The following is a 144,179-nucleotide window of genomic DNA, read 5'->3' as shown; positions in this document are numbered from 1 at the left end:
CTGACGATAATAAGGTTTTTGATATTGAAAAGGAAGTCACTACGGCTGGTTGCTTTTTCTGGGTATCCAAGAAAACCCGTTCTTCCAAGGTTTCTAATTCTATAGAAAATTCCGTTTAAGACCAATAGTTGTCTTCAGGCAGGAGCATGTTGTTGTTGTTCTTTTAATTGTGTGTTTTGTTGTTAAAGTAGTTAGATTTTTTGTTGCTTTTTTTTGTTCAGAGAAAGAAAGAATAGAAATTGATAGATATATTTCTCAAAACAAATGAAAAGGAAATGAAAGTTAAAACATAAATGGTTAACTCACATTTATTTAAGTTGTTTCATTCATATATATTATTTTAAAAATATTTGATTTTATGTAATATATAATAATTATATATGTATGTTTTTAGGGTAAATTAGAAAAAAAAATGTTGGTTTTAAAATATATTTAGTAAAGTAGATCGTTTTTTCTAAATTTAGGGAAATAGGTTAATTTTAAAAAATAGATTAATTTTGGAGAGAAAAACAAAAATACTTCTTGCAGGAAATGTTTTCAGCTGACATGTCGAAAAATACTTTCTACAAAACACGTTTTTTTTAACACATCAAAGATAAAAAAATTGAAAATAATATATTTATTAATTAAAATAAAAAAAGAGTTTAAAACAACATGAAATAAAAAAAATATAAATGTGAGTAGGACATGAACCAAACATGATACTCAAGGACAAAACTACAAGCATTTAACCATCTGACCGAAAAAGCTGATGTGTTAAAAGAAAACGCGTTTTGTAAAAAGTGTTTTCTAACATGTCAGCTGAAAACGCTTCAAGAAGTTTTTTCTGTTTTTCTCTCCAAAATCGACTTATTTTTGTAAATGTGAGAAAAATGGCCCACTTTGCAAATTTTTTTTGATTTTTCCCATAAATTTCCCTATATTTTTATTACCATTATATATTTTTTCCTTTATTAAATTTCTAAACATAATATATATTTAAATTTCATATGATATAAGTTACCTAATATATAAAATAAAAAAATAAAAATGTAAATTATAAACTTGAAAAAGAATCGGATTAAACTCCTAATGAAGCCAGCATGGATGCGGTACTAACAGCTCCATCCAGAGGCGAATCTAAAGTGCTGGGAGGGACTCCAATCCCCTTAAAATTTGCAAAATTACTCTTAGAACCTTTGAGTTTTGAAATTTTTATTTTAATATTATAATTAGTATTTAAAAAAGGTTAAAATTTTGTTTGGTCCCCAAAGGTTTTGAAAGTTTTTTATTTCGATTTTTATAGGATTTATAATTATTGAATGATAAATTTAGTAGCATTTTTAGTATAATTTGGTAAACTAATAAAAAGTAGTATCTAAATATTAATTTAGTAAAAATAAACTTAAATAATTATAATATCTAATACAAATTTAGCATTTAACTTATTTTATTTTTTCTGATCAAAATTATCCCAAATTTAAATATCTTGTTGAAAGTAGATCCCGTGTGGGCCGGACGTACTTTAAATATGTATATCTTATATAATATTCCAACCCCTTCATCAACAATTCTAGCTTCCCCATGGTTGAATCCGAATTTCATCCAACGATCTGGAGGTGTCGACCATGCAAGTCGGCTATTGGTGGTATACAGGTGGCCAGATTGAATAGTCTTAGCTTTCGTAATAGACGTAGCTTTCGCAAAAATAAGGGGTTCCTATGTTTCCATGGTAGCAGCAAGTCAAAGCAAACATAGTCGACCACGCGAGTCCACATGGAGCTGAAAAGTAACCGTTGTGAGACGATGCCGGTAAAACTATAAGCCAAACAAAAGAAACAAATGGACAACCTCGTAGAACATGCACACACGTTTCCACAATGCGATCACGAGACGCATTGATGATTGATCTGTAAGTTGTTAAACCGCGATGACATCTATATATACTTAAAACTTGCAGATTGACTGCCTTCTTCTTCCTTTTTTTTTTCTTTTTTTTTCCTTTCTTAAAACCTTTTGATTCGTATCCTTATGAAAAAGTTTTTCTAATTTTTATTTTTCTATTCACAAAATACAAAATCAAGATTTTAAATTACTACAACATCTTCCGATTAATTGTCACTGATTCCAATGAATCAAGCAATTCCTGTAAAAAACCACTTCAAAGAGAGCAAACTTTCAATGTCACGATTTAGGTAAAATCTGATAAAAAATATCCAACAAGTAAATGCGGAGATTCTGAATTAGCACAACATTTATATAGATACATTCCTAAGAAAACTTTCCAATCTTATCTTCGTTTCAATTCCACGTTTCCACTTGTAGTGTTACCGTCCAACTTTCCTCCAAAACCCCGGCCCTTGCGCCCATGGGGTAGTTCACTTGTCCGCCGCTAGCGTCCTTGTTGCCCGCTGTTTTACCGGTTCCAATGCACTGGTCTGGGTTTTCTCAGGACTAGTGGCTGAAGCCTGCTACACGAGGTTTGGTGTCGTTGTTGTAAGCATCGTTGGTCGAACAATGGTTTCTGGCTTTTACGTTCTGATGCTTATATCTCTAGCTTCTAGGAATTTGATGGTTACAAGTTTTATACCGTCATGTTTATGTTTTATTCCTGTTTGTGGTTACGCTTATAATATGTTTCTTCACTTGGGCCATGTTTAGGGTGTTCCTTGTGTCGAAGCTACTCTTTTTCTTGTACCCAGTGTACATTAACTGTTTGTTTGATGAAACCTTTGTTTGAGCCAAAAAAATTAAAATCCAAATAAACCCTGATAAAATCATATATAGTTATATACCCAATCGCCAACCTCAATTTTATCTCACAATGAAGATGACCCACCCAAAAAGGGAGGAAAAAGAAAAAGCATCAAAGCCTAAAACTACTTGCCTGCAATGGCAAACACATGAGGGATTTTGCTCTTACAAAGCTGCAGTTCAAGCACTTTCCTCCATTTTTCGTAATTCGGAAATTGAATATGAAATCTTCAACACTGCTACTTGTTCTTATGAACCACCTTGGGCATCGTTATTAATGTTTTTAACATCGAGTTGAACTTGAGCCTCGTTTGCTTCTACATGATCAATGTCGTGGGTGCAATCCATCACGAGATGCAACGTTAAACGACCATTGGATCGATGAGCTCGGAAATATTCATGGTGTCTCACTTTTTCTTCCCTGAGAATCAACCGTCCGTCGCTAGTATAATACCTTTTAAGCACCCAAAGCGACTGCCACGGCTGATTCTCGGCGCTAGCAAGCGAGGGTATCGGCGGCGGAATTTCCCTCTCAAAATTAATCTTCCTCTTCCTACCCCGATTTTCTGGATCCTTGACACCGCCACCTCCGCAGCAAAGCTCTTGGTGTTGGTTATCAATGCCGACACCAGAGCAACTCTCCATGCCAATGTATTCACCGATCAAAGAATAGGAAGAAGCTGATCTTGAAACAAGGCTTGAACTAAACATCGTTAAAAGGATTTTCAGATTGGTTTAAGAACTTAAGACCTCGAGACCAAGCTGATTGCACTTTTGAACGTCTGTGAGGCTCAGAGGGGCTGCATTATATCAAATACAAACAACAAAGGGTAAATTGTTTTTTGTTTCCTAGAATATATAAAACTAAATTTAGAATCAACAGCTTTCTATATAAAAATAGTCGGTCCAGATGGATAAAGTTTAGTATTTTCTGTTTTTACCTAAAATAACTGTACAAAAGAACTACATCGTTTTATCCATATATAAGATTTTATAGTTTATATACAAAAATTATCCATAAAAATATTTGAAATATGAGCTTTCATTAAATATTATATATCACCTTTTTAAAATAAGGGTAAATTATTAAAATAGTCATTTTTTTATTTTAAGTTACATTTTAGTAACTTATATTTGAAATGTTACGTTATTGTGTTGTAACATTTTAGTCATTAAGCCGTTAATTATCGTTAACGATGTAACGGTAAACTGAAGTGGCACATTAAATAATCATTTCAAACAAAAAAATTAGGTTAAATTCTACAATTGGTCCCTATATTTTTTTTATTTTGAGCAATTTAATTTTTTTCTTTTATGTTCTTTTAACGTTCTTTTATTTTTCATTCTTTTCTGCTTCTCCCTATGTTTTCCATTTGTTAAAACTAGTCTACAAGTTCGCCTCACTCGAAAAAAATTAAATTGTTCAAAAAATAATAGTATAGAGACTAGTTTTAACAAATGGAAAACATAGAAAAATTACATTAAAAAAATGGAGAATGGAGGAAAACAAAGGGAGAAGCAGAAGAAAATTAAAAAAAAAGGAAATAAAAGGAAAGTTAAAAGAAAAAAAATTAAATTACTCAAAACGAAAAAATATGGAGACCTATTGTAACACCCCTAACATGTATCCATTGCCGGAATAGGGTTACTGAGCATTATCGGAGTTTACAGATCAATTAATCAGACATTTCATATATTATAACATTCATATATAAAAAAAATGAATCGAAATCTTACATATTGTGTAACACCCCCAAACCGTATCCCTCGCCGGAACCGGGTTACGAAGTATTACTAGAGTTTATAGAGCAAACAGACAGAAATTTAAAACATTTCATATCATCAAAACAAGTCATCAAAGCATCATTTTAATCCATATAAACATACCAAATCCAAATCAATTTGCCTAGTTCATTAGCACTTAAACATAGAATTAAATTCACATGCATCTATCTAGGTTTAGTTCAATTTATCATGCCATTTTGAACAAAACCCAATTACAACCCAAACCACAAACCCAATTAACCTACCCAAGCCCAATTACAAAACCCAATACCCAAAACATAAACAACAGACCTTAAACAAATTAAACCCAAACCCACCTAAAACTAACCCAAATACAGCCCAAAACCCGAAGCCCAAATGCACAGGCCCAAAACCAATTTGTCAAACTAGGGTTTCAGCTTTTCTGAAACCCTAGTACTGCCGCTGCCTCTAGCAAGCCTTCAGACGCCTCTGACCAGCGCCACCTGCTCCACCCGCCACTGTCACGTCGGCCACTTGCACCTGCAAAAAGAGAAACCAACACGCAACAACAAACAGTAGACATAGATAAAAAATGTTAAAATCGGCTATAAAAGCCGAAACCAAAGGAATGTGAGGGGTTCGGCCCCTCTTTCACGATTGGAAGAAATAAAAAAAACAGATTCAAAAACCCTTTTTCGGTATATCTATTTTCTTTTTCTATTTTTCTTTCTTTATTTTTTTCTCTTTTCGAAACTATTTGTATTCTATTTTGTTTCTTTTATTTTTTAAAACTATATATTTATAACATATAAAAAAAGCAAAAAAAAAAGCATACCTTTTGAATTTTCCAGCCACCGTGTACGGTGGCCGGCGCGGCAGCGGCGCTGTTCACCGGATTCTGGGCAATGCCCGGAATGGGGGAGGGGAATTGAGAGCATTTTCAGAAATTTTTTGGAGAAAAGAAGGGAAGAATAAAAATTTTGAAAAAAATTTAGCTTAAATAAGCTTCCAAAACGACGTCGTTTTGGGCAGCCTTCTCAGGCACCAAAACGGCGCCGTTTTGCCTTAGACCCGCACGCGACTCGACCCGCTCCAGGGGGATCCGCGTGTTTTCGTTCAATGGTATATTTGCCACTTTAGCCATTCCGCTTTTAAATAATTTTACAATCAAGACCCTTTTGTTTTTTTAAATTCGCACATTAGTTTATTTTTCTTTACAATTTGGTCCTATGATGCTGTGCGTTTTGGGAAAGAAGGAAAAATTGCTCTCTTGATCCCTTCTTGTTGTTCGCGCGTTCAACTTTGTCCTTCCTTTTTTATTTATTTATAGATTTGGCCCCGAATTTTGTTTAGTTATCTAATTTAGCCCTTTTTTGTTATTTTGTTTGTTTTATTATTAAATCAATAAATGTGATGTTATTATTATTATTGTTATTATTATTAGTTTTTATTTTCCCTTATATTTATTTATTTATTCATCATTATTATATAAATTAGTTTTGCATTACCTTTTTATATATTATATTATATTATATATATATTTTTAGTTTTTTAGTTTTTATATATATATATATATTATCTTACTGTATCTTTTATTATTTATTATTTACTTCTAGCTTTTCATGTTTTCAAATTATTATTATTATTATTATTATTATTATTATTATTATACTCTTTTAATTTTAAAATTCTTGTTATATATTTACATATACAAACGCATACTTTTTATAATATATATGTGTGTACATATTTTATTTTATTCTATTTTATTTTTTTGTGTGTGAATATATACATTTTCCTAATACCTATACACATACATTTTAAAGTTATTATAAATATATTTTTATATTTCATTTCTCATACTTACACATACCTATATCTATTTCTACGTATTTTATTACACATAGATATACGTATACATATTTTTAAATATTTTCTATATTTTCATAATTCTAAAATATATATACATGTATTTATATATTTTTATTTCTTTTGTGGTTTCGTTATTTCGCGTGGTGTTTACTTTCTTTTATTGATTTGCTTATTCTATTGCATGTTTAATTCGTTATTTATTTATTTATCTTTTATTTGTTGTTACTCGTATTATTCATACTTACATTATCGAATTCATTATTGTTTTGTTACGAGCATTAACATCGTGTTTTATTTCTACTATTACGCGTTAAATTATTTTTCATTCAATGTATAAATTATGACTTTTGAATAAACAAAATTTCATGTTTAGACTCAAGAAGGTCGTACCCTAACTTACTGGGTTTCGATTTTCACGATAAATCTAAATACGCGAGTTTTTTTAACCAAAGTTTTAAATGATCTCGGAAATTAAGAAAAGATCGAGTCCTAACTTACTGGACTTGATCCCCTTTTTTAAATTCGAGATAGTTAAACATCTTTTAAATAAGTAATTTTTGACATTCATTCGCGTATCGGGAATTCGAGACATTGTGTCCCAATTTACTGGATATGATGCTTTCTTTCTCGATTAACGTGGAATGTGCCCCATTTTCCCAAAATTTTCAACATTTTAATACAAGGATCGTATTTTTAAAATTCTTCAAAGTTTTCAATTTTCGACATTAAGACATTAAGTAATCAACTAGGTACCAATTTTGGGCGTATCGAGGGTGCTAATCCTTCCTCGTGCGTAACCGACTCCCGAATCCGTTTTTCTGAATTTCGTGGACCAAACTTGTTGTTTTAATAAAATCAAACCGTTTATTAAAAACAACCACTTTTCGAGGTGATCCGATCACACCTCATAAAAAAAGATTGGTGGCGACTCCCATTTTCATTTTTTTAAAACCCCAGTCGAGCTCATTTTTCATCCAAAAAATGGTGTCAACAGCTTGGCGACTCCACTGGGGACCCAAAATAAGAGAGTTAAGCCACGTGTTGATTAATTTTTGTCTTTTGTTGAAAGTTGAAATTTTGATTTAAATATATGACCCTCTCATTACATTTTGTTTGTTTTGAGTTATAGTTTTCATCATGTTTTGTATTTTAAATTTTTATATCTCTGCACATTGCATTGCATGACCGTTGGTCAAACCTTTTTAAGTGGGAGTGAGAAGCTAGTCCTTCGTGAGGTTTTCACCTCCGTGCAGGATAGTGGATCGCTTTCGGGATACATTCGTACCTATGTCTTCGTGAGATTTTCATCTCCGTGCAGCCATAGGGAAATGTATTCCCCTGAACTGAACTCGGTCTATATGAGCCTATAATGGGTGAAGATCGAGGAATCTGCTGGTTCGGGTATCCTTACTTTAGAGCCAAACCTCATGTAGTGAACCTTAGGAGCCCACCCTAGATAGAACCACTTTGAACCCCTAGTATGCACCCGAATAGGTATTCTATTTATTCCTGCTTGCTTCTGTTTTGTACTAACATGTTTTCTTTTATTTTGGTTATGGTTGCATTGCATTTTCATCATAAAGAGGTGTTGATTCAGGTTCGATTGTTAAATAGAGAGCTTGTCATAAGGAAATGGGTCTTTTGATAAAATGGAAAATAATATGGTTGCCCGAGTATGTTTTGAGAAAACACAACAAGAGAAAGATGATAGAGGACAACACAACTATTGCTCCGTTGCCCGAGGATTCAAGATGACAAAGATTATACGAGAGCCGCTGAACTTTCTTAAAGAGAAGTCAATGAGCATAACGAGGATGAGCGAGTAATGAGTCGCGGCCCAGATCAAGCAAAAAGGAGATAGAAGAGACGTCCTTTTTGAAGAATTCGTGAGATTTATCTTAATGCTCAAATAAAGAAGAGGATCGAATGTCTCTGCCTATAATGGCAAAAGCCGTATATATATCCACTTTATGTAAAAAGATTTGTTTTCTAGTAAAGTTGTTCTAATAGAATTGAACCAAGAATCAACGTCTCTTTTTGCATTCATTTCATACATTTGCATTGCATAACATCATATGCATTAACAACCATTAAAAGACCCTAATTGAGTAAAAATTATTCAGCTAATCTGGAAAACCAACATTCTTGCGGTACCCGAATAGAAACTAAAGGAATGGACCAAAGGTTGGAGAGGTTAGAGCGAATGCAGATACAGATGCATGAGCAATTGACCGAATTTCAACAGGAGATGAGAGATCAGATGCTAGAATTACAGAGAACTATGATAAGCCAATTCAACCGATTGCTAGCTGGAGAGTTAGAAAAAAGGAAGGACCTGATAGACCACTCTGAGGTTGATAATGAGGATTTTACTTATTTCTTAGATTGTACTCCGACAAATGTCCAGGTCCAGCCAGATGGGCACCCACAAGGGGCACTCTTTACCATAAAATCTCAACAATATCAGACTGGTACAACAGCACCAGTAAGTGGCTTGACGGGCCCAAGATCCAATTTGAGGAATAATTTTCTTGTTGCACGTGATGATCCAGTAGAAATGAAACAGGTAAGGGCAGAGTACCCAGATACTATAGAGGCCCCAAGGAAGAAGGGAATAGGGGGAATAATGCGAATAGATATAACAAGGGCCACTCAAAACCAATCACTGTGGGCCTGTCAAAGACAGAAACCACCAGACGTCGGAGTCCTTTAAAGTAAGAATCTGGGGTGAAACCAGGTATCGAGAAGCTCCAGTTTACACCAATTCCGACGTCATATAAAGAACTGTATCAGAGATTATTTGACGCACGTGTTGTCTCCCCTTTCTACTTGAAGCCTTTACAACCTCCGTATCCCAAATGGTATGACACAAATGCGCAATGTGACTATCATGCGGGAATTACGGGGCATTCTATAGAAAACTGCGCTGCCTTTAAAAAGCTGGTCGAAAGGTTTATCAATATGGGCATCATCAAATTTGAGGATTCACTCAGTACAGAAAACCCGTTACTCAATCATACGGATAATGAAAGTAATGCGATGAATGAAGAGATGTTGGGAAACGTTCACATCAGTGCCAAATACGAAGAAGCAACCGGAGAATAGATCTTATTAGATGTGCGCCCTTATAAACTTGGGAGTGTTCTAAAGAAACCCCTGTAGTATTTAGAGCTTACTCAGAGTAATATTCAAAACACATTTGTTGCTTTCAGCCTAGAGGCAACAAGAAGTCTTTTATGAAATAGGCTCATGTTTGAACGTCATTATTTTAATGGAATGCATCTTTGCGATATTTTGAACCAATATTCTTTCATTTCTTGAATGATTATTTTTATTCTTTTATTCTTTCATTCAAATCATTCATTCATTCATTCATAATCATATTGTACATAACTTCATATATTCTTTGTATATTCTTTTGTACCGACAACAGGTCCCTGGATATCAACGGCATGAATGACACTGCTACAGACTTAGAATCTCCTTTTGAGCGAGACATGTGTTTATAGGGATCTCACGACTTTGAAGATGACATAGATTGTAGCCTATCCCCGGACTTGTTGAGGATGGTAGAACAAGAGGATAAACAGATCCTACCTCTTAAGGAATCATTAGAAATTATGAGCTTGGTGAAGACTAGAATTGACCTGACACAGAAACGAAGCAAGACCTTGTTGATATACCTCTAGAGTTCAAAGATGTCTTTGTATGAGCATACCAAAGTATGCCTCGATTCTTATAATAAAGCTTGCACAACAGCACGATGTCAGAAATTTACAGTGCGAACGATGCAATTCTTTGCCGGGGCAATGCCTCTCTCGTTGAGTCAGCATAGCTTTGCCCATTTGAAGTCGAGTTTCCATCCCTTCAAGATGTTGTTGGATTTTGTCCGGATTAAAGAGGAAGATCCAAAGTTTTCTGTCGTAGTTGCGTCCCAAAAGGGCTCTATGAAAGAAATTTGGTACCAAAGAAGATTTTTCACATACAAGATGAAAGTGGAAGACTTTAGAATAACATTGATTCTGGTCGAAAAACATGACCAGGACTTGACTGATCTCATGAGTTCAGACTCAAAAAAAATTCAAAATATCAAAAAAAATCAAAAAAATCAAAAAAAAAATCAAAAAATCAAAAAAAAATCAAAGACAAAAATAGGAGAAAAAGAAAAAAAAAGAAAAAAGAAAAAGAAAAAGAAAAAGAAAAAGAAAAAGAAAAAGGAGAGGTTAAGGCGAAAACCCGCAAAGGGCGCTTTGACCAAAGGTGGATCTGAGTTGAAAACCCGAAAAAGGGCGACTCAAATTTTGAGCAAAATGGGGCATGGACATCACCATTACCAAAGACTTCTAATGGGCATTGCTTCATTTTTTTTGAGAGGCTACTTCATGGATTAAGGTCATCCTATACCGATACAGAATTTCAGAGAGGATGGTATTGGAAAATGCATTGAACTTAAATGATAGCACGATAACTGAGGTCTGAAATCAATTCAGAAGCAGACACCACGTTTTGTCACCGAATTACCTAGAGGTGAACAAGGGCTTCTAATGGGCATTGCTTCATTTTTTTTTAGAGGCTACTTCATGGATTAAGGTCATCCTATACCGATACAGAATTTCAGAGAGGATAGTATTGGAAAATGCATTGAACTTAAATGATAGCACGATAACTGAGGTCTGAAATCAATTTAGAAGCAGACACCACATTTTGTCACCGAATTACCTAGAGGTGAATAAGGACTGGCATGAGAAATTACCATTTGCCCTCATTGTTTGTCGAACATCTGTACTGGGGCAACACCTCTCTTTTTGGTTTACAGGATTGAGGTAGTTTTACCTATTAAAATCCCCTAATTGCTTATTGGAGGGATCCAATCGCGATGTGATCAGTTGGCCCTAGAAAAAGGGTTAAAAGCTATTCATCAGAGTCGAATGTACCATAAATAAATAATATGAGCCCATAATAAATAGGCTCATTTCAGAGAATTCCATGAGAGGGCTGGATGTTGAAAAAGATTCTTCCTTAACGAAAGGATTCTAAAAGGAAATGAATGCCAAACCAGGAATGTCCCTATGTTGTAAAGAAAACCATTTTTAGAGGAGCACTGATCCTGAGTGAGATTGCCAATCCTATAAACTCGGTTCCAGTTAAGAAACACTTCGTTTAAAGAAGAAGGAATGACCAATGTGAAAACTTGCAAAGGGCACTTTGAGTCAAACAAACAAAAAAATGAATGAAAAAAATGAAAAAGTAAAAATGGAGAGGCTAAGGGGAAAATCCACAAAGGACACCTTAGGCCAAAGGGGATTTGAGTTGAAAACTCGAAGGGCGGCTCAAATATTGATCAGAATGGGGCATGAAGTGATCAGATTAGGGCATGTGGTGATCTTGCTCTACCTAGAAGGGAAATGCGACATCTTGGGGCATCGACAGAGTCCTGTAGATCTCCTAAACCCATGTCAAACTCAGGAAAGTCTTCAGAAAGTTTGTACAGAGAAGTTCAAGCTGCGATATCTGGGGCACCTGACATTCATACTATTTATATATTGAATTTTTTTATTCTTGGAATACTTCTTTCTTTTTCAAGATACATGTTCCAATTAATTCCCTTTTTATTCTTACTATCTTTGATAATTTATCCACTTCGAGCTATGCTCCCAAATTAAATTTCATTTTTATCCATTGTTATGACCCTTTTTGCAAGCATGTTGCATTGGAATAATGATTAATGGACTAATAAAATTTTCACAAAGGAAGTTTTGCATATTACTCTAAAAAGTTTCTAAATAATATAGGAACCTGAAACAGGATAATTGTTTAGAACACATCAAATTTAAAAGTTGGAAATTTGAGAAGGAAGAGTCTAAATTTAGACTTTCTCTTTGGATTTTGTTGACAAGTGCATTGATTGAACAAAATTACAAGATGTCATGTTGGTGACAAAGCTTCAATGAACAAACAAGCAATGTTCACCAAGCAATAAGAAAAGGTCTTCTGGGAGAAGAAAATTTTGCAATTGTGCATAAACATTTGGTATGACACCTTAGGAATGGTGTAGGACTCAAAAGAGTTTCACATTCTGTATCATTGAATTGTGATAGCAGAGGATCGAGAAAAGGCCAGATCTTTCTACCCTTGGGTTACAACGGGAGAAAGATGGTTCAAATTTTGCTTCCAGTGGATTGAACTTGGAGGTTTACAGTGGGGGCAATCAGATTAAATGTTTCTTCAAAAAAGCCAGTCAAGCAAGAAGGAGTCGTAGCACGTTAGTCACAAAGCCTTAATAAACTTTGAGTAATGATAACCTAATAGGGATCATTTTCGAAGAATAAAATTCTGCATTCATGCAAACACCATCTATACATGTCTAGTTAGGAGCATTTGATTCATTTTGATCATGCCATCCTAATCATTAGGCATAATTAGGTTCGTTATACAGGTCATGTTCCCTAGAGAATAGATCAGTGAAGACAACAGATCTTGCCTTCCTGCATTGACAGCGAAGCTGGTCGAAGACACAAACCTTGCCTCTCTCGGTTGTGATGGAGCTGATTGAAGACAAAAGATCTTGCCTTCCTGCATTGACAGTGAAGCAGGTCGAAGACACAAACCTTGCCTCTCTCGGTTGTGATGGAGCTGGTTGAAGACAACAGATCTTGCCTTCCTGCATTGACAGCGAAGCAGATCGAAGACACAAACCTTGCCTCTCTCGGTAGTGGTGGAGCTAGTTGAAGACAATAGATCTTGCCTTCTTGCCTTGACAAACCTTGCCTCTCTCGGTTGTAGCGGAGCTGGTTGAAGACAACAGATCTTGCCTTCCTGCACTGGCAGCTAAGTAAATCGAAGAAGCTAGTCTTACCTTCCTGTACTAGCAGCGGAGCAGATCAAAGATGGCAGATTTTACCTCCCTGCGACTACAGTAGAGTACAGTGAAGCTGATAATTCTATCTCCCTGATTGGCAGAAGAATAGATTGAAGATCAAAGATGGCAGATTTTACCTCCCTGTGACTACAGTGGAGTATATTGAAGCCAATAATTCTATCTTCCTGGTTGGCAGTGGAATAGATTGAAGATTTCAGATCTTATTTCCCAAAGTGGAGCAGATTGAAGATGGCATATTTTACCTCATTGTGATTACAGTGGAGTACATTGAAGCCAGTAATTCTATCTCCCTAGTTGGCAGTGGAATAGATCGAAGACTGTAGATTCTATCCCCCCGAAGTTGTAGTGGAGTGGATTAACGCAACAAGACACGGTGGACTGGAATGAAGTTACTTGAAGAAGAGAAGCACCAGAACAAAGTCAAGAATCGACGAGGCCTGGTAAAATGGGCCTTTTTTAGTTTTTGCTCTATTATCGTTACACGACAACGAGCAAAGAGGGGCAGCTGTACATGCCCATTTTGAACAAAACCCAATTACAACCCAAACCACAAACCCAATTAACCTACCCAAGCCCAATTACAAAACCCAATACCCAAAACATAAACAACAGACCTTAAACAAATTAAACCCAAACCCACCTAAAACTAACCCAAATACAACCCAAAACCCGAAGCCCAAAATGCACAGGCCCAAAACCAATTTGTCAAACTAGGGTTTCAGCTTTTCTGAAACCTTAGTACTGCCGCTGCCTCTAGCAAGCCTTCAGACGCCTCTGACCAGCGCCACCTGCTCCACCCGCCACTGTCACGTCGGCCACTTGCACCTGCAAGAAGAGAAACCAACACGCAACAACAAACAGTAGACATAGATAAAAAAATGTTAAAATCAGCTATAAAAGCCGAAACCAAAGGAATGTGAGGGGTTCGGCCCCTCTTTCACGATTGGAAGAAATAAAAAAAAGCAGATTCAAAAACCCTTTTTCGGTATATCTATTTTCTTTTTCTATTTTTCTTTCTTTATTTTTTTCTCTTTTCGAAACTATTTGTATTCTATTTTGTTTCTTTTATTTTTTTTAAAACTATATATTTATAACATATAAAAAAAGCAAAAAAAAGCATACCTTTTGAATTTTCCGGCCACCGTGTACGGTGGCCGGCGCGGCAGCGGCGCTGTTCATCGGATTCTGGGCAATGCCCGAAATGGGAGAGGGGAATTAAGAGCATTTTCAGAAATATTTTGGAGAAAAGAAGGGAAGAATAAAAATTTTGAAAAAAATTTAGCTTAAATAAGCTTCCAAAACGACGTCGTTTTGGGCAGCCTTCTCAGGTACCAAAACGGCGCCGTTTTGCCTTAGACCCGCACACGACCCGACCCGCTCCAGAGGGATCCGCGTGTTTTCGTTCAATGGTATATTTGCCACTTTAGCCATTCCGCTTTTAAATAATTTTACAATCAAGACCCTTTTGTTTTTTTAAATTCGCACATTAGTTTATTTTTCTTTACAATTTGGTCCTATGATGCTGTGCGTTTTGGGAAAGAAGGAAAAATTGCTCTCTTGATCCCTTCTTGTTGTTCGCGCGTTCAACTTTGTCCTTCCTTTTTTATTTATTTATAGATTTGGCCCCGAATTTTGTTTAGTTATCTAATTTAGCCCTTTTTTTGTTATTTTGTTTGTTTTATTATTAAATCAATAAATGTGATGTTATTATTATTATTGTTATTTATTATTAGTTTTTATTTTCCCTTATATTTATTTATTTATTCATCATTATTATATAAATTAGTTTTGCATTACCTTTTTATATATTATATTATATTATATATATTTTTAGTTTTTTAGTTTTTATATATATATATTATCTTATTGTATCTTTTATTATTTATTATTTACTTCTAGCTTTTCATGTTTTCAAATTATTATTATTATTATTATTATTATACTCTTTTAATTTTAAAATTCTTGTTATATATTTACATATACAAACGCATACTTTTTATAATATATATGTGTACATATTTTATTTTATTCTATTTTAGTTTTTTGTGTGTGAATATATACATTTTCCTAATACCTATACACATACATTTTAAAGTTATTATAAATATATTTTTATATTTCATTTCTCATACTTACACATACCTATATCTATTTCTACGTATTTTATTACACATAGATATACGTATACATATTTTTAAATATTTTCTATATTTTCATAATTCTAAAATATATATACATGTATTTATATATTTTTATTTCTTTTGTGGTTTCGTTATTTCGCGTGGTGTTTACTTTCTTTTATTTATTTGCTTCTTCTATTGCATGTTTAATTCGTTATTTATTTATTTATCTTTTATTTGTTGTTACTCGTATTATTCATACTTACATTATCGAATTCATTATTGTTTTGTTACGAGCATTAACATCGTGTTTTATTTCTACTATTACGCGTTAAATTATTTTTCATTCAATGTATAAATTATGACTTTTGAATAAACAAAATTTCATGTTTAGACTCAAGAAGGTCGTACCCTAACTTACTGGGTTTCGATTTTCACGATAAATCTAAATACGCGAGTTTTTTTAACCAAAGTTTTAAATGATCTCGGAAATTAAGAAAAGATCGAGTCCTAACTTACTGGACTTGATCCCCTTTTTTAAATTCGAGATAGTTAAACATCTTCTAAATAAGTAATTTTTGACATTCATTCGCGTATCGGGAATTCGAGACATTGTGTCCCAATTTACTGGATATGATGCTTTCTTTCTCGATTAACGTGGAATGTGCCCCATTTTCCCAAAATTTTCAACATTTTAATACAAGGATAATATTTTTAAAATTCTTCAAAGTTTTCAATTTTCGACATTAAGACATTAAGTAATCAACTAGGTACCAATTTTGGGCGTATCGAGGGTGCTAATCCTTCCTCGTGTGTAACCGACTCCCAAACCCGTTTTTCTGAATTTCGTGGATCAAACTTGTTGTTTTAATAAAATCAAACCGTTTATTAAAAACAACTACTTTTCGAGGTGATCCGATCACACCTCATAAAAAAAGATTGGTGGCGACTCCCATTTTCATTTTTTTAAAACCCAAGTCGACCCCGTTTTTCATCCAGAAAATGGTGTCAATAGTCATAATACGATTTCAAAAACAAACACATATTTATATGTATAAAACCAACCAAAATTAAACTTATAACTTTATTTACAATCAAACTACAAAATAACTATTATTTAGACACCCTAGATACATGCCGACACAAAGGATAAACATCACCACATTTGTGTTCGGGATGGTTGTTGGATGCTAAATTGACGATCAAAAGTTAAGTACCTAACCTGCGCACGGGAAACAAAACCGTAGGCTGAGTATAAACTCAGTGGTATTTCTATAATCCAAATATTTAAAGATAAGAAATTAAAAATATACAATTGAAATATAAACACATATTAGTATTTAATTATTACAATAACCATATCATATTTCATTTGTTTCACAAATATCTCAATTCTCATACTTGTTATATAAATAGCTTTTCACAATTTATTTCATATTTCATTATACAATTGCAATATCCATTCCATAGTCATTTCATGAGTATATAACTCATATATTCCATATATTTGCAACATATTTCACATTCTATTTTCAATTCACTATTTCACTTCCATTTCTCATACCATACCATTTCAATATCAATTATAAAACTTTATTATTCATTTACCCCTATTAACACGACTCCGACTCAGACGGATACACGGATCCAACCAAAACACACCAGTTTGGCACCTAGTGCCTCTTCGGATAATTCGAAATAATAATTTGACACACAATGTCTCATCAATTAAACCGAAGTAAATTGGCACCCAGTGCCTTATCGAATTAATCCGAAGTAGTAAATTGACACCCAGTGTCTTATCGACTCAAAGTCGAAGAAATCCTTGAACTCTTCCAATCCTATGGCATGCCATCTATATCTGACTCATCCCGATACAATTAATATGGTTTCAATTCACTTTTCAAATACAACCAATATTCATTTCAATTCAAATAATCAATATATTCAATATATATACCAATTCAATCAATATAAATTCAATAAATTCATCACATACTAAACCAATCCATTTCAATTACAAAACACAATAATTCTCACCTCAACACTTACCATATACATTAAATTGAATTATAACAATTAACAACTAAATTCGGATTATAGAAATACAAACCAGAAATTTTGAGCAATTCCTCGTTGACTTTATCTTTCCCATTTTTAGTCAAAGATTCTGGTACGACGTTAACTACGGAATTAAAATAATTAAAATTCATCAATACAATACAATTCAATTTCATATTGCATATTTCAATTTTTACTTAACATTTGTCTAAATTCCAATTTAGTCCCTAAACCGAGACTAATTTTATTTCTTCACAATCAATTCTATATTTTCATTCAATTTCCACTTTAAACTAGATTTAACTCTCTAATTTTACTTAAATCCCTAAAATTTGAATTTTTCACAATTTAGTCCCTATTACTCAAAATTTACAATTTATTCTACAATTCAATCCTTTTTCACTTTTAACTTAAAAATCTATCAATTTAATCCCTAATACTAAAATTATTCAACATTAACAATATTTAAAAACTCAATAGTTTCTAAAATTTTGACATAGGTCGGGTAGTATTTAATACCGGGATTCCAAAAACATAAAAATTAAAAGAAAATGGGACTAAATTGACTAACCAATTGAACTTGGAACTTTGAAACCCTAGTTTTTTCATTTCTTTCTTTTTCTCCTGCTTCATTTTTGCTAATATATTTTAACTTTAAATTTTTTAATAATAAACACTTATGTCGCCTAATTTATGAGCAATGACATAATTGCTTCTTTAGTCCTTTTACTTTTTCTTTAATCTATATTCAACTTTCACCCTATATGCAATTTAGTCCTTATACCTAATTATTTTTAATTCAAACAAATTCACTTAATCGAAACCTAATTAACTACACAACTAACTTCGTAAATATTTATTAAAAATATTTACGAGTTCGATTTACGAGAACGGAGTCCTGGGAATGCATTTTTTAATTTGATCCTTTTTAATTAATTAACCATCGAAACGCTAAAATTTCTTAACGAAACTTTCATACCACCTTAATGACACTCCGTAAATATTTATAAAAATATTTACAGCTCAGTTTATAAAAAAAAGGTCTCGATACCTTATTTTCTAAAACCACTTGAACTTAATAAATCACTTATATAACATAAATTATCAAATCAAAAACCTTTTTAAAAATCACATTTGACTCGTAAATATTAAATAATAATATTTATGAACTTACTCGTTGGATTTGGTAGCCCCAAAACTATTGTTTCCGACACTAATGAAAAACAGGATGTTACATATTGTCCCTTATACAAGCCATCGAGGCCCAAAATACATGTTAGAAACAAGTTGGGACTAGATCAAATACTCAAAGAATTTTTCGAAAAATATTGAAATTTTTCAAAGTTGCAGGAGACACACGACCGTGTGACTCACACGGTCAGGAGACACGCTCGTGTCTCAGACTGTGTGGGCATTCGAAATAGGGACACACGGCCGTGTCCCAGCCCGTGTAACTTCTTGACTTGGGTCACATGGCTATGTCACACACCCGTGTGCTAGGCCGTGTTGAGCATACTGACTTGCGCAATTTTAAAGATACAGAGGACACACGGCTGACACATACGCCTATGCCTCTGCCCGTGTAGACGAAAATGGGCCAATTTTGAAGCCATATTTCTTACGCAATTTGACATCAACCTAACTCAACATTTTTGCACATCAACAAGCCATAACAAGGCATTTAAAACAAACCAAAATCAAGTCTTAAACATGAAATATCACCACATACAACCAAGTATCCAAGGTCACCTAAATGACCAAATACATGTATGCATATCCAAACTCCATTTACTTTCTTTCATTCTACCATATTAAACACACAACAAATATGATAAGGCCACTTATATACACATCAAAATATGCCAAACACAAGCCATTCAAATGGCTAGTCTCAACAAAACATTTATATACCAATATTGACCAAAATAACCTATACATGCCATTATATCCGAGATTAATTACTGAAAGAACCAAAAGAACTAATGGATAGTGTGAAATAAATACGACCAACTTCTAACCCAAACGAGCTTCCGAATTACTATAAAACATGGAAAATAACACAGAGTAAGCTTTAAGCTTATTAAGTTCGTATAACACAGAATTTAGCTTACCTTATATCCATAAAATATGTAATTAAACATAGCATATGTCAACCAATTTAGCCAAAAGCCTAATGTAACACCCTAACCTGAATTCGACGCCGAAACAGGGTTATAGAGCATTACCGGACTAACAGACCAAACAATCAGACGTTTCATTTTCATCTCACATTCAAATCAAAACCAATCACAACCAAACATATAGTCCCTAATATGAGCCCTCGAGGCCCAAAATAGACATTAAAAATAGTTCAGGACTAAACCGAGTACTCAAGAAATTTTTCAAAAAATATTGAAATTTTTCAAAGTGCAGGGGACACACGCCCGTGTGGCCAAACTATGTGTCTCACACGACCAAGAGACACGCCCGTGTCTCAGGCTGTGTGGGCATTCGAAATGGGGACACACTGTCGTATCCCAGCCCGTGTCCGTACCCGTGTAACACACTGACTTAGGTTACATGGCCAAACCACACGCCCGTGTGCCAGACCGTGTGTCCTTCAAAATAACCTCACACGCTCGTGTACCAAGCCGTGTACTAGGCCGTGTGAAAACTGGAGAGTATACTAACTTGTGCCACAGGGCCAAGCCACACGCCCGTGTGCTAGGCCGTGTGCAGCTAATGACTTACTTTCTTTAGAAATTACAAGGGACACACGCCCGTGTCTCTACCGTGTGGACAAAAATAGGTCATTTTTCAAGCCATATTTCTCACCAAAATTTGGTACCAACCTAACACATCAGTTTCCATATGACCAAGTCATTATTAAGCATTCAAACCAACCAAAGTCATGCTTAAATCATGCGACATCATCACATACAACCAATATGCTCTTAGGCACCTCAAATGACCACTTATAACATGTAAACTAAACATTCAATTTATCCAATTATTTGCCTAGCTTAAATACATTTTTGTACTAAAACTTACCACATAGATCATAAATGAAAACATAGCATTTAGTACTATTTATGTACTTTATCTTTAGCATCAAATGGTCATATAAGTCACTTATAACTTGTACACCAAAAACACCAATACAAACAATTCAAAAATCTATCATCATTTCACACATGTGCTTTCCACAACAAGCACTAAATCACTCCAAATTATAATACACATTAACCTTACCAAGCCACACATCAAACATGATAAGGCCATTAATACATATATAGCAAAATATACCAAAACACAAGCCAATTCAAATGGCTAAAAACATAACAAAACGTGTAGACTATCATTAGCCAAAATAACCTATACATGCTATTATAACCAAAATTATAAAACCATAAGTACCAAAATAGCCGATAGATAGTGTGATGAAATCTCCGACAACTTCCAACCCGAATGAGCTTCCGATATCTAAGTACACAATGAAATTAACACAAAGTAAGCATGTAATGCTTAGTAAGTTCGTAGCTCAAAAATAAAGTTTACCACTTCAATTTATAAGCGTAATCCATTTAAGTCAATCCAATGTGTCTTGGCCTTATCCTAAACAACAATAACCTCTCAATTTTAATTATCACAATAACTAGCCAATTTATCTCAAAACATCATGACAGAAGTACACACTACTTATATGCATTCATAATTCAAGCATATGGCTAAACATATTTCAATCATCCAAAAGCTCATACTGTAACACCCCTAACCCATATCCATCTCCAGAATAGGGTTATAGAGTATTACCGGAGTTTACAAATTAATTTACAGACATTTCATTTCATCAAGCATTCATATTTATAACCAATCAAAATCAAAACATTAATGAGCTAACTTTGGCCAATTTAACTTATACACGCCATTATAACTAGAATCAAATCACCCAAAATTACCGATAGAACCAATGGATAGTGTGATATATCTCCGATAAACTTCCAACCCAATCAAGCTTCCGATAATCATTTCAATGCATCTAATAATTATACAAATTACCAATAATAATTCAATTACAATAATAAAACACATATTTATATAATATTCATCAACAAATAACATTCACTTTAATTAAAATTATACAGAATATAGTTAATACGAACTTACCAGGCTAAATTGCAGAAATACCAAAATTTAGGGACATTTTGGTAATTTTCTATTTTCCTCGAATTTCCACCCAATCTTGATCTAAATTAATATTTGATTCAATTTATTAACTTAAATAATAAAACAATTCATTTCATGCAATTTGGTCACTTTTTGACTTTTTCACAAATTTATGACTTAAATATTTGACAATTAATATTTGAATTTTTGACTTAAATAATAAAAATTTCAGAATTTATGGTTTAGCCAATAAGTGCATTTTATTCTTTAAAGTCATCCCTGTTCTGCTGTCTGAAAGTTTCGACCCTTCTTCACTAAAAATTAATTATCTCCTCATACAGGATTCAGATTATGTTACTGTTTGTTTCTATTGAAAATAGACTCGTTAAGTATTTAAAAATATAAATTTAAGCCCCTAATTATTTTTATAAATTTTTTTTATGATTTTCCAAAGTCAGAACAGGGGAACCCGAATTTATTCCGACATTGTCTCACAAAATTTATTATATCTCATGATTTGAAATTCCATTACTTACACCGTTTCTTCTATGAGAAACTAGACTAAATAAGATTTAATTTCATATTTTTTTCATCCTCTAATTCGATCTCCACAATTTATGGTGATTTTTCAAATTTAACCTACTGCTGCTGTCCAAAACTGGTTTAGTGTAAGATGTTGATTACTAAGTTTATAACTCCCTTATTCCCTTTCTCTATAATATTTCTCATCACTTTCACTTATTTCCCTTCACTAATATATCAAGAACATAAGACGTTATATAAGAAAACTCTACTATAACATCATTTCTATGCTTTTTCAATAATATCAAACTTAAAAATATATTGAAATCTTGATGTTCTTACCTTGTCCTATTAGTTTCAACCTTTAACTTGATTTTCTCTCTCCTCCAGCTTCTCTTTCTTGAATCTAACTTGATATTCTAGCTCCCCATAGTCTCCTTGTTATCTTTCTCTCTTGATGGATATAGAAATTCTTTTGATTTCTAGGTGAAAATGGTGAATTTTTAGTGGAAGGACCAATTTGTAAAGAAAGCAAAACTTTCTTTCTTTCTTCTTCTCACGTTGGTGCATGGGAAAAAATGGTGGGATGGTGATTCTTCATCTTCCTTTTCTTATATATATACTAAATAAAATAATAATAAAATAATAAAATATTATTTAAAAATCAAATTAAAATATTAATAAACTAATATTTATTTAATTAATCTAAAATATCTCCAACATCATCATTGCCTTCTAGATTTCTCTCTCTTCTAATTGACCATTTTGCCCTTTATAATCTTTAAAAATTCCATCATTGAGTCATCACTAAATTTGGTAAAATTGTGATTTAGTCCCTCAAAATTCTTCACTTTTTCAATTTGGTCCTAATTAATCTATTTTCCTTAGTTTCTAGATTGTTCCTCCCTTAAAATATTTGTACCATAGGTCCTTCAACTTTTTCATAATTACATTTTACCCCTTAAATTTTGAGTATTTACTCTTAATCAACAAAACTTTCTCACTTTTGCGATTTAATCCTTTCTTGAATTAATATATCATAATAAACTTTCCAATATTGCAATAACTCAAAGTTTCCCTTTTTTGTCACTTTATTTCCTTATTTTACTATATCAAGGATACCTACTTTCTTACTGTAGCAATTTTCAGGGTATTACAGTAGTAATTTTCGGGATATTACACATACCTTTCTATACTTTCATAGCAATTCTAATTGAAGCATTTGCCGATATTTTATTCTTCTCATACCCATTTAACCACAATTTAAGTAAGTGAAACAGAGCATATCACAACTCAACTTGGCCCAAAAGCCTAACACATAATTATCAACCAAGTTAGCCATGTATTCATATTAAAATTGAAAATCATGTATGAGTTCAACAATTATTTAAATTTCCATGTACATGAAAAATCTATACCATGTAATTCATGTAAATACCTGTACTAGTTCGTATCGAACTCATATAAATTTGTAATAGAATTGTGCCCGTTGAACCCCTTAAAATATCATTAGATACACGGGTAGTACACACGAGGTGTATTGAATTGTAATCCGTCAATTCCTGTACATGTATACTCATACGAGCTATAAACGGTAAGCTTTTTCGAGTTGAATAACGGTAAACTCCTCTAAGCTGAATAACAGTAAGCTCATACGAGTTGAGTATCGGTAAGCTCATAAGAGCTAGAATCGGTAACCCTAATGACATGTTATTTGTATCCTACGAATTCTTAAGGTTCAAACAGAGTTCGGTATTCCTCGTACGTCGTTAGTTATGCACTCGATAATTATACATAGTAATTACACCATCCACATACATATATTTCAACTAAAACATATAAATATGCAATTTAATTACACGAACTTACCTCAAACTCGCACGGAGAAAAACGATTGATTAACCCAACACTTTATCTTTTCCCCGATCCAATTCCGTGTGTTATTTTTCTTGATCTATATAATAAAATTTAACAATTTAAACTTCATTATAATCAATTTAGTCCAAAAATCATGTTTTGGAAAAATTACCATTTTACTCCTATACTTTTAATTCTTTTCAATTTAGTCCCTAGGCTAGGAAAATGAAATTCATTCAATTTTATCGCTACGCAAGCCTAGCCAAAAATTAAACATGCTTATAGAAGCCCATATATTTCACATATTCACACTTTTACCACACAATTTATCACATTTCTCAATTTAATCTCTAATTGACAAATTTATCAAAAATCACTTAACAAAAGTTGTTTATCTAACAACAAGGATTCATTTTCTTCCATTAAAATTCAAAACCCTAACTTATTCATCAATGGAAAAACTCAAAAAATTCAATAGTTTTGCAAATTGATCCTCGGGCTAGCTAGGTTAAGCTACAACAATCCCGAAAACATAAAAATCATTAAAAACGAAACAAAAACGCACTTACATGCAAGGGATTGTTTAACCGAATTTCTGAAGCTCCCATGGCTTCTTTTTGCTGTAATTTTTGGTTGAAGATGGACAATAAAGATGATAGCCTTATTGTCTTTTGTTTATTTTATCATTTTTTTACCTATTTACAAATTTACCCTTACCTAACTTTAAAAACTACTCAATTACCAAGTCATGCACATCCACTAACTCATTTAATGGTCTAATTATCATATAAGTACCTCCAATTTAAAGTTCTATAGCTATTTAATACCTTTAGCTAATAGAATACAGCTTTCGCACCTTATGCGATTTAGTCATTTTCATCAAATTGAACATGTAAACGTTAAAATTTCTTAACAAAATTTTTATACTACAATACTATCATGTTTTAGATCACAAAATAATATTAAAATATATTTTTTGACTTCATATTTGTGGTCTTGAAACCACTATTCTAATTTTACCGAAAACGGGTTGTTACACCTAAACACATGATCACTAACATATTAGCCATGAAAATCAAATATAAGATCCAACACACATGGATGAATTCATCAGGTAATCATATTTCCAATATTTCATGTAAATACCAGTAATAGTTCATCTCGAACTCATATAATCTCGTAACAGAACTGTGCTCGTTGAACCATTTAGAATATCGTTGGTTACACGGGTAATACACACAAGGTGTACTGAACTGTAATTCGTCAATTCATATACATGTATGCTCATATGAGTTGTAAACAGTAAGCTCATGTGAGCTGAATAACAGGAAGCTCATAAGAGCTGAAATCGGTGATCCTAATGACATGTCATTTGTATCCTACGGATTTCTAAGGTTCAAACGGGGCTTGGTAATTGTCGAATATACAACCGATATTTATTCATGGCAATTGTACAACTCACAAACAATAATTTAATTTAACACATATAAATGTACAATTTAAGAACTTACCTCAACGAGTTTATGTAGATACGAAGGTCACTAATCTGATATTTTTCCTTTGCCTCGATCTAATTCCGTACTAGGTCTAACCGGATCTATACGAATGAATTTAACTCAATTCAATATAATTCATATTCAATTTAGGTCAACACACTTTTTGGAAAAATTACTATTTTGCCCCTATACTTTTAATTCATTGCAATTTAGCCTCTAGGCTCAAAAAATAAAATTCATACAATTAAATCATTACTCAAGCCTAGTAAATTTTATACATATTAATAGTAGCCCACATTATTCACAATTTCACAATTTTTACTATAAATTTATCATCTTTTTCAATTTAATCCCTAATTGATATTTTCATCAAAAATTCTCTTGACAAAAGTTGTTTATCTAACAACAACCATTCATTTTCTATCATCAAACTTCAAAACTCAAATATGTTCATCAATAGCAAAACCCTAATACTTTAACAGTTTTGTAAATTAATTCACGAGTTAGCTAGATTAAGCTACCACGATATCGGAAACATAAAAATCATTAAAAACAGGACAAAAATACATACCTATTTGAGCAAAATAAGCTTGTCCAAATTCAAGCTTCCATAGCTAGGTTTCTTTCTTTGTTTCTTTTTTGGGTGAATGATGATGGGAATAGATTATTTTATTTTATTTGTTTAACTTAAATCACTTTTTCTAAAATTAACCTTAATATTTCATGAAATTTCCAATGATGACTATTGATACGTATCCACTAACCACCTTAATGGCCTATTTACTATATAAGGACCTCCAATTTCAAATTCTATATCTATTTAATACATTTAGCTGTTAAAACTCAACTTTTGCACTTAATGCAATTTAGTAACGGTAAAATTTCTTAACGAAATTTTTATACGGTATTTCTATCATACTGTAGACCATAAAATAATATTAAATAAAAAATTTTCTGACTTCGAATTTGTAGTCTCGAAACCACTGTTTCGATTTCACTGAAAACAAGTTGTTACATCGATTGTATAAATTAACCTAATTTTTGTTTGAAATGATGATTTAACATGCCACGTCAATTTACCGTTACACCGTTATCGGCAATTAACGACCCATTGACTAAAATCTTACAACACGATAACGTAAGTGACTAAAACGTAACCTTTCAAACATAAGTGACTAAAATGTAACTTGAGGTAAACAAAAGTGACTATTTTGATAGTTTACCCTTAAAATAATGGTTGGATTTTAACTATAATATTCAATTTTATTTTACTATTAATATTATACATTTAAAAAATTAGTTTTCAATATTGTTTGGGTTGCAAGTGAATATATGTGTTTATATTTTTGTTTTGTATTTATTATAAAATAATTAATATATAATATTAAAAACATGGAAAACTCTTTTTTGTTGAATAAAAACATAAAAGAAATTTAAACCATAATTAACTAATCATAAACTATTAAAAAAATATATCTATACAATATTTAAAAGATGAATTATACTTTTAATTCTTCTATCTTAGTTTTTTTAATCACAACAAAATCAATGTAATTAAATTAATGATATTATCAATATATTAAATAATAATGTTATTTTCGTTATATAATAAATGTTTAATTTATGTCTATCATGTAGTAACAACTCTTTGTATGCTGCATTATTTATATATGTATCTTTTTGTGTTTTTGTCATATGATAATAGAATTAACCTTGGTTTAAATAAAATAATAATTTGAAATAATAAAATATTGCTTACTGATTAAATTGAATAGTTCACATTATAGTAACACTTTTTATGAGTTTAAATAAAAGTTACAAATTAAAAAAATTCAACTTCCTAGAAAAATAAAATATAATTTAAAAATAAATATTAATAATATTACAAATCTATTTAAATTTGTCATTTATAATCTTCTGTTGCAATTTATCATCCTTGTCATTATCTTCTATCTGGATATTTTTCTTCAATCAATTATTCTCATCATCATATTCGATCAATATTGGGCTTCTGATGTATTAATTACCTAAAAATTATAAAACTATAATAATAATAATAATAATAATTTATTTGTAACACTCCTAACCCGTATCCTTCCCCAGAATAGGGTTATAGAGCATTACCAGAGTTTACAAATTAATTTTCAGACATTTCATTTCATCAAGCATTCATATTTATAACGAATCAAAATCAAAACATTTATGAGCTAACATTAACCAATTTAACTTATACAATAACTAGAATCAAATCATCCAAAATTTCCGATAGAACCAATGGACAATGTGATATATCTCCAACAAGCTTCTAACCCAATCGAGCTTCCAATAATCATTTCAAAACATCCAATAATAATTCAATTCCAAACACACATATATATAATATTCATTACCAAATAGCATTCAATTCAATTAAAATTATACAAAATATAGTTCATACGAACTCACCAGGCTAAATTGCAGAAATACCAAAATTCAGGGACATTTTGAAAAATTTCTATTTTTTCTCGAATTTCCACCCAATATTGATCTAAATTTATATTTTATTCAATTTAGTAATTTAAATAATAAAACAATTCTTTTCATGCAATTTGGTCATTTTTTGACATTTTTCCAAAATTGCCCCTAAAGTTTTACTTTTATTCAATTTAGTCCTCGAGCCCAAATCATGCAAATTAACCATTTGAAATGCAAATTCATGCTAGCATAATATTCATAAATTTATTTTCCTCCTCTCCATTCCACATCCTTAATTTACATAACATGCTTATAAGTAACATTATCTATAATTTCACTATTTTCTTGTAAATTTATTCAAAGCTGTCCATTTGAGTTATAGTCACTAAATCATTTATATCTTGAGCTACAGAAATCCAAATTAAGATCCATTAATTTTCCCTGAAACTAGACTCATATATCTTCTTGCCATAAAATTTTCAGAATTTTTGGTTCAGCCAAATAGTACAATTGGTTCTTTAAAATTACCCCTATTTTGCTGTCTGACAGTTCCAACCACTCTTCACAAAAAATGAATTATCTAATTGTAAAGAATTTGGATGATGTTTCCGTTTATTTAATTTGAAAATAGATTCATTAAGGATTCTAATCATATAAATTATAACTCATAATTATTTTTCTTCAATTTTTGATAATTTTCCAAAGTCAGAACAGGGGAACCCGAAATCATTCTGACATTGTCTCACAAAATTTATTATATCTCATGATTTACAATTCTATTGCTTACACCATTTCTTCTATTAGAAACTAGGCTCAATAATATTTAATTTAATATTTTATTCATCTTATAATTCAATTCCCAAAATTTTTGGTGATTTTTCAAAGTTAACCTACTGCTGCTGTCCAAACTGTTTTAGTGTAAAATATTGATTACTAAGTTTATAACACTCTTATTTTCTTTCTCTACACTATTTCTCATCACTTTCTCTTATTTTCTCTTCACTAAGATACCAAGAACATAAAACCTTATATAATAAAACTCTACATTAACATCAATTTCATACCTTTTCAATAGTATTAAACTAAAAAATATATTGAAATCTTGATGTCCTTACCTTGCTCAATTGATTTCAATCTTTAACTTGATTTTCTCTCTCCTCCAGCTTCTATTTCTTGAATCTAACTTGATATTCTAGCTCCCATAGTCTCATTGTTATCTTTCTCTCTTGATGGATATGGAAATTCTTTTGATTTCTAAATGAAAATGGTGAATTTTTTGATAAAAGGACCAAATTGTAAAGAAAAGAAAGTTTCTTTCTTTCTTTCCTCTTCATACGTTGGTTGCATGGGGAAGAAGATGATAATTCCTCATCTTTCCTTTCATATATATACTAAATAGAATAATAATAAATTAATAAAATATCATTTAAAAATCATATTAAAATATTAATAAACTAATATTTATTTAATTAATTAATCTAAAATATCACCAACATCATCATTGCCTTCTAGATTTCTCTCTCTTCTAATTGACCATTTTGCCCTTCATAATCTTTTAAAATTCCATCATTGAGTCACACTTAATTTGGTAAAATTATGATTTAGTCCCTCATAATTCTTATCTTATTCAATTTGGTCCTAATTCATCCATTTTCCTTAGTTTCTAGATCATTCCACCCTTAAAATATTTACACCTTTGGTCCTTCAAAATTTTCATATTTACACTTTAACCCCTCAAATTTTGAGTATTTACTCTTGGGCAACAATACTTTTCTCACTTTTGCGATTTAATCCTTCCTTGCATTAATATGTCATAATATACTTCTCAATGTTGACATAACTCAAAATTTCCCTTTTTTTTACTTCATTTTCTTATTTTACTATACCAAGGATAATATCTTACTGTAGAAATTTTCAAAATATTACATTTGTGGTCCCGAAACCACTGTTTCGACTAGGCCCAAATTCGGGCTATTACATTATTGTTGTGAATTGTAGCTTTTATAAAATTATAATTATAATATCAATTGAAAAAATAGTTTAAAGTAAAATTAGAATGAATAAGAATGTACAATTATAAAGCGAAACTTTCATGACAATAGAATGATAGAAAAAGTGAATAAAATTGAGTTTAAAATAAATTTAGTATAATATGTACAATAAACTAAATAAATGTACGATGAAAGAATATGGTAATTGGTACATAACTATGGCACTAATTAAATGATAATCAATCTAAAATAATATTTATCATTAATAATTAATATACTCAAGTGTGTAGTTCAAACCAATAAAAACCCTATGAAAAAGAAAGAAAACGTCGGTTGATGTTAAATCTACTAAAAATAAAAAATCCTACAGTACCCCAGAATTGAAACCAATAAAAAGTCCCACATATATTGAATTGATAAATTTTTATCCAAAGATTTGTGCGAAAAGTAAAGGGTTGAAAGTATAACAAAATTAAACAAATAAAATCAAAATAAATGTGAAATAGAATATAAAATTTTGAAATAAAAGTAGATTGAACCAAAAGGATAAAAACTCTAGGCTCAAGCGCGACTTCACTTTTGGGTTCTAAATTGATCATGAATTATAGATGCCTCATCATTTGATAATAAATCAGTTAAATTGATCGAGGAACAACCTCAATTCTTTTGTAGTGGTAAATTAATTATGGTTGGGAACAACCTGGCAATTAATTCTTGTCAAACGAACAACATTATCAACTCTCATAGTTTAATTCTTCGATAGCGTTACGAATGAGAAGAATCCAACTCTAATTAATGATCTCAACTATGCAAATCATTTAAATTAGATAGCTAGTTCCCAAGACATCACCCAATTGTGCACCCAATTGAACCACACCAATTTATTTTTTTAGTAAAATAAAACGACAATTACGGATTGAATTATTTTTACTGATCGTGTATTATTCAAAGCATCAAACAAGAAGCCCTTATCAAAACAATACCAAAAAACAAACTTAAGAAATGATCCTATCTTTTCTGAAATCCAAAGAAAAAGTGAATATCAAGGCGGAAAGAAAATAAAGTACAATTTCGAATCTCACAATTCAAACACTGAATTTTTGTTTAGGCTACATTGGCATTAAACTATTCATAATGATGAAAAATAAAAGATAAAATATCCTACTTATCTGATTAAATAAAGGTAAGTCTAATCTTAATTAAGCTTCTAATAAAATATTTTTAGAAATTTGAGTCCAAATAAATATAAAAATGATTAATAATTATTATTTTTACATATTCTTAATAGGCTAGATTCATTTTCAACTCAACTATATAATTTGAATAAAAACTCTATTAATTTAAAAATATAAAAATTTATTTATTTTTAATGTCAACTTAATAATATAATGAATAATAAAGGGTATATTTGTAACACCCCTTCCCCAAGTGAACTTCAACAATAAATGTTACGTTTAATATTGAACATGCATTTAGGATTTCAAACACTTTAAAATTAAACTTTTAATAATGAATTCAAGATCTTATTACACTTTTAGGAATATAATTAGACTATTAATAAAGATTAGTTGCATATAAAATTTGTTTCAGGTCTTATTTAATTCGAATAAAAATTTTCAGCTACAGGTCTATATATCTGGAGACATTGCGAAGGCACTGTAGAAGTTTAACTTTGATGTTGTTCTGTCTCGGGACAAGTGAGTGTAAGTCTCGAGACAAAGAAGCTTATGTCTTGAGACATGGCTCGATTACTAAAGATGTTTAGCTTTGAAATTTATATGTCTCGAGACACATTTCACATGTCTCAAGACTTGGAATAGGGAACTTAAAAACTCTGTTTTTAAACACATCCAAACCATACCAAAATTATTCATAATCATTTCAAACAGAAACCATAACTCATACCAAATAATACCTTATATTTACTCACCAAAACACACCAAACACAAGTTTCAGAATCAATTAGTTTCTTATTTACTTACATAAACATTCCCTTAGGTACATGTCATATACTTAAAACAAAATAGTGGTGATAGCATACTCTTCTCCAAACACAAGTTCTTGGGATGTGATGAGATGTGAAGAGACTAATCCTCGATAAATCCTCACTTCACGTTTTTACTTACGCATTAAAAATAGCGCGATAAACTTGTCAAAGCTTGGTAAGTACAATAAAAATTAAAATTACCTTTTATTAAATAAATGAAAACATAGTTTAATAGCATCGTAACAAATAAATATAAAACAATAATTTAGTATTAGTATCTCCATACAATAACTCAATTATTATACTTTCTTTCATTATCATTTCATCACTAACACATAATCTTATCATATTATTCATAGCTTTATTTTTGTCTTTTATTATTCAACAGAGGCTCAAAGTAGACTTAACAGAACATGTAAGATATACAAAAATAGTACACAGATGCACTGAAGTGCAATAACAAAACATGTAGGATATACAAAAATAGTACACGGATATAAGTCATTGAGGTGCTTATTGATTGGGCTAGGCCGATGGTTGATTTTAAGAAATTTCCAAGCCTGAGTTAGCTTGCCCAGACAAAACTCATTTCACTCTTTAAAAATAATAAAACAATAAAATAGATAATTTTACATTAATATTTATATATTTTTATAATTAAATTTAAATAAAAATATTTCAAAGTTTATTTAATTCAAATTTGAGCCTATCCGAGAATAAAAAATCTTTGTCCCAAATATTTCATTTGTAGAATCATAAAACACTTAAAAATATTAGCAATAAATGATTTTTTTAAAAAAATAAATGTTAACTCTGCTGAAATTTGAACCTTTTTATTCCTTTTAATGGTACAAAAACTATATCGATTCACTTAATAATAGAAAGACTAATTTAATTCAATCCCTATAATAAAGGACATTCACCATTATTTGTCAAACTTATATTTTCTATCTTTCTATCTACTATATATAAAAGTACCAACTCGAAAATTGCAAATAGTAAACTATATATTTGCCCTTGATACTTTTTATAATTAAGTATCTAAACCATAATTATGCTATTAATAATTTTTAAATATTCAAAATTTAATTAATTATATTTTTAATAAATTAAAATATCAATTAATTTTATTGGTTGTATTATTTTATTAAAAATATTATTAATGTGAAATTGTTTATTTAATATTTTTAATTATACTTTCCCTTTTCAATGTACATTATTTAATTAGATTTTTTTACTTCAAAATTTTTGGACTTAATAATTTTAAAATTTATATCAAAATAACTTTTAAAATTAAATATTAAAATCGTAAATAATTTTCTTTTTATTAAATTAAAATATTAAATAATTTTATTGGTGTTATTATTTCATTAAATTTTTTATTAATGTGAAATTCTTCTAATTAATATTTTTAATTGTACTTTTTGTCTAAATATTGAATAATATCATATATACAATTTCTTCTCGAGTTTCAAGTGGATGGGGTTAAAAAAATATTTCTTAAGAGAGGATTGGATTGGAAATCGAGGTGATTTGAAGAGGTAGAATCATCAACACATTTGGACTATATGAAACACCGTTGATATGTGAGAGAAGATAGTATTAGTGAAATAATCGCTCATAGAAAATTATGATTACGATAAAATAACTATGCAGATTTTAACTAGTCAATTAAGTCATACTAAAGAGGTTTTGATATTCAATTGTGATTGCATTAAGTTCCCTATTTTTTAATACAAAGAAGTTTTGGCATCGGTTAAATATTTTTGTCTAGAAAATCATTCTAACAATCCATATCTCCAATACCATCTGATGTTAAATCAAGTGTCTTTGTTGATAAAAAAAACTACGAAAAAAAGGAACATGTTTCTATAAGTTGTGGAAATAATAAAAAAAGAAGATATGCGCATTTAATGAATTGGTTTTGAGATTTTTATGTTGAATATAACAATGAAAAAAAGAAGCATAGTATCAAGCATAATCATGTATGTATTGATAAAAGGTAGATGTTGAGTATCTATGTGGAAGAAGTTAATTATCAAGAAATTACAAAAGAAAGTGAAATGACAAGCGGATATAAAGGAAGCTTACTACACCAACATTGGACAAAAGTAGTTCTTCAATTAATATGGGCACAAAATCCTTGAGCAGATGTTATTAATGTGGTTATGACCAAGTTTTTTGAGAACGAAAATAGATATAATAATCTTGGAACTAATGGAACAGATAATGATGGTCAAACTCAAAAAAGAATTAAAGAGGATAAAGATCCATAAGTAAAAATAAAGACAGCGAAATTTTTTTGAAGAGATTGAAGATGCATTTTAGTTGAGACTGATTGTTAGAAACTTGGAAGGGAAAAAAAGAAAAGAAAAGAGCAAACGAATGAGAGGGGTGCAATAACTGATTAACAAAAGTGTGAAATACGCAGATGAATCTTTTACTAATTTTGATATTCAAATTATAGGATAATTTTGTGCAAAAACGTAGAGGAGACATTGAGGATAAGAAAACTCATTTGATAATTAGCAAATTGTGATGATCAGCTAATCATTAATAAACTTAATCTTAAAACTAGAGTTTAGTGTTTAAGGTATATACATAATTTTTTTCAAAGCTAATCCTTTGACATTGGATTGCAAAATCATGATATTCTCTCATTAAACATTGAGGATGTAAATAGTAAAATTAAGTTGAGAAATATGAAACGATCAACATTGAAGATGAAGGAAGCTTAGAACACCGATATTGGACCATAATAATTCATGAACTTCTTCAATTAATGTGGACACATATTCCTTGAGCTCATGTAATTAATGTAGTTATGACCAATTTTTTGGAGAATGAAAATAGATATAATAACCTTGGAATTAAGGGGAAAAGATAGTAATGGAAAACTCAAAAAAGAATTAAAGAGGATAAGGGTCCATAAGTAAAAATAAAAAAAGCGAAAACTCTTGAAGTGATCAAAGATACACTTTAGTCAAGAGTGATTGTTCAATTTTTTTCAATGATAGATGGTAGAGCTTTGGAATTTGGATAGTATTAAGCATGACTGCTTGTTATTAAAAGAACGTGGGTATAAGAAATTTTTAAAATTTTGATGGCCTATGTTTTATGCATCATGTGAAAATGGTTAGCAAAAAACTATTAGATGATATGTCAGAGCTTAAAGCCCTAATCAAGAATAACGGCGATGATTAATGTGTATGCATTATGTGAGATTGATAAGTAGAAAAACTATATGATGAGATATTAAAGACTTTAATTGTTGCTTGATCAAAAAGGGAAAAAAAAGAAGGATGTAGTGAATGTTATGCAATTGAGCCTAACTTGAATGAATTTATTTATGCATAGAAGTTCGTGAAGTTATTAATAAATGGGATACCGTTGTTTCTTTGTACACTATTTTTTACATTCAACCATGAAATTGTGGGTTTTGTTTAACGAAATGGAACTACTAAGAATGGAGTTGATGATATATGTTGCTTTATTGTATTTTATGAGGTGAAAATTATGGTGAAACCAGAGTGGAAAATTAAACAAGTTCATGGTAATTGAGCAGTAGAGTTTGGGATAGACTTTTAAGGATTTCTCTTCTCAATTTTAATCAAATAGATCCTTCGATATGTATAAGGTCTTAAGAGTTAAAATTTACACTCATGAAATGTGATGGGCGTATTAAAGATAATATATTATCAGAATTTAAGAAACTAGTTGTTGGTTTTGTTAATGAAGCTATGCATATATTGTAGAAAATGATTGATTGTTACTACATGACATTTTTTTGAAGTTAGATACTTGAGAGATAAGTTTAAAGAGGTGAAATTGGAAAGCATAAATACAAAAAAAATCTCGGGGAAGAAATTTCTTCTTGAGTTTGAAGTAGGTTTAGATGGGTGATTGTTTATTGTGTTGATGTTTTGTTTGATTACTGATGATTCAACAAACTATTGACCAATGCTTTTCTTACATGTGAATTAGGGTCTTTCGTTGATCAAGGAGATGAAGGGTGGATGTTTCTTTAATATGTTTTGATGATTTTTTTTTATGTTGTGTCAGTGGAAATGGTGAGTTTCAACCGATAAATTGCGGAGTTGGGTTATAGAGTGATCATTAAGGAGACTATGGAGACGTTTGAGTGTTGGGTTACCTTCCTTCTTTTAGTTGATTTCCTGCTTTCAAAGTTTTGAGGTCGTTTTCTTTTTCTTGATTATTAGTGTGTGGGATGTTGCTTTGAGTTGTTACAAATGGACGGATGTTCTCATATTGGGTTCTGGGGGCACCTTTCGACGCATTTGTGTATGAGGGTTGTTTTATGGATTTGTCTTTGTGTCTCCTTTTTACCCTTTTGTTAAGATTTTCTTTTCTGCATAGATTAACTCATGTTTACTGGGTTAATAGTGTTGAGAGTCCTTTGCGCATGAAATTCGACAACTTTTCAAAACAATGTTGATACATTGGGAGGGGTACCGGTGGAAGAATCCCTTATGCATGAACATAAATTAAATTATTATATTTGTATGTATCATTATTATATGTCAGAATTTTTATTTAAAATTATGATAAATTAATTATCTGAATATATATTATAATTTAATCCTCAAAATTATGATATTTTTACTTGGGCAAAATACCATTAAAAGCCTTTTTTTTTTAAATTTACCAAAATGAGCCCGGTATTTTATTATTTATCGGAATGGGCCATTTTTCTCGAAAACGCATCCATGTTAGTGCGATGTTAGGGAACGTTTTCCCAGTGCGTGAACAGTGCAACGATCATTTTTTTACCGTTACCCCCCCCCAACTGTAAAAAAAAACTATAAAACCCCCCACCCTTTCATTTTTTTTCACAAACTAATCCTCAATTATTTTCTCAATTTCCTCTCAATTTGCTCTCAATTTCCTTCCAAATTTCTCTCAAATCCATATTTAATTTCAATTTGCCCTCAATTTCCTCTTAAATTTCTCTTAAATCCCTATTGTTAATTACTTTTAATCATAAGAGATGGGCTGGTTACGAGACACATTTCCGGATCCGGATGATGATTCAACCGAAGTAGAAAGAATTCGATATGCTCGAGCATACATTCTTCAGATAATTGGAGATTATCTGATGCCGAACTTGTCACGGAACCTCGTACATCTAAGATAGCTGCTGAAACTCGTTGATTTTAGAGCAGTTGGTGAATTGAGTTGGGGGTCTGCCGTCTTGGCAACATTATATCGGGAGATGTGCGGGGCAACGCGACCGAGTAAAGCGAAAATCGGAAGTTGCCTGTCACTACTGCAGTCATGGGCACAGTTTCGCTTTCCATTTCTACGTCCTCGAGTGGACCACCCATATACATTCTCACTCATAACGAGGTAAATTTTATATTAGATTTTTTACAATTATTATGTAGATTTTTAAAAATAATAGTATGCTAAAAATTTATTTAATTAGGTGGAACCATCCGGCAAGTTATGCTCGATTACCTACCTCTCTTGAAGATATACGGCTTTTATTAGACCAACAGTCAGAAGCACATGTAAGTATTAAATAAAATTGATATTTCCATCATGAGCTAGTCGATTGAAGTGTTTTTTATACTATTTGCTTAGAAACGTCAACTCGAAATTATTTTTTTAGGACCAACTGTAGCAAAAGCGCGTCCACGTGGGCGCGATTTCAGAAATTCTTCTGATAAAGCATCCTGCTTGAAGCGTTTTTTTTATACTATTTGCTCAGAAATGTCAACTCAAAATTATTTTTTCAGGACCTACTGTAGCAAAAGTGCGTCCACGTGGGCGCGATTTTAGAAATTCTTCTGATAAAGCATCCTGCCTGAAGCATTTTTTATACTATTTTCTCAGAAACGTCAACTCAAAATTATTTTTTCAGGACCTACTGTAGCAAAAGCGCGTCCATGTGGGCGCGATTTTAGAAATTCTTCTGATAAAGCATCCTGCTTTGATTTTATCTTAAAAACTCATAAACACGAAACCTAATATAATTTTGAAAAATTATAATTAATTTAATTAAGAAACCCTAAACCCTAATCCCTTATTTGTTTAATTTTTTCTCCAAAATCTTAAAAATCCTAAAAACCTTAAACCCTAACCCTAAAAGCCCAAAACCTAACGTGGAAGAAACGACAAAAACATGTCCCCAGGGGCGCGCTACGTGGCAGCAAAACGCGTCCCTGAGGGCGCGCTTTGCCTACATGGCAACAAAGCGCGTCCTCGTAAGCGCGCTTTGTGTCCACGTAAGCAAAGCGCGCCCTCAGGGACGCATTTTGCTGACACGTCCCCTGACATCGCACTGACGTGGACGCGTTTTCGGGGAAAATGGTCCATTCCGGTAAATAATAAAATACCGGGCCCATTTCGGTAAATTTTTTTAAAAAAGGAGGGTTTTTTGGTATTTTGCCCTTTTTACTTTGATATAATAATACAATTAACCCTAATATTGACCTCTTTTGTCACTTCAGCCCAGTTTTTTAATCACTTTGACCCTTGACCTTTAAATTTAGTCAAATTCCTTTCTTTTAGATGAAAAAGTTAAAAATTTAATGGCATTAACATGACAATTTGTGCGCCAATCCATAAATTCTTCATAAAAATTTTAAAATTAATAAAAAAATATTAAAAAGTTCAATAAACTTAAAAAATGTTCATAGATATTTTTCTAAAATTATCCACATTAGAAATGATGTGCATGTAGACCACGATGCAAGCCGCCATATTAGGGTCGTTAAAATTTTAACTATTCAATTAGTTATTTTTTATCTAAAAGAAATTGCATGACTAAATTTTGAAAATGGATGACCAAAATATCCAAAAATAAGGCCAAAGTAATAAAATAGAATGTTAAGAGTTAAATTTATCATAATTTAAAAAAAAAAGAGATAAAATTATTTTAATATGGAGTGATTCGAAATTTTTATAAATTATTTTATGCTATTCTTTTACCATAAAATTATTTTATGTTATTAAATATTTTTAATATTTATTATGTTTATTATTTAAAATGAACACTGATATTCTTAACGTGGGTTAAAACTAGTGATACAAAATGTCAAAACCTGATAATTTTGCATTCACAAATATTCCGTCATTTTGCTGAAAATACCTGGTGTCTGACATATATTCGGACATGGTATTGTGATATCACCCCTTGCAAACTTTACAAATACATGGAAAAACTTATAAAAGATAAAACATACCTACGTTGGATACATACTCAAAGCCAAGTTTGAGTAAACATAGATTATGGAAACTATTCGTACAAGCAAAGTTTTCATGAGATCTGCAGCAAAACCATTAAACTAGATTGCTGATGCATGATGATTTCCTAATGCCACTAAAAATCTAATACTCCATCAACCTGGACCCCCCTAAATTTACGCTTACGAAAGCTATGGACTTTGCTGCAGACTCCACCACCGTCTCCAATTCTCTTGAAGCTTCATGTAGTTGGACCGAATTGCCATCATAAATACTTGAATTGTTGCAGAAGTTCCACTACAGGCATGGTTTGATTATCAACTCGCATCAAGTTACCAAAATTTAAATGAGTGAGTGAGAAGATTGTTGGACGTTATTCTCATGAAGAGGTCTAATCAACTCAGAACCTTACGGATTTCGTTAGCTATTTGTTTCCTACTTGATGGCTCCATCTGCGTTGGATTAAAACAATCATTTTCAGTTCTGATATAGACAAGAATGCTATAAAAACAAGAAGGCATATTTTAGAAGGGAAGCAAGATGGTTTACCTTACTTAGAAGGGCAGCAAGGCCTCGGGGTAGAGCTTGCATATCCGAAGCTGAACTGCCAATATTCGTAAGCTGAAGCAATACCTTTTGGAAACGAAGCTCTTGTAGCTTCTCGTTGTAGTTTCTCGTATCATCCTTCCATGAAAAGAAAGCTTCATCATTAACCCAAGCATCCTCTCTTCCCTTTGCAACATTGGAATCAAAAAACCATCTCTTGATCAAGTCCATTGCAGATTTATATGACAGTTGGTTACCGGCTGCATCGTTTACAGTTTTGACTAGAGAATTCTCAGAAATTCTCCGGCGCAGTCTTCTGTAGAAGAATGAGCGTGAACGGTCCCAGTCAACAACTTCTTTTATTACCCCTTTTGCAGCCATCCTCAAAGAAGTGTCGTGAAGTTCAGCAAATTTAGTGGCTATTTGCGTGTACACTGGCAACAGTTGCTTCTCACGTGATTGTATTTGCTGCTGCAGAGACTCTGCCTTGGCATGGCCTCCATTGCTCTTGGCTTCGTGAAGTTTTTCATTCAAACTTATAAGCTGTTGGTCGAGCCTTTCCATGCACTCTATTAGTTCTTTTTTCCTAAACTTGATTTCGATTATTCCTTCCGGCTCAAGGACATTACCTTTAGCAGTGCGCTCGGCATACATTTCTATCTGGTCTGAATTGATCCGACTATCCACAACAACCCATGCCCCACCACGAAGCTCACCCATCATGGGAATGTAAACAAAGACAGGTTGTCCATATGTTCTGAGATTCTCAACAATGGTTGACCCAGCCTGAAGGATGCCCTCGAAAAGATCCCTTTGCCCACCCGAAAAGCCTCTCCAATTGGCAAGGATGAAAAGTGGAAGCTCTTCCCTATTGAAATCCATTATTGCTTGAGCTGTTTTTGTGGCAGAATCCGGAAACCATACCTGTCCAGCTTGAGGGACAACCCTCTCGTGTGAATCAAGTTGTCCCGGATCAGCAGGGATAACCTGCATCACTGTCTGCGTCTCGACAGCTACTATTCCTACAGGGATTCCTCCAAGCTTTGCCCTTCCTGTCACAACTGTTCTGGCCCATCCTTCCAGTGTTTCGACAAAGCTATCCCTGTCGAAAATACCCCCCTTCCAGTTCCCATTACTATCTAAAGTACCACAAATAGCAGCACGAGGATCACATGAAGTTTCTGGGAAGTACTCCACAGGTCGTTCTGGAGGATCAGAAGGATTTAAAACGGGTATTGGCCCACCTAGATGAGGAGGAATGCAACTTAGCCAGTTCAAAATCGCTGATACCCCTTCAAGGTCATCCGAGACAGTGAGATGTACAACCCCATTTGTTGCCATGATTTTAGGTCCACCAAGTTGCATGTGGGAGCTGTAAACCTCACGACCAAGAAGTTTATTCAATGCAGAGAAACCAGTCAAAATAATCGGCTGGTCAAGTCTCTGTATGCATCGCATGCCAAGACGAGCAAGATAAGCACCTATACCCACAGTTCTACCAGTCACATATGTTAAGGTAAAGGTTTCCTTGTATGCCCTTGAGTATGCACTTGCAATGGCCCCACTACCTGATAAGTTCTCGACCCCCAAACCATCCTCCTTACCCACAATAGCATCGATCACCCACCTGGTCTTTCCACTGGCTAGCCTCATCTCATGTGCAATGACAGATGATCCAATCCTTGCATAATCCTCAGGGGTCAAGTAAACATATTGAAAACCGTTCTCAGGGCTGGATTCATCGGACCAACCAACTTTAAAGCAGGCTTTGACTTCCTCAGCTACCCCAATACGGGCACCAGAGTTAGCAGCCAAATAAATTAAAGGCAGTTTCTTAGTGCATGCAAGATCGGTCACGGCAAGAAAGAATGCATCCTCTCTTGGACCAAAAGAACCAGCTTTGAAGGTAACATCATTTGCTACTATCAAAATTGTTCTTCCAGAAGGAAACTCGGGAGTAGACATTTCCATGCTCCAGGCTATCATGCCAACATCATTGAGGCCAGGTTGGCGTTCGATTGGAATAAGAGGAGTGCCCCAGTAACCTTTTTGGTCAGCAAATACAAGTTCCGTGACCTTACAAAGAAGTTTATCTTTGGGTTTTTTAAAGCCTGGGAATCGCGATGCAAATGACTGTTCCAAGGCCATCTGGAATGCCTGCAAGTAGCTTCATTCTCAGTGATAAAGTTTATCTGCTACGGGTTATTGTGCATAAAAAAGGAAAAGAACAAGCAAAGTAGCCAATATGGACTGCATGCTATAGCACTATGCTTACCAATGGAAAGTCATAGCAATAAGTGGTACCATTTTTCCTTGCTAATAGACGTTTCCGGTCAAGAACACCCAAAGGCTGATAGTGGGCATTAACTGGTACACCATGCAAAGGACCCCTTACAGAAAGGGAATGGTATACCGCTTGGTATTTGCTGGTATTCTCTAGTTCTCGGTATATCTGAAAGTATAACACGGCCATATTAATTTGTTTTACATATATTCATCTAAACTCCATTTTCAATGAGCTTAAGGTTTAGACTAGCTCTAGTCGGATAATAGATATAGTTCTCAATTCTCAAACCATTAATCTAGAGTGTGGTGGACAATTTTCGAAGCACCACCATTTACCGGATAGAAACTTACATGCACAGTACAGGTCTGACCTGTCACATTTGTCACTACAACTCTCCAAGCACCATTTGCTCGTCCAAAAGATGCTATCCAGAGCTTCACCTCCCACTGACAAACACCTAATTTATGCATTCTTACACCGGCAAACGCATGAATTTCCCGAGCCAGTTCTTCTAAGATCGTCTCTACTGCCTCTTCTTCTTGTCCAGCATCTATGTCAACTCTCCTGGTGCAATAGAAGAAGTTTACCGATCTTGCAGAAGTGGAGGAGGCGAAAGGGAACAAAAATAAGAATATAGACTTAATTACTTGGTATAAGGCATGAGATCATTTATCTCTTGCTCTTGTAAGATACAAAGGTACATCTGAGCATGGTCGGGCTTTAGAGTAGCATTGTGCACGTTAAGTTCCAACTCCTCCATAGCAGCCATTATGGACCGAAAAATGCTCTTTGAAGTAAAAGACATAGACAATTGATTATGCATCATGTCAACATCATGTCCCGAATATGCTGTAAGCCTATCATTGGATGTAGGCTGCCTGACAAGTGTTCTGAGGAACATCCTCTGGATCAGGTGTGGCTTGTCTAGAACAGTATATAAGTGCCATTGACGGTCACGTGATGGGGTATACCTTATGCCCTCGTAGCCTTTAAGCTTATCCTGGATTAAGAATTAACAGTCCTCAGATCAAAGGTGCATAGAAATATTTTTTTTCTTAGAAGGAAAACAAGTACCAGTTAAAATAACAGACCAATTCGAGGTATATGGATAGAGGAGGTTCTAGATGTCGCAAAAGAGGTTCTTCCTCGTAATATAGATTTTTAGCTGACCAATGAAACGAGTGCCTCATTGGTGTTCGCCCTTCATCCCTCTGTATGATACAGCTAGTTACCCCCACACCAGCCGAGCGTAGACTTGACCCTACCTCTTTATCTTGAAGTATTTTCGCTAATTTCTTGATTCTCTCTTGAGCTTGATCCTCATCACCACTGAAAAAAAGTAAAAGTAGAATTTTGATCAAGAAAATCTATGATTTTGTCCTACATTCAAGAAGTTACTTTTAAAAATAGAAAATCAACCACTCCAACTATTATTGGATATACGCTTGCCTTTGGATTTTAATAGGTTGTATAATTTTATATAACTATGGATTTCAATACAAGCAAATTTCAGAGGACCACTCGATATACCTATCTTGAAGTAAACTCATCTGATTGTTTATGCCGACAAGTGCAATATGGATCATATTACCAAAGGTTGTTGGCTCAAGAGATCCATGTGGAGTTGCTTTCTCAAGGTTATGAGTTGTTTCCCTTAAAGCGACACTGATAATTGCAGGCAAAAATTGGAGAGATTTAATTATAACCATGGCGCCCCATTTCCTCTCACTATGTTTCTCAACAGACATTTGTTCTTCTGACCCATTCTTTCTCTCGATATGCTCTTCCAAGAACTCCCATGAAGCAATAAGACCAGATCTATGCCACTGCATACGGACACTCTCCTTTACAAGATACGGCTGGTGACAAATACAAACAGTTAAAAAATGATGTAATGGTCTCGAAATAACATAAGCTGAGGCTGTGAAAGTTAAGCCTTAATACCTGGTAAAGCCTCCGAACATATGTCTCTACAACCCGCCTCTGAAGTGTGTGATCACTATGATCAAACAAACCTATGAGAGCATCTTCAACAGCTAAAGGAGCACTAACGAGATCCTCCATTCTTTCATTAATGGCACTTTTCCTCTTGGGCGTGTCCATACTTTCACCATCCTCAGTAAACATTTCTAATTCAGAAAGGCTTCTAGCAATGGTGGAGCGAAGTTCACTCAATTTGGTTTGTTCCAGTAATTGACTAGCCTTGAGTGCCAACTATATGCACAAATTCAAAAATAAGCCTTAAAGAGAAAACATCAAATATTGTCCTCCAAGGAATTGAGTTTGGAAAGCCGAAATGATGAATACAAAGAACACGATAGTAAATCATATTATTGTAAGCTATTAAATTAGTAACTTAGTAAAATATCTAACCTCAGAATAACTAGTATGATTTAGTGCAGAGAATCGGATTAGTTGATCTCTATATGCAGCAGGGTTCGGATAAACCAGTTGTTCCAAGAGTCTGAGTATCAGTTTATTTTTATTCTTGACACCCTGCAAGCAAAGCACAAACCGTACAGTATGAGTATGGAATATTTTAGGCTAAAATATTAAAAGATCCCCTGAACTATTCCACTTCTGTTAACTAAGCCCCTAATTTTTATGGTATCCAAATAAACCTGCAACGTTTAATCTGTACCAAATAAGCCCTTATTTCAACTGACGGTTGATAAGGGCTTTTTAGGTATAAGTTAAAAGACTAAGGACCTATTTTGGTACAATTAAAGATTAAGGACTTATTTGGGTGCAAAATTAATGGTTAAGGGCTTATTTGGGTTTAATAAAATTATACTTAAGTAAATTGGTAAAGTTCATGGGGGTTTTGCTATTTTAGCCTATATTTTATGATAGGATAAAGGGCAGAAAAGCCAACTATAAAAGGGGCAGTACCTGATGAGAAAGCACAATGTCCACAACCTTTAGTAGATCTTTCTTATACTGAACCCGAAGACGTTCGATCACATCAGCCTGTGATATCGCATTGAAATGACTTGTATAAACATGAAAACAGAATAACAAACATTCGAAAACTTGAAGGCTGTAACAAGATAGGGAAGTGCAAATATGATGTTCAAAATTTACGCATTGATGTCTCAACACTTCAAAATAAAGGCAATTCATATTTGTATTGTCAAAAGAAATAACCATGACAAAGATATATGCACTACAGTAATACCATTATGAAGAATATGTATTTCTTTTCGACAAAGTTACCTGGATGTTGTCACTGAATAACTCTTCAACAGATAGATACTCTTCGAAAAGGGAACGCACAATAACACGAGCATGACTTTCTCTTCCGCCTTCATATGACTTCACAAGGCTCATCAATGGTTCAATATGCCTTTCTAGGGATCCTCTTTCTTTCTCAGAACAAGAGGATAGATGGGACTGCAACCAAAGTAGACGCCCTAAGTGTTTAACTTTCCCAATACAGAAAGTGAACTTCAAGATAAGGATTGTGGGATAAGGAAACTCACGTCGAGGACTCCCTTCAATAGCTTTGCAGGAAAGTCGATATTCTGGGAGCTTGGAATCACTTCAAACCCTTTATACTTCGATTCCAGCTGATACAATGGTAATAATAAAAATAAAATTGGATCAAAAGATACACGTATAAAGTCACTTCCCGAAGCACCAAAGCGGAGATAAATTCTAGATAATGAATATTTACCTCATTTTTAAGATCTTTGGGAAGCCTGGTTGCCAAAACAGACATGCATTCTTGCCATTGAAGGAAAGGCAGCTCGGGACTGTCAAGGCAATTTAGCAGGCTTTGAACTACCTGTAACATGTGTCAGCCAAATTGATATCATGAATCAAATTTCAAGAACATCTAAGAATGGCTTGGACCTAGGATCCGAGCTTTTTCCATTCACCCTTTATTGAATGTTTTAACTCAGTCTTTGCTCTCTATCTAAAGGCATCACTAAGACCTTTGAACAGTTCATATTCTTTGTTATTCCTTTTTATATTTAATTGACAATTATTTTCAGTAAGCATTATTTAAAGTTTGGCTGATATTGTAGCATTCTGAACTCTTTAGTTCCATTTATTAGCCATATATTATATATCACTTGTAAAAACTTTAAGGAATTAAAAGTCAAAATCCTGTAACCCATGGTTTGAGAGCTAGTTAGTTAAAGGCACTTAAGTTTAAAAGGGAAAAACTACTGCGGAAGAGAATTTTGTGATTCCTGGCCTATTTCATCCCCTTGAGATTACTGTGGGATAGAGAAATACTCACTTCATTGATATTATGCTCATAACCAGCGAGAATCATGCGGGCTGCATTTAAACTTGCAGCACATCTCTGATGAACTTTGTCAGAAATTGCAGTGGGCGGCCCCAGTACCGGAAAGTTCCCCTGGAATGGTTCAGCTTTCCTAACAGCTGAAGGGTCATCCAGATCCAACCTAGCAATAAGCTCACCAGCCTGCAAGAACAAGGGCTTCCTAAGTTTTCCCAAAAAACTCAACTTTTATATTTCTCATATAGAACATATTACCTGCATTGTTTGACCTTCAGATGATTTTATTTGAATAACTCCTGAAGCAGGTGAAAGAAGAGGCATGCACATTTTCATAACCTCAACCTCAGCATAAGGTGTGTCGGCATCAATATGACTACCATCAGAAACCAAGAATCTAAGCAGTTTGCATGGTGTTTCAGCCACTAATTTTGAAGGATCGTGATCTTTCTGGATAAAGGGGGATAATCAACAAGAAGAAAATCATAAATAATAACCTCACAACTTATTTTCTTGGACCAAAGGAAAACGTGGGGTTGTTTTTTCCTTCAAGTTGGGTCAAGGGGAGGATTCAAAGTGTATGAAAGAAAGGGATATGTTGCACCTGTAGCAGGCAAGTCCTTCCATCAATTAGAAGGCGAGTACCAGCGGCTTCTTCCTCTGCATAAATGACATGACTTTTTCCATCCAACTATAATAAATTGAAAAGTAAGCATCAGAAGGACGGTTGTAATACAAAGACCAGCAGTAAGAGGTTCTAATAACTGCAAAAGAAATAAAGAACATAAGCAAAAGTAAAACATGTAGTAAAATGCTAGAGGGAAAATGCTTACCTGCATCAATAAACCACCATCACGTAATGTATGTATCTCTGCCTCAATCTCCGACTCATTCATTCTCAACCTATAACTTCCTGTTCCCCCTCTAACCATGTCAATCTAAAAACATTTTTTTTTCAAAATGTTAATATGCATGATTCATCAACATGATACCCAAAATCTCTAGAATTTCTTGAGAATTAGAAAAGGAATCCTTAAAATAGTGGTACAATGACATAATTGAAAACTCATACCGTATATTTGCTTCCTTCAATGTTCAAAGACACTTGAGAATGCATAAGTGATATGTGCTGAAATCAAGACCAACAGACATCAGTATGTTAACAAAGACCTACATAAAAGAAGCAACTCAGGCTTAGCACTGTACCTTGGGAGGAATTTGACCCTTTTCAAGATAACCAATATAATCTGAAACCATAGCTGCACTGCTGGCCGACACTTTCTGAGATAAATAAACAGTGTAAAATACTTACTCTATAATAAGAACATTGAATGCTGATATATGAGCACTTACATAGAGAGCTCCGGCAACAACTGAAAGATACCACGGAGGCCTTTCTGCTCTAACTCTCATAGCAATTCTACTGTCCAACCAACCAGTGTGGATTTTATTTTCTCGGTAATCTGAAGCCTGTATAGCATTTTAGCTGTTAGTGGTTGGTAGTCCTAAAGTCGTACATTTTTATAACGAAAAACGATGGTTCATTTGATAAACATACATGTAAAAGATCAATTGTGTAATCAACATTTGTACGAATTTCTCCACGGATTTGAATTTCTTTCAACCCAAGAACCATATTTGCTATAGCAAGAGCTCTGGATTCCCCAAAAGCAAAGACATGTCCTAATGTAAGATTTCACTCTTATCAGAAATAATGATATCTTTGTAAGGAATAGCTATATACAAAGCGGCTATCTTGTCCAAAAACATTCATAGAAAAATCGAAATTTATCAGTGTAATTCTTACCAAATTGAGAATCTGAAAATTCATGAATGCCTCCTCCAGACTGTAAAGTATTATTGCACAATCATTGCATTAAGTTTTAGATTCTATAAACCAAAATTTTTTTTCCGAAAAATAAAGCTTACCTTGACAGAGAAGTAAGCCCACACATTTGGCTTGCTTTTAAAACTCAACTCCTGTACAAAGTCATGGAGCTCAATACAAACTTAAAGAAAATAAATGAAGCAAACAAAGCACTAATTGAGATATTTGAAGTACAACTTATTTTTTTGCGAACTTAGTAAGGCTGACCTGTACTTTTCCGCTGGTAGGTTTAAAACCATCATCAGGATCCTCACTCGTCACACGCACAGCTACACAGTGACCTTTAGGCCTTGTTGATTCAGCCTTGTCAAAATCAAAACAAGTGGCAACAACAGAAACTTTTCTCCAAGAATCATAACCTCCACCATGTTCCACTCCATAAAATCTCCGTATTTCTAATCAAATCAAGCACACAATTATCATTTACATAAATTACATGATCATGTGAAAAAGGGTTTACGAGAAGTATTGAATATTGGCATCATACCAGGAATTTGCCATAGAGGAATACCCATCCCGACCGCAACCTGAGCAGCTGGCAGATTCACTTCGGCAATCCACTCAGTTACAGGGTGCTCCACCTGTTGCAAAAGCTTTTAATTATTGATTATGTAAGGAAAGTGAGAAGGCAAAAAATCCGTCCGCCAAATAAATCACAAGATTCTTCTTAACCTCTTTGAACCAAAATAATTTAAGAATCCACCAACCATGTTGTAGAATAAATCTACACCCTTTGTGGTTGTAAAACTGAATGCTTTTATAAATGGTTATTTCAGCTCAATACTGATTCCGAAACCAGCTAGCACTTGTATTTAACATCCTTTCCGAATGAAGATACAATTAATATATTGCAGGACCACACTAAAAGGATAAAACAAACAGAAAAGCAAAAGCACAAAGTTGATTGGCTGAATGTGGCACCTAACTCCATATGACATGTTCTAGAACTATGGGTAAAATCGTTATGACATACTTGTAACCGAGGGTTGAGCTCTAGAAAGTAGTACTCGCCAGTGTCCATACTGTAAAGATATTCAACAGTTGCAGCTCCAACATAATTCACACATTTAGCTAACCTTCTAGCTGCCTTCTCCAGCTTTTTTACTGTCTCCCACGGAGCTACAGTGATTGGACCCTCCTCGATAATCTATTTCACATAAAGAATGCTGATGTCAGATCTTGTTAAGTCTCAAATATGATGCAACTGAAGCATTAAACTCCCTTTGACTGGAATCACTTTTGTTATGGAAGACTAACATTCAAATATAGCCTCAAAGAAACAAACTGACCTTCTGGTGCCGCCTCTGAATACTACAGTCACGGCTATGCAAAGCAGCAACATTCCCATACTGATCACAAAGTAACTGGACCTCTAAATGCCGGCTCTAATTCAGGAAAGAATATATATACCAAACAGTTTTGTCAGAAAAAAATCATCTATATTCCTGCCATTTCTGTGAAATGAATCGTTGCTTAAAATCTCACCTGTGAAGCAACTTTCATTATAAATATAGGTGAACCTGGAACTTCGCCTTGCACTTGCTTGAATAGTGCCCTAACTTCATCATCACTATGAACCTAGAAAACCAAACATCACAAGGCATGCAAAAACTTCAAACCAATTCGAATAATATGAAAAGTGTTTAAATCAATGATAATTTTACCAAAATAAGAGCAGTTAGTTTAAAAGGGAATGAGCTAGAGCATTGGATATAAGTAAAAATTGCAATTGTCAGAGAATCAAAACATTTCATGAATGAATGAACCTTTCTTATGCCTTTACCGCCGCCACCCCAAGATGCCTTAATCATTGCGGGATAACCAACAACTTGACAACTTGCAATTGCTTCTTCTGTCGTATAAACGCATGCTTTACTATATATTTCATCTGGAATAGAAACTAGGCAACTTTCTGCAGGAATTTTCACCTGGAAAACAGGAATGTAGCACTGTGCATGAGAAACTGCCATGGAAAGGACACTTTTTAATATTAAAAAATAAGATAATTACATGAGAACCACTCCATGGAAGGGTGGGTACATCTGCTGCTTGGGCAATCAATGATGAACCAATCTTATCTCCCAATGCTGCCATAGAAACAGATGGAGGCCCAAGAAAAATGATTCCTTTTGCATTCAGTGCATCGGGCAGCTCAGGGTTTTCTGATGCATGACCCCATCCAGGCCAAACCGCATCAACATGTGTTATCTCTGCCATCTGAGTAACACATGATATGATTAGACAAAAAATATAGAATTTCATCATATAATTAAACATAGTAAGCGGGAACTAACTCCAATGAACCTTTAGTAGCAAGAAAAAGAAACCTTCGTATTGCTTATCAGTTCTCTGACAATGTCCTAGGACTTTACATGCAAACATCTGTTACTGAGCTATTGACATCTATGAAGTCGTATGTATCAGAATCATTTGGATGAAAATCAATTATTTAAAGCAAGGACATCATAAGAGTGGTAAATTTCCTTTGTACTTTGAACTAAAACAAGCTTTTTGAGAGGCAATTCATCAACATAAGAACAATTCGGAAGCAAGCAAATGTTACCGGAGGTCACTATACACACCTCTACAATGAGCTGCACATTGGCGTAGTTATTATTATTTGTCCCCCCGGGAACTTCCACAAACTGGTCGGCAATTCTAATATGCTCTGCATTGATTCTCATGTCCTCAGGAGTAGCCATTGCCACCAACAGGATTGCCTTTTCGGTACCAAATGTTTCATAAGCCCACGTTCTAATACTACGTATAAATTTGACAGCTGCCATTCCATTGTTCGCAATTAAAATGCTATGGATCGGCTTTTTCCCTCCAAGTGCAGAACAAAATTCATCTACTTCACATATTGTAGCCGGGCTCCGGATTGGCAATACCCCATTTACGTATCCATTATTTCCACCAGACACAGCTGACCTTCTTTGGGCCTCAGACATACTGCATATCATCAAAAACAACCATCATCAATGGGTGCAAGGTTTCAGTAATGGCAGTCTAATTCTGAATTGAGACTTCAAAAGTAACTGTGATTCCTTAAACATATAAATGAACCAACATCATGATCAAACAAATTTAAATTGAAACCAAACCAAAAAGAAATGCTATGATAAAGCTATTTTTGCTTGTGCATACCAGAATTTGGTATGATCAACAGTGTGAAATTTTCCCTTACACTCTTATAGCTTATTTTAGTGAAGATGGTATCAAAAAAATCAAACTTTTAGTGCTAAAGATGATAATTTATTCATGGTTGATTCCACTTCCACTTCCAGTAACCAAAGATGAAAGATCACATAAACATTTCATTTCAACAAAAGCATAACTTCAGAAAGCAAAACAGCTCATCATTAAAAACTCTCCAAAAGTTAAAAAATTATTGTTTACCAACCTTACCAAAATGAAACCTCAAGCAACAAAATTACAAACCCAACCGGCCTAGAAAAAAGACAACTTTTTTTTTTATCAAACTTGACAAACCAAACAAAATCAATCCAAAAAAAGGAAAACGAGAATTTCCCTTCTTGCTTAAAAAAAAAGAAAAGAAAAAGAAAACCAATACCCAATTCTGTAAACAACACAAGAATACTAACAAACCTGAAAGAAAGATGAATTTCGTTCTAGGAAAGTTGGGATAAAAACAAAAGTGTATCAATTTACGATATGGGTATGAAGCATAACTTCAGTGTTTCTTAGTGAATGGAAACAAAAGGAGAGAAAAACAAAGAAGAAATGGTGAATGGGAAGTGTTAAGAGAGATGTACATGCAAAAGCATGTAAGAAAAAAGAAATCCTTAAATAAGTAGAGCAGTGATGTGGTAGCATAGAGTTAGGTTAAGGGTAGAAGAAGGTGGGTGTTTTTTTCCTTGTAACGGCCCTGTTTAATTAATTGTCAACTTGCACGTGGTATCTGCCCCTTAACTCCTCCTTTATTCTCCCTCATGTTTATCATCACCTGCAGATATTAGATAACCAAAAACATGAACCAAATAAAAAGAATATCTAATAATATTGCCAAATATCAATCAAATTATCGTCTCACAATCCACATCTAAAATTTCTATTCCGGGGATTCATACATTCGTCACTAATATATGAAGCCATGTAAGTAAAAATATATGTATCACCTTCGTTGATACTTCAGTTGGAAATCTAAAACTTTAACATATATATTCAACATTTTTATTTACTTATTTAATCTTTCAGTAATATTAATTATTTGAATAATTTTGTTTTTTTTAATTTACATAATTCAATTTTACTGAAGTTATTTATTAAATTTTTAGAATTAAAAATGGAGGGCTTGATTCTCACAATATAGATTAAAATACTTATAAATGTCGATTTTTATAATAAAAAAACTTAATTAGATCAATTTTTAAAAAATTTATGGGAATAAGTTGATTTTACGAAAACGCTTCAACTGTAAACAAAAAATATTGACGTTGATATAACCGGAAGTATTTTTTTACTTTTCACCTAAAATTGCTTATGACGGGAAGTGTTTTTGTTAAAATGACATATTCCATACATTTTTCAAAAATCAGCTTAATCAAATATTTTTTTTTAAAAAAAATTGACATTTATGAGTATTTTAATCTAAAATATGGAAGAAAAAAAATGTTGGAAGGTTCCATTGCCATTTGCCAGTAGGTTTGATGATAGGAGATGACGTGCCTTGACTCTCCGTTTCATCATGCACAATTTGGTGGTGTTGTCCACCAACCTTCCGCTTATGTTATTTTCATTCCATTTTATTGCATGAAAAAGTATATGGTAAAATTAAATGAATGATATGAGTCAATTTCCATTTTTCTAATATTATATTGCATACCCATTTTTAACCTTTGAAAATACAGAATAAGATTAGTAATTGGATGTTTGAGTTGAGATAAAAAAAGAGTTTGCATTCAATGAATCATTGTGAAGGCAATGATTAATTAATTGGCAAAAGGATTTGTACTACTTTTTGTTTAGTAAATAAATAAAATTGGATGGTTGGCAGTTGCTTGTAACTTTCTACCAAAATCAATTAAATTTCTCAACTGTATGCATACAATAATTGACGTTGCAGTGCACACCTCTACCATTTCATCCACTTACTTGTTCAACCATAAATTTCTTCCTTCCCCTTTAGTATATATACGATCCATAAAAGGCCGGTTTTACTTTTCTAGATGTGCCATTTTGCAATCCAACTTAATTTTAAAATGATTTTGAAAAAGAAAATGATAGCAAAATAAATTATGTTTCATAAATTGAAAAGATTAAGTTGTGAAAAAAATAAATGTTTGAATTTAAATTATAAAATATTTGGTATATTATTTAAAATTTGAATTTGAATGTTATCTTAAAATAAATAAAAGATAATTGAATTTATTCTGTGTAAAAAAAATTTAAATTTTATCCAACAGTGTTTTTGTTGTGAACTATATTGAGCCTAAATTTCATTCGGTTCAATAAAGCTTAACAAGGCCATGCCATGATAGTGATCACGTGAGTGTGTGTATATATAACACAAATCACATATAATGTATTCCGATCAATTAAAATTAAAATTAACACAAAAATACAACAAACAAGGGGTTGGTAAATTTTGAACTTAGGTCATGAATATTAAAAAGCTTCAAGCTTACCAATACGACAAAGATATCATTAACCTTTCGCAATGTCCCAACAATTGTCTCTAATCAGTGTATGTATATTAAGCAATTAAAACAATAATTAAAGCATTATATAAAATATATTTTAAAAAAATTAGACGAATATACCTAATGCCCTATAGAACAAGAATTACATGAAATAATGAAATCATTAGCATGTTAATGAGTACAAGGAAATAAAATAATGGAGAATCCGTTCCTGACAAAGCCATCGGCACTGGAGCAGTAGTTAACGGTGGGCAGTCGACGGTCCTAAAACAATAAGAACCTTCGGTGACTATGTTTATAATATGACATATATACATAATTATTAAGCTTCATCTACCAATTATTAACAAAATATCCAAGTAAAAGCAAATAAATGTGAGTGTGTAAAACAGGAAGAAGCAAGTACCAGGAGCTGCAACAGGCGAAGTAGATAGTACTGCATTAGGAAAACAACAACACTTTGTTATAAAAAAAAAGGATAAATAGGTGATTTAATTGTCATTTACCATCGCATTTGTTGATAGGAGAATCAAAAACTTGACAAGCAGAAGGCGAAGTAAGGACTTTCGTAAAATTGAAATCGATCGGCACTGTTTTGCAAAGCTACACAAATGCAATCGGGGTTAGATTGCACTACTGTTTCAAATCCAAAACAACATGAAGGAATCGGACTGTTATCGGTGCTGCCTTTGATTAAAAACAAAAGGCAATCCGCCATATCATACATGACAGTGCTGCAAATCTCCGAAGGAGCTAACGACGACCACGCGGCTACAAGCTTTGAATTTGGAAAACATATCACGAAGATGCAAATAACACTAATAATTTTCCTTGCAACGTTTTTCATTTCTTTTTCTCTCATAAAAAAAATTCACTTAAAATTGAATTAAAAAGTGATTCTATGCATTATATTATCCTTAATTAAAATAGGTATATTGATGAAAATAAATAAATAAATCCTTAAATCATTTGCAATTTAAAAAAAAACTATATTTTAAATTAATATTTTCTCAATTTTTCAATTTACCTTCTTACAAAGTGAAGAGATAAATATCATATTAAGGGTTTGTTTTAATATTTATCACCGAAAATCCTATTTAAAACTTTTAAAGATTTATGTGAGTTTGTATTGCATTGAAATTGAATATGTGACAATACTGAAATAAACTTTTATAAGGACATGGGTAGTTTTAATAAAATTGATCTAATTTAACGAGAATTTGCTATATATATTTGATAATAGCTTATTGAGTATTAGTTCGATTGGTATGGATATTGCTGTCAATATAGGAGGACATGGATTTGAGTGCGCTGAAGTGTAATTTTAGCATTGTGATAAAAAAAAGCACGAAGTCATCTCCATAACTGGCCTTTATCTAGTAGCTGGGTGAGTTTTAATACAGATGGTTCGGTTAAGTTTAACAAGGATTTTGCAATAGATGATGGCTGTGTGAGGGATTATAATGGTGAGTGGATTATTGGGTTCGCTAGATATTTGGATATTTGCACTGTATTGGAGGCAGAGCTTTGGGGGATGCTGGACTGGTTAAACCTTATTTTGGATAGGCATTTTGAGAGGATCCTAATTCAAATAGATAGTATTGAAGCTATTAATATAATCATGAAAGATTTTTTGGAGAACTCTAATTCTACCATAGTCAAGAGAACTCATCATATTAGAGGGTGAAGCAGTAAAAAAATTTAGCATATTCCCATAGAAGTCTTAGCTTTGTATCTTTATTTTATTCAAAAAAAATAGATATAGATAAAATTTATAATAAGATTATTCATATATATATTTGATTATTTCATATATGTTAACGTGGATAGTCTCATTTAATGATAAGTTGATGCTCTTATTTAATTGACATGTAATGAAACCATTTAAGTAGCAAAAATGTTAAAAAAAAAAGAGAGTAAAATTATTACATTTATTTTTATTTATTTATTTATTTTAACACTAAAAATTTCCAAAACACATAACATTCTACCTTTTCAAATTTTATATACTTAATTTTCAAATTAAAAATATAAAAGCTATTAACTTTTACCTTCTATTAAATAGGGTCTTGCCTTAATATTTTTATTAAAAAAAACTATCAAATTTAAAATTTAAAAGGTTTTATTAAAATTTTTATCTTAAAATTATATATAACCAATTTAAAAAAATTTAATTATCTTTTTAATTATCTAAAAATATATTATTTAAAAAGTTAAAAATGAAATATAAAAATAACCATTCTTTATTATTTTTAAACTTAAGTATTAAAGAAGCCCTTGTAAAATAATAAAAAAATCAATTGAGTCCTAATCAAAAAGTACAATTAATTGAACTCTTAATCAAAAGTTAGCAATTAGTTCAATCTCTATAATATGATTATCCATCAAAGCCCCTAGTGGGTCGTTAAGTGTTGATGTGAGGGAAAATGATGATGTGGCAGTTGACCTAACATTTGACGTAGATAACTTAATTGTTTTTTTAATTATTTTATGAAAGTTTATTATAAAAATGATAAAAATTATTAAAACTTTATAAAATAATATAGAAGTAATTTTTATTTTTTGTAATTTTTAGTAACTCATATAAGTTGTTTATAATTTTTTTAATTTTTGTAATATTTTAATAATTTCTAATGATTTTTTAAAAGAATTGATAAAAATTACCATTCATTTTTTTCCTTCACACGCTGCGCTACGTTATACCTCACGTCAATCCATTCTTATCAACTTCCCTCTCATTTTTTCTTTTCAACCAAAAACATTAATCATCACTTACCTTAAGTTTTCAAACATTAAACTTATTGTTTCTCAGATCCCTTAGTTGACACTCTATATAAGCCCAATAACTATCACAGTTCAAGCTCCCCATTAAAACCAAATCAAACCTTAAAAATAACAAACTTTTCTATAATTTTCTTATATATTTTCTTATAATTTTTCTTATAATTTTCATCATTTTAATTATTTTTATATATTTTTTATACTTTTATATAATTTTCTATATTTATAGGTTAATTTTTTAAAAATCTGTAACTTCTAATTTTTTATAATATTTTCATAACATGTGAATATTTTGTAATATTTAATAGTTTTATCATTTTTCTAATTTTTCTATATTTATTACATTTTCAAAAAAATTATAATATTTCAATATATTTAGACTTAAATTATTTAAAAAATCAATTAAACTCTCCACTTCAACATTTTTTCGTGCAATTTATCATGTTAGCTGCCACATCATTATTTTTCACACCAACTACCACCACACCTACCATGTCAATATTTAATGACTTGTTAAGGGTTTCGAATGAAAACCCATATTTCAATGCTTCGATTATTGCAAAATTTTTCTATTAATGGCTCAACTTTTTTTTTATAGGTGCTTGTTTAGTGTTAAGTCTTATTTTTATTAAATTTTATTTCAAGATAAATTAAAATAAACATTTTTCCAACAATTTTTTGATTATGTATCATAAATATTTTTAATCAATTTAAAATTAAAATAATTAATTAATTAAACTTAAAAGTTACCAAAAAATTATATTATATTATATATATAAATATAAAATAAAGCAGAGCTTTGACACAAATTTGAAAACTTTCAATTCTTATATACTTTGCCATGTGTCATATGCTGACACATATGCAGTTGAATGTCATTAAGTCAAAATTGTGCTCACATATGTATGGTATTTATGCAATATTTGGTAAGTATAGATTTGCACAGTATTCATTTAATATTATGTGACAATATATCTTGCCAACAAATATTTTTCAATGGCAAACTTTTTCCATAATATTGTTTTTAATATTTAATTGTAAATTTTATACGTAATATTTGATTTTATTTTGGTATGTGTCAAGGGAGTAAAATAAGGTTGCAAACTGTATAGTGAAGATGTCTACTGGAGATTTAATGTGAAGTGTTATTTTGGTGAGTCACCTGAGTGTGTTTGAATTTTACTGAAAAATAATATTTAACAGTTTAGAATAAGAATAGAGTTAGAAAGTTACCCCTATTTCCTTTTAACCAAAAAAATTTCTTAATTTACCTTTTTAATAAAGTAATTTTGGTTATGAAATAAATTTTCTTGCATACTGTTATTTTAGATATGATTTTCTAACATCAAAGAAGTTTAGATATGATTTATGTCAAAAGAAAAAAAAACAAACAAACCTTATGATTTATGATTTATTATTTATAAATAAATTAACAAAACATTAATTTAAATAAAATAAAAAACACTAATTTTAAATAAATTTATTTATAAATAATAAATTAACAAAAGTAGTTAAATAAAAATCCAAACAAACTAAACATAACAATTTCACAATAATTTAAATATGCCTGACAAATTAAACATAAGTATTCCAAAAAAAAATTATAATTGTATATATTATAATTTTCCGTAAATTTAATCACACGTTAAGGTTTAAGCTTACATATAATAACATGTTGTATAAAAGGGTTAATAATCATTAATAATCTATCTTAATTATATAATACTAATTGTATATATTATAATCTACTATAAAATTAGTTACATATTTAATGTTCAGGTTGCATGTCATTAACAAAAGAATGAACATTATAATAATGTAATTGTATAATAATTATACATTCGTTTTGCATATATAAACAATTGCCATATTTTATGCCCTTAAATGTATATAATACTATTTTTATAATATGTAATAGATATAATAATGTCCGATTATTAAATTTATATAATATTTATTTTAATTATATAAGTATTAATTAAAAATTAGTTTAAAATAATTTAACTAATTGAGTTGGTAAAGGGGTATGAAAAATTTAGGGATTCCTATGATTTGATATTTAAGTTAGATTTAAGATACAGAACATAGGATTTAATAAAGGCAGCATGAGATTTAAGATAAAAAATATTAAAGAATATATATTTTTCCTAATAAAATTAACATGTTTAAAATACTTACTTTAATTTTATTATTAAGTATATTTATTTTTGGAAAATATTTTTATTATGTTTTTATACTTTATTTATTTATTCGTGTAAACTATAATTAAAGTTTAAGAGAAATATTAATGGATAAAACACGAATTTATGTAGGGTAAATATACATTCTGGTACTTAAATTTGGCTTCAAGATTCAAATTGGTACCTAATGTGTTTTTTTTTGTCTAATTAGGTGCCTAAACTTGACCTCAAGGTTCAATTTGATACTTAAACCTTTTTTTATCCGATTGGGTATCTAAACTTAGCGTCAAGGTTCAAATTGATACTTGAACTTTTTTTTGTCCAATTAAGTATCTAAACTAAGCTTTTTGGTTCGAATTAGTACCTGAACAAATTGGTTTAAATAAGTTATTTGTTGTAAATACTAATGTGGATCAAAAAATTAGGTTCAAGTACCAAATTGAATCTTAAAGCCAAGTTCAAGTACCTACTTAGACAAAAAAAATATTAATTTAAATGTTGAAGCCAAATTCAGGTACTAAAATATATATTTTGTAATTAATATATTTGAATTATCCGCAAGTTATCTAAATTTAGATATAAATTCGGATAATAAATCTCAAGAGATCTATTTTTATTTGCAGCTTATAATAATTTTCATATCTAGAATTCGCAAAATTTATATAAAGTATTTTGCAAACATTCAAATCCTTGAACAGAATTATCATCCTTAAGCGCGGCAAATAACCATAGGCTCCAAGAATCGTACTCTTAATACTTCCCCTAACCATGTCACAAATAATTGAGCCACAATGTTTAAATGTCTCGTAAATAACCGTGCATTAAGCCCATCTATAGCAGGCGCCTTCAGCAGTGCCATCCCATTAAATCTTCTGCCTTGCAAGCCTGCGTGATTGGCGTTGGACAAAAGGCATAATGATTTTTTTTTTGTCTTTACAAAAAAAAAAATTTAACATTTTTTTTAATTTTTCGTCTTTTTTAATTATTAAATTTATATATTTTATCAAATTACTTCAAAATAGATGATATGTCAGCAGTTAATTAATTTTTAAATATTAAAAAAATATTTTATAATTTTTAAAATTTTAAAAAATTAATTAAATGTTAATGTGTCATCCAAGTGAAAATTTATATGTATGTGATATCTAAATTTTTTATTTATTTTAGATGATTCGATAAAAAATATAAGTTTAAAATTTTTTTGAAAAAAAAATTATTTTAAGATGATCCGATAAAATAATTTTTTTATAAAATTAAAAGGTTAAATAAGTAATTATACATGAAAAATAATTAAAGAAGTAATGCTAATGCCATCCCGCAACTTATGCTTGCTTGCTTTGCACAACGTTCCTAATGTGAAAACTGAAACCTGCAATCGATGAAGTCCCCACTTGGAGTTGGTTCTATCTCCCACCAATAAAACCTCGCCACCTCACCATCCCAACTCTTTCCATTCACCAAAATACCCTCATCTCCCTTCAGTATTTACCAAATCCTCCATCCACACGCACACGATTACACTCTGTTAACGCGGCTTGCCCGGTTATCATTTTCTGTTTCCCACTTTTTGTTTAATTTCCTTATATCACTCCACTTTATCATCACCCTCTTTTTATCCCCCTCTTTTATCTTGACTTTAATCTCCACGCCTTCTTCCCATTACTTCATTACATTCTCAAGAGAAAAACCCAGAGCCAAAAAAATGGCCAAATTATTGCTGTTCATTGCACTATTTGTGGTTCCATGTCTTGTTAGTGCTACACGCATGGTGAAGAACCCGTTGGTGGTTCAAGGTCAAGTTTACTGTGACCATTGCCGTGCTGGGTTTGAAACACCAAAGACTAGAAACATGGCTGGTACTTTCCATCTTTGCCTTTCTTATATGTTTTTTCTATGTTTCCTTATGCCTGTTTTTAGTGTGTTTTTGTTGCTGGCACTGTTAGATCTGTTTCTTTTTGTGTGTGTGCACGTGTAGTTCTGTGTAGTAGTTCAGGGGATTTGATGTTTCATGAGTGAAGAAATTAGGGGTATGTTTGAAACATAAAATATTGGCAAGTTGGACTGGTGGTTAACTGAAACCTGGAAAGTTTCAAATCTGGGGAGAAAAGGGGACATAGTGTAAGCTTTAAGTAGCCTAAAACCATGAAAATTATAGCCTTTTTACTTAGAATTTGACAACTGAGAGCAGATTGGTTCAAAGTTGTAACTTTTAAGAAAAAGTATGGTTCCAAAAATGATAGCTTTGCTCATAGTTTTGTACTACGTTACTCGGATTATGACGTGAGTTTCGAACATGGATATAGATATGTTTAAGATATTCAAAGTTTTTCTTTGATTTATTTGGAAGTCTTAGGTGGATCGACTCTCATAATCATGCTTAGCTTAATGGAATACAAAAATGGTGGTTCATGGAGATGGAACATAGTATTGTTCTCAACTGATTGCTGTTGATAGATTGGAGATAATTTTCACAAGATTTGAGTATATGCCGTTAACTGTTAGGTTTGATTAATGGTACATTTGGTTTCCTGTCAGGTGCCAAGGTTAAGGTGGTATGTTCCAACCGGAAGACCGGTGATGTCGTGTACGAGAAGGAAGGACACACGGATTCAACCGGACAATACAAGATCGCTGTCTCCGAGGATCATTTGGATGAGATCTGCGACGCTGTTCTCGTTAAGAGCTCGCAGCCGGAGTGCGCTGAAATGTCACCGGGACGTGAACGTGCACGCGTGGTCTTGACCAACTTCAACGGCATTTCATCCAACACCCGTTTTGCCAACGCAATGGGGTTCATGGCCAACAAGGTTGAAGCTGGCTGTGCTGAGGTAATGAAGGTGTACCTGGAGGAGGATGATTAGAGTGGCGGTCTGTGAAGTCTAATTTACTTACTAGTTTGGCATATATGAATATGAACATGAATACGACATGCGTGCTGTTTTCTCTGAATTCTATTGAATTTCTAATATAAAATATGCGATTTCTTCTGTCAGGATCTTTGTATTTTTTTAATTATTTATTTGGAAGACCTGTGTTCAATATTTGTATTTGAATACAAATATATGATATTATTTTTATTCAAATTAATGGAAAATGTGAAGACAATTGATTCATAATATCTACTATTATTTTTTATTTGTAATTTTTTTAAAGATGATGTAAAATTATAGTTTTATATAATATTTTATGTTCGAGTGAAGAAATATGGAAACCATTCTATAATATCAAATAATATTTTATATCTACTTATATTACTTGTATTTTCTCGATTAGGGCTAAAATGAATTTATGTAATTATTTTAAATAAAAAGGGTAAATTACATTGGTAGTCATCTAATTATAATTTTTTTTGTTATCTAATTATGAAAAGTCACAAAATGGTCATCTAATTATTAGTAAATTTCTTTTTTGGCTATCCAACAATGAAATGTTATAAATTATTATTCAATTATTCAATTGTCTTTTTTATCACTCAACTATATTAGATTTTTAGGTGTTTCCATTGTTATGTTAGCCAGATGGTAACCAAAAAGACAATTAAACAGTTAGGTGATTAAAAAATAAATTTACTAATTTTTTAGTGATCATTTTGTAATTTTTTATAATTAGGTGATAAAAAAGTTATAGTTAAAAGCACCTCTATCATTTTGGTATATTTATGGCCAAGAGAAGCAAAAGGAAGTCTTCGAAGCACATGTTGCCCACTTCACCGTTTCTCTTCCTAGAATGTGGTTGTCATCTGGCTGTTGTCCAATGGTAATAAATTGGAGGAGGTTATAGATGTCTTTAAATGCTGGTTGAAGTTTTCACCCTACTTTGGTGCATCCAAGAATGATCTTGATCCATTTCTTGTCTTTATTCAAAGAAGAAATATCATGTCTATTATGAGACTTAAAGGGATAAAAGAATTACACGGAGGATAAAATTCTAGCCTGAATATTGCTGGGAAACATGAAGTTTTGAATGGACAACAGTTGGAGCACATTAGAGTTTTAAACAATAGCTGCTGCTCTAGTCATGTCCTTTTGACGATTTTTAATAATGTAGGACGATAGAGACCGATGGGAGAAGTGATCACCAAGGCTGAGAGCAGGTTGATTCCTTAAATGAAAAGCCCGAGAAGATATGATATTCTTGAAACGTCCCCTATAGGACATGAATTAGAACCTTTAAAGATGAGTTAATTTTCTTGATTTCGATATGATCCAAAGGGTGCAGGTTGAAGCAGTGTAGAAATTTCTTGAATCTTGAGAGTTGATACAATTTCCTTGGAGCCAATGAAAAATCCAACCGGAGATGAATGAGTTGTGAGAGAATCGGAGTGAAGGACAAGAGGGGAGCCGAACACTGCAATGTAAAAAGAGGTACTTAGGGGTTTCCCTATCTTCTTAGGAAAGTGGGCAAAAATTATCATTGATGGAGGAGAGCCTTCTCGAAAAGAGGTCTTTAGTGGAGACAAGTTGTTGAGCTCGATTGAGGGAATAAACATTTTTAATTGTGAAGACCTCGTTGAAATCAACTTTCCATACTAATCTGTTATTTCCTCCTTGAAACGAAAGTGATCTAAGTCAAGGGAACTTTGTTAATGTTATTTTCAATAACTTTTTTAGTATAGATGGAAATACTATTTGATATATTACCATGATTTTATGTTTTATTTTTATTAATAGTTGATGAAGTTCTCAACAGCTTCTTAATCTAGCAACAAGTTTATTATGTTGCAGGGCATGAGAGTTTAGATTTAATTTAACTATTTCACTCCTTACCTCCAAGTATCAAAAGAAATATTTATTGATGTATCATCATTGTTACATTTGAATCTATACCAATATTACATTGTAAATTTTAATGTCCCTCTAAATGAACCCTAATTTTAATCTTGATTTTAAATAGTTAAATTAACAGTTTTAATAATAAAATAATCTAATTGATATAATTAAGATGCAATGAAACTTTTATAACCTAGACAGTTTTGGATGGGGACCTAACATATTAAAGTTATTTTTGAAAAAAAGGACAAATAAAAACCGACCAATTGAATCGATCTGAAATAGTAAAATTCGACTCAAGTGAATTGAGTTTTCTTCGATATTAGAGGACTGCAAATATGCTTTTTCTTAAAAACACTATCACCAGTGTTCATTGCTGCTGCCATTGAAGATGGTACAAAGTTATGGGGGTAGGTTTACGTGGACTTACTAGTTGCATAAAGCTACAAAGTGGCCCTGAAACAGCTCCGTCCAACTTTGTCGATACCTTGCTTTAAATGGTGCCAGGTTATGTTAACGTGTGCTCGATGGCGACAGCATTATCGGATAAGATCCGAACACATGGAATGGAATTTGATTCCTTCATTTCCGAGACGATTTCAAATCAATCAATTTCATCATGTTCCGTCTAACGAATTCAGATGAGTTAATGTGATAAATAAAATCAGCAAAAAAAATTATATAAATTTTATGTAGTATCACCTTCTACATGCTTCTCTCTACCGAAACAAGAATAAAAGATGATCTGTCCCCAGTTTAATATTTAAATTGTCTTTTTATCATAACACACGAGAAATAACATAAATCCTGGGTACTTGGAATTTCAAATCTCTGGATTTTTTTTCTTTTCTTTTTAAGAACAAAGCTTTAGAACATTGTGAAAGAATTCTATGATTCCACAGGATACTGAACCTGAAGAAGGTGTATGTACAAAGTCAGTTAACATCACAATTCCTATGCTATGAGATTTTCCCTTAAAAACAATTTCTCTACTCTTTTCTTCCTTTTCTATACAGAATTATGGAAGAAAATCACCTAATCTTTGCCGACACAAAACGGCAACAAAGAAAAGAAAGAATATTCAGTTAACTAACCCGTACATTGCGGACCTCAAAATTTGTCAGTTTACTTCATCTGTTTGTTCCGGCTGTGCTTTTCACAACCGTGTCGGTTCTGCATAAACATCCTGCAGAGCAGACTTCAAGATTTTTGCAAGCATTTGCAACCTTAAGGCATGTAATGAAGTAAGCATCTTTCAAGTGTGAAGAGCATAAACAAATGCATTCAGGAACTGCGGGTCAGCTGAATGTTGTGGAGAGAGATACAGGACCAAAGGGCCAAAAAACCAGGATGACTGCCCAAATGTATCAAAGACTTTCATCCAGGTCATGCCACAGATTGCAACAATTTGCTCTCAGTAATCAAGCTAAGTGATGTTGGTTAGGCAGAACCATACTCGATGTCAGCAATCAATTCCTGGATGAAACATCTACAAATATAATTATATGTAAAAGCAACCATAAAGATCACAAGTTGTTTAGTACAAAACTTTGACTTCATGATTTATTTCTTACCTTCGAAGCTTGTGGCTGGATCTAGGGTACAGTTTCATAGATCCTACCCCAAAATCATCCATCTCCTTTGCAAGATAGCAGGAAAAAAACTTTGCAGAGACAGATTTTTAGCAAAAACAGTACGAGGCCTCGAGCAAAAGCATGTTGGTGCCCACCAGCAAGTATCATACACAAATCAGGCAGTGGTACCAACTTCTTCTAAATTGCGTTGGCTGAACAGATAAATAACTCGAGCTACTGCACTGCATCCTTTGTGGAGCCAATAGCTATTCATGAATTTCAATCACAAGGATCGAAGTTTTGCTCCCAGGATCTTCACTGTGCACAAATATTTTGCAGGCAAATAATCAATGGCTAAGAATCCTTTTTCCACAGAGCACCAGCTGAATTTCGCTTCTGTGTGCCATATTGCCAGGCATCTCTAGATTTATCACCTGCCTGATCAAAGTTATCCAAGGAAGGTTCCATAGGTGGCTTAAATGGCCGATAATTACCATTCCTATAAATCGACTTGCCTGCATCTTCTAGTGGTGTTCCTGACCTGGAGTCCATGTGCATATCTCCTGATCTATGTCTCGGTCCAGCATACCTGAAACTCCTTGTGTTAGAAGCCTTACCCTGCGATGGAGGGTAACCAAGTCCCCTGGGCCCAGAAAAATCTTTGGAGACAAAGTCTTTTTGGAAGTCCTTGGGGAGAGAATCCATGTCCACATAACAATTCCTAGCTTTGGCATCAGCAATTAAGGCTGCCCAGTCATCGGATTGCACCAGAGCTTTGGCATTACCCATAACCTGTTCAAACATCAATGTTAATTCCTGAAACAAACATGACTTCAAGCAGTTCCGTGATGTTCTGAGCTAGAAAGTGGTACCATAGAATAATAGAAGATAGAAATCATACCAATAAAGCCCTTCTGGCACGAGTAAGAGCAACATTCATTCGCCGAATGTCTGCAACGAAGCCCACCCCATGACTTGAGGCCCGGACACAAGACATAATTATAACATCACGTTCCTGGCCCTGGAATGCATCCACAGTATTGATATATAGATCATTCCCTTCCTCTGATTTTATAACACTCTCAAACTCATGTTGTAGGCATTTTAATTGCAGCTTGTATGGTGTGATTATACCCACTGTGATTTTTGGCACACCCAAAGATTTTATAGTTCTCTGTAGATGCTCATATAAGCGCAAACAAAATACTGCTTCATGCACGTTCTGGTACGAAACAGATCCACCTCTATGAGACTCCCGGCCATGGGTAACATCATAGAACATATAAGGTTTAAGTAAAGGGTCCTTGTAGTAAACCTCGTCAGGTAAGTTGGAAACGCTTTCACTATCAGTAAGACGTCCTTGGTAAAAGTACCTAGAAGGAAAATCTCTAATTTGAGGGTGCATCCTATATTGCACAGATAACAACATAGTTGGGCATCCTGCTTGCTGGAACCTTTCAAAAAGGCTTCTACTGTATAAGAGGGTCCCAGCAGCCTTGCTGATGACTGTTGCTGGAAGCTGCTGGGGATCCCCAACAAGTACACATCTTGCTGCACCAAGAGACAGGGGAGGAAGTACCGCAACTTCACTGGCTTGAGCAGCCTCATCAATGACAACCATATCAAAACCATGGCTAAGGCGAGAGAACAACTTGCGGCCACTACTTGAGACAGTAGTGAAAACAATCTCAGCCTCATTGGCAAAACTGGCCTCAAGGTTAGCACGGGCTTCCTCTAAGTTGAAGTTACTGCCAGCACGGAACCTGGATTCTACAATGAGAAGACGGGACATCTCAACTAGAACCTTATCTCTGTTTTCAACAACTGCAGCCAGGTTCTGCAACAATACATCCCTGTTCTGATCCCGAGCAACAAGAATATCAGGGTCAACACCAACAGATCCTTGAGACTGAATAGCAGCAGCTGCAGCAAAAAGTTCCCTTTGAAGAGTTGCTATCTGCTGAGATAACATAGCCTCACAAGCCTTTAAAGTGCGCATATGTTGTAAAATTTCATCATAACTCTTGAGCAGAAGTTGTTCGGACCTCCGCTCAACGGAAACTGCCTGAGCAGCCTGTGTTTGAGAGTCTACCCCAACTCGGGCCACATCAGGACGGTAAATTTTCATCTCACCATCAATAAATCCTCGACCAAGAACACGCGCAAGAAGCTCATCAGTTGCAGCATTAGAAGGAGCACAAACTAACATTCTGGGTTTAGGGCAGAGTTTTGGAAGGCTGCGGAAAAGATTCTGGTCCATGTTCTGAAGAACTTCATCAATTGATCCCATCGCAACATTGTCAGGATTGCTCTCATTAGCTTGCTTATAGCTTTCAGGTGCTAATTTCTTGAGCAAAGAAGTATAGTAGTGTTGATATTGAACCAGATGGATGACATTTAGCATCCCCCAGACTGTATGTGTCTTACCTGTTCCAGGAGGCCCTTGAACAAGTGTAAAAGGCCATGGCTCTTGCTTCTTAGCCACCCCACTATTTGTCCCAGCGGCTGTATGCGTAGCTGCCCACTGGATTGCAGCAAGCTGAGGCCCATTAAAGGTCCTATGTAAATAATCAACAAAATTTGGGGTGAAGCATTCAGGCATAGCAGGAGTTTGTTGCTCATATTTTGGAAAGTGATCTGCACTTGGTTTAAGGATGGCAGTTTGCATCTGTGCCCAAGAGAAATTTTGTTAACCATAGTAAGAAAGCATCAAGCAACAAGACCTGCTGCATCTGGCCACAGGAATCTTTAAAAATGATAATAATGTATGTACCTGGGCATTAAGACGACAGAATGCATGCAATGCCACATACTCCCGCTGGCTGGTTGCAAGAGATCCAAGAACAGTTAGATACCAAATAGCCCTGGGTTGAAGTTTCCGTAGAATATGATCATCATCAACCTTGCTATAAACATTAATATGTTATTTCAACATTAGAAAACAGAGAAAGAGAAAATTAATGCTTGTGAAATTTTGGCTAAGCTTTTGCAGGAATCAACTGTAGCAACAAAGCACATATAAATAAGGAAGTGATATTTCTCTAATTACCTGCTTGAGTCATAGGAATCCCCAACATAGAAGTGAAGGATTGCACCAAGAGGATCACGAGTATCAAGGGGCCTGTGGCGCCTAACAGTACCAGCCACACGTCCAGTAACCTCGGCCTCCTCATCTTCTTCGATGGAAGAGGTGTTGCTCCACTTGTTTCTAACTGCAAGATATAAGAAATAAACATTACTAAAATATTTACTTCTTTTTAATTATTCGTAAATAAATCTGAAAAGAAATCTTATTCCAACATCATACCAGAACCCGGCCTCGGAGCAGATAAAACTGCAACATCACCCTCCTTAAATACCCACTTGCACTCAGTAGTGGGAAGAACTATCACATCATACCATCCTAAACCAACAGAAGAAAAATTTCTGCCAATTAATAAACTAGTAGAAAGATTACTCTCTATCCCAAAAATAATGACAGCATTTTTACCTTGGAACCAAAAATTTAACCAAATTAGAGGTCAAAACCATAATTGTCAAACTTACTAATCCCCCCACCTACAGTAATTACATTATCACTAAGATAATAGACTGCAAAGTTGTTGACTGGTAAGTGTTTTAAGCCACTCTTACCTCTTTCACGCCTTTCAATGCTTTTGATACGGACCATTACATGTGTATCTCTTGAAGCTGATTCAGCTAACTCTTCCCATGTACTGTACAGCTGTGCACGACATTCCTCAAAAAGCAACGGCTCAAATACTCTGACATACTCTTCTGCAGATTCAAACTGCCCGGGAACACACTGGAGTTCACTGTTTTCTGATGTATTAAGTGAAAATTCGTTGTCAAGTACAAGGGCTAAAAGTTCATAAGATATTTAGTACACCAAAAGAAGCAAAAGATTAAAAAAACAAGATAGAGATGAATGGAAATCAAATATAATTAGAGGTCAAGTACAACTGCAATCTAAAAGATGCCAAGCCAAAAAAACGCAAAATGAAAAAGGAACTTTACTCAATTACCATAATGGGAAGAAAGAAAGAAATAGTTTTGATCATATACTTTACTTCACATTAATCAAATACGCCGTCTTTTACGGTATTGTATGTCAATGGCTCCAGAAATTGTACAAATTATTAGGGCTCAGGTAAGGCTTTACAAATAGTAGAAAAAATAAGCATATTCATCCAAGTAATCTCCTACAACATGCATGTGCCTAACGAAAAAGTTCCATTAAACAAATAATTATATTTTAAGGAGGGGTAAGAGTAAATGAGGAAACCAGCAACTCCAAAGACATGTCACATTAATTGTTTCTACAATGGAAATTCTCATAAATAACCAGATCAAGAGAACTATTGTTAACAGATATTGCAAATAAATCAGTGGAAACAGCACCTTTAAAAGAGAACAAGAATATCTAGATTAAGGAAGTCTAAAAGCATTCAACAGCTATCTGTAAATCCATAAAAAGAAGGCACACATGCAGACACAAACATATATTATTACCTGGGTGGTGCCAAAACTTTTCATTCGTCGCCTCACGTATAAAACGTTCAACAGATGTGTCATGATAAGAGGTAGTAGTGGCAGTTATCTTTTTAGAAGGAAGATGTTTCTTGTTTACCATCTTTGTGTCCATAGCGCTTTGGCTGATTGGAGTTGGTTTCCTATTAGGAAACTGTGAATTCTTAAGTTGCCTTGAATCTATAGGTTGCTTCCATGAACTCTGTTTGGGAATGGTTGGTAAATGAGAAAGATCAGAGCCACTATTTAACCTCCTAGGCCTGGCAAGTAGTCCAGAATTCATATCACCATTACATTCAGATTTAGGATCACATGACTCTACTGCAGGATTGCTTCCTTCATTACATGGTACATCAACTTGCTTCTGATCCTCATTTATTGGCCGGCCTTGCTTTTCGCCAATTCGTTCACCAATGTGATATTCTTTCACAATGCGAGTAACAACTGGCATTGGAATGTTTTGCTTTCTTGGAGTAGAAGTTTTTATAGGGCCAGCTTGTTTGATATCTTCCAAATTAAGAAACATTGTCTTTCTATTCCGTTTCTTTCCCAGCATTGCTTCTTTCTGTTGACCTATCTTCCTCTTTCCTAGATTATTCGCACACCTAAGTGTGTGACTAGCTTCAATACCTTTAACTTCTCTTTGTTTGGGCACTAAGCCAGGTTCTTCTTGACCATCAATGGGTATATCACCTTTTCCACTGCCTTCTGAATTTTGGCTACTGTTGCCCATCTGATCATTTAGAAACTGGTCTGGCTTTAATGGAGAATGATTGTTTTCAGTGGCACTAACACTTTGAATAATCATGCCTGAAGCACTAGAATGATCCATCACTTCATTTATAGCTCGCTTTTGTGAAGCTTTAACCTCTTCATGTATACTATTATTTCCAGATGCATCAGCAGAATCCTCAGCATCAGACCATTCACCTTCTTCTCTTTCTGCAGCTTGAGCATTTGTAGAAGCTGAAACAGAGGAAGCTGCTACATGTCCTTTCGTCTCCCTGCTATTATTTGATTTTGACTTTGAAGAAGATGATGCCAAATTGGAATTCTGGTCTTCTGCTCTCTCGAGTTCAATATCTACTTTGGTTAAAGGAGAAGCTTTAGGCTGAATAAATGTTTGAAAACCTAAGTCAGAGGACACATGCAAGAACCCGTCACAATTAACTCTTTGCTGAGAACCTGTTAATGTCACAGATAAGTCGGAAGTATGGGCATTAGCAGATGGAAGTGCCTTTTGTGGCTGGAAGCAGGAAGCAAGATCACTCTCCTCATCGCCTTCAGCCGGGGGTTCATTAAGATCAAATAATGGTCTTCCACGGGAGCCCATTTCATATATAAATGCATACAAGCTATATGATTATTCCAACAAAATCTAACTGGGTATACTAGTCAGCAAAAGATCCACATAGAAAACAAGCTGTACATATGATAAAAAGTTATTAGTTTAACCAAATCCAGTTAAGCAACAAAAGTTTGCACATCCTGTAAGAAACAAAGCAATGTACTTGCTAATTATCTCCAATCATGAAACAACAACCAAATAACAACTAGCTTAACTGCCAAAATTGATACCTCCACATACATACGCACAACTTTAATAATCAATAAACAGTTTCAAAAGTAAAGCATAACAAATCTAAGATTATCATCTATCTACCAAACAGTACGCAATTAAAATAGTTCACACAAACAATCACAATAAGGCGACAAGATTACTTCTGAAGGAGCATTAAATGCAATATACTCAAACAAAGCAAATAATTAACTTAATTGAATCCAATGTGAACAATTAAAAAAATGAAGAACTTTTCACCCTCAATCCTAACTAACTCGAAATTTAGAAAAGCAATCCAATCGGAACTTAATTAGAATCATAAGATCCCTAATTTAGACTTAATCTAAGCTTGATCTCCATAAGCACATAATATAGCCCCCAGATCAAATCCTAGGGTTTTAAACGAGCATAAATCTAAACACTTAGCTCCATTGTCATTCACCTTCTTTGAAATCCGCAGATTTCATAAACTAAAACCTTTCGCAGATCAAAATAAATCACTTCGATTAAAACTGTCAAACAAGAATGCGTTAATCCAAAAGGTCAAACCCTCTGTCCTTCGATTCAAAATCTAATCTCATTCCTCCAGCATTTCTCCAAGTTCCAACATATAAATTCAAAATAGAAAGAAAAAACAAAAGAAATTCAGTTGAGAGAGAATTTCCCATTTATTTAATTATTTTAATTATCTTCTTTTTTTTTTCTTTTACCTCTTCAAGAACTGCAGAAGTACCGAGCCAGGATTGAAAAAAGGAGAGAAATTAGGTTATAAATTTAGAGAGGAAAAATAAGAGGATCTTTCTCTAGTTTCCATTAAATGTGCGAATTGTGAAGGGAGAAAACGGGTTTATATAGGAAATAAGGAGCCCAACCTTACCGGCCGGTTTTCTCTCCGTCACCGTTTAATTATTTCCACGTCATTTTTTCATAAACAAATCCAACCATCTTTTTTTCTTATTTTTATTTATTGTATTTTATCCTTCAAATGAAAATGAATTTACGATAAAACCCTTTGATAGGAAAGACAAATAAGGGATCGGAAGCGTAACGAAATAGGGCTAATGTTGTGAATTAGAGAAAGAGAGAGGGTTTGGTGATTTAGCGGTGTGGGTTTGATTCGTGTGTGTAAACACTAGCAGGGAAAGAATCCTGTGCTTTTGTGCTTTCATTAAATTGTGTGGGGCCCACGGGATGCCACGTCATCAATCACAGGGGCAAATTTACAATTGGAGGAATTTGATGATAAGGAGTTCGGATTTATCTTAAATTTCGAGTTAAACCAGAGACTGGAGGGATTTTTTAATTTATGGGTAAACTATAAAAATAGTCACTTTTTTTTGCCTTAGATTACATTTTAGTCACTTATGTTTCAAATGTTACGTTTTAGTCACTTACGTTATCGTTTTGTTACGAAGTAGTTACTCTACCATTAAAATTCGTTTCCTCCCTAGCTAGCTACAGTCCTATATACTATTTTTATAGTTTACCCTTTATTTATTATTGAATTTAATTTAAGATAAAAACAAACGGTTAGAATTTATTTAATTATATTTTTTTACTTAATAAAATGAATATAACTTTTGAGTTCAGTTTTAATTATTTATTTTTAAACTCAAATTAAGATTTTTAATATAATCAAAATTAAAAATATATTAAAATTTTTAATTAGACTTTTGAAATATTGGAATCAAGGATTGAAATACTTCAATTCAATTTATATAATAATTTGAGCTGCTAAAATTTAAGTTCGAACTAATAATTACAATGCAAAATTCGAGATTTCTTTTTCTTTTAAAAATTAATAAAATTGGATAACTTAGGAATCAATTTTGGTCAAACAAGTTGTTTGTTTTTAATTTTAATATTTTTAGGAATAATTCCCTCCCTTTTCTAATTAATAATTTTCTGAAATTTGTTGAATTTAAATTTCATATTCATTTAAAATGGGTAAACTACAAAAATAGTCACTTTTGTTTGCCTCAGATTACATTTTAGTCACTTATGTTTGAAATGTTACATTTTAGTTACTTAAGTTACCGTTTTGTTACGAGGTAGTCACTCTACCGTCAAGCTCTATTACCTCCCTAACGGTGGGTCTATGTGACAATCCAAATTAGTTTTAAATGCCAACTTGGATGCCCCACGTGGCAATCCAAATTAAATTCATTTAATTAAAAACCTATATTCATCTCAACAACTGGAAATCTAAGTTAGTATTTAAAACCCATTTGGATTGTCACGTAGGACTACCGGCTAGAGAGGTAACAGAGTTGAACAGTAGAGTGACCATTTCGTAATAAAATGATAAAATAAGCGACTAAAACGTAACATTTCAAACATAAACAACTAAAATGTAATCTAAAACAAACAAAAATGACTATTTTTATAATTTACCCTTTTAAAATCTAAATTCTCCAAAAAAAACCCAAATTCTCACAAATTTGCATACCAAAAGGATCACAATAATATCTACAAACAAAATTTCAATAAGATTAGTTGGAACAATCATTAAGAAAAAACGATAAGATTCCGTCAAACAGATAAAAATAGATTGAAATTTAGGATGAGATAAAAAGGGTTTGAAGATTTACTTATCTCAATTCCCTTTATACATTATTGATAAACCGAAATTATTGGATCTTTATACTGCTATTAAAGTAATGTTTGGATCCACACATTAATATTTGAGATATATCTCAACTTAGTTATAGTAAATTTATATGAAAATGTTAATATTCCAACATTTATATATTTTATCAATTTGGCTTTTTTTTAGTTAAATCTTACCTCAACTCAAAAAAATAAAAAATAAAAAACAGTTGAATTTGACCATCAACCTTACAAAGGTTTAAATTGTTATTTTTAATAGAAATACTGATTAAAATATTAAATTTTTAAATACGACAACTTGCATTACAAATCACATGTATTTCATGCTTTTTCTTTTTTTATGAATTTTTAAAAAATTATAAATTATTTGTTGACGTTAACGTAAAAAATAAATAATGTCATCTCAGCGTGAAACACGTTTAAACTGTCATGTAATTTGCTATGCCAACATTGTGAAAAAAGTTAATATTTCTAAGGTGGCTTTTATCGTCAGCATCTTGTTGTAGTTGGGATGATTCTCCTTTTATTTATGTTATTTTGGTTTCGGATTTGGCTACTACTAACTCCAATGTCTCTAAGAAAGTTAGAACCGGATGTATTGAGTGAGCATGATGACTTGAGATATATATCTCCCTTAATTGCTTGTTGGAACGTTATTGGTATGTTTGCTTTTCTTATTTAATTTTGTTAATGAAAGCTTTTACCCTCAAAAAGCAAATTTAATTAACATTTTCGTTAAAAGATAATTTAATTTAATTAAAAATTAAAAATCAAATTAACAAAAAATTATGAAGAATTAGAGATTAAATTTAAAATTATACCCTAAATATAATATTTATTCTTAGTGGGACGTGTACCCGAATTTCATCACATATTTTACAGGCTAGAAAGTAGAATAAAAATGAACATAGTTTGTTCCTGAAATATACATGGTAGAAATTTATTTCTTAGCTTCAAGTCCGACTATTCATTTTCTTTCTTTTCTTATGAAGTATTCGTGTTTAATGCATAAATCCTCCATATTCGTAGACCAACATCAAAAAGAAAAGAAAAATCGAACATATCCATGTCGGACACAAGTCAAATTATAATGGTGATGGGATGTTTGTCGTCTCCTACAACCAAGAAATGCCTTCCTTCTTCCATTACCATTAAACCATATTCATTAGCCCTACTTAAATGCTCACAAGGGTTAACTTCAAACTGAATTTCACCCATTTCCCCTCCACTTAATATCACACTTCGAAATCCAATCAATTGTTTCTTTGGCCTCCCATTTCCATGGTTTCCATGCCTCACATACAACAATACCGGATGCTTACCTGCCAACTCCCCGTTATTTTTAACTCCGACATGGACTGTGATCTTCCTTTCATCACAGATTTCAGCACCTACTTCTGAAACTAGCCTGTATCGTACAGATTCGGAGGTCTCCTTTGTATGTAAACTCGAAGAATGGTTCAAATAAAGATTGTTTTGGGACACACGGGTAAACGAATACGAATACTTTGAGTAACTAAGGCCATAACCGAATTCAAAAACCGTGTCTCCTTTATAGAATCTGTATGTGCGTCCGGGATAGTCCAATGACGATTCAGGTCTCATCCTCATGTCTGTCATCGGCACTTTGGTGAAATCTTGTGGATACCAAGTTACGGGTAATCTCCCTCCTGCATGACAGTATGTAGTGAATCATCATTGATCATATAACATTTTATTGGCAATAGACGGTATCAACAGATTGTTACCTGGATTGTGATCACCGAAGATTACTTCCGCGAGTGCATTACCTCCGCCTTCTCCTGGATAACCAGCCCAAAAAATGCCACCGATTCTCGGATCATCCTTAGCAAAAGATATATCAATCGGACCTCCGGAAAGAAGCACTAAAACAACTGGTCTCTTTGCAGCTTTCGCAACGCTGACAATGAGTTCCTGTTGCCTCCCGGGAAGAAACAAATCAACCCGATCGAGTGCCTCTCTTTCTTCAGTTTGATCTAATCCCATTATCAACACTACATAATCTGCCCGTTTTGCAATGTCGACTGCTTTGTCAATTGCACCAGTAGAACAAGAAACCGTATCACAACCGGGGTGGTACACGGTGTTCTTAATGTAGCTCCCCAAAGCTTGCAAAGGAGTAACAGACTTGCATGGAGGGCCTGCATAGTTTCCGATAAGTGTTTGTGGCGAATTGGCATTTGGACCTATTACAGCAAGCGACATGGTAGATTTTGGAAGTGGAAGGAGTTTAGCATCGTTCTTTAAAAGGACAATGCCATTACGAGCAGCTTCAAGTGCTAGAATCTGGTGCTCGGGGGAGCAGATTTGGTCCATTCCAATATTTCCAAAAGGATTTGGCACTGGATTTCCATTGAAAAGGCCTAATCTCATTCTAACAGCAAACAGATTATGGAGAGCTCGGTCTACTTGAGATTCTGGTAGTTTTTTCTGCAGTACTGCAGATTTGGTATAATTCTGCAAATAGGATCCACAGTTGAGATCCATGCCTGTAAATATTCATCAAACAAAAACATAAGGACATTTATTCGTAAGGTAAAACCGAATTTGCTGACATTATAAATCATCTTATAGAAACAAAAACCATTTAGATTGCAGAAATTACATATGAAATGCATCACCATTTATGTTCCTTTTATGATGCTTGTCATAGAAATGATCAAATATGAATTATCAAATTTTTAATTTTATCTCTTACTTAAAATCCTAGGCCTACATTTTTTCCCTAGAAGAAATTCCATATTTTACTTAACTGCTTCACTTTTCTTGAACACTCGTGTTTGACATCCGTATCTGTCGTATACCCAAACATGAGTATGCAGATATAACGTAACAGTGAGATGAAGATAATGGAAGTATGCAGAAACACATGCACACGTTACTTATGTTATTTGGACTCAGGTGCAAATTTCGCATATAAACATGTGTCTAACGCATGTATGTACATTTGAAATGCCTTTAAAAGATCATATTCAGATATCCATATACGACTATGCGATGGTCACACGGTACTGTAAATAAAATCGAAAATAGGAGCTTCATACAACAAGATTACAAAGGGTGAGGATGTGCATACCGGCCTTGAGAACATCAACAACAGCATCTTCAGGTGCTTTGGCGTATCCTTGATCGTTATGGATGATTGCAACCGCATCACAGTCCGATGTGACATACCTGAATCAGAATTTTCAACCAGTGTATAATTTATCATTGAGTTGTTGATCTATGTGGTGTCCGATTCTTCATTTATATTTTCGTGAACGTATGATCTTTCATGGCCTCTTATGATGATGATGCCCGTCTATAACCCTCCAAATGCATTAAATTTTTTTTTGAATAACATACCCATTGTGATTTTCACAGAGAAATCTGAATTTATTGAAATGAAAAAGATTACCCTTTGAAATCCCATTCGCCCCTCAGAGTCTTGAACAAGAGACTGGAATCAGCACAGCTTGGGACGCCATTAACTCTATTGTAAGCACACATAACTCCACTGGCTCGCCCATCTCGTACGCACTTCTCGAATGGCGGTTGGTATGTGTCGGCTAAATCTTGCACTGTTACCTACAAATTAATCCAAATTCCAAAACCAAAAAAGTTAAAAATGTACTGTTCTACTTGATATGGTTTTTGACATTAGAGACCAATAAAGTAGCTTTTTACTAAAGCAAGATTAACAACCGCATCTTCACCAACTTGCTTCACATGTTTGTCATCCAACAAGGTATATTTACTTATGTTTTTTTTTTTTTCAAATTATTTCACATATTTGAATATAAAGATAAATAATCATCTTGGAACTTGATTTTTAGATTTTTTTTTTAATTATTTGTGTTTGATATTTATCGAAATTTACCCAAAAAATAAGAACAAACAACATAGAATCAAATTCCAAGACGATAATCTAAAGCTACAGTGACTTGAAGCTTTTCTTTTTTATTTTCGACTTTTTTTTCCTTGACTTCCTTGGGAAGGAAAAATTATTATTAAACAATGATCATAAATTAAAGATAAAAAAGCCCAGAAATGTTCTAAATTTCTTATCAAATACTACAAAAAATTCATAAACCAAATCTAAAACTAGAACTACTCTTTGCATGGGAAAATAAAAGGGAACAATGGGTAACACTTACACGAGCATCAAAGAGAAACCGGTTCGTACCCTTCCAATTATCCAAATCATAAGCTGTAAAATGCTTACAACAAGCTGAAGCTTGAAGGTGTCCATGGAGTTTCCCGCCTTGAAAAGTATCTCCTTGAACCCCTCTCACATACGACACAGCATATTTCCCAACCACAAATGGATCTTCCCCTGGTGTTTCTTGCCCTCTTCCCCACCTCGGGTCCCTAAATATGTTAATATTTGGTGCCCAAAATGTCATCCCATTTGCCTCCCCTGCATTATACATAGCTCTCGCTTCTCTTCCAATCGCCTATTTTAACATCACCACCATTAAAAACAAAATTGGGAAGAAAAAAAATGACCCAGAGAAATGGCCAACTTACTTGGCCAATGCGGTACCATTGATACGGATCAAAAGAAGCAGCGGTGAGGATGACTTGAGGGAAGCTAGTAGCGGCTTTAATGGTACCGTCGAACTTGACGCCGGGACCGACGTTGGAAACGCCGTGTAAGGCCTCCGACCACCACTCGTATGCCGGGATACCTAGCCGTGGGATAGCCGGAGCTGAGTTAACGAGTTGAGAGATTTTTTCATCTAATGTAAGCCTTGAAACCAGGTCCCTAGCTCTTTGAGTTATGGGTAACTCGGTTTGGCAAAAAAGGTAGTTTTTGGTTTCTGGGTTCGATGAATCACATGCAAATGGGGGTTGCGTTGATCCGCCGTGGATGAAAAGGAGAGTGAAACTTAGTAAGGAAACGAAAGAAAGCATCATCTTTGAGAAAGTGAAGCTGCCTGAAAAGTGCTTACAGTCCAGTGAGTCGTACTGAGATGGTGTTAATTATTTGTTAAAAGAGAATGACTTGATTGCCCTTGCATCGTATATTTATGAATGGGGTTTTTGGGTAACACTGAATTTTTCTCGGTGTGAAGTGTGAACGTCTCCCATGTAGGGACGGCTTTCAGTTTAAAGGTTGTGTTTTGGGCCCTTTTATTTGATTGGTTGACATGAACGGCGAAGTAAATGTTACAAATTTTTGGTTAAATTATTGTAGAGTTTGCATGATGGAATAATTTAAAGTTAGTCTGATTCTGAATAATTGAGTTGGGAGTTTAAACTAAATCAAACTCGAAATTCGTAATGTATTCCTTAAATTTTTAATAATGAATTAAACAAATTAATTAAAATAAATTTAAAGATAAATTCACAATATTAAGATGTAAAATAATTAATAAAACCAATATTATTATACCAAACCTAAAAACCCTAAAAGTTTTTTTCTTTTTATCTTTTGTTTTGTTCAGCGGTGTCAACTTCTTTCTCATTCACTCCACATGTTTTCTATCTTTTCAGTTTGCAGATCTATTTTATGGGTATATTTGTTGTTTTCACAAGTTGTGATGGACAGGTGACAGCGTTTGTCATTCGCTAAAACTCCACCGGCCATCATTAATTTTTCATGAAAAGTTGATAGCTCTTCGTCAGCTTCCTAACATGTTTCTGTTTTGAAACTATTTCAAAATAATAAATTATTTTACGAGCCGATTTGGACCCGTATTGTTTTAAATTTTATATGTGTTTTTATTTGTTTTTCCATTGTCTAATAAGTTTTCAGTTTTAGAATTTTTTGTCTACTCTTGTAGCACTTTTTTTAATCTTGCTTATGCATGTAAATCTTAGTTTTACAAGTGATTTTAGGGATGATCTTGTTATCATCCTCTCTAGTGTGGTAAATGTTCGATTCTTTTGTTGATTTTTACTCGCTTTTTTGGACCTTTCGATGTTGATTTCATTATCGTATTAAATGCTTGCAATCACTCCAGATTGTGACAAAGCTAATTATCAAATGCTAAAGTTAAAACATTTATTGTGTTGGTGGAACTTATCTTTTATCATTTATGACAAGTATTTGTTATTTATTTTCCTGAATTATATGTTTCCTTTTATTAAATAAATTAATGAATTAACTTTAAAAAAAACTCAAGTAATTAATAAACTTAAAATTGATATTGAATATTTCTAAAATAAACTCAAAAATAATAATCAAAGTTAAAATTAAGTAGAAAAAAAACTTTTAAACTTTTTTAAAATAGATAAACAACTTCAGTTAAATAAACTGATATAACTTGATTGAAACTTTAAACTCCAAAGGAATCCCTCGGAATCATAACCAATTTTAATGGTTGATTGCACCGTCAAGCGACTGATTTGTGATTTATTTATTTTCTTTAGATTCCTTGTAAGTTGTATGGGTGGTGGTTGGCTGTCATGAGGAAACTAGTCATGGCATGGGTCGCTTTACTTGGTAATGTGTTGAACATTTGGACCCATGTGCGTACGTACATCATCTAAATTAGTACACACTTGGGACCAATGTCAACCCACCTTTCAAACTCCTATTCAATGCTTTCTAGCCTTTCTACATGCACCCTTTAATAAGAATTAACCCTGATAAACCCCTTCTATTTCTTCTTAATTCAAATTTGTTTTTATCCCAGTCATTCTTACACCACCAATCATCTTGTTCATCAAATATTAAAGTAAAAAATTTAATTTAACTTTAAACAAGTTTGAACGCATTTTAAATACGTTTTCTCTTTGATTTGATTTAAGAATTGAAGGTTATAAGTATAAATAGATATTTTATTAAAGGAAATAAAAATTATATATTCTGTTACACCAATATATGATAGCTCAAGCGCCAAGTTTGTGAGCAATACGAGCAACCCCCCCATGAACAGTATGTGCAAAACCCCCCTCCCCCGAACCCTTGTAAAAACTATTTTGGCTTAAAATTTGCCTGATAAGTTAACTCACTCATTAATTGTTACATTAGAACTCAATCATCATTTGAAATGAATAATGCTACTTTACTTAGACTTATGGCACTAAATCAGTTGATTACTTACCCCTGACTCACCAATAACAACCCAGCACGTGACACCTCAATACAAGAGATGTATGTAAAGCTAAAAGACTAAAAGCCTAAGGCTGGAGGCAAGAAACTTAAACCTCCTCTACCATCATCTCACTTCAAACTCCATCCTCTCCTCCTGGTATCTCCCACTCTAGCCACCCTAAAAAGGGTGAACCACCCATCACCATCACCTATTTCTCCTTGTATCAACATATTTATATTATTTTATAATTAAATTTAAATACCTTTTTATTTATTAAATAATAATACAAGTAACATCAAAATTAAAATTACAAAATAACTTGCTCAAAATCCAGATTGAAGAAATACCCCAACCCGAACCACGAGAATCCAAACTTATAAAATGTCAATAATTTAGCATAAATGTTTTTTTTTTCGAAGTGTGGAGCATTAATAACCAGAGACTTTATTTCAGTTACCTCATAAAACCATATACGGTATATGAAAATGATAAGAGAATTACAAAATATTTTATCACGGTTGAACTTTATTATAAGCTACAATTCAATCAATTTTAGATTATTAGATATTTTATCATTTCCTCTTAAACAAAAATCGCTTCCATTTCTTTTCTAATTCTTGTTAAAAGATACAAATCACACCATTTGAGTAACGCATAATAAAGGAGTAGATAAATTCAAACTCAAGCTTGGACTCTGTTGATTTCGGTCAGTCTCAAAGACAACTAAGACTTGTAAATGAACTATGAAATCATTCCAATTCAACCATATTCATGATTACCAAGAAATCTGACTGAACAGGAATACGTACGGTACATTGCTGCGTGGTCTTCTCGCTTAGTTTGATTTTTCCCCAAGCACCTCTTACCGGAACATGAAGCAGCAGCCTCAATCTTCAACTGAATTTACCAATTTCCATCTTCTTCTTGATTGCTTTTTGACCATGGTATATAAAAGAGTCTAATATTCCCGAAACAGTAAAAACACCTGAATTGAAAAAAAAAATATTGAACAGCTCATCAGGAACTCCAATCCAATCAAGGGCATATCTATAAGTTAAAATCAATTAACCAAGCCATATTCTTGGACTCAAAAGTTTTTGTTGAATTAAACCCAGAATAAATTGCTAGAATCAAATAAATACGATTTAGAGAACTTGCTAAGATATCATCTGTTTTTTATCCGCAAAATAGAAAATCTTCAGGCATAGTTTGTTGACTCAGTTGCAAAAAGATGGTCAAGGAACTACCAAACAACATAAACATAAACTTAAACTTTTCATTCTTTTTTCATATAAAAAGAGGTTGTGGGAAGGGATGAGAATTTAAACTTGTGATGTAACTTTTAGATTTTAGAAGTCGGATCTGGGAGATCTTGGGTTCTTGCCTCATATGAAGTCTATGAAATATGAACAAGTTTATTTAGGGGTAAAACACTGCTATTAATTTGTGAAATAAACACAATGCTGGGGGAAAAATTACCTCCAACTATAGCACAAACATTTGTTAGAAAGTGCAAGAACGAGACATGCTGCTCTGTAAAAGTCACCTAAAAAAATGAAATTCAAAATAAGCTCAGAGAAATAGCAGGAATCAAATAAAAAATATGAAAAATAGTCCGGACTCGGGCTAGCATTTATAACTATTCTTTAAGAGAACTCATGTCTAATGCTTGACCCCTTAGGCCCCCTCGTATATATAAAAATAAATAACTAAACTGAACCTTGAAAGTGATGTGGCATCTCTATGACGTAAAATGTTGATTCGGTCAAAGATATTGCCTAAAAGCAAATGCACGGGAGCAACCAACCTTGATAGGAGAAAGGTCATAAAAGAAGAAAACTCCAGGGAGGGATTGAAGCCGGCCAACTTCTGCACCCTTAAAATGCTCCGTTACAGAAAACTGTCAAAAGCAATCTCTCATGCATTAATCATTTTGACTAAGTGAAAAATGAGATAAAATTCAAAATTTTTGCAAGTTTTAACCCCACCTGATTTGACTGGATAGTGTGCCCACTCACATCTGTGTACACGGTAGGGACAACCTACAAGTTAGAGAATACATTGAAAACCATCAAACTAAGAAACCCTTTATTTATTTGAAGCTCATTGAGGAACATGATAAGCTACATGCATCAGAGACAACATGCCCCTGAAGATATGAATGTATGCCATCAAATTACAAAGTTAGTCTGAATGCATGGTATTCAGTTTTCTTGAATTCATAACACATGGTACTTGGTTTTCTTGAATGTGTTATTCTCTCTTGCTTTCATAGAAGATGAAAGCTGTGGTATTGAGGTTTATATTTGCACAAAAGTTTCAACTGTAGGAAACCATATTCTCAGTAGGTTCTCTGTTTTAGTTTTATTGATCTGTTTTAGCTTAGAACGATTAAGCTAATCAGACGGACTTTTAGCATTCTGTGCCATTTATAAAGTTAAATGAGGGGCAGAATAAGCAAACTTTATCAATATTGTCAAAGCTCTTTTGAAATTAAGTTTTGAACTTTGATATGATATAACATTTATATATGCACAATTAGGAGTGGAAGCATCACCTGCTGCAAACACTAAAAGGCTAATGGAATGAAAAGGGTTACCAGAAGGCAAATAGTCTAGATCCAGGAGTAATATTCTGTCTTCGATTACTAGATAGGTGTCATACCTCTTGATAGTTATTGGAGAATATGATAATAAAGGAGTAAAAATCAATTCACACAGAAAACTAACCTTGAGAAAGTACTGGTACATCCCACTTGGCTGTTCTTGAGTCCAATGAACACTGAATTTTAGAAGCAAAAACAAACAAGGCCAAGATAAAATGTAAAATATGCCAACATCTCTCTCTTGTACATGGCCAAGGTAAAATGATTAAGGAAAAGTTCGCAAGTACCTATCAAGAGGATTCACGACCCCGGGGAAGTAATCTCCGAAAGCTAATCTATTGATCCTGTGACTTAGCTGTATCAAGTATTCATGAAGCGCAATAACATCAGATATCACATGCTAATGTACGCAAAAGATAAAAACAATAAGGCTGCATCTTACATTAAAACTCTCCTTTTGAAAAGCTAGCAAGTCATGTACATGAACATTCGATTGCTGAAAGCTTTTCCCAGGTGCAAAATGAAAGTTCCCTGCCACCTTATTAACTTCTAAAAAGCCATATATATTACACCCCTCACCTTCTTCATCCTTAATCTTCTGAAGAAAACCCTCTCTCTTGCACTGAACAGAAACAAGCAAGCATAAATCAAAGCATAAGCCAGGGTCACATTAAGTCATGTATGCCAACTGGGTTAAAGACCAATATTGAAGGGGGGAACAAACAAAATCTTTAGATAGGCCGACCAGAAAGCAAAAACTACTACTACACAGACAATAATACACTGTTACCCATTAGGATATTAGCTCAGACAAACTTGTATACCTTTCGCGAGTATCAACCATCAACAACAACAATTAAAAGTTTCAAGTATTATGCAACAAAGACTGTATTGGTAGCTGCCCTGATATAAGATAATATAAGTTGTTATCTTAAGATTATTGAGAAATAAAAGGAATCAAGTTTTTTAATGCACCAAGAAGAGGGCAAGCAAGTCCCATGTTAATTACCTAATTATTAGACAAATAACAATTCCCTTGCCACCTTCATAGTTGGCATTCAAATTAAGCCTCTGTGGGAGTTGGATCTGGAACTGGTCAGTACTCGATAGGAATTCTTGGGAAGGGAAAATAGGCATTCTTATGGAAACAAGAGCAATCAATTACAACCAAGACTATGGATACCAATGAAACTAAAGGCAAACATAACATTTTCCATCCCCGCATATCTGTCTATGTGTGTCTCATTCCAATTAAAGTTGCATAAAAAATCTGATAGTTTAAGAGCTCTTATGCAGACAGACCTGGTCAATCAAATCTGGGTTCGACAACGCCCAACCTTTCTTTCTGTATGCCTCACGAACATCCTCACAGGAATTGCAACAATCATCATCAGCCTGCAAGATCAAAAGGAAAAAGAAGGCTGAAAAAGGAAAAGTACATCATACCTGTAGCAGAAAGATAGTACTTAAAACTGGACTGATTTCAATGATCATTCACTACCTAAATACTGGCAACATTAACTGCCTCTTCAACTCCATAATAAAACACAACCAAATCAAAAGAAATTAAGGAAATTGCCAATTGAAAAAAGAATAAAGGTGAATAAATGCCACTAAATCAAATGGGTGTATCATATTTTAGGCAAATGATGACAGAATGAAAATTCTATTAGGATCAAGAAAATAAAGTACTGGGATGGGACCCATAAAACACGACAAAGATCCTTCATATTCAGGAAAAACATGCATCCAGCGGATTGATTTATATCACAACAAACTATAAATAAAACATACCGCTTCTGCACCATAACATGAACCACAATAAGTCTCATTGTGCTCAAGTCTGCCACCATGCCTCTGTAAAGGCTTTTCAATCTGTATGAAGTGGAACAATTATGAGCAGAAAGAAAGGCATAGGCAAAACAAAAAGAGCTGAATGTGTGGTTCCTCAGATCCTTTGAGAGAAAAAATGCAACTGAGGAATCAACTTCAAGCAATATCGTCATTTATCAAACCTTGGGAGCACCAATTCCATCTGGCCTCGCTTCTATAACATTGCCATGTGCATCTAACCGTTTCTTGATTATGTCATGTTTCTGCAAATTTATAAAAATAAATGTTTAACAGAAACAACTGGACAATTTTAGCAGCAAGCGCAGAAAAAAATAAGTTCTGTGTGAATGCACATAAGTTCGTCTATTTTCATGCAAAAACACATCTATGTACCCATGAAGAGAGAGAGAGAGAGAAGTAGAAAATTCCCTTTACGATACTTGATGTAGGAGAAAAACTAATCAATATAGAATAAAAAAGCATAATTCATCACAATACATACCACATCAAGGTGTTGCTCTCCACTTATATCCATTGCATCAACGCTAACGATTGAGCATGCAAGAGCAGGAAATGTAACATCAAACTGCATTTTTCAAATCCAAAGGAACATTAATAAATTACATATGATAATTACAAAGGATCCACAGCAGTGCTATGAATAAAACTGAAGAAACACTACAAAATGTGTGATATAATGGTTATATTAATGTTGATGACACAGAATAAGCTGATGCAGACAATATAGAAACAGTATACAGTAAAACATGAAAAATGACAATGGAATTATCTTTAGGAAATCTTGCAAAAGCAAGAAGAATCTTAAGAAAATTTTATGCAAAATTAAAGGCCATAGGGAAAAAGCTAAAAGGGAAAACTTAAATTAAAGATGGATTAGAAGATGATAATACATTGATGCGTAGAGTTTCCCCCCTTGAAGTGTCAACCACGAGTTTTGTTTCGGTTGCAGCATGAAGATATAATCCTGCAACCAAGACAGGTAAAAACAAAAATGTTCATGGAAACAGAACATCTAACTTAGATTATGAATAAGACAAAAAGAAACCTCCTCCCCCCAAACAGGGCAACCCACCCCAACCATACCCCGCTCACAAGATGTTAGGAGTTAACAGAACTGAAGAAAACTGATAAAGCAGGCACTAAAGAGAAACCAGGTTTAAGGTTAAAGTATCAAAGATAAAGCATGTAAACAAGAATATCATCCATCAATAAAGATCTTAATAACCATATTCAAATTTCAAAGAAACTCGACACTGGCACAAGGATCATGGTTGAGCAATGAAGATGCGAGTGATTATCAACAAATACAAATTTCCTTGAATGAAGTCCAGAACATATTTGAAATCTCATTGTTATCATTAACATGACTTGTTTACAGTATGGCTTCACTTGAAATGTCTGAAAATACATACTACTAGCTCTAGAAAAAAGCCTGCAAAGTGTCTTGCACTAAAATCACAAAGAATGTGGGTGGGAACTTGTAAACAAAACATGATCAAGTTAAATGGCTTCATAAATGGATTATCAGTTGTTCAATCCGCAATGGAAAGGCCATCGTTACCAACTCCTCAACCATACTACTGCAATATGTTCAAGAACAAAATGCAAATCTCTCCGTATTCATAAACAACCCCTTAAGAATTGTACACCATAGAAGTCGAACAAATTTTGTCAAAAATGGATGCAAATATATAGATGAAGCTCGGCTTGCATATGACAGCAGCTGACTGCTATCGTTGACATTCATTTTAAATCAAATCAATTCGCAAACAGTCATTGAAAACCACCCCTCTTTACTAAAATCATTAACGATTTCCCTACTAATTACTTATGTTTAAGTTACTAATTCATTAATAAACCTGAGTCACCATCTCGATTCAAATCACAATTCAAATCTAAAAATGCCTAACAAATTTCAAACAATTCAATTCCAAGATAGATAAAGAAAAAAAGGAATCAGATCGAAATAATTGAGAAGAGAAAAAGGAACTTACGGAGCTCGGAGAAGAAGAGCAAGAACATAACAACGGAGGAGACGACAGTGATAACGCCACCGGAAAGCGTGCGGCTGTAGAAATCCTCGTTTATCTTAGGGTACGCATCTAAATTCCTTATCTTATTCATTATTCCATCCATTGATTCTATCTTTTCTTTTCTTTTTCAATTGATTTATAAAACAATTCCTGCTCTTCTTAACCTAAAATCCAAAACAGAAAAACAAATCTAACAAGAAACTAAAAGACATACACCAATTGAACAAATTACTTAAACACCTCGTCGATATAAATAGAATATTTATAGTTAAGAGTTTTGAAACGAGGAGTTTAAGATTTCCAGGGAGGAAGTCGTTTTTTCTTCTTTTCTGTGTCTCCTAACTAAGGTAGGAAAATGAGAAAGAAGGCGAAGCTTATTTCTATTTCCCCACCCGGCTTTGACGGTAAAGGGGTCTTTCTCCTATAATTTAAGACAAAGTTTTTTAAGGGTAAACTATAAAAATAGTCATTATTGTTTGGTTAAATTTTTGTTTTGATCATTGTTCCATTTTGATTACTAATATTATCCTTTTGTAAGATTTTAATTAGAAATAATTTAAACATGATTTTTTTTTTATCTTTTCACTTTTTTCTTTTTCTTTTTCTTCTTTCTTTCTTTTCTTCTTATCAATTTCTAAAAAATAAAAGAAAGGCAAACGATTATTCACCTTGAAACATAATCTAATCAGGAGTAAAACTAAGGGGGCTGGCAGCACCTTAAAATAGAAATTTTTTTATTTTGGTCTTTAAAAAAATTTTAAATTTTAAATTAATAAAAATAAATTGTAATTTGGTCTAGACTAAAAGCATAAAAATTTGATTTAATATTTTAAAAATTATAAAGATATAATAATGAAATTATATTTTATTATTGTAAAAATTATAATTTAATTTCGACCCCTAAAAGAATTTTCAAATTTTACCCAGAGCATTTTTTTAAGATATCGAGCAGTTTGATTACTACTAGACCTGTCCATGGGCCGGGCCGAGCCCACAAAAAATTTTCAGCCCATTTACTAGGCCCGGGCCAGCCCGGCCCAAAATATGGGCCTGTGATTTTGCCCAGGCCCGGCCCGAATAAAAAATATGGGGCTCGAGCCCGGCCCGGCCCGGCCCGGCCCGGCCCGTTTTTAATTAAAATTATTTTTTTAATAAAATTAAAACTAATTGTTAGTAAAATTATCAAATTATTAATTGTTAATTGTATTAATTGCTGTAATAAAATCTAACATTTAATTAGTAAATTTATCAAATTATTAATTGTTAATTGTATTAATTGTTGTAATAAAATCTAACATTTGATTAGTAAATTTATCAAATTATTAATTGTATTAATTGTTGTAACAAAATCTAACATTTGATTAGTAAAACAAACTTGATGTTTTATTATTATTATTTTGTAACACTAGTCAAGGAAATGAAAGTAAATAAACTTAAAATAAAAAACTATTATATTTTAAAAATACAAAATATATATATTTAATATTTTTCGGGCCGGGCCCGGGCCAAAAAATCTTGCCCGAGGCCCGGCCCATTTTTTAAACGGGCTTAAAATTTTGCCTAAGCCCATATTTCGGACCTATATTTTTACCCAAACCCTCTCATATTTCGGGCGGGCCGGACCGCCCGACCCATGGACAGTTCTAATTACTACTCTTGAAACATGTCTTAACTAAATTACATCAAAATCTAAAGGCTATAGCCAAAAAAATGAAAGCCACTATCCACCTTCCCAGACTCGATACTATATGATGGTTACTAGGAAAAGACTTGATCACTAGGAGATAGTCGCTCTCAATTCGACTCGTGGAGAACGCAATTCTCGCAACCATTAGAGACCTGCCAAAATAGCTTTGGCTTAAAAAAGATAAAAATTAAAAACTTATATCCACCTCCAATTTTACAAAATAAAAAAAAAATTAACCTTCTAATTAATTTTTCATTTTTTCTTACTCTTTAAATTTGAGTTGCTTTATAAATCACTTTAAAATAAATGGAGAGGTCGACATTTGTTAACTTTCTTGATGTGGCATATAGGTGGATTTTTACATAGATGTCACATAAGTAATTAATTATTTTTAAAAAATATAAAAAGTATACTTTAAAAAAATATAAAAATATAGATTTTTAATTTTTTTAAAATTAATTATTTGCTAACATAACATACAAGTGGATTGTCAAATTAACGAAGTTAACAGAGATTAATTTTTTTCATCTATTTCGAAGTGATTTAACAAATAATGTAAATTTAATAACTGAAAATGAAAAAATAAATAAATACTAAAATGATTTTTTTATAAGATTGGAAAGCTAAAAAATTTATTATATCAAAAAAAATATACTCCTCATTCTTAACCAGACAATTCTAAATTCTAGTCGATGCTTGAAAGAAAAAAATACTTTACGTTAAATATTATAATATATGATATCATTTATACAATGATTTATTATGAATAGGATATAAATATGTTAGCCTACAAAAATATTAAAGGTAATTATTTGATACTCCGTCAGTGGAGTTTTTTAAACTCCACAAGCGGATTGAGGATGTGATAAATGTCACATTAATTTATTTAATTTAATTTTTTATTTTTTATTAGACTCTATAACACACTTATCAAACACTCAATCAATATTTAAAGTCTAAAAAACTCCGTTAACATGTATCAAATAATTTTCTAAATATTAATTGTGTATATATATATAAAAGAAGTTCCAAGGATATGTAACATTAATTGAGCCTTACATTTATATGATTTTATTAGTAGGTGTTAGATAAATGGCAATCATATATTTTAAACGATAAAATATTCTATAATCGGGCAATTTATCAGAAAAAATCCTTTTTTTAAAAAAATTTATCGAAATAGGCCGATTTTTTAATTATTTACCGGAATGGTCCATTTTCCGGGAAATCGCGCCCACATCAGCGCGATGTCAGGGTAAATGGCAGAAGGTCGCGTCCACGTCAGCAGGTCGCGCTGACGTGGACGCGACCTTCTCCGCGCGTGAACAGTACCCCCAACGGTCAAAAAAATATATATATAAATACCCCCACCCCTTTATTTTTTTTCATAAACAAATCCTATCTAATTTTTCCTCTCTAATCCTCTCAATTTCCTTCTAAAATTCTCTCAACTTCCTTCCAAAATTCTCTCAAACTCATATTTAATTTTAATTTCCTTCCAAAATTCTCTCAAATCCATTATTTAAAATAATTATAATTTTTTATATTTTTTAAAAATAATTTTAAATTTTTTTATATTTTCATTAATGGTCGGATTATTGACTCGTCTTGATAGCAATCACATATCGGTGGAGCAAATGAAAATGGTAAGTATTAAATTTAATTTGTAATTATTATTTAAGATTTTTTTATTTATGTATTTTTAGATAATTATTAATTTATTTTTTGTTATAAAAGTCTAAAGATCGGGTATTGGAATGCCTTATCCGGAATATGCATGCTCCTCCATCACCGTTAGTAGAGAACTGCCTGCGGGAAGCGGGTTTTTGGCACGTGGCGATGGTAGGCCGGGGATTCAAGTTGGACCCGAAACTGATTAGTGCGTTGATCGAGAAGTGGAGACCCGAGATGCACACATTTCATCTTCCATGTGGAGAGTGCACTATCACTCTAGAAGATGTCAGCATGCATTTGGGATTGCCGGTGGAAGGGCACCCAGTCACCGGGTCTGCCCAATCTAGCAATTGGGAGGCAGTGTGCTACGAGCTTTTGGGCGCTATTCCGGAAAAAATGGATGGAGGTAAGGTCGAAATGGGCTGGTTACGTGCCACCTTCCCCGAGCTGAATGTAAATTCAATCGAAATCCAAAGAATTCGATATACTCGATCATACATTCTTCAAATAATTGGAGGTTATCTGATGCCGGACACGTCACGGAGCCGTGTTCATCTAAGGTGGCTGCTAAAACTTGTTGATTTTAGAGGAGCCGGTGAATTTAGTTGGGGGTCTGCCGTCTTGGCAACATTATATCCGGAGATGTGCGGGGCGACGCGACCGAGGAGAGCAAACATCGGAAGTTGCCTTTCACTACTGCAATCATGGGCACGGTTTCGCTTTCCATTTCTACGTCCTCGAGTGAACCACCCATGTACATTCCCACTTGTAACGAGGTAAATTTTATATTACATTTTTGAATTATTATGTAGATTTATACAATAAAAGTATGCTAAAAATTTATTTAATTAGGTGGAATCATCCGGCAAGTTTTCATGGATTACCGTCTGAACTTGAAGATATACGGCTTCTATTGGACCAACGGTCGGAAGTAGAAGTAAGTATTATTGCAAATAGATATTTCCATACATTCGCTAGTCGATTGATATTTAGTATTTAGTATTTAATATTATGTATATAACTAATATTTCTATCATGTTCATATAGTTTCAATGGACACCATACGAGCATCCGGCAATTCGGGCAGTAATCCTGGAAGAGTTTTTACAAAATCCGAACGCTTGGCACGTGAAAGTGGTGTTGATCAACTATGCAACCGTGGAGCCCCACCAGACAGACAGAGTGCTACGACAGTTTGAATGTAGACAACTGATTCCTGCGAACCCTGAGGAGTTTAACGAGCACCACAAAATCGACCTTCGGCAATTAGGTACGGATTGGACTAGATACTGGTCCGAGTACATAGAAATGTGGAAAAATCGGCATGAATATCTACCTACTCGGGAAGCAATCATCGTTCCGGAGTTAGCGTGTGTTCCAGAATACATGCCATGGTTTAGGATCCATGGCAAGCCGTATTTATTTACACCAGAGGAGAGGCAACGGCAATTACGTCTCGGAAGGGAAAGGTGCGGGCCTCTAAATCCAAGAGGAGAAGACTTCGAAGGCAGCCCCTCAATGAGGCCCAGACAGTCTCTCGGTGCATCATCAGCGAGCATGCAATCACCGGCCCCAGCGAGAGCACCGGCGCAGTCACCTGACGCAGCAATTCAACAGATGATACCCACGCAATCGCCTTTCCCTATGATGCCAGGTATGTTTCCTAGCCCTTATATGTACTCTAACCCTTACATGTATCTTTTTCCGAATACTATGGCAAGTTGGAGCCAAATTTCCGGTTCAGCTCCATTTCCTGTTATGCCGAGCGGACCGTCGATATCTAGGCTAGCGGCGCAGGAGGGATCGACTATGCCTTCAGGGATCTCTCCTTTTTACCAATCGCCAGTAACGTATGGCTTTCAAACACCGTCGCCGTTCATGATGCAAACACCTCCACATACACTATTCTTTGAAGGTGGATCATCATCCCAAGTCCGACAACCAGATGCGGAACCGGAAGAACCACAACCACCACCGGAGGAAGGACCACAATCACCACCAGAGGAAGAACAACCGCCGCCGGAAGCTAGAGGAAGGAGGAATCCAACGCGCAACCGTAGACGGCCGCCATGTGAAACCGAATCCCCCGATCATAGACATTGATTGACGTATTTAATTTTATTATTTGATGTAATAAAATAGAAGTTTATTTGATGTAATACGCATAGAAATTTTTTAAGAAAATTTTGATATTATTTGATATAATAAAATAAAAACCCTAATTTAATTGAAAACCCTAACCTAACCCTAACCTAAATTAATTAAAACACTGATCTAACCTAAATTAATTAAAAACCCTAACCCTGACCTAAATTAATTAAAAACCCTAAACCTAACCTAAATTAACTAAAAACCCTAATCTAACCTTAACCTAAATTAATTTAAAACCCTAATCTAACCTAAATTAACTAAAAACTCTAATCTAACCTAAATTAATTTAAAACTCTAATCTAACCTAAATTAATTTAAAACCCTAACTCTAACCTAAATTAATTAAAAACCCTAATCTAACCTAAATTAACTAAAAACTCTAATCTAACCTAAATTAATTTAAAACCCTAATCTAACCTAAATTAATTAAAAACCCTAAACCTAACCTAAATTAATTAAAAACCCAAAACAAACCTAAATTTTTTTGGCTTAATAATTTTACATATTTTTTTGGCTTAATAATTTTACATTTTTTGAACACTTTAATAACCATTAACACAATTTTTGGACTTAAAATTTTGAGATTATTTGATAAATTTTTCTAACCATTAAGAAAAATTTTTGGCTTAATAATTTTACATAATTTTACATAATATTAGATCTGGTAAAATGTTTTGACTGGTACTAACAATTAAGAAATTAAACTAATTTGATAATTTAACTAACAATTTATACAATTATCAATTAATAATTGAAGAAAATATATTTTTTTCTAAAATTACATTCAGCTATTGCGATTAGGGCATGATCGACTTGTATGGCCTGGGTTCCTACACCATCTGCACAACTTCTGCTGACTGGATGTTTCTCGGATATCCATATTGTTCCGTATTCTAGTGGAGCAAGGTCGACCCTTTGGTTTGTGACGCAATTCTCTATCCGGTAACAGCTTAAAAGGAGCAAGAGATACGGGCGGCCACTTACGTTCATCTAGGACCGGTGGGAAAACATGTCTCCAAATGTTGTACATGTTTTCTAGTTTGTACACTTCGTCCACATAACTCATTGGATCCAGACGAAGTTTCTGGCAAGCTGCAATAACATGAGCACATGGATAACGAAGTGCATCAAACTTCCCACAGTCACAAGTCATGTTTCGCAAGTGTACACGATACTGCCCGCCAACAACACCTTGGTGCGGTCTGTCAAACTCCGTCACGCGAAACCATAAATTGTCTCGATCGTGACATACTGTGTGCATGATGTTTGCCCTCGCCTTCGCCTTGTTAATTTCTTGAACCACCTTACTGCACCATACATGGCCACCCTGCATCTGGCCAGCATAAGTTGCTGCTCGCTTTGGAAATAGCGCCGCCAAACGGAAATATGTCTCTCGTACAACCGATGTTATCGATAGATGACACGTTTCTTTAATAACAGAATTTATGCATTCAGCCAGGTTTGACGTCATATGGCCATATCGTAGGCCTCCATCGTATGCTTGTGTCCACTGTTCGAAACGTATGTTACAAAGGTAGTCCGCCCCTTCTCCATTTTGGGATCGTAAAATTGCCAACATCTCCTGAAAACGATTTTTATTTATTTCATACCCTGCCAATTGGAAGATAATAGCGAATATTTTATACCACTTCTACCAATAAAACTAATTCAAATTGACAAACGAAATAATACAGTTATAAACTAAATACCCATATTGATCACTTGTAGTCGTTCGCTCTTGGATGGATATTGCCTGTAGTAGTTCGAAGCAACGTGTCTTAGGTAATATTTATGGTGTGTGCGCTACCATAAGCTTCCCTCTGGATCAAATGCAGCTAGTATACCGGCGCCCCGATCTGAAATAACACAGATATCAGGTTGGAGGCAGACATGCCTCCTTAATCTAGAGAGAAAGAAATCCCAGTCATCAGATGACTCCCCCGGTGTTATTGCAAATGCAATTGGAAGAATTCTCCCAGAGCCGTCCTGTGCCACTACACCCAATAGCCGATGAGTATACCTACCGAACATGAATGTACCGTCAATTTGTACCAACGGCTTGCAGTATGGAAATGCGTCTCGACATTGCTTAAAGGTCCAAAATAGGCGTTTGAACACTTGACATCCACGTAGCAATCGGCCGTTGTAGTACGCATGTTCCGTTTCAAGGTCTGTGATGGCACCTGGGACGTATCTCTCTAGCACCTGACACCACTACCATACTTCATTATATGAGGCGTCCCACCCACTATGCATCTTCTCCAACGCCTTTTGCTTAGTTATCCAAGCCTTACGGTAAGAGGGTGTATACTCCATTTGGCTACGGATATTGGCAATTATCACCGGCACTGAAGTCTTGGGATCTGCTTTTATCGTGGGCATTATCAAGCTGGCTAACATAGCTGAATCCATTTTGGGATGATCTTGTGAAACACCTACAGAGGGAGTACATTAGATAATGCAACATTGCAAGATAAAATTATTATTCAGATACATTCAATCATGTACCTACAAAACATGTATGTGGACCTTTGTACTTTTTTATCTCCCACAACCCCGTCCTTTTCCTTAACGAGGCGACAATTTTCCATGAACATATGCCGTCTTGCACCGCACACTTCGCCTTAAACTTATCAGATTTTGATTTAACGACGTGGTAATTAACGCCATTTTTGATGCTATGCTGTTTCAAAGCACCAATAAAACTATCCTTGTTGGTAAACTGATTACCAACTTCAAGTTCATCGTAATCTACCCTCGAACTTGTATGATCGCGCAACCGGTGTGGTAGATCTGGAAACTCTAACGTATATCTGCTGACAGATCGACATTATGCATGTGGGCTGGAGGTGAGTATGCTCTGAATCGTGGATTTTCTTCATCATCTGAACTCCTTTCAGCATCTTCACCTTCTGTTGGAATAGGCTCCGGTTCAGAAAATAATCTCACTTCTGCACCATCCGGCCCGAGCTCTCGAGGTGGATCCACATCGAAGTCATCTTCTAACCCACAATCATCTGCAGCGTACGACGTCCCCTCACCGGTTGACGTCGTAGGTAGTACGTCATCCCTTCTTCTGGGCATTTGATAACGTCCCCAATTGGATATAGATTGCTATCCACTAGAACTTAACGCAGTTCCCAGTACGTATTTCCAGCATCAAACGTCCAGCCACCGACGTACATGTCCCATCCACCAACAAAGCGTCTTGCGGGGGATGTACATTCGACACCTCTACCGAACATGGGCTGTTCCGTATTTTGTAACCCGGTTACCGAGTGTCGGCCAGAGGTCGTATATACATCTCGAACACCGGACAGAAGTACATCAGTTGGCGACGTAAATTGTACATATAACTCAATATAAGTTGCTCCACTTGCAAGATGAGTCTGCACCATTGCCTCCAAGCTACGAGCACATTTTATGTCGAATGAGTCATATGTCACCGGATCAACACAAGAACAAAATCGATACGTGATTGACAGAACTTTCATTGGCGTCATTCCGAAGATTTTACACCTAACTCTTTTACGAAGTCCTGTCAAATCTATGTTCTGGTTAAATTACAGTCGCACCGTATTCTCCGACAAAAAGACAACACAATTCTCGGTGTGGCAAACCTCACCATCGTAGTAAATAACAACACTAATGCGTTCACTCATTTTGAAACTCTAACTTTCTTAGGCTCTCTAAATTGTTTCTGCTATGACTTATGAATTTTAACAACATTTTCTGCCTAATTTATAGCCTCAGCCCAAACTTGCTACTGTAGCAAAATCGCGTCCACGAGGGCGCGATTTCACAATTTCTTCTCAAATAGCATCCTCGTAGAAACGATTTTATACTATTTGCTCAAAAACATCAGAAAAAATTATTTCTTACATGACCTACTGTAGCAAAATCGCGTCCACGAGGGCGCAATTTCACAATTTCTTCTCAAATAGCATCCTCGTAGAAACGATTTTATACTATTTACTCAGAAAAATCAGAAAAAAATCATTTCTTACATGACCTACTGTAGCAAAATCGCGTCCACGAGGGCGCGATTTCACAATTTCTTCTCAAATAGCATCCTGGTAGAAGCTATTTTATACTATTTGACCAGAGACGTCAACTCGAAATAATTTTTTTCGAGACCCCTAAACCCTAAGAAGCCTACACCGAAACCCTAAAAGCTAGAGAACCCAAACTTGTAATCAACGTCAAAATCGCGGCCACGTCAGCGCGATATGCTGACGTGGACGCGACCTTCTGCCATTTACCCTGACATCGCGCTGACGTGGCCGCGATTTCCCGGAAAATGGACCATTTCGGTAAATAATCAAAAAATCGACCCATTTTGGTAAATTTAAAAAAAAAGCTTTTTCTGGTAAATTGCCCTCTATAATCCATAATATGTAATCAGTAATATTATATATATGAAAAATATTTGATGTACTGTTTGTAGAGTTTTTAAATTTTATAAGCAAGTCAAAAGCTTGATAAGTGTTCTTTAAGGGTATAGTAAAATGTTAAAAAGTAAATATTTAAAAAAAAAATCGCATGACAATTTTTTAAGGCTGCTTGTGAAATAAAAAAATAATATACTTGTGTGCCAAATATATATATATAATATGTAGTATATATAAAAACACGAGTTTAGGAAAACTTTTGAATCGACTAGAATAAACTTTGTTTTTTTAATATATTACTAAATTGACATTTAAAAATAACTGTAATGTTTAATTTAGAATTATTAGTTAAAAAATTAACATAAAATATAAGTTACGATAATTATACATTTAAAAGTAATTATAATTTAATAAAATTTTTTATAATTATACATTTAAAAATAATTATAATTTACATTTACATTTATTATTTAAAAAAGTTTGATATAAACAAATTTTAAAATATAATTATTATTTGAATAGAACTCTAAGCTTAAAATATAAGAAAAAGTTGTGATAATTATAGTTATAATTTAATTTAAAATTATTAGTTAAAAACAAATATAATTTAAATTTGGCATTACTATAAAAATTGATTTTTTTAAATTGTGCTAATTTTATTTATATAAAATAGAGTTAATAATTGAATAGAACTCTAAATATTTTAATTATCAATTATTTAGTATTAGAGTTATATACCAATTAAAATTTAACTTTAGTTTTATAAATAAAATTAGGGCAATTAAAAAAAAAGAATTCTTCCTAAATTGTCTATTTTGATGAACCAGCTCTTACCAGAGTTACAAACAGACAATGAGGGACAAGGAATCCCCTTTGTTTTCTGTATTTGCTTGTTTTTATTTCCCTCCCTCTTTACTGTTCAAAGACAGAAAAAAAAATTTAATTTAATTTAATAAGATCTTGCCTTATTGTAGTCACATATTAGACACTTACCCCTGTTTTATTTAAATTTCATTTATGAAATACTTTATTGACTCATTTTATATCATGGATCAAAGAAGTTAAATTCAAAATCGGTAGGGTATACTCTCTTTTCGAAACGAAATACGAAGAAAAGTTACCATAGAACTCTTTGGGTCATCTGTCAGTTGCTCAACGAATTACTTCTTTGGAATGTTCAAAAAAAAAGATTACTTGGTTTTCTTTTCTTTTTTTATTAATTTAATTAATATATGCTTATTCCATTCCATTTTTCCTTCATTTCTAATTATTTTAATAGGAATCTCGGTATCCACCAAAAAAATTAAATCCACGAAATGAAAGAATTATAAAATCGTAAGACTTGCCTTTCAATAAAAAAATAGATGTAAAAAATTAGAGATTGTTCAATAATAAGTTAGAATTATATAAAAAAGAATGGAGCATTAAAGTAATGGTTGTTTATGAGGTAATATCGAATCGTATTTGTACAACAATAGCACCAAAGAGAGATAGAATATTATTTTAATAGATGATGAAGTAATATAATATTATACTATTATTTTTTAATTTTTAATTTTTAATTTTTTTTGTAAGTCGATTATATTACGTGGAGCAAGCAGTGCTAAGGCTTAGTTTGGATGGGCGGTGTGTTTAGCTCCGGTGAGGTTAAAAACAGCGGTGGCGGTGAGATTAGGTACTGTAGCGGTGAGATTGGATAATGTAGCAGTGAGATTAGAAACAGCGGTGGAGTGTGTGTTTGGATTCAAACGCAGCTGTAGCGGTGAGGTGAAAATAGAAAATGACTTTTAAGGACATTAGATTAAAAATGATATATCATAGAAGTTTTTAAAATTATTTAAAAATTAAAAAATTAAAAAATTATTAAATATTATTATTAAATATAATTTAATAAAAATATATAATTTAATAAAATATATTGAATTTACAAAATTCAATCACAGCTTAAAAATTACATGAAAATAACAACTTAATTATTATTTTTTAAAACAAAAAAAGTTTGCTTAAATAATTCAATTAAATTATTATCTCCTGATTAAAAAACAAATCATTCCTCTATGAAACAGGGAAACGAAGCAAAAAGAGAGTTACGATCTTCCTAAATTTCACTTTCAATGAAGTTGAACTAAATTTAGGGTCCGTTTGATTGCCAGTAAAATGTTTTCCGTAAAATGATTTCTGGAAAATGTTTTACTTTTCTGTAAAATGATTTACCAGAAAATATTTTATGGTGTTTGTTTGAATCTGTGTAAAATATTTTCTGCTGTTTGGCAGATTTCCTGAAAATATTTTCTGGAAAAGTTTTTTTTACATATATTAATATATATTAATAATTTTTTATATTTTAAATTATTTTTACATATATTGCAATGATTTATTTATAATAATACTCAATTATTAAGCTACAATATTAATCGTTAAATTGAAAAAAACTAATATCAAATAAATTATTTGTAATTGTGTTAAAAAAACTAGTATTGAATAATTATAAATTGCTTCGAAACCACAATGAGTACTAGAAATTAATAATATTATCCAAATACATAATTAGTAGTACACCACATAGTAACAACATTGTCCAAGTGCATAATATACCTTAAAAAGGAACATGCTTCGAAAGTAGCATCTAAATTTGAACTACTGTGAATTGTTAAACACAGGTCCAAAGTCGTAACAAACTACTTCATTGTCTCACCATAAGCCCCAAGTCATTTTCATTGTCTATTACACAAGAACCACTTACTGGTGTAGCACACGTATTTTCCGGGGAATGATGAAGGTCCAATGGGTAAGTGTAGTTTTGCTGCGAAACAAGACTGCCATCGGGTGAAAAACTGGCTGTCGAAGAAGAATTCTGCATACTGGACGATGAATCAAAGGTGCAGTATCGCTCCAGGTTAGGAACTGAATGTTGCACACTATTGCTGCCATCATCAGAACCTGACTGGTATGGCTCTAAGCTCTGGTTGGGAGGCCAACAATAGGACTTCAGCTCTTGCACGGGCCAATCAATGCACTGGGGAAAGGGAGCAGAAACAATAGGACTAAATTCATCATTCTACATACCTTTTAAGCAGAAACAAAAAAAAATCATATATCTATCTATAAACTTATTGTGTAAGCGAGCAAACAGAGGTTACAGAGCAAACCAAGGGGAAGGGGAAAGGGAAGGGGAAGGAGAAAGGGGAGAAGAAGGGGAACCAAAGATCAGAAGAAACAAAAGAGGAAAAGAAACAAAAGAAATAATATGGGTAAAAGAGGAAAAGAAAAAGCAACTGGAGTTGCTAAATTTTTACCGGACCAACAATCTCCAGTTAATTTGGGGATGACCAGCGCGGTGGAGGCTGCTTCTCACCGGACTGGCATGCTGAACCAAAGGGCTGATCAGTGCGGTTGCTGCCATTTCCCCCCCCCCCCAATCGCACCTCACTGGTATGCAATGACAAACCAAAGGAGCCCTAAGTCTGTTATCCATTATATGTTTGGTATAAGAGAAACATTTTGTAGATTTGTTTTGAAAATAAATTCAATTTCAACAATTATTTTTAATTGTTATTATATCTTTTTTATTTACTTTCTTACGTACTTTTAAATTTGTTTATTATTTCAAGGGTTTTATGCATTAATTTAATTGTTTGTTTCAATTGTTTTTAAAATTTTATTTATTTTTTAAAACTAATTCACTTTTAGTATAAATTAAATTAATCTTAACTTAATTAGCACAAATATATATTATTAATGAATTAAAAATGTATAAAAATTCACGTGCACATGACATTAGAAGCTAGTATATATACGAGTTTGAATTTTTTTTAAATACCTTTTATTTTCCATCGTATTACTAAACTCACATTTAAAAAGAATAAGGGAAAGCTACACTGTAGGTCACTTTAAAATAATGTTGTTTCTATTTTGCTCACTCTGGCTTTTTTCAATTTAAACACTTTAATTAATATAATTGCTCAAATTGGTCACTACCGTTACAAATTCTATTAATCCACCAACGAATTACTGATGTGACCTTTTTTACTAAAACTAGAGACCTCGTTGTAATTAGTCCAAAATACTTTTCTTTTGTTATTTGCAATATAAGATTAAAGTTTGTAAATGTTCTCTTTTTCCTTTTTCTTCTTGTTTGTTTATCGGGAAAAATAACAAAAAAAAAAAGAGAGGATAGTTTTGGCTGTCCTAGATGACTGCTAGTAAACGATGTCATTACTACTCATATTAGTATTACACTCGTAGGAAACAAAAATAAATAAATAAATAAAAGACTAAAATTTCAAAAAAAATTAATATTTTAACAATAAAAAGAAAAAAAAAAGAAAAACTCTCCCAATTTATCTTCAACTCTGACAATTTCCTTTCAATTTTCAAATTATAAAAAAGTGGAGCATGTGGTTGGATGTCATCTACGGAATTATCATTTACTAATTGTTTCGACGCTTCTTCTATGGTGGCAATGATGTTTTAAATGTCGAAATTTCTGATTTTAGTGCTATTTTCTCCATCGACAATCAATACTTTTTTTGAAAATTTCAATAATATTTTTTAAAAATTATAGTAAATTTATTGGTTTTGGTACAACCTGTCCCTAAGATGATTGATTGTGTAAGTATTATTGGATTGTTAAGCCTTGCTTGATTTCTTAGAAAATTGATTTCGCGAGATGAACTTGATTAAAAAGTAAGATATCTTAACTTTTTATTTAGTAACCTTAGTCCGGTCATTAAAATAATATGTATTTTCTATTAAAATTTGTTAACTTGGAATTTTGATTAGGTTGTCTTCATATGACGTGATATATGATTGCCAGAAAATAAACATGTTAAATTGAAAATTTTTCACAGAAACTACCAACAATGATAATGATTGGACTGGGATTTTTAAATTGAAAAAGTAGGAGGATTGAAATTTTAACTTTTAAAGTATAGGGACCACATATCAAATTCTATACAAGTACAGGGACTAATAACATATTTTAACCTTTTTGTTATAGATCTACTACCTTTACAGTTTAAGGCTTTTCTTTTTCCTATTCTAGGCTTCTAGCATTGATTCCCTAAAAGTATTGGACCTTATGGCCCATGGCTAAGTGGCATATTGGGCTATGCCTTTCCTTATTATAAAAAAAAAATCCTCAAGAAATTAATTCTGTTATTTTCTATTTTCTATTTTCTATTAAGAGTGGAATTGGTCATCCATACACAACGAGATTAAAAACCAAATAGAATGGCTAAAGATTTTTATTTTTTATTTATAATTGAGAAAGTGGCGAAATTAGAAAATATTTTTAAGGGGTGGAATTAAATTGCATATTTTTACGATAGTAAAAATATGCTTTCAATATTTTAATAGTTTATATCTTTATAATATTTGATGAAATAAATTAAAATTTTATCAATCTTAAGAAACCAAAACATAATTTTATCTTACTAATTTAAAATTTTTATAAATTATAAATGGTTTTTTTTCATTTTAGAGAGGTCGAGACCCCTGCCAACCTTTAACTCCACCTTGACTGAGAAGGCATCCTTCAACCCCATTAAAATTAGGATGCAGCTCAAATATAAAATCTAATGTTTTTTAGTAAGCCCCGTCTCTGATCTACTTCTCATGTGAGCAACACTTTCATCATCCGTGTTATTATTTTAAATATGCCATATTCAATTTTCTTTCAATTAAGGAACCGTCAAAACACACATAAATGTGATACAAATCGGGTGTAGAGACGAAAGGCGAATGCCATGTCGGTTAAATCAGCATTGGCTTGCCATGGGAATACAGTGGCAACTCAAGAAACCTCATGGTACGGAAGTACGGTGTAGTTGGTGGTGATGGTCAATGGGGAATATTATTGTGGATGTGGCTTAGGTGAACCACAAATTTTCAAAGATAGAGGGGCACAAACATGCGTGCAAATTAGATGTTTTTGTTCATTGTGTGGGGGGCAGTTGGATGCCAGCCTACGCTCCAAAATCTTCTTTTATTTTTGGCATAATTCGAAATTTAACTTTACAAAAAGAAATTATTTTATTTTTAATTATTTTTTGTTTTTAAATTTGTATATTTTGTCAAATCATCTTAAAATTTATAAAAAATTAATGTTTTTTAAACTTTTTTGATGTGGCATACACGTGAATTATCACGTGAATGACACATCAACATTTAATTAATTTTTTAAAATTTTTAAAAAATAAAATTAAAACCATTAAAATTATTTAAAAGTATAAAAATAATAAAAATAAAATAAAGAATTTTTTAAAATTTTAAAAAATTAATTAAATGACGACATGTAATCCACATGTATATTATGTCAACAAAGAGACGAAAAATTAAATAAAATACTAAAATGATTTTTTTTGTAAAATTGAAGGGTAAAAAAAATATTATCCCTTTATTTTTTTTATTTCAAGAAGGAATTTAAATTTAGAGTCTCCGTTTGATGTGAATCAAGATTTGAGAGCAACATAATTTTTTGGTCACAAGTTTATTAAGAGGTTTGATTAGGAATAGAGGAAGGAAATATCGAAGTTTAAACTATTTATGATTTTATATTTAAGAACTTTTATCTATAAATATAAAAAAATATCGATGTTAGATCAAATGATCGCCATTAAATATAAATATAAAAATACATAAAAATTTAAAAATGGTTGACACCATATTCAATTCTATAGAAAAATTCATATACGTGATGTGATTTGATGTGATGCGATCATAAAGTATATGAGTGATTAGTTATATCGATCTTATTGAGCGATGTCAACAGGATAGGGAGGGTAACCTAGATTAGTGTGGCCTTACTCTTTAGCAATATATAACATCGGTGAGGTAATCTAATAGGGTATGTTTAACTAAGGGTGTTCAGTCGTTAACCGACCCGAAATAACATTAACCGAATTAACTGACCTTTCAAAATTTTTAACCGTTAACCAAACCAAAATTTTTTCAAAGAAATTAACCGAACCAAATTTTTTTCGGTTAATTCGGTCGGTTAACCGAATTAACTGAAAATTATATGTTTTTTTATTTTTGGTTAAAAATTAACCGAATTAACTGAATTGAATCACTACATAATTAAAAACATTACATAAGTCTTTGAATCTTATTTTTATTTATTGAATTATTTGTAATTTTTATGATTGAGTTGAGTTGGGTAATTAGGTTGGGTTGGATACTTGGGTTTGGATTGGATTTAGGTGAATAGTGGACCTATTTATATATTATAATTTTATTTATTAATTTTTTCGGTTAAACCGAAAAAATTCGGTTAACCGACCAGTTTCGAACCTAATTAACCGTTAATCGAAAAATTAAAAAATAATTAACCGACCCCGACTGAAAAAATTCAATTAACCGACTGATTAATCGAATTTTTTCGATTTTACCTGATCTATGTTTAACAATTGCCCCCAGTTGAGGGGGAGTATAACATTAGTTAGGTGTTTCCTGTGTATGGCATGATGTGGGGTGTTGCAATTTTGAAAAAAAGATTGAATTTGTAACTGATGGTTTGATGGGGCGTGACTAAAGGAAACATATGCTAACCATGACTTAGGATACACATATTATAGGTGTTATGACAGATCATAGGCCACATATGAGCCTGTGGTTGGTTGCAGTTATTGCCATAATTGGGATGTGTTGATCTTGAGCTAAACACATGTAAGTGTAGTGAAGAAGTCTTGGGTCATTCTTGGCACTTTTTCTCGAATTTTTTTTTTTATCATTTTTAGATTTTCCTTCTACAAATTTACTTTTGGACCATACCTTTCGTTTGGTCTTTAGAATTTGCTGACTTGTTTGGAACATTTCCTTTAAGGGAGTTTCTTTATTTTCTCTTGTGAATTTTTTATTTATTTATCTTGTACTTGATGTTTTTGTTATTGTCATGGCTAGTCAATGGAATGGGAAATTTGGGGTAAGGGTAAGGGTAAGGGTAATTGTATTTAGAGGGCTCTTAAAAATTGTGAGTGTAGTGCCACTAAAAAAGAGACGAGAACCTTAATGGAATATAGAGATCTATAATTAAGCAATTATTAGTTTTACTTTTCCATTCCAACTGGAATAAAATTGTTGAGCATGGTAGTGGATTCAAATTTTGATAAAGGGTTAGGTTTTTACAAACCTTAACTTATACTCTTTCGAGGTTGGTTTCCATCTCTTGTTCCACTCATTTTTTGTCAATGTTGAATTCATACGGTGTTGCACTTGACTTGGGCAATTAGCAGGGATGTTTTGGTGGATTTTAGTGGCTTACTTCATCAACAGTAGAAAACACACAGAGGGCCTTTTTTTATACCTTTCAGAATATCTATTTATTTTTCTCGCCAATAAGAAGTACCAAAAAGGATTTTTGTTATTGTATGGCGTGATGAGGTGGTGTGAGCCTTATCTTAGATAATACAAAAAGCAATATACAATTTAGCAAAAACAAGCCCACCCAACCCTAAGCCACAACATATGTACGTACGGGGAAAACATGTTAGATAAGGGTTTTTAAAATTGGACTGGTAATCAAATCGATCAGGTTATTTGTTTGTCGATTAAATAGATCATTAAAATTAAAAATATATTAAAAAAACAAGTTCAATCACACAATTTAACTGATTTTTTACTTGATTAAACCGTTCTAATGGTCTTCTATGGATTGGTACTCTCGATTGATTCCCTAACCAACCAGTTCAATCGATCAATCCACTCCGATTCAAACAACAATGAATAGAAATTTTATCATTTGAGTTTTAGGCTGCTAACTCATGCAAATAATAATTAAAATACTTTATTTCATAAATGAAATTTTCAATAAAATAATTAGACATAACAATCAAATATACATAAATAACAAAATCTAGATTATTTATAATTATTTCATCTATAGGCATTTCTAGGGGAAATTATTTATGAACTCTTCTCACCACATTATTCACGGTCTCTACCTATTAAAAATAAACTTATAATCTTTGTTTCCACTTCATCCATGATCTGTCCTTACCAACTGTACATATAATGTGAAAAAAAATGATGTGTTTATTTTTAATTGGTAGGGACCATAGATGATGTGGTAAGAAAGATTCATAAAATAATTTCTCCGCTCCTAGACTTAACTATAGAAAGGAGAAGGAAAAATGTGGTACATTACCAAAACATATTAGATAGAGTATTAAGAAGTTTGATTTCCTTTAAATAGGATTTTAAATAAGATTTTTATGTTCGAGTTTTCGTAATTAAAATTCTTGTGAAACTATATTATTCCTATTTCTTGCCTCTAATATTATATAAAAATATATGTTAAAAATATTATAAAAAAACATTATTAAAAGAGTTTTAGCTCTGCTTAAAACATTCAAACTAACTCAACTTTGTTTTTAATTATGGTCCAAATATGGCCACCAACCATTAGAAAGTTTCAAACAAGACAAGACCGGAAAAACATGTGGCAGATTCTTTTACACAAGGCAATGGGTGAAGGGAGACAAACATCTAGAAGTATTTATATATCAATTCGAATTTGATCTTAAAATATTTTCTAAGTCTGAGCTTAATTAATCTAAATAATAATAAAAATATTTCTACTTATATTTAATTATAAAAATGCATAAATATTATGTATATTTATATTTAAATATTAAATCAAGCCGAACGAGCCCAAAAATGAAATTTAAGCTTAAATTTTAATCAAAGTAGACCGAGCCGAAGGACCTAGCGGGCCATCAACAGCTCTACACAGACGATTATGCATTATAATCCTATGAAATATAAAGTTTAAATTAATTCCTCACATCCTTTTCTAGCTTTCACATACGCAACATATTCGGAAGCTGCAACCCCTCTCTCTCTATAATATGGAAGTTTGATTTTGACCCGTCGCCAGCCACCGCCACCTCTTTCTCTCCATCAATGGCTGCCCCACCCCTTCCCAACATTCTCGATCATATTCATATACCAGCTTCTTAAAGCCTTCCCTCTCCTTTCGTTTCTCTCTTTTGCTTCCCTCAATTCAACTTCATATTGTAAATACCAACCACAAGGAGAAAACAAAAACCCTTCCTTCTTTCTATTGATTCTGGTAAAAAAGCAACTAGTATGCAATCTTCAAGCGGTGGTGATAACGACTTCGGTTCACTCCAACAATTTTTGAACCCCTCCCTTGTCTCTCACCACCAGCACCACCCACACACTTTACTGGCTCAAGGACTCGATCAAGTTCCGCTTCCGAGCTCATCATCGATGCAACCAAGGCCAGTTGGTGAACTTAATGGTGTTGTCAAGAATCCCAAGAAGCGAACTAGGGCGTCAAGGAAAGCACCCACTACGGTTCTCACCACTGACCCAACCAATTTCAGAGCCATGGTGCAAGAATATACTGGAATTCCTACACCACCAGGCTCATCATCATTTTCTCGAAAGCTCGATATTTTTGGCTCTGGTTCATCAGGTACCCGGTCGTCCACTCACTTGGAACCTTTACGTCCCTCGGCTAAAAGGGTTCAGCCTGCTGCAACTTCATTATTAAACAATATTCCTTTAGCTGAAGCTTCTAATATGTTAAACTTTCAAGCCCAGATTCTCCAGCCTCCACTTCAGCCTTCTCTTAATTTGCCTGGTTGTTCAGCTTCAGCTTCTTCAACAATGGCTTCCCTCGATGGTGTGAGTGGGAACCTCGGTGGCTCACATGGAAACTGGAGAGGTGGGGTTGGATTAAACGATGGGAACCAAGATCATTTCAGGCCGTTTGATGGGATTTACGGTAACACTTCTCAGAGACTGAACAGTTTCAAGTCGAATTACTCTTCAATATCGGATTTCCAACATGAAAAGGGACTGGAAAACGTTTCATCCAGAGCTCAAGGTACAGTTGATTCATGGATTTCTCCTGCAGACTAGAATAGTTTACTGAACTGTTACAAATTTAAATGTGCAGAAGTACTAGTAATTTTAATGTGAAAAGGATTTCGCTGCACTAGTCATCATATTCTCTCTTTTCGTTTCTTTTCGTTCATTTTAGAAATAATCATCAATAATTTAATTAAAATATGTTGAATCTATCATATTGGATAATTATTTGTCACCAGATTTTATCATATCATACATTCCAATATACCCTACGCGCAGTTAATAGCTATATCATATATATATATGTCTAGGATTATAGGATAATACTAGGTCGGTGATGTTCATCAAAGGTCTGTTTTATTCCTTAATTCCCATGTCCCTTCCAAGTGGCCTCGTTTTCTCTTGGGAACTGCTTGGCTAATTGTAAATTTGAATATTCATTTTTTTATATTATCTTATTATGCTCATGCTAATTTAATTTTAAAATATTGTGTTTTAATTATTTGATTTATCTTTTAATATTAACGATTATATAATAATAATAATAATAATAATAAAGAGTTGAAAGATGGTGCAGACCGATGTGTGGCAATAGTGAAGCAATCCCAATCGAATCTTCTATGCCTGCCGGCCGCAATCATAAAATATAATATTCCATCATTTTAATTATTTTATTTTAAAAAAAATCTTCCTCAATCTTAAGAAAATCCGAATCATGAAAAAATATATAAAGAAAAACCCACCGCACCAATGATACACAAAATTCATCGTCATCTCAAATCTGTCATCATCACTATCATCTATCATAATAAGACCCTTTGAAAATGATTTCTAATATAAATTTGGCGATATCCTTACATTAATAAATCTCATATTTATACCAGCGTATAAATAGAAATTAAAAATCATATAAAAAAACAAAAATTAAAAAAATTTTGAAAAAAATAACGATAATGTGACCTGATATTAAAAAACAAAATAAAAACAAAAAATATGGTGAAAAAGCCATAGTACGAAAACTCATGCCTGTTTTTTTTAAAAAGAATCTTAATTTATCCTTTAACTTTCATTTTTTTTAAGAAAATTGTGTATCATATAATCTAAATTAATTCTCAATTTTTATTCATTTTTGGTGCATATTTTCTTCAAGACAGGCTATCCTCCATTATAATTTGATGAAGCCACCGTTATCATAAAATCACAAAAATAATACTATAAAAATAATGTATACTTCTATTATATGTAAATGCACATATGGATGGCCAAATATATAATGATAAGCATGTGATTCAATAACGCCGTTTGTTGATAAATTAGATTAAATAAAAAAATTCTTTGCGTTGATGTTTTACATTGTAATTTACAAAAAATATTGGTAATGAGTTTTTTTATTAATATTAATTTTATTATAGATTTTTATCATATATTATATATATGATGTTTAGAATTATTTATAATTCCTTTACAGCCTTAAAATAAGAAGATAATGCACTTCAGCGTACTCGAATCCACATCCTTCTGTACTGGCCGACAATAACATCAATACTAATTAAACTAAAACTCAATCGATTTAGTAATGAATTTATAACTTGTGAAATTAGTTAATGTGTGAAGGAATAATTAAATTTGCCAGCAATTACATTTATTTACGGACCGTATTATTTTTTATACTATTATGTGACATTTAAAATTGGGTTCACTCCTTAATATCTCTTTTCCTTACCCAATTATTTAAAAAATAGAAATAGAAAAACAATAATTACCTAAAGTCAATAGAAATAGACTGCTTAAAAGTATTTATTATTCCTCTCTAACTCATAAATAGGAAGATAATGTATTTTAGCGCACTTGAACTCACATCCTCCTACATTGACAATAGTACCCATACCAATCGGGTTAAGACTCAATCGACTTTAACCTACTCAGTCTAAGGCACTTACTAATATACATTAATTGGCATTGGAAGAGAAATTATTAAATAAATCCTACAATCACATCCAATCATATAATAGCATATAAAATTATTTTTATTTGTCGTTGTTGACTAATAAATTTGAAGAAAATTCAGAAATTGAATTTTCTCCTTCCTTCAACCATGACAAAGTTGTTTTGATTTACATCTTGGGTATTTTTTTAAAAAAAATTTCTTTATTTTCATCTATAGATTTAAATCTTGAGAAATTATTAAAGAATAAACCAAATATTTTGATTTCTTCTATTGATTTGCATCTTGGGTATTTTGATTTTTTTTTGGCACAACTGATATTTTGATTTTAGAAAACACAATTGATATATATTTTTTGGTTAAAGATGCCATCACAAGATTTAAATACGAGTATTTAATCAAAATACTTAAAAAAATCTTAGTCAACAATCATATGTTTTATATGACATTATCATATAATTGATAGGATCATAGCTTATATGATAAAAAGTGACTACTTAATAAATCTTCCCATATGAGATATGGGAATATGGTAACCTATAAATATATATAATATTTTAAATATGTTCATAATTTATAAAAATATAAAAATAAGTAAAAAATATCATGGAATATTAAAAGTTAAATTGTATTTTATTTCTTCTACGCAATAAATGGGTAAATTAATCTCTGTGTATTAGACTAAAGAGTAATTTGATCTTTGCTGTTAAAATTTTTAACCTTTTGTACTGTTAAAAGTTAGTGTGGTTGACATATATTAATGTATACAGACCAGTTTTAAATTACAAAAATAAATAATTTTTTTAACAAATAGACTAATTTACTTTTTAATCTAACATATAAAAAGACTAAAATATAATTTAAGTCTTAATATAATAGTTTTGTTGAAGAATGAAGATTGAGTCTATTATTAGGTAAATGGCAATTTGGATGAAGAGGACAAATAATGACATGTAACTTTTTTGCTCCTTTGGAATCATGGGTGGGTGGGTCCATCCCGCTGAATAATCTGGTTTTAAGCAATTATCCTTGTTTTTTATCTTTAATTTATGGTCTCACTCAATCCATCAATTTTACGTTGATTCGTTTTAAATTTAATATTTTTTCCCTTAAAATGTAAATGCAATCCATAAAATTAGATAATTTTAATAAATACTGTAGTTTATCGCCTTTTAAAACATGCTAGTTTACCTTGATATCTTTTTAAAAATAATTTTAAGAATTATGTTTATATTTATATATATTTTTGACCTATTATAAAAATAATATGAAGATAAATAAAACAATTCCTAGCTTTGTTGTTAGGTGGATATATATGAGAGATCGTTCTATTATAGGGATCTGATTAAAATATATTTTACTATAAAATGGATAATACAATGGTTTATTTAACCTTCTAATATATACGAGAGGTCGTTCTATTATAGGGATCTAATCAGAATAGATCTTCTACTATTAAATGGATAGTACAATGACTTATTTGGCATTACAATTTTATAATAAAAAAATCATCTTAGCCTTCCATTTAATTTTTCGTCTTTTTTAACTATTAAACTTGTGTTGTTTATCAACTCTATCCAAAATGGATGAAAAATGTAAGGTTTGTTAACTTCGGTTACGTGGCGTATAAAAATATACGTGGATGCCGCAATAGCAATAAATTAAATTTTTAAATTTAAAAAAATTCAAAAAAATTATATAAATTATTTAAAAAGTATAAAATTTATAAAAATATATATTTTTCAATATTTTAATTTAAAAATATAATTAATTGCTAATAGACATACATGTGGATGCTACGCCAGCAAAGTTAACAGACGTTAACTTTTCCATCCATTTTGAGGTGGTTTGACAAACAATGCAAGTTCATGAGCTAAAAAGCTGAAAATGGGCTAAAATGCTATTTTTATAAAATTAGAAGGCTAAATAAGTCATTATGCCTAAATGAATCAATTTAATTATAGTATTATTAAAAAAATTTAATAAGACCAAATTAAAATAAAGTTAGCATTTATTGTTTAAAAAATATAATTTACCATTTAACATAACTAATATTTTTTAAAATTTTATAATTCTGTAAATAAAAATATTTTATTTAATATCTAAACATTTTTTATAACATTACAAATTTAACTTTTTTTACAAATCTAACTTTTTAAACCTTTTTTGTAACACACCCTAACCCTAAACCGTTGCCGAAATAGGGTTACGAGACATTACCGGACATATCAAATAATTTACAAATAATTCTTAAATAAATAACAAACGTATTATAATATAATCATAAATTCATATAAATATTTGTTATTAATTGATTTCATTTTTTTTTATAACTTAACGTTTCATTTATCATTCAAACATTAGAGACCAATTCTTTACAACCAAAACTTACAAGACTCTTTAATAAGACCGAAGTACATGCCACATTTACCAAATAAAAAATACATCACCGAAGTTATGCTGAAGTCGGGATTGATCTGGACGCTAAACCGGAACCTTTGACTTCTATCGACTTACGCACGGAAATAACTGTACGCTGAGTATTTCATACTCAGTGGTATTACCATAATTCAATTATAACAACAATAAACATGTAATGCACAAATCACACATACAAATTTAAACTCAAATTTCATATTTCAACTATAACAATTCATCAATTAATATCATATATCCACAATTTGAACTTGGACACATCATGAACCTTAAGTTCATTCCTCAATCTCATATCACATTTCAACTCACAATTCAACTTTTTCATCTCATTTCAGTAGCTCGATTGATCAACTCATTCGGTTTATCATTTCATAATTTACCCCTATTAATAAAACTCGGACTTTGACGTATACACGGATCCAGCCAAACACTCCAGTATGACACCCAGTGCCTCATCGGATAGTTCGAAGCAATAGTTGACACCCAGTGTCTCATTGGCAAAGTCGAAGAAAGTTGGTACCCAGTACCTCATCGAATCTATCTGAAGAAATATAGTGACATCCAATGTCTCATCGACTTGAGGTTGAAGTATCCCTGAACTCTTCCAATCCTATGGCATGCCAACTATATCCGACTCAGCCCGACTAGTTAATAGGGTCTCCAAATTCACATTTCAATTCAATTCCACCTTTTCACTTTCAATCACAATTCAATTCAAAACTCACCTTTTCATTTTTCAAGCCAATATATTCAATTCAATTCCACACATATATTCATCATTCGATTAAATTTTTTTCAACTTAATAATAATACTTACCTTATATTTCACTTACCACACATATAAATTTAAATATAGCATTTAGTAATAAGTTATTTGAATTATAGTAATACAAACTGTAAATCTCCCGTTTTAGTCCTCAATAGCTTTCTCCATTACTTTCGATGCCGATGCCTCGAGTTCTTTGTTAGCTATGAAAATAATAATTTTTACTATTAAACACAGCATTAAATTATAATAAATAATTGATTTTTATTCAATTCCTATTTATTCCCAATTTAATCCTAACTAAGTTTACTTACTTTTCTAACTTAATTCATATTTCTTTTCTACTTAATTTCTTGCCACATTTAACTCAACTATTACAATTTAATCATTTTATCAATTTTAACTAGAAACTCTATAAACCAAACCCCTAATTTAACAATTTGTTCAACATGAATCATGTTCAAAAATCTAAGAACTTACAAAAATTTAGCTTCAATTCAACAAAACTTTGTTCTAAGACTTCTAAAACATCAAAATTAAAAGAAAAGGACTTGATTGACTTACCTTTTAAAGCTTTAAAACCTTAAACCCTAGTTTTCCCTTTCTTTCTTTCTCTTTCTCTTTTTCTTTCTTTCCCCTACTCTGTTTTCGTTTCTATTCTCTGTTTCTCTTTTTCAATTCCTTTTTATTTTATTTTATTTGTTTTGTTTTGTTTTAATTATAATAATATAATAATATATATTTACTTAATTAATAAGCAATACATATTTTATTATTAAATACATATATTTATTATTATTACACATGTAATTACTATTACCATACACTTGTATTAAATCATCATCATACATTTATCTTTATTTAATTTATTTATCACATAAAAATCTTATAATGTAATTATTTAATTAATAAATATCTTTTACTTAATAATAAATAATAAATATATATGTACTTAAATAATAAGTAATTTAAATCCATGAATTACAATTGTATGCTTATTTTTATTACACATGTATATTTTATTACCATACATTTGGCTTTAATATATATAAATATATATAATTCATTAATTTAATAATATAATATCAATTAAATAATAATTTATGCTATTATATTATAATATTAATTACCGCCTCAACTATTACTTAATGGCATATTTTCCATTTTGGTCCTTTATATTTTCTTTTAATCTATAATTCAACTTTTACCCCTTATTCAATCTAATCCTTCTTCCTACTTTCTCTTAATTAAGCTAAATTCACTTAATTAAAATCTAATTAAACACACTACTAGACTCATAAATATTTTTAATAATTATTTACAAACTTGGTTTATTAAGACGGAGGCCCGATATTACACTTTTTCGATGCCCGTGAATTTTGGGTCATTACATTTTTAATAATATAAAAACTGAATTAATTCATTTAATAATAATATCTTCCCAAATGCTTTTAACTTCATTGTTCTCCCCACTTGTGAGATAGGGAGAGACCCCTCCTTTTATGTCTCTCTCACCATTTTCAGGTTCGAAAGCAGCTGCTTCAAAAGCTACAGACCTTTGCACTTCATCACACCCTTTTCATCTAACATATCTATCTCCGTGTTTCTATACTAGGAACCTTCTTTGACAAGTGCCCTTTCCTTTTCTCTTTTACAACATTATTAACACAGTTAAATTTCAAGGTCCTCTATCTCTTTAGATTATATAAAAATGGTTAAATTTCAATTTAAATCCCTATACAATTATACTCAAATTTAAGATTTAATTTTTAATATAATTTGGTACTATAATATTCATAATGTCATAAATTAATTTAAATATTTTATTCTAATTAAAATGCTAACATAAAATTTAAGAATTATTGACATCATTAAAATTCTTTGTTAAATTCATATCTATTACAATAGTTTTTTTTGTCACATGATTATTGAGTGAATACTTTTTAAATTTTAGAATGTTACACCAATAAAATTAACATAAAATTTCCACAGTATTAGCCGCTAAATTCTAAAAACTTTTTTTTTTGCATTTTATAAAATGGATTGTTTTTAAATTTAGTCCCTCTGATATACTTAAGCTTGAAATTTAATCATTATCCTTTAATTTCTCAAATAATTTGCTCTCTATATTTTATAATGTTTTTAATTATTTTAAACAATTTATATCATTTAGTTTTCAATTAAATGATATACGGTTATATATGATTCGAAAACAGATTTTTAAATCTACAAAGTAAAGGGATTAAATTATTGAAAATAAAAGTAGGATTAAATTCCAAATGTATAAAGCGTCAAAACTTAGAATCATGGTTGTTTGACTGAATTGAACTGGTTGGTTGAAACGTGCAATCAACCTTTCTTTCTTTCTTTTTTCATTATATAGAAAAATGGTCAAACTTAAACTGTACTACTTATGCTACAATCAAATTTAAAATTATAAAATAATGATCAAATTTCAATATTGATCCCTATGCTACATTCGGATTTAAGATTATATCTTTATACTTCGACTTTTCAACATAAATTGATAACTTAATTTTTAAAATGTCTTTGATTAGCTCAAATATTTTATTTTGATCAAAATGTTGATATAACTTTTCAGAATTGTTAATAGTAATAAAATTATTTGTTAAATTTAAGTCAATTGCAATGCCATTTTTTGTTACATGACTACGAAGTGAGTTTTTAAAAAAAAAATTCAAAATACCACACCAACAAATTTAACAAAAGAAATTAATGTTGTTGTGTTAACAATTGAATCTGAAATTTTAAGTTCGAAAAATAGATATAAAGATTAAATTTCAAATATAAAAAAGAGTACATAGACTTAAGTATATTTTAATATTCAAATATTTACTTTATAATTTGATTAAAAAATAATTAATAAATTTTTTAAACATTAATCTCATTATAGGTTTTTAATATATATGTTATTTTTTATACAATGCCTAAAACTACTTATAACCTTCCTTCAACTCTTAAATAGGAGGATAATGCGTTTCAACGCATTCGAACCACATCCTCCTATATTGACAATAATATCGATATTAATTAAACTAAAACTCAACACGAAACGTGATAGGGTCTATAGTAATATAATATAATATCGTTAAAAATTTGTGTTTTGGGTAAAATTTGGAGGGTTTTTTTTTTCTTTTTAGATAAAAATTTGAAGTTAAGAGAACGTAAGCAGTGATGAAAAATAGAAGGTGACGAAATTTGGTCATCTTTCAAAGGCTGCAATGTTAGACCATTTTGAATAATTGACATTTTCCTCTTTTTTAATTTTCCATTTATTTGACTATTTATTTCCTTTCGGGTTTTGTTGACCGAAGAATTTATATCAACCGTTGATTTTATTTATTTTAATAAAAAAATTAATTTAAACAGAAATTAGTTATTACACTTTGAACTTGATTGAGATTATTAAATCACGTGACTTAAACACATGAGAGTATTATCACTGATTATATGTTAAGATTTTTTGATAAATCTTAATTTTAATATTACTGTTGAATGAAATTTTGATAATTAAATATTCTTTTTCTGGAGACATTATAATTTGTCTGCCTCAAAGAGGGTTTCAAGTGATTTTCAATAAACCCATGTGTTTCCCACTTCCGATCAATACGTCTTAACGTTACCCACTCAAACTTGTCGTCTTATTTTCCAACAAGATAAAATCCATAACTGACAACTGATGCGGTGTCATCTTTTGAAAGATATTAGAACGTAGAGGAGGGTTTAGGTAAGTTCTAGCAAAAACGGGAAGTTGTGGAAAGATGTTGGAGAGGAAGATCCGAGTAAATAAGTGTAGTGTTTAGCCAAGTCCTCGTAAACCTAATTTTATTGTCCTTAATATTTATTAAATTGTTAGAAAGCTTTTTACATATACAAAATAATTTAAAAATTTAATTCATATCAAACTTGATCTAAATAAATTAAATATAAAATATAATAATTAAATTATTAAAATATTAAAAATGTGAACAGCTTAACAATATTGATTCCATATTGAAATAAGTAAATCTCTCCCTTTAAATTTTTATTATTTTTTAAAAATTACTTACAGTCACAATTAATGTTATTATGTTTTATCTAACTTCACGACTGCGTCCCCAAAATTACACCCTCACTAATGTAAAAAATTCTCACCACGAAGATATTTAATTAAGTTAAAAAAAACGAATATAAATAAAAATAATTATAAATTTGAAATATTCAATCTATAAAAATAAAATGTCGATAATGGCAAGAAAAGAGAGAAAAATAGAACACACAGATTTTATGTGGAAACCCTTAAGAAAAACCACAGGCAGAGAAAAATAAAATTCACTATGTCAAATTCGAATGATACAAGAAGAGAGACAACTACATCTATTTATAGGTTTGTAAAACCATATTCTAATCAAGGTCAAATAGAAATAATGCAGTAATGTTAAAACACTTTATTTTAATTAACATCAAATAGAAGAATCATACTTTTATACGGATTTCGCTTGTACAGCCTTTATCGTATTTTATTTAATAAAAATTTGGGTCACATATCTTTAACAATTCAATCAACATAAAACAAAATATGAATTAGTTTAGAAATAGTTTTGATAAAAAAATTAGTTGAGAAATAGAAAAATGAACAAACCATCATCATTAAAAAAATTATTCATTTAAATTCGATTCATTTACTATCTTAAAAAATAAAAATAAAAATCGTATTTATAAAGATAGGAACAGTCGTATTCACAATAATTTCACAAAAAAAAATCACATTTATCGGAAATCAACATAAAGGTTATAGGGATTGGATCAAATTAATCTTTATACTATTAAAAGAATCAAATAGATTTAAATTGAATAAATTTAACATTTTTAATTGTAATTTAATTCTAAATAAAAAAATTTATTTACAAAACTATAAAAATTTTAAAATATTAACTATTTCAAACTGTAAATAATATTTGTTAAATAATAAATATTAAATTTATTCAAATTTAATTTTATATACATTTTTAATAGTACGACATTAAATTAATTTGATATCTATCATAGGTAACTCAGCTTAAGAAACTGAAGAGAGCCGAAAGAAGTAAAAAGGCCAACGGAGTCGCTTGTTCGGGACGGTGCCTGACACATAACGGGACGTCATGGAGAGCTCAATATGGCATACTGGAATGACACGTGTCCAAAGCATGAACAAAGGAGAGAGATACACCAATGTGGTGAGATGGGAAGTCCCACGTAGGAGACAAAGTAAAAAAAGAAGAAAAAAAAACCTTTCTGGTCCCTCTCAAATTTAAAGTCCAGCAATTTAGTGCCTTTTGAAAAATCGGATCAATTAAGAATAATCAATCACGGTATTAATGTTTTCTATCAATTGTGCATAATTTAGATTGGCACAATAACAATTTAAGCCTTTGATGTTTAGATATTCAATGTAAATGTTGATAGAATATGTAGGTGTTGCAAGTTAAATTTATTAAATTAACATCAAATTGATAGAATGCGTAAAATTTAAGGGTTAAATTTGTTATTATAACAATACAAAATATGTACAATTGATAAAAATATCAATATTGTGATTAATTGTCCTTAGTTGTTCAATTTTAAAATTGATAAGGAATAATTACTCTAATTCTTTTGAGAGGGATCAATTTGCTTAATTTTGACAATGAGATGGATCAGAGACAGAGAGATCTTTTTATGCAAAAAATTAATTGTTTAATTATATTTAAGGTAAACTACAGATAGTCACCCAACTATAACAAAAATTCATTTTAGGAACTCAAAATAAAAAGTTTGCAATTTAAATACTCGCGTTACATAGTTCGATCATATCGGTCACTCTTGTTAAAATCACAATGGCCAGCTGACGTAGCAGTTTAAAAATCGATATGATAACAAAATTTGCCCTCAACTTGTACATATTATATCAATTTAGTCATAATTTTAAAAATTAATCTTGAAAATTTATTAATGGTCTCAATTTGATCCTAATTCCAAAAAAATTAAAAGAAACATATAAAAATACATAAATATTTTTTAAAAAATTTAATAAATAATTTAAAAATATAATAAAAATAAAAAATATTGTTAAAAAAATAATATATAAAATTTAAAATTTTTTATATTAATTTAAGTATATTTATTTAATATTTAATATTATGTTTTTTAACATAACTTTTTTATTTTTATACATTTATTAAATTTATTATGAATATATTTAAAATGTTTATGTAGTTTTATATATTTCTTTGAATTTTTAGAATTAGGATTAAATTGAGAATTTTTGTAAATTTTGAAGGTTAATTTTTTAAAATTATGACTAAATTGATATAATATGTAAAAGTTGAGAGCTAAATTTATTATTATACCGAATTTTTTAACTGTCAAGCTTACCGTTTATAATTTTAAACAGGATAAAAAGGATAGAACTATGTAAGCTTAAATTATAAACTTTTTGTCTTGATGAAAATTTTTAGTTTACCTTTATATTTATTTCCAGCGATGGATGGTGTGAGCCCAATAACCCAAGTTGGGACATGGGTCGGGTCTCTCATTGCATCTAATAGTCGAAGTTGTACAATTTGCAATCGTAATTTGAACCCAACATTAAAGATAAAAATGATCTCTCATCCTTCATAATGCACATTATCTTTACTACAATAAAAAGCCCACCAGAACCATAAACTTGAATCAAAAGAAAAACCCTCTGTAGACTATACACTGTTTAGTTTGTAAAATCATTGAGATTTGCTTAACTGCTGCGTTTTCTAGCAGATATCATCACAAACGGTCCGTTTCTCATGCATGTAAAACCAACTAGTCCACAAGTTCGGCACAGATCTTCGAGTTCTCGTTCCGAAACGGCGAAATAGCTACCAGCAATTCCCATCATATTCTACACCCAACAATGAAAATGAATTCGATGAGTTCAATACCATTAACGATATCAACGAATTTGATTTAGGATACAAAATCAAGTGGCCAATTCTGGATTCCGGTTGTGCATTGAATGATGAACATTTAAACTTGTGGTCAATGTCATTACGAAGGTGAAATAGTTTACCTGTCGGAAAGTATTCACAAATGGCAGAAATGTAAACGGCCCATCAACTATGTAGGTGGTAGCGACAAAAACACCGCCTGGTCGAAGAACTCGACTTATTTCAGCTACCTAGATGAAAAGTTTTAGGATCACTTAAAACATGAACTGTAAAATATAAAAGCTCAATACATTATGCCACAAGTAAGCATCCAGTAATTAGGAGCAATAAGCCCAGAATGATTAGTTAATCACCACAGTTGAAAGAAATGCTTACAGCGGTTGATGGTGAAGGCCAACAGTGCAAAGCAGCACCAGCATGCACAGCATCGATTGAACTTGACTCAAAAGGAAGTCGAGAGATATCAGCTCGGACCAAGGTCACTTTCCTTTGAAACAAAAAGTGAGAATGAAAAATCGGATGTAACATTCATAAGTATTTAAAATTACATACTTTCACATATCTAATGAGATTAGCTTAAACTAAAGGTAAACTCATACTCTTTGGGGAAGTTTTCCTCTTGCTCGATGAACTCATAGCATTGTCGCAGCATGTTTTCTGAGTAGTCCAAAGCAATAACCTGTGAAAATAATCCACTCTTGGCGAAAAGCCTGGTGAACATCCCGCTGCCACAACTAGCATCAACGATCTTTCCACCTAGCACTCGCTTTAGGTAATTCTTTGCCATATCAAACTGCAATGTATATCAATAGTTAATTAGTGACTCACATTGAGGGGTAATACGATCCCATATCAACGACCTAAAGATTGGATTGTGGCTTTATAACGCAATGGTCACCCCTTTCCCTAACAAGGTGGATTTTCTCAAAGGACAAAACTTGCCTCTGGAACAAACGATACCTCTTAGGGGGAAGTAGGCAATCCTTACATCAACTGCGGCACCATCAATATATTAATAGAAAAGACTATAAAACAACAATGGCATGGATAGAGTGAAAAACCATTCCATGCATGTTATGTTGAAATTGTAGGATGATTAGAAACGGATGTTTTGTCATGTTACCACTTCATAGTCCCTTCCTGATGAACAAAATCGTAGAAATTGTCATGTTACCTCTTTCTCTGGACCTGGAAAGCCGCCAAATACAAAATTTTGACGCCAGCCTCTCTCGTAGAGAAAGGACACCACTGGAGTCCTGGTTATGAAAACAATCCCAATATGCAACGAACAAGTAAGATAAAAGCAAAACTAACTTAGGACATAACATCAAAGGACATGTACTAGTCAATTGCAGGCATACGCAGCAACAACATCGAAAATGGTTCATAAGGCTGTGGTAAACAACAAAACAGAACATGAACTGTACTACCATGTTAGGTTCCCAGCATAAACCGAATTGGCAATAGGTGGCTCAACTTGAATATCAAGAAAGCCTACAACTTTACAAACTCGGGACTGGTATTAAACACGAGAACATGCAATAACAAAAAAACCGAGCTAAAGTTCCCACCTAAAACCATCTCAACCTGAATATAAAGATCGCAGTTAAATCAAGACTTAACCATGTATGAAAACATCACTTTAACCTGAAGAGTTCGGTGGCTAGCGGCATGGATTCATCATATTGCTTAGACCCACTTGAGGCAACAAGGTCAAGATGCGTTTGGGTACCAGAGTAAGTCTTTTTGCATGTATTACATTGCAAATTAGACCCAACTGTTGATCCCCTGTTCCATTCCAAATCCAAAACTAATTCAAACCCAATTTGAAATTCATTTTTTTGGGGGGGGGGGAATAATAACAGCAACTCACACGTATATAGGGGAATCACTAATCACCGTTAATGGGTTATAACAAATGGGACAAGCTAAACCACAGCTGCCGCTGCCGCCGCCGCTCTCCTCTTTCTCCACCACAATCGGTGCCTACCAAAGAGTAAAGTAATGCTATAAGCAACAAGACAAATAACTTTGGCATCAAAATTAACCCCTTTTATTCGGGTTTTGCTATTGCATAACGTTGGCTTGGTTTCAACGAAGGCACGAACTTTAGCGGTTAAACTTCTTGTGAAGACGAGTGTGGTGAAGGGTCTGAACAAGAATCGTGCCGAGGTTTTACTGAGTTGACTCGGGAAAAACGCGGGTTTGAAATTACCGGTAATAACTGAATTCATGGTTTCTCTTAGTTTCTCTCTCTCTTTGACTGTAGTAATTGAAGAGGAATTTCTGGTTTGTGGGAAGAAAATGGAGGTAGGCCGTATGTAGAAAAGACGACGGAGAGAGCCCAAAAGCCGACGTGGACTTAACAAGACCCCGAAACTTCTACATACATACATGGCTTATATATACTGAGATTGTTTTTGAACTTACTGAGATACATGTGAGAATGAGCAGGTAAATTGTGATATATTTATTAAAAATTTAGTTGAAATGTCAAAATCGAAGGATTATATGTTAATGTGTGACAAAGTGTGCTGATATGTTCATTTATCTACCCTTTAATTATATAGTTAGGTATTCGTTTTTTGATCTGGATAAAGTAAATTTTGTGGTGAGTTGTTTATCTCTTTAAAAAATATGATTATTTTATTAAAATGATCTAAAATAATTAATTATAAAAATAATTTAGGTTAAAAAACAATCAATCAAATGACTTGAAATGTAGAGTAAAATGGGGTTAGGGAATTTAATGGCTAGCACCATCATGATTTTTGACCTAATCATTGTCTGATGATTGTGTCAGACTTAAAAAAATTAATATTTGGAGTTGGGGGACTTAATGGCCAGCACTTGGATATATTCTTTTTCATACAGTAGCACACTAGTATTCATTTATACCAGTATTTGAAAAAATTTTGGTTGGGAGATAATTGGCCAGCACCACTTTATAATATTAAAATATAATATTTTTTGGGTGCTGGCATATTGATGGTCGACACTCACTTTATCAGATAAAAAAATTGGGTTGGGATACTATATGGCCGATATCACTTTTTTCAAGTACCGAAAAAAATTCTAGTGCTGAGACATTGATGGCTGACACCCTTGTACCTGATTTGAAAGAAAATATATTCTGGGTGTTGGGACACTGATGGTCGACACCCTCCTAAGTTTATATATATAGAAGCTATTTGGTTGTGGTATTGTAACTGGATGGGAAAAATATTATTAAGATCATCTTCAAATGGGAGTATTTGGGTACATACCATCAAATGAGGATACCGTATTTGAAAGTGTATCATCAAATAAGTGTACAATCAAATTTCGAAGTTGAATTATGTATTGTCATATTTTAACAGAGTTGAAATATATATGTGAAATATATGTGAGTATGAGCAGCGTCTTTTTAATAGATGATTGTGAAGAAACACCCTTTTCTTCTAATTCTGTAACATTTACACTATGTTTGGTTGGGTGTATTGGATTAGCCAATACACCCCTAATCCGTGGGCCCCACTTAAGCCCTTCTTAAGCAGGTGTTTGGTTCAATGTATTGCCTAATACACCCCTAATACGTTACGCCCCTAATCCCCGAAATTCTCTGTTTTCTAATCCCTGCCTTCTCCTCAGTTTACATCCATTTTAGTTTTCACGCCCTAATTTGCCCTCTGTCCCCTGTCTCTCCTTTATCTCCTTCATTGCTTGCTTTGCCTTCGGCCAGTAGCCCCAAATTCTTCTCGAGCATGCCATAGAGAAAGGCAAGAAGAGAGTTGCTTCTCCTTTCTTTCTTTGTTTTCTGTAACAGACCCAGAAGTTTTAACCTAGTTTCAGGTATTTTTTTTCATATAAACTATGATCATTTTCCTTGTATGTTAATATCATTCATTTACTGAGGTTTTTAGCTCTTTTGGTTTTATATTGCACCATTTTAAAAAAAAAGACCTTTATGTTTTTTATTAGTGGGTGATTTCTTTTTTTTTTCTTTACTTCATGATTAAGTATATAGGCTTTGTTGGTTCGTTCTAACAGGAAATTGGAAGTTGTTTCATTTTGGGTTTAAATTGTTAAAAGCATTAATTAATCAAAGGAAAAGAAGCGTTTTTAAGGGGGATTTGGGGTTGCATGTGTTCTTCTGTTATTCTTATTGATTTGTTGTGTAAAAGAAAGCACTTGGTGTTAATTGAAGTTATTTGCATTGCATTTGATTGGTTTTATTTTGCGAGCGACTGATTTTGTTGTCATTTAAAGTATGCTAAAGTGAATGGTGAATTGCTTACTAAAAGAGGTGAACGGTTTTATCTGTTAAGGATGCAAGTCTATCATCTGTGCTTTTAGGTTCCTCCTTTAAGTTATTCAGCAAATTTTTTTTGACATATTCATCGCACACACTTTGTTCCATGTTTGGTTCTTGTTCCTTTTTAACTTTCATTGTTGAGAAAAACTTTAAGATAGACTTCTTTTCATGTGTTTTCAGTGGTACCTACAAACATAGTTGAAGAAGTAATTAGTGGATTTCTTGGAATAAACCCTGACACCATGAGTTTCTAGTTAAATGCAACCTTTTTTCCGTAACAAAGTTAAGCAGAGTAAGACAATGAAGACAAGTTAAAAATCATTGAAACCAAATAGAAACTCATTCGTGAAGTTGTATCTGGACCAATGATCTAGACCAACTATCAGCTGATGAATCCCTAAACTATGAAACCAAATAACATAAATTCCTTTAAATTCGAAGTGCTAGTCATCTCCTATTACACATCATGAAATATTCCTATTTAGCTTTTTCTTCTTTGTTGGGTTATGTTATTTATGTGTTTCTTATTCGTTATGTTATGGGCATGTTGTTTTACTTCTTCAAACGTATTGCTTTACTTTTTCTTCTTCTTTTATTATTATTGAAATTGTATTTTTATTTTCACCTCTCAGTCCCAACCTCCCTTGCTTGCTTCGCCTCCGGCCACTAGCACTACTCTCTTAGTCTCTTGGCTTGCTTGCTCCACCCATAACTAAGCCTCTTATATTCACTGAGTCACTGTAAGTTTTTTTGCAATTAAATTATTTGATTTTTTTTACTGTTACTGAGATTAGTATTGAAGAACTATGAGCCTTTTAACTTAATTCTCTCTAATATGATACTGGCAAGATTGTTAACTCTACCATAAAAAATTACATTACCAGAACATAAAACCAGCAGCACTCCAAGTTACCAAAATAATTACCTATTGTCATTTCAATCATTCTTCCATGGTTCTAAGATTATAAGTGCCCTTAGAAGAAATAAGAAAGCCTACTTTGATAGCCCCATCTAATAAAACATCCTTCAATACACTCCGCTTCAATTATTGAATAGAATATAATTCTGGTAATGTCTTATTTGCATGTAACTCTTTAACCTACTCTCCATCTCATATATATATCGACTTTGAAGGCTTTCTGAGCATTGCCCTTTCTCATTATAGTTATTTTATTATCCAAGTCATCATGAATGTCCAATCTACTTGAATCTAAAGGTAGTTGCGTAATGATGTTATTTGCATGATTTTGGTGAATTTTTCGCATTCTTTTATCATGCTTGTTCATGAGTGGATTCAATAAATTATGCATCAACTAATTGAGGAAACTTGCTTACAAATGCATCCTACAGCAGTTGACCAAACTCATATTAACCACTGCTTCAAACATTTTAATACAACGTTATTCGAGTAAAAGCTATTTCACTAAATTACACGCCCTTCAAATGGAAGCCTGGAGTGATTCAACTGTATGAACACCATGGTCTCAACCGAAATATTTATTTTCGGTTTAATTTAAACAATATATTTAAACAATATAGTTGTTTTTATTAAAGACTCAAATAATTATTGAATTAATTTACAAGGCTTTTTATATAATAAGCTCTCTATTTTTAAATTATGTATAAACAATCAATCAAGTTCCAATTTCGATGCTTATATAATGTCCAAATTTAAGATTAAATCTGCATATTTTAATGAAAATATAATTCGGTACTTATATAAACAATCAATCAAGTTCCAATTAACTTTTTTTTAGGCATGTTTAATTAATTTAACCCTTTATTTGATTGTTTTATGAAATCCATTTATTATGCTACTACTATAAAATTATAGAAAAAAAGTTAATTTGATTTGACGGGATGGGAAAAACATGTAATCTTTTTCTTTCAACTGTTATTTTTAAATTCTTTAAATTAAACAGTATCTTGTATGGTTGAAGTTTTAAAAATCTTTAAAATTTTATGTTAGAGTCTCATCCTATGTCATTTATGTGCGAATTTTTAGTTAATATTTATTTCGGTTTAAGTTTTAAATGTATTTTATATATATATTTTTATGTTTAGAGTTTGTGGTTTTCTCTTTTAATAATGTCGTCTCTAAAGTTTAAATTTGAGTCTTTCCATTAGGAACGCAATACCCGACCATTTATTAATAATTTTGAATGTATTTTGTATTTTTGAAAATTTGAAAGGTTAGTGCTTCTAACGTGTATTATTTTGTATTGTAATTAAGATTGTATTATGTTTCTTTAAAAAAGTTTTTGTTTTTTAAAATTTTCATAGTTTTTTTAAATCAACTTCAATGCAAAATAACTCGATTACTGATTACTTATAATAAATTTGGGGAAAATTAGGGTTCTATTGGTTTGATTTAATTGAGTCTTTTGAATTTTTTCAACTGTCTATTATATTACTTATAATATTTTTGTTTTGAGCTTTTAGATTTATTTTAACAAAAAGAGCTTTATTTATGGCTTTTTGAATATTATTTGACAAAATTTCAAAAACATTTTCATAAATGTTTCTAGAAAATAATAATCTTTCAAAAACTTTTAAATTATTTTCACTACTATAAATATAATAATTTTATTTTTATATCATAAAATATTAAAATTAATTATATAATAAATAAAAATAGAAATGATTTGGGTTTCACATTTTAAAACTAGCATTTCATAAACCGTCCAAACACATTAGTTCAAGTTAATTTTTGGTTTTTCGAATTTTCCTGCTTACCCTTAAGAAGAACCCATGTGTTAAAATAAATCAAAACTCGAATCCCGGACCTCAACTACGTGTTGATTAAATCGATTATAAAATAGGTAGTTGTTTTAAGGCTACAATGTTAATAAAATAAAATAAAATAAAAGATTGAAAAGTTGAAGAGAGTTAATTGTAAAGAAAAGTAATCACCCAAGTCCCAAGTAGAAATTTGGTAATGATAATAATATATATTTGGCATATTTTAATTAAAATATAATTCGGTACTTATATAAACAATCAATCAAGTTCCAATTTCGATGCTTATATAATATCCAAATTTAAGATTAAATCTGCATATTTTAATTAAAATATAATTCGGTACTTATATAAACAATAAATCAAGTTCCAATTTCGATGCTTATATAATTGTTATTAAATTAATAATATTCAAATTCCTTATTTAATTCAAATTGATTATAATATTATTTTCAAATAAATTATCAAATTATAAAATGACACTCAATTGACATAATTATTCATAAAGAGTTTATTCCTTTTTCAAATGCGTATAATGTTAATTACTCATGTTTTTGTTGCATCAACGGAGAAAATGCTCTAAAAATTAAAATTGATAAAATCTTACTGAAGATTAACAATATCTCAACAAAAATTGAATGAATTATCTATTTTATTAATTGAAAAAGATATCTTATACGATATTTATTTTAATAAATTTGCATCTCTAAAGTGTGAGGGGATTGATACTGAGTTCTAATTTTAATATGGTGCAGTAATGGCTCGTCTGCCCTTAATTGCACAAAGTGTGAGGCGTAAAAGAATCGGTGCTGCATTGACAATTTGGTTGGAAATCTGTAGAATCGCGATTTGGTTCTTATTTAGAATGGGTGCCAGCCTTAGCCTACATACTTATAGACCAAGGATTAGGTCCTATACCGTAGATTTTTATGCACAACGGGATTATGTGAAGAGGATTGTATATGCTAGTGACGAGACTTGTATTGAACAAGTTAGGATGAATAGAACTGGCTTTTTTAAACTATGTGAGATGTTAGAATCGATAGGGGGATTGAAGTCGTCAAGGTTTATGCTTGTTGATGAGCAAGTAGCAATGTTTTTACATATCATCTCCCATCACCTTAAAAATCGAGTTATCAAGCATCACTTTAGAAGGTCCGGGGAAACTGTAAGCAGAGCATTTCATAGTGTTTTAAATACTGTCATACGCTTACAAGATGTCTTATTTAAAAAGCCGGAGCCAATTACAGCTGATTCTTCTGACACAAGGTGGAAATGGTTTAAGGTATTAGACTGAGTTTTATATATAGATTGTACAACATTTAGTTGACTTAGAATTAAATTAGTATTCTAACTCAAGGTTTTATATCATGTGATATAGAATTGCTTAGGTGCTCTTGATGGAACCCACATCAAGATTAGGGTGCCGACAGTTGATAAACCTAGATATCGAACCCGAAAAGGTGACATAGCAACAAATATGCTAGGTGTTTGTACACCTGAGATGCAATTTGTTTATGTTCTTCCTGGTTGGGAAGGTTCAGTTGCCGATGGACGGGTGCTTCGAGATGCCATTAGTAGAAGACATGGACTAAAAGTTCCTCATGGTACAGTGTATAGTTAGAGGAATTTGAATTATTCATTAAGATCAAACTTTGTTTGCTGAATTAATCATTTTTAAAAAAATTATTTTATAGGTTGTTATTATCTAGTTGATGCTGGATACACAAATTGTGAGGGATTTCTTGCACCATTTAGAGGACAGCGATATCATCTGAACGAGTGGCGTCAGGGTTATCAGCCAAGTTCTCCGCAAGAGTTTTTTAATATGAAACATGCCTCAGCACGTAATGTCATTGAAAGATGTTTTGGCTTATTAAAACTTAGATGGGGAATACTTAGGAGTCCATCGTTTTATCCTGTAAGGGTGTACAATAGAATTATTATTGCATGTTGTTTGCTCCATAATTTTATTCGAACCCATATGAGTATTGATCCCATTGAAGCGGAGGTGGGAGAAGGATTACCTACTAATGTGGTGGATGACGATGAACCGAATATCACAAATATTCATCCATCGGATGCTTGGGCAACTTGGAGGATGGAACTAGCCAACCAAATGTTCGATGAATGGCAAGCATCTAGAAATTAGTTAGGTTTAGGGACAAATTGAGTTTGAATTGATTTGTTGATGTTATTTTATGTATCTAGTTTATGAAACTTTGGTGGTCTTTGATTAAAATTCTGTATTGTACTAAACTTTGTTGAATTATAATTTAATTATCTTTTCATTCAGCATGTGTTATAAATTTAAATTTAGTATTGAACTACCGATATAATATTATAAACTGTTCACCTTTTGATTCATGATATTCAAAATAGTAAATAATGTTAATTTGTTTTTTTTTTCTTAAGAACAATATGTCAGGTGTTCCACCAACGGGTGCTTCTTCTCAAGCTTCTCGAGGAAGCAAAAGAAAATGGGTTCCAGAAGAGGATGCAGCATTAGTTTCTTGCATGGTGGATTTGCACAATGTAGGAACATTTAATGCTGATACCGGGTTCAAAGCCGGTTATTTGAACGAGCTAGAGAAAATGCTAGAAAAGGCTTTACCAAGAGCAATGTTGAAGGCGAGACCAAATATTGAATCTCGGATTAGGTGCCTAAAAAGGGAATGGTCAGTCGTCTACGACATGCTTAATGGTCAAAACAACAGCGGTTTTGGTTGGGACGAGCATAGGCAGCTCGTTGTTGCTGAAGATGCAGTTTGGGAATCCTATGTTAAGGTAAAATGTATTTCAAGTATTTATTTGTTTTTTTACAAAACTTATAACTAATATGATTTCCTCGTTTTTTTTAGAGTCACAAAGAAGCCTCTCAGTTCAGACATCGTTCTTTCCCTTACTACAACCAGCTTACTGCCATATACGCAAGAGATCGGGCGACTGGGAAAGACGCTCAAACAGCTGCTGATGTTCTTGAAGAAATACATGCTGAGGATGAACGTACTACAGATATGAATGAAGAGAGAAACACATTCTATGACTGCGAAGCTGACGTCTCTTTAGACGACATGGATGTTTCTGGTACGGATCCGCGAGGAGATAGAGACCAAGGGGGTTCCTCATATTCAAACAAGAGAAAGAAGAAATCTGATGCTCGTGATAATGTGTATTATTCATTTGATGAGGCTGCCACTTTGTTGGGGGAAAAAATCTAGGCCGTTGGCGATCAAATCAGTAGGAGTATTGCCTCCGAGGTGGTTGTTCAGCAGAAGTCAGAAGAACATCAAAAGATGGAAGAGAAAGCTTCAAATTTATATTCAGCCTTATGGTCAATTGAAGGTTTAACCGACGATCAGCGGTATGATGCTTTGAGTAAAATTCCCGATCATCCAGCTCAAATGATCGTTTTCTATAGTTTACCTTTTGTTGCCCGATTGGAATGGGTCAGAAGATTTCTTTCTCACCATTAAATATCAATGTTCAAACTTTTTGATGTTCTAAAACTATATAAAATATGGATTATGATGTACAATTTCATTTTCATCTAACATTTTCTTAATATAAGTTAATTATGTTTATGCAGAATATAATTCTTAAGTTATATATTGATTTTAGTAAATTCATATAAAAACATTTTATTATTAAGAATTTTATGAAATTATATATCACTATTAAATTATATTTAATATTAATTATTTTAAATTGTATAAATTCATATAAGAAAATTTATTATCAAGAATTTTATGAAATTTAATATTAATTATTAAATTATATGTAATAATTATTATTTTAAATTATAAAAATTCATAAAATATAATTTATTAGTTATAATTATTTTAAATTATTTTAAATCATATATTTTAATTAAAATATATTTAATATTAATTATTTCAAAATTTCATTTACAGTATCATATATTATGACTTGAGTAAATTCATATAAGAATATTAATTATTAAGAATTTTATTAAATTATATATTTTAATTATAATATATTTAATAATAATTATGTTAATTTATATTTTACAGTATCATATATTATGATTTGAGTAAATTCGTATAAGAATATTAATTATTAAGAATTTTATTAAATTATATATTTTAATTATAATATATTTAATAATAATTATGTTTAAATATGATTAAATTATTTATTATTGATATTAATAATCTTATTAAAATTTAAATAACAATAACAATAATAATTTACCAAAACAAATTTCTGCTAATTATAAGAATTTTATTAAATTATATATTTTAATTAAAATATATTTAATAACAATTATGTTTAAATATGATTAAATTATTTATTATTGATAATAATAATCTTATTAAAATTTAAATAACAATAACAATAATCATTTACCAAAACAAATTTATGCTAAGGGTATTCTAGTCATTTTAGTTTTTTCCATTATGCTATTACACCTCTATTCCATTCAACCAAACACAAGATTACTATTACGCCTCTATTCCATTACATTCAACCAAACAGTTGATTTGCTATTACACCTCTAATCCAATACAGCGAACCAAACACACTCTTAAATGAATAATATGAAAAGATAATATATTATTTTAAATTTATGAATATTAGATTATATCAAAGTGAGTGAAATTGATCTATATAAAACTATACATATTTATTAAAAGTTTAGTTGACATGTCAAAATCGAAGGATTAAATATTAATGTATGATGTCGAACTTTTCAACCGTAAAGTGTGATATGATGGTTGTTTATTTGTCTTTTAATTATATAATTAGAAATTCATTTCTCGGTTATAGGAATAGAGTATATTTTGTAGTGAGTTATTTACCTCTTTAAAAATCACTCTCAATATCATAAAATGATTAATTATTACTATAATCTCTTAATTCCAATAAAAAAATTTAAGAAATTTACATTTTTATAATAATTAATTTAATTGTTAATTGCATCATCCATCCAAGTGAAAGGGAAGGAAGTTTATTTCGGGGGTGTAGTTGGAAATTTTGGAATGAAGGCTAGATAAAATTATAAGATTTAGAAAAGTTAATCAAAAAATTTATGTTAAAACTTTAATTTCATAATTAATTAGCTTTAAACCCATAGATTTACTAATAAATTATAAATTTTATAGTATAAAATTCAGTATTGTTTGAAACGAATCAGTCGATTCGATCAAGAATTGATTAGGGTATCGGTTTAGAGAGTGACTTTAAATTGGTTGAATCGACGATTGGATCATTTTTTTAATTCTTGTGAATTTTTAATAAATTTTTAATCAAACTAGTTAGACTGGTCGGATCAATGAACTAATGGCCTGACCAATTCAACCACCGGTTCAATTTAAAAAAAAATATTGATATAACTAAAAATTCTATAACGTGCGTATGCGTATGGAAATTATATAATTTGAACATAGTTGTTAGTTTTAAAATAACATACAATAAATAACGAAACGTATGTTTTGAAAATAATTAATAATAACACACCAATTGTATACGATATTAAAATGAAAGATAGATTAAATTGTAAGTAAAATAAAAAATAAACATGTAAATACATCATAATAAGAACATCAAATGAACTACAATTATTTATCATGATGTTGTTATCAATCTTAAATTGGTGTCAAGTTGATTTGTGGCATCAACTCAATCAAGAACATTATCAATAGATAATACAATTAAAATGTAAATATTATATTAAGATGAAATTTTAGTTCAATGATAAAGTAAATGTTTGTTTACCAATGTAAATAGTAGGAATTCAAATTTATCCATGTAAACATTTTTATTGGTTTTTTTTTTAAATAAAAGGATTAAAATATTATTGAATAATATAACTTATTTTAATTAAAAAATGTCATTCTTGTAATTTCTCTAATTGAGTTAATATTTGATTGGCTAATAAGACCATCTCAATCAGGGTCTTAAATAATAGTATACATATTTAGTAATATTATAATAAAACTAAAATCAAATTTAAAGAAATTTGAGATATCTATAATCTATATGAAAGTTTTAATTTTGAGAAACTTTTGAATCAGCAAAAATGTCTTTTAGGGTAAATTATTAAAATAGATACTTTTATTTACATCAGGTTACATTTTAGTCACTTATGTTTGAAATGTTACGTTTTAGTCAATTATGTTATTATTTTGTTATGAAATAGTTACTCTGCTGTTAAGATTTGTTACCTCCCAGACGATAATTCGACGTGGCAGTTAAAATGGGTTTTAAATACCAGCATGGATATCCAACCAAGTAAATTAATTAATTTTTAATTAAATAAAATTAATTAATTGAAATTTTAAATTAATTAAAGAAAAATGTTAATTTGATTTCCCAAAATAATCAAAACCAATGCATCATATTAATCTTTGAATTGAAAAAAAAAGAACCCTTGTTTTTTTTTTCTTTTAGTTTTCATTTCCATTTTGACAAAAAAAAATCATATATTTTTATAATCATCTTTGTTGAATCGAAATAGTAGAAATCAAAATGAGTGCTCCATCAATCGGTTAGATTTTTTATTTAAAATGGAAGAATAAAGAGTCGATTTAATGGAGGGTCCAGGCATGGATTACAATAAGTAATGTATTTTTTTGTTCTTTACCTAAATTTTAGGTTCAAATATTATGGTGTTTTTTCTCAAAAATGTGGTCCATCTTTTCATCTTTTTCTATGTGTGGCATACAAAAAGGACATGTTTCATCTTTGTTTATTTGTGTATTGTGGGCAACCACAATAGCAAACATGTATTGAGGTTGGAGTGTCCATTTCTTCTTCTTTTTCTTCTTTATTGTTATGCTTTTTTCTTCTCTTCTCATATGGTAACAAAAAAAAAAAACTCAATTGTTAACTTCTTTTTAAATTGGAGAAATTTAAGTTTTAGGGCAAAATTTTGTATTCTATTTTCATAAAAAATTTTAAATTTTCTCATCCCAGTTGGACATCCATATTGGCATTTAAAACTCATTTTAACTATCAGGTCGGACTGTCGTTTGGGAGGTAACAGATCTTAACGGCAAAATAACCATTTTGTAACAAAATGATAACGTAAGTGATTAAAACATAACATTTTAAACATAAGTGACTAAAATATAACCTGAGACAAACAAAAATGACTATTTTAATGGTTTACCTTGTCTTTTATTGTTCATTATATCGCTAAATAAACATTTATAAAGTTTTTATTTTTTAAAATGCATAATGGCTTATTTTACTCTCCAACTTTATAAAAAAAAAGTTATCTTAACCGTCAATTTATTTTTTCACCTCTTTTATCTATTGAATTTGTATTGTTGGTCAAATCACTTAAAAATGGAAGGAAAAATTTACTGACATGGCATCCAAGTGTATGCCACATTAGCAATTAATTAATTTTAAAAAATAATTTTAATAACTTTTAAAATTTTAAAATATAATTAATTGCTTACATGACAATTCATGTGTATGCAATGTCACGCCAACAAAGTTAACAAGCGTTAATTTTTCCATCGATTTTAAAATGATTTGACAAATAATATAAATTTAAAGGCTAATAGAGGCGAAATTTTAAATGGAGAGCTAATTATTTTTTAAATAAAAGGCAAATAAATTATTATGTTGTTTTTAAACAATAAAATTTTAAAATAATACCATATAATGAAATAAATTAATTATTTTAAAATGAAAAATAATTAGACTCAACATCCATACTAAAAAGATGGCATTGAATCAATAACATCGCAACCTAAGTAAAGGAAATTTTAAATGCTAACCTTTATTCTAATTGAGTTAATGTCACACCTCGTAAGCTAGCTATCATAAAACTACCTCAAATATCAGAAAAATTAAAGGTTTCACTTAAAAATTTTCAAGGAAAAAAAATGCTACAATTTGACTAGCCGTGATTAGTGTAGTTTATGGGTCGGGTCAGACATAAGAATGATATTAATATACTTTATTTTTGTTCAAGTCTGGTTCGGCTCAAAATATGGACTTAAATTTTTGTCCAAATCTGCTTATGTTTGTAAAAAACTAACCCAAATCTATTTTAGGTCCGTTCATATTATTTTTAAATTTTTTTAAAATATTATATTATATTATATTAATATTTAATAATTTTTTTAATTTTTTGTTTATTGAAAATTTTTATATTGTTATTTTAACATTATTTTAATGTTTACATTAGAGTAGTATTATATATTTAGTATAAGCTTATTTTTTAGTGTGTTCTAAATTATATAATATATAAAAATAACATAATACAAAATATTATAAACTTAAAAATAGACCGAGCTCGAGCCCTAATGTTCAAGTCTGAGCTCGACCAATATTTTAAGCAAGCTTAATTTTTTTGCTCAAACCCATTTTCAAGCCTAATATTTTTATTCAAACTCTCTCAGATTTTGAACAGATCATTAGACTTGAGCGAATAATTCGACCCATTAACAGATCTAATCGTGATAAACGAAAAAGCATGATTATATTAAAACAAATAAAATTTAATAATAGTCATAACAATAAACGAAACACCAATTATTCAAAATATATAAAGAAGCAAAATTTATAAGGAATATGTTAACCTTCGTTGGAATGAAGCTGGTAAACAACACTCCAAAACAAATCAATAAAATTAATAAGAATCTTATTTTTAAAATAACAAAAATTAATATAAGTTAATTTATTATTAAAATAAACATTTCAATCGAATTAAATCAGTTTAAAATTTAAATTAAAAAGAAAAGGGAAACATGGATCAAAATCCGGCTTGAAACATAAGGAAAGGTGGTCCACAAAATGATTTGGTTTGGTGCGTTGAATTGACTGAATCACTCTCAATATAGTTACACTTCTTTCAACTTTGAATGCTCACATGGAGGGGTCGTGAAAAGCGACAATGATGCTTTCTGTAATTTCCTTTTTTGTTAATTAGAACCATTTTTAGAGAACCTACACCTTTCACGGGTCAAATTCTGCTATCTCATTTTATACTTTGTGTAACTGTAATGTGAATTTAATATATGTATTTTTAGACTAATTTACAAGAAAAAGATCCATTTTTAAAAATAATATCTACTGGAATGATTTGATTTTATTAAAATGCACCGAGCTGGAATCGTTTCCAGAAGAAAACTAAAAAAGCACATCTAGCTCCGCTTTTTTTACCCATTTGACATGTAAAAAGCGCCCATGTCAACACGCTTTAGTAAAGTGCTTCCACGTAAGCGCGCTTTTATTTGTGTTCCAACAGTTATTTGAAAGTCATTGACCCCCTAGATGTAAAAAAAAAAAAAGAGTATAAACCCCCACACATTTATCACAATTCTCTCCTAAATCTCTAAAAATTTTCAATTAATTCTAAAAAATCTCTCAAATAGTCTCTTATTTTTTTTCCTAAATTCTATTTTTATCTAAATTATACTTTTTATTAGTTTTTTCAAGAAATAGTTTTTTTATTAAAAATTTGTTCGTGTTCAATTATATATATAGCAATTGTCGGGTCTTTAATCCATCTTGATAACAAGCACATCTCTGTCAACCAATTGCAAATGGCAAGAATAAATTTTAATAACTTTTAATCTTTTTTAATTTTTTTATTTCATAGTTATGATTGAACTTGATATTTTTTTTATATAATTGTTATGTAATTAGTCGGAAGATCGAATTTTGCAATGTCATATACCCGATCTTCCATCACCGTTGATTGAAACATACTTGAGGGAAGTTAGTTTTTTGCACGTGGCCCTTGTAGGCCGAGGGTGTAAGTTGGACCCGAAACTCATAAACGCGTTGGTTGAGAGGTGGAGGCCCGAGATGCACACATTTCATCTTCCATGCGATGAGTGTACTATTACTTTAGAATACCTGCATTTACAGTTGTGGTTATCCATGGACGAGTCAGTAGTCAATGGGTCTATTTAATCTGCTGATTGAGGAATCGTATGTTACGATCTTTTGGGTGTGGTTCTGGAGACAATTTAAAGAGCTCAGATAGAAATGGCCTGGTTACGAAATAATTTCGTGGAGCTAGCGGAGGATTCGACTGAAGAGGAAAGAGAACGATATGCTTGAGCATACATCCTTCATATTATTAGGGGTATACTGATGTCAGATAAGTCACAAAACCTTGTACATCTAAAGTGGCTACTGAAACTCATCGATTTTAAAGCAGTTGACGAGCTCAGTCGGGGGTCTGTCGTGTTAGCGACATTGTACCGAGAGATGAGTCAAACAACGCAACCAAAAAAAATAAAAATCGGTGGCTGCCTTTTACTACTACAATCATGGGCTCGGTACCGCTTTCCATTTTTACGTTCTCGAGTGAACTACCACTATATATTCCTACTCGTAACAAGGTAAAATTTAGTAGATATTACCATTATTAAATTGATTGAAAATAAAATTATTATGCTAATAAGTTATTTAAATGGGTGGAACCATACCCCGAGTCATGTGGGATTATCTACCGAGCTTGAATATATACAACTTTTATTAGACCAACGATCGGAAGCGAATGTATATATTTATTTAATTTTGAACTATATACAAATAACGTAGTCGATTTCATATTTAGTATTTAGTAGCATGTATATATATAACTAATGTTTTTATCACGTTTATATAGTTTGAATGGACACCATACGAAGACTCAGCAATTTAGGTAGTAATTCTTGATGAATTCTTTGTGAATCCCAACGCTTAGCACGTTAAAGTTAATCGATAGTGTATGCTACTATCGAGATGCACGAGGCGAATAGAGTGTTGCGGCAATTCGGATCCCAACAATAGATTCCCATGGCACTTTAGGAGCTTGATGATCTACATCGTATCAAATTATAACTACCAAATATGAATTGGTCGATATTCCACTTGTAATATATCAACATGTGGAATAATCTGTATGATTTTTTACCTACTAGTGAAAATATTATCGTTCTAGAGTTAGCATGCGATCTGGGGCTACATGTCATGGTTTAGGATCCATGGAAAGTCATATTTGTACGGGGAAAAGGCAAGGTGTCGACATCCTCATACGAGTAGGCCACGACGAGACCCTTTAAATCCAAGGGGTGATGAGACAGGCTCATCATCAACGCCCACACAAGAACCGACCCCAATGACCTCAGCACCGATGCCTACACCACCCTCGGTCAGTATGTATCGTCTTATTCTGGTCTATATCCTAATTCTATTATTTTCACACAAGCACAAAATTTGCACAACATTTTTCTGCTTCTAGTTCTATGTCAGGTTGGACTGTTGGTCATCCATCCTCGATGTGGTACACGCTCGGGCCATCTTATTTCTCGATGACGGTGATGTCTATGATGATGTATAGTCCATCTATGCATGAGGCACCGACAGATAGTCCACTTGTTATCCAATCAGCTTATGGGACTCAACACAGTTACACTCATTCATTATAGATGATGTAAACACCTCCGAGATCTTTGTTCTATTAAGATGGGTTATCTTTCCAACCACCTATTTATAGACCGGAAGATGCACGATGACAATTGCAAATGAAAGGATCTACATAGACTAAAGGCAAACCCCAACAACCATAACCCCTCCTGAAAGCTGAACCTAGAATGAATCCAGCGCGTAACCATCGACCTCCCCGATGTGGCATAGATTTTGATCGGCATATACACTAATGAATTATATATTGTATCATTTAAGAAAATGAAAGTTCTTTTGAATCTTTTTTGTACATAGTCTAATTTTTGTACCATTAAACCCTAATCAAAATTGAATTTTACTTTGATTCTTTTCACATAGGATAGCAATAAGATTTGATTTGAAAAGAAATATCAATTTTTTTTTAAAAAAAAATTTAATGAAAAAAATATCAAATTTACTTTGGATTAACAATGGCTAATAATTCCCATGAAGACATATATTATAATGTTTACTTTCGATGTGGACATGACGGCATTGTACGACTTGGGTTCCTACACCACCCGTATAATCTCTGTTGGTTTGAGCTTTCCCGAATATCCATGTTGTCGTGTATTCGAGTCGAGAACGGCCGACCTTTTGGTTTGCGATACAATTCTTTATCGGGTAACAACTTAAACGGAGCAAGCGATATAGGTAGCCACTTACGTTCATCTAGTACTCTTCATAAATTTAAAATTTAGTCTTTATACTTTTATTTCTAATAATTTAGTTCCTGTACTTTTCAAATTTCAAAGTTCAAGTCCAACTATTAGCAATGTTAAAAATATTTTGTTATATCCAGATTCATTGTAACATTATCATTTCTAGTTACATGACTACCGAGCAGAGGCGAAGCTAAAAATTTTTTTTAGGGGGTGAAAATTAAATTGTAATTTTTACGATTGCAAAAATGCAACATCATCATTTTAATAGTCTATATCTTTATAACTTTTAAAGAATTATATCAAAATTTTATAATTTTTAGGGGGACCAAAGTGTAATTTTACATTTACTAATTTAAAATTTTAAAATTTTTAAAGGGCCTAAATGAAAATTTTTTCATTTTAGGGGGGCTGGGGCCCCTGTAAGGCACCAACCCTCATAGATATTCCCTGCTATCAAGTGGTTTCAAAATATCACACCAAAAAAATTAATATAAACAATTTAACAGTATTAATAATTAGACCTAAATTTTAAAATATAAAAAAATACTAAATTTCTAAAAATAAAAGCTGGGAGAATAAATTTCAAAGATTTATTAAATATTCAAACCTAAAAATTCCCTTATTGCTTCGATAATACAGTAACACAGATGTTTATTATTCACTCCCTCACGTATCATGTTGACCCAACTCAAAGAATCAGATTGAATGATATTTTTCCAATCCCTTTATTCAAAGCCAACTCAAAAATAACTTTTTTAAGGGATTAAATTGTTATCTATATTCATAAATTCGTGATTAATTTTTTGAAAAAAAAATCACTAAAATCTCAAGTTTTTTTTGCTAAAAAGAATATCGGATTTTTAGTAAGCTAAAATCTCAAAATATATTGATTTCTAATGTTGCATAGATGAATTTACTTTTGGAATTAATAATAACTTCGTATTTGGATATTCAATTATCTTTTAAAATAAATAATTGCATCCAACATATATTTATTCTAAATTAATAACTTAGGATACTCATGTAAGCAATTTTCTTAATAATATAAACAAGCATTTAAATAAAAGGGACATGAATATTCAAAATTTATTGCAAACATCGTGTATGAAGATAAAGTTTAATTGTGGAGATATAAAATAGATGAAAGAACACTGATTAGTACCAATGATTAATTCCTATCCAAATTTATTAGAGTTTTATAATTTTTTTTATAAATTATAATTATAAAATATTTTTATAATTTTAAAAAAAATTATGAAAAATTTAAAAACTTGGTATCGTAACTATAGTCTAAAACTAGTCGATTGAGTCTTAATTCAATTCATATGAGCATTGTTGTTAATATAGGAGGATATGAGTTCGAGAGCGCTCAAGCACACTGTCCTCCTATTTATGAGTTATGGGTTAGGGAGAGGCTATGAGTAGTTCTAGACATTGTGTTACTAAATTAGTCGTCTAATATTTAATGAAAAAACTATAAATTGATAATATGGATGAGTATGTTATAACTTTCGATGGTAAAAATATCAGGGACTGAGGGAAGTCTCTGTATTTAGGGTGGATTGCATTTCGACTCCCTATTAAAAAATGAACAAATTAGTCCTTATACATTTTAAAATGTACAAATTAGCTCATCAGTTAGATGTTATCTGTTAAATGATGATGTGGAACGTTAATTTAAATAGTTAATTACTAATTTAGTACCTAAACTACAGCTAAAATATCATTTTGATTTTTTAAAATTTTCTTAACAATAAATCTAATTTAAAAAAACTTAAAAAATAAATATAAATTATTAAAAGTATATTAAAATATTTTTTAAAATAAAAATTATAAATAGTGAACTTCTAAAAATTAAAAATATAAAAAAATTTATGGTTTTCATCCAACGAAAACATTTTTGCTTCCATACAAACTTTTGAGATGTTCTAATTTTAAAAAGGAAACCAAACAATAGTATGGCAGCGAAGGTCAAGATGTCAAAATATATTTGTTCAAATATTCACACAGACGGCAGGCCATTGGTGCATTATGTCAAACGAAAACCATAAAAATTGAACTTAATCACCATGTTGAACTGATCCATCAAAAAAATCCAATGCGAACATCTCCAACAAAATTAATATTCTAAAACCCCCATTTGATTCTTCAGAGGTTTTCTACTTCTCTCTTAAGATGTTTCCCTTACCATTTGGTTGTTTCAGTTCCATATATTTTTTAAATTTTTGATTCTTTTGGGTTTTATAAGAATAGAGAAGAAAGTTTTATAAAAAACGATGATTTCTAGGTTTCGACTTGAAAATTTTATATTTTTTAAGTTTTTTTAAATTTAGATATTTTTTTATTTTTAAAAATATTTTAACATAGTTTTTAATACTTTTAATATAATTTTAATAATTTATGCTTATTTTAAGTTTTTTGAATTATTGTTAAGAAAAATTTTAAGAAATCAAAACGATATTTTAATTATAGTTCAAGGACCAAATTAGTGATTAACCATTTAAATTAATATTCATAGAGGCTAATTTGCACGTTTCGAAATGTATAAATGTTAGTTTACCTATTTTTTAATAGAGAGATCAAAATGTAAATCACTTCTAAGTACAAGGTTTTTCTGGCATTTTTATAGTTAAATGACAAAAAATTAAACATAATTTATTGAGCAAAGATATAATTTACTAATAATATTTGATACTTAGTGGAATTTTTAGACTTAAAAAATAAGACATATAAATTTTTTAAAAATTACTTACAAAATAATAAAAAAACACTGCAATGTACCATATATATTGACTCATAAATATTTTTAAAATACGACAAAATAATCTATACAATACTAGAATTATTGGAATTTCATTGATGGAGAGGAAGGCGGTACAAGATTCAAAAATCAGTAGAGTAGCAGCTACTCTACCTTTTCTTTTTATTATTATTTAAAAAAAATTCAAATGTATAAATACATTGATGAAAATCCATGAAAATTTAAACGAAAAGGGAAAGGGTGAGATCGAATTTCAAAGCAAAAGGCACAAAAAGAAAGTTCCAGATCAAGAGATTTTCAAGTGTTTGGACAGGTTTCGTCATTTTCTACCTTTCTCTATCTCTCAGATCCTGTTTTCATACTTCCTCTTCACTCTTTCACAACTCTACAAACAGTACCCTACTGCCCTCCTTTTGCTGTTGTTGCAGAGGAGGAGTAAGAATAGAGGAACCCAAAGGCTTTTGTTTGATTAAATTGAAAGCATTTCCATTTTTTTTTCTTTGCGTGTAGTTTTGAGAGTGGGAGGGAAAAAAAATGGAGAGGAGCACTCCAGTTAGGAAGCCACATACTTCTACAGCAGATCTGCTCACTTGGTCTGAGACTCCTCAGCCGGACACCGCCACCTCCGCCGCTCGCTCCGTCCGACCTCACCAGGTACTTCTTCTTCATTGTGGTGGTGAATTTGTGTTATTTTTTATTGATTTTTTTTATTAATGGCAGCCGTCGGATGGGATCAGAAAAGTGGTGTTTGGAGGCCAAGTAACTGATGAAGAATTTGAAAGCTTAAACAAACGGTGAGATCTGCTTTATTTGAAAAATTTTCAGCTCTTCTTTTTTTTTTATAAATATAATCCGTCAAATACAGTTTTGAGAAATTTGAAATAAAAAGAGAGAAAAAATTGAATTCAAATCTGCGCTTAAATTAAAATTTTCATGTTTGATCCGTTCAATTATTCGTGACTTCTTTCCTTATTAGCTGCTATTTATCAATCATTAATTCGTGATCCATCGGATCTCCGTTCTGATCTAACCGTATCAACCGTTGGAGATCTAACTGTTCCAACTATAACTATTTTTATCGTATTGAATCGATCATGTCTTCCTGGATTGGATAAAATTTCTTACTGCTCGTAATTGCATAATGCTTTGCGAGGATCCGTGATTTAAAATTCGTTTGTTTGTTGAAATTCCAAGTAGAACTCTGTTCAAATTCGAGTTTTGATACTTTCGTTCTTCATCTGTCTCAATTGTTCATTGCTCCATTGTTATATGAGATATGACCAAAGAACCTCCAAATCCGACATTCACAGGGTAACATAGCTTCAGCGGATTTTATAAGAGAATTCAGGAAGGCACTAGAAAGAGAAAATGAATATATGACTTGATGAATTTTGTATCTTCTTCATGCTGCTCATCTAATTATCTCTGCAACTGTAATGTGGTGATATTTCCAGGAAACCTCCTTCTGGATATAAAATGAAGGAGATGACTGGTAGTGGTATTTTTGCAGCCAATGTAGAAAATGATGAGTCCGAACCAGGCAGTGCCAATCCTGCTTCAAACAACAAGACGGGATTACGAATGTACCAGGTATCCGTTCAATTCTTTCGTTTTCTAATTCTATTATGATGATATACTTTAATCTATTAGAACATGCTATATTCGTGTCAACTAACATTTTACTTAAATGTTTTGATGTTCGGCACTGTCAGGAAGCACTAGCTGGAATTAGTCACATTTCTTTTGCTGAGGAAGAGACTATTTCTCCTAAGAAGCCAACTACTCTTCCCGAGGTGGCAAAGCAGCGTGAGTTAAGTGGAACGCTAGAAAGCGAAGATTCAAAGTTGAAGAAGCAGCTCTCAGATGCAAAGTGCAAGGAGCTTAGCGGACACAACATCTTTGCACCCCCACCTGAAATTTTGCCGAGGCCAACAACCGTACGTGCATTGGCATTGAAGGACAGTTTCGACTTGGGAGAATCTCATACACATAATGTAAGTACATCTTAAAACTCCTTAGTCCTTACTGAATTTTGACAATGCTAGAGCGAATTGTACTTAATGCAACTGATTGCACCTAAGCTAGCTATAGATCATATAGCAGAAAGTTTAATTAATAGGCGAATTACATTTCTGTCATTCAATTTTTGCTTATACGGGGACTGCATCGCCTTTTGCAATCGTTAAGTACTTAAGTTTTGCCATTTAGTTCGA

General features: G+C 32.0%; 9 protein-coding genes across 18 annotated transcripts in view; 3 read left to right on the top strand and 6 right to left on the bottom strand.

Annotated features, from left to right (window-relative positions):
- Positions 1–2,143: 2,143 nt before the first annotated feature.
- LOC107905881 (uncharacterized) lies at positions 2,144–3,524 on the bottom strand. Its single transcript, XM_016832662.2, has one exon. It carries the CDS (start codon positions 3,442–3,444, stop codon positions 2,983–2,985), a length of 462 nt encoding a protein of 153 aa, XP_016688151.1. The 5' UTR covers positions 3,445–3,524; the 3' UTR covers positions 2,144–2,982.
- A 35,401-nt stretch (positions 3,525–38,925) lies between these two features.
- Positions 38,926–51,901, bottom strand: LOC107900939 (acetyl-CoA carboxylase 1). Of its 2 annotated transcripts, XM_016826734.2 has the most exons (32): positions 51,657–51,901; positions 50,630–50,999; positions 50,058–50,264; positions 49,814–49,975; positions 49,533–49,625; positions 49,337–49,432; positions 49,021–49,194; positions 48,535–48,628; positions 48,255–48,442; positions 48,089–48,139; positions 47,967–48,006; positions 47,718–47,842; positions 47,513–47,629; positions 47,366–47,440; positions 47,232–47,288; positions 46,993–47,097; positions 46,764–46,850; positions 46,418–46,609; positions 46,157–46,345; positions 45,584–45,694; positions 45,390–45,476; positions 45,124–45,300; positions 44,800–44,877; positions 44,281–44,403; positions 43,852–44,121; positions 43,438–43,766; positions 42,999–43,236; positions 42,555–42,907; positions 42,258–42,471; positions 41,896–42,072; positions 39,624–41,777; positions 38,926–39,526 (listed from the first exon to the last, which is right to left on the bottom strand). In XM_016826734.2, exons 2-32 carry the CDS (start codon positions 50,996–50,998, stop codon positions 39,470–39,472), a joined length of 6,789 nt encoding a protein of 2,262 aa, XP_016682223.2. In that variant the 5' UTR covers position 50,999; positions 51,657–51,901; the 3' UTR covers positions 38,926–39,469. The 2 variants fall into 2 exon arrangements, with proteins under 2 accessions (XP_016682223.2, XP_016682238.2); XM_016826749.2 differs by lacking the exons at positions 49,533–49,625; positions 49,814–49,975; positions 50,058–50,264; positions 50,630–50,999; positions 51,657–51,901 and having other exon boundaries at positions 49,124–49,194; positions 49,337–49,416.
- Positions 51,902–60,159: 8,258 nt separating this feature from the next.
- Positions 60,160–61,663, top strand: LOC107900932 (protein DOWNSTREAM OF FLC). The gene is made up of 2 exons (XM_016826722.2): positions 60,160–60,527; positions 61,207–61,663. The coding sequence occupies exons 1-2, from the start codon at positions 60,374–60,376 to the stop codon at positions 61,530–61,532; spliced, it is 480 nt and encodes a 159-aa protein (XP_016682211.1). The 5' UTR covers positions 60,160–60,373; the 3' UTR covers positions 61,533–61,663.
- Positions 61,664–64,255: 2,592 nt separating this feature from the next.
- Positions 64,256–72,033, bottom strand: LOC107900906 (uncharacterized ATP-dependent helicase C29A10.10c). Of its 6 annotated transcripts, none has more exons than XM_041094492.1 (9): positions 71,816–72,033; positions 69,527–70,967; positions 68,648–68,836; positions 68,322–68,417; positions 68,064–68,226; positions 67,788–67,920; positions 65,916–67,682; positions 65,015–65,806; positions 64,256–64,929 (listed from the first exon to the last, which is right to left on the bottom strand). In XM_041094492.1, exons 2-8 carry the CDS (start codon positions 70,875–70,877, stop codon positions 65,369–65,371), a joined length of 4,137 nt encoding a protein of 1,378 aa, XP_040950426.1. In that variant the 5' UTR covers positions 70,878–70,967; positions 71,816–72,033; the 3' UTR covers positions 64,256–64,929; positions 65,015–65,368. The 6 variants fall into 6 exon arrangements, with proteins under 6 accessions (XP_040950426.1, XP_016682193.2, XP_016682185.2 ...); XM_016826704.2 differs by having other exon boundaries at positions 64,256–64,916; XM_016826696.2 differs by having other exon boundaries at positions 64,256–64,916; positions 69,527–71,699; positions 71,816–71,980.
- A 2,485-nt stretch (positions 72,034–74,518) lies between these two features.
- On the bottom strand, positions 74,519–78,715 carry LOC107900898 (probable beta-D-xylosidase 7). Its single transcript, XM_016826677.2, has 6 exons — positions 78,246–78,715; positions 77,873–78,172; positions 77,134–77,303; positions 76,813–76,910; positions 75,464–76,225; positions 74,519–75,385 (listed from the first exon to the last, which is right to left on the bottom strand). Exons 1-6 carry the CDS (start codon positions 78,633–78,635, stop codon positions 74,796–74,798), a joined length of 2,310 nt encoding a protein of 769 aa, XP_016682166.1. The 5' UTR covers positions 78,636–78,715; the 3' UTR covers positions 74,519–74,795.
- A 2,628-nt stretch (positions 78,716–81,343) lies between these two features.
- LOC121217900 (endoplasmic reticulum-Golgi intermediate compartment protein 3) lies at positions 81,344–87,673 on the bottom strand. The gene is made up of 13 exons (XM_041094491.1): positions 87,215–87,673; positions 86,111–86,184; positions 85,702–85,785; positions 85,382–85,462; positions 85,161–85,241; positions 84,669–84,761; positions 83,809–83,988; positions 83,654–83,721; positions 83,491–83,542; positions 82,750–82,803; positions 82,569–82,661; positions 82,241–82,307; positions 81,344–81,746 (listed from the first exon to the last, which is right to left on the bottom strand). The coding sequence occupies exons 1-13, from the start codon at positions 87,354–87,356 to the stop codon at positions 81,655–81,657; spliced, it is 1,161 nt and encodes a 386-aa protein (XP_040950425.1). The 5' UTR covers positions 87,357–87,673; the 3' UTR covers positions 81,344–81,654.
- Positions 87,674–106,933: 19,260 nt separating this feature from the next.
- Positions 106,934–108,129, top strand: LOC121217899 (uncharacterized). The gene has a single exon (XM_041094490.1). The coding sequence runs from the start codon at positions 107,246–107,248 to the stop codon at positions 108,044–108,046; it is 801 nt and encodes a 266-aa protein (XP_040950424.1). The 5' UTR covers positions 106,934–107,245; the 3' UTR covers positions 108,047–108,129.
- An 11,622-nt stretch (positions 108,130–119,751) lies between these two features.
- On the bottom strand, positions 119,752–122,526 carry LOC107900883 (uncharacterized methyltransferase At1g78140, chloroplastic). Of its 3 annotated transcripts, none has more exons than XM_016826641.2 (8): positions 122,165–122,526; positions 121,960–122,072; positions 121,734–121,874; positions 121,261–121,342; positions 120,686–120,879; positions 120,462–120,573; positions 120,209–120,316; positions 119,752–120,040 (listed from the first exon to the last, which is right to left on the bottom strand). In XM_016826641.2, exons 1-8 carry the CDS (start codon positions 122,480–122,482, stop codon positions 119,897–119,899), a joined length of 1,212 nt encoding a protein of 403 aa, XP_016682130.1. In that variant the 5' UTR covers positions 122,483–122,526; the 3' UTR covers positions 119,752–119,896. The 3 variants fall into 3 exon arrangements, with proteins under 3 accessions (XP_016682130.1, XP_016682139.1, XP_040950423.1); XM_016826650.2 differs by having other exon boundaries at positions 122,195–122,526; XM_041094489.1 differs by lacking the exon at positions 119,752–120,040 and having other exon boundaries at positions 120,209–120,312.
- Positions 122,527–142,018: 19,492 nt separating this feature from the next.
- The window catches only part of LOC107900857 (uncharacterized), a 2,700-nt gene continuing 539 nt past the window's right edge, over positions 142,019–144,179 (top strand). The window contains exons 1-5 of one of the 2 annotated variants that reach the window (XM_016826605.2): positions 142,019–142,279; positions 142,477–142,620; positions 142,687–142,760; positions 143,421–143,556; positions 143,679–143,960. In XM_016826605.2, the coding sequence (XP_016682094.2) occupies positions 142,501–142,620; positions 142,687–142,760; positions 143,421–143,556; positions 143,679–143,960 (612 nt within the window). In that variant the 5' untranslated portion in view covers positions 142,019–142,279; positions 142,477–142,500. Of the gene's footprint in view, positions 142,280–142,317; positions 142,621–142,686; positions 142,761–143,420; positions 143,557–143,678; positions 143,961–144,179 lie in introns of those variants that run through there. The other variant, XM_041094488.1, reaches the window with a different exon arrangement.

The sequence above is a fragment of the Gossypium hirsutum genome, chromosome D05 (assembly GCF_007990345.1).
Source record: "Gossypium hirsutum isolate 1008001.06 chromosome D05, Gossypium_hirsutum_v2.1, whole genome shotgun sequence".
Lineage (NCBI taxonomy): Eukaryota > Viridiplantae > Streptophyta > Magnoliopsida > Malvales > Malvaceae > Gossypium > Gossypium hirsutum.
This window is presented reverse-complemented; position numbering and strand designations above follow the sequence as displayed.

Bases quoted from the DNA above. Each gene is read 5' to 3' on its own strand.
- LOC107905881 (XM_016832662.2), bottom strand. From the start codon at position 3,444: ATGTTTAGTTCAAGCCTTGTTTCAAGATCAGCTTCTTCCTATTCTTTG.
- LOC107900939 (XM_016826734.2), bottom strand. From the start codon at position 50,998: ATGTCTGAGGCCCAAAGAAGGTCAGCTGTGTCTGGTGGAAATAATGGA. The intron at 47,843-47,966 runs GTAAGAATTACA...ATCTTACATTAG, and splicing joins ATTTTCAGATTCTCAATTTG to GACATGTCTTTGCTTTTGGG. The intron at 44,404-44,799 runs GTACTGCCCCTT...CTTTGCTTGCAG, and splicing joins ACATTGTGCTTTCTCATCAG to GGTGTCAAGAATAAAAATAA.
- LOC107900932 (XM_016826722.2), top strand. From the start codon at position 60,374: ATGGCCAAATTATTGCTGTTCATTGCACTATTTGTGGTTCCATGTCTT. The intron at 60,528-61,206 runs GTACTTTCCATC...GTTTCCTGTCAG, and splicing joins AAAGACTAGAAACATGGCTG to GTGCCAAGGTTAAGGTGGTA.
- LOC107900906 (XM_041094492.1), bottom strand. From the start codon at position 70,877: ATGGGCTCCCGTGGAAGACCATTATTTGATCTTAATGAACCCCCGGCT. The intron at 68,837-69,526 runs GTAATAATATAT...TTAATACATCAG, and splicing joins AAAGTTTTGGCACCACCCAG to AAAACAGTGAACTCCAGTGT. The intron at 65,807-65,915 runs GTATGATTTCTA...ATGTTTGAACAG, and splicing joins GTGCCAGAAGGGCTTTATTG to GTTATGGGTAATGCCAAAGC.
- LOC107900898 (XM_016826677.2), bottom strand. From the start codon at position 78,635: ATGATGCTTTCTTTCGTTTCCTTACTAAGTTTCACTCTCCTTTTCATC. The intron at 76,911-77,133 runs GTAATCTTTTTC...ATTCTGATTCAG, and splicing joins GGCGAATGGGATTTCAAAGG to GTATGTCACATCGGACTGTG. The intron at 75,386-75,463 runs GTAACAATCTGT...ACTGTCATGCAG, and splicing joins CTTCGGTGATCACAATCCAG to GAGGGAGATTACCCGTAACT.
- LOC121217900 (XM_041094491.1), bottom strand. From the start codon at position 87,356: ATGGATGGAATAATGAATAAGATAAGGAATTTAGATGCGTACCCTAAG. The intron at 86,185-87,214 runs GTAAGTTCCTTT...TCTTGGTTGCAG, and splicing joins GCTCTTCTTCTCCGAGCTCC to GATTATATCTTCATGCTGCA. The intron at 81,747-82,240 runs GTAATTTTTCCC...TTTTCAATTCAG, and splicing joins TGTTTGTGCTATAGTTGGAG to GTGTTTTTACTGTTTCGGGA.
- LOC121217899 (XM_041094490.1), top strand. From the start codon at position 107,246: ATGCAATCTTCAAGCGGTGGTGATAACGACTTCGGTTCACTCCAACAA.
- LOC107900883 (XM_016826641.2), bottom strand. From the start codon at position 122,482: ATGTATGTATGTAGAAGTTTCGGGGTCTTGTTAAGTCCACGTCGGCTT. The intron at 120,880-121,260 runs GTAACATGACAA...TATACATTGCAG, and splicing joins TTCCAGGTCCAGAGAAAGAG to TTTGATATGGCAAAGAATTA. The intron at 120,574-120,685 runs GTATGAGTTTAC...TTTGTTTCAAAG, and splicing joins GAGGAAAACTTCCCCAAAGA to GAAAGTGACCTTGGTCCGAG.